The following is a 144179-nucleotide window of genomic DNA, read 5'->3' as shown; positions in this document are numbered from 1 at the left end:
ATTCAATCACCAATGCAATCTAAAAGAACTATTGTAAAAAAACTAACTAACTACAATTAAACTAAAAGGGGGGGGGGGGTGTTATGATTGCTTGAAAATTAAAAGACTTGAATAACTAAAAAGCTTGCAAATAAGCAAGATGGTGAGATGCTCAAATGTTCAGAATAATTGGTTAACCAAGCAATTCAACACAATGAACATTTGTGTGTTTATCATTAGGATTCAACATGAAGCTTATCATTCATCCCAAATTGGTTATAGCAATCATGAAGCATGATATGCCAAGATTCCTCTTAGGTTGTATGGAGGTTGGGGAAGCCCACAACACACCTTCTTAATCAAGATCAAGGGTTTAATTGAAGCAATTGAACCCAAGAAGTTGATTAGCCTTAAGAATGAAGAAATCCCCAATTCCTAGAGGATGTCAATGCTTACACATCCATAAAGGAGTTATGATTCATAAGCTAGAGATGATTTCTACCATCATAAAGCATTTGTTCTAAGTAAATTCAATGATTCAATGCTAAACCAAAGAAATAAACCAACAATTGCTTATTAAAGTACCAAGCTCATGATCAAAGCACTAAACAAGCATAGGAAATATGAACTAGAATCATAGACATAAGATAAATGATAAATAAGCATAAATCCTTCAAAAACCCACAAACATTCAGAGGTTTTAGCCAAGGTCTACCAAAATAGGGAAATTAGCCACTCATGGCAACAAAATAACAATAACAAAAGTCTAATTGCATAAAGAAACTACCTAAGACTTGGAAAGATGAAAGGAAATGGGTTTCTAGCTCCAAAATCGCCTCTTGCAGGTCTCCAATGGTGAAAAATCGAGATTATCGCTGCTAGATCTCATCCCCCAAGGTAATGGCAAGCCAAATGACCAAAATGCCCAAACTGGGCAGTTGCGCGGGTACCCGCACGATGAAAATTCCACCCGTGCAAATGTTGCTGTAATGCTATTGGTCCTTCATTCCTCCACTCCACCCTTCCACTACCAAAGATTCCTTTGGTCCCCTCCATATCCATGTGATTTAAACCAACCAATCATCATTTAGCTTTAAGGAATGGATGCTCCAAGCCCAAATTAAATGTTTATGACCCATCTTTATAAGCCCAAAATATCCAAGTCTTCAACTCTTTAAGGCCCAAGTCTTCTTTGGTGGATCCGCCAAGCCCAATAATGCATCGGAAAGCCCACTAAGCCCAACTCCAGTCAAACCACAACCGCAATGAGCTCCATAACCCTGCAAAATTTCTCATGCAAAATAAAAAGTCCATGATACGATCCATGATAAGGAAAATAAAGAATATACAATGCAATACTAATAAAAAGAGCTGAAAATCTAAAACAAACTAATAAAAATAAGGAAATAAAATAAGCTATCAGAGAGAGAGAGAGAGAGAGAGAGAGAGAGAGCGAGAGAAAGAGAGAGAGAAAGCTAGGTTCAAGTATTCTAACTAATTATTGTGCGGATATCGTATGCTATGAGAATTACTAAGAGAATAAGTTGTTTAGCAATGCGAATACGTTCAACCTTACAAAAATATCGTCATTTTCATGCATTCTCGCTAATTATTATTTATTTTTGTTCTCACACATCGTTTTTCACTCATTTTCATTCTGACAGAATACGACCCAATAAACATTCTGACAAACATTCTGACAGAAATGAGAATAATAATAATAATAAGTCTATAATAACCTTACAGACGATTTAATTAGTGAGAATGTGTGTTAATGACAATAGTTATGTAAGATTGAACGTATTTATATTATCATACAACATATTTTCTTTATCATTCTCATAGTATACGATATCCGCACAATAATTAGTTAGAATAGAATAACGTAACCCTATATATATATATATATATATATATATATATATATATATATATATATATATATATATATATATATATATATATATATTAAAAAAGTTAAGAGTTAGGAATAGTAAACTTGTATATTTTTTTGTCAACTTTGCCCCTTATTCTTTAGCAATTTTGACACATTTGGTCATTTCAATCAAAATTTTTACATTTTTTAGGAACCTTTTAATATTCAAAGTTTGGCCACAAAACTTTAAGGAATTGACAACTTTGGTCCCTTTTCTAAGCACTTGCTAATTCCAATCCCTTTAATTCTTTAGCCATTTTGACAATTTTGGTCCTTGCAGTCAAAACTTTTACATTTATTCATAAAAATCACAAAAAACGGCCCGGGGCAAAGCCCAGGTTTTTCACCCTCGCACTTTCTACGTCTGTCGTTTTCTTCTTTTAGTATATTTTTTCTATATTGGTCCTCATATTTATTTTATTTTTTTGTTTTTTCTTACCCTTACCAAAGTCAACTAAAATAGTCAACAACGTCTATTAATCTATAAACAAAAACGACACTCAAATCAGACGCACACGGCCCATGCGGAGCATGGGCAACTTATCTAGTTATTATTAAATATATAAAAAGCTATAAACCAAACCTTCTTCAACATTTTTACCATTTCACTCTCATTCTCTCCACCCCCCTCACTCTCTCCAAGAAAAAAACCAACCCTTGTTCAATATTTTTACCCTCCCTCTATGGTCACTAACCTCTTATTCTTCACCATTTTTACCCTTCTCTCACACATACATACGAATTAGCATAAAAACTAATGAGGTACATAAAAATATCGTTATGAAGACCTTATGGGCTTGGACAAATTACATCTAGGTTTTTGAAGAACAATATCATGTGATTGAAATTTACAATCTTTAGCAACAATTCTCAAAATGGATGCTACTGAAGACCAATAAAGATTAGTAAGAGTGATACCCATGAGTACATCCCATTCTACTTACCACTAACTAATAAACGTCAGTGGTCCATTTAAATATCTTCTCTCCAAATCAGCCTACCCAATATTAAACCGACTTCAACAACTTAGAGATCATCAATAACAACAGAACATTATCATCATGATTTGGATTTGGGGAATTTTTGGAAGAGAGCTTTCAAATCATAACAACACCACTTATCCCACTAGTAATACACCTTCAAATTTAAATGTAACCCCCATAACTACAAAAAGAAAAAGAAACAAGACCCTGACTAATCTTTATATAAATGAAAAGAAAAAGTTGGTTAAGGAATAACATCAAGCAATTGGTGAGCATAAAAGCTTGTACTATTTTAATGAACTGAGGTGTTTTTTCTTGAACACCATTGGTGAACCAGTCGTCAATCCCAAAAGACATGTATACACTAGTTTCCCCGGCCAACAGAAGCTCTTACAAATTACCATTGCAAAAACTAATCCCGGTCAATGTTCTAGTCGGCACCTAGAAAATACTGCCTCTGTCCACCATCCGACCACCACTAATTGGCTTCGTTAGGGAAGCCCACTAATTGTCGGAGAAAAAATCTTCCACCTTGTATTTGCACTACCAGTGGACTCATGACCCAACTTTGCTTATGGGTTTTTATGCTTGATGCTCTGGTTATAAGTATGCAAAATTTCTTCTGGGTTATTGCTCCATCGATGGAGTAACTTTTGCTTTAAGAGATGAGATTTTGATGGAGATGATGAAATTTAGAGATAATAATAAATTATGGTTTCTATACAATGGATTCTAACTTCAATTAAAATCCAATGAAGTGTCTGTGGGTTTGTTCTTCATATTCATGCCATTGTGTCGTTGTTTTTAATGAGAAGGAGAGGGTTGGTATGTGGGCCCTTTTCTATATTTAGTTATGATAAAATAGTTTAAAAAAATGAAAAATAAATAATAAATATATTAAGGTATAATAGTCATTTCAATTTTAGGAGGGACCAAATCCGTAACGAAAGATTCTCAAAATGACCATTTATCTAAATTTGCCAAGGTATGGACCAAAACTCGTAAAAATACAAACCACAGGGACCATTTTTTTCAGTTTTGTTTAAAATAAAATAGGAAAATGGGCCATTTATGGAGAAAGTTTGAACTCGAGGCCCTAAAAATATGGTTTTCACAACATGGGTAGGCAAACCGTTGTTGGTTGTTTTTTTGGGAGTTTGTGGAAAGAGAACTTCCTGACGTTGTTTCGTGGGCCTCTAAATTCCTAAAGGATCAAAAGTTACGTTTGTTTTATGTTGGGACTCTATTGGACCTGTTTTTCCTTCTCCCATTTCTCCATGTAAGCTTCTGCCAGGTCTTCAATATGCTTTGCATCAATCTTGATGGATAAAAAATTATGTTTATTTAATGTTGGCCCTATATGTCCTCATCTTTCTGTGTAGGTTTCTGAAAGGTATTCAATATGCTTCACATCAAAACCTGTTGGGTAGAAATATCGAAACTATAAGATGTGTTATTTTTATGTATTGATTTGTATAGCAGTGTGAAAGTTTATTATCAGATTCATTGTATTAAATAAAGATGCAAAATCTTTGATAAGAGTACTTTCAATTTACCATTTAATTCATTTTCGATGTTCTTAATTATATGTGTCATTTCATAATGGAATCTATAAATCGCATCAAAGCTTACTATTGAAGATCTAAATGATTATTTCAAGCCACGATAAAAAATTATGATTTTATCTCATAAACCTTACTTCGTTCTTCAAGATTTGTAAGTATTCTATTTGTAACATCTAACCCATGTATGAGTTTATACTTTGTATATTATGTAACACTCAGTTCCCATGTATATAACGCTCAGATTCGAATCGTTTCATTATTTAGGGTCGTGGCCCAATTATCTTAAGGCTTGGGGCCTTGGGGAAGGAGGGTGCTGGCCCACTTTGGATTGGGGGGGGGGGGTATAGATTAAGTGATCCGAGTGTTCGTTTGTGTTTCGGAGCCCAAGGGTATAATCGTAATTTGATAACTCGGTCCATTATGAATTTTGGGTTTTTGTTCGGGAAGTTCTTAGGCGAAGGTGAGTTGATAGAAGTGTAGGGTTTCTCGTCACCTTTCCATGGATATAAAGTTCGTTGGAAACAGAATTAAGACGAAGGAGTTATGACCAATTGAAGATCATAAGAATTGGAGTTTGGTCGAGTACGCGGGGCGTACTCACCAAGTACGTTAGGCGTAGAGAGTAAAGTGACCGCAAGCCTTCTTTGAGTACGCTAAGTGTACTAAGGGGTACACGGGGCGTACTCCCTTATGCTAGAAACCCTCATTGTTAGGGTTTTACCCCTATTTAAGCATTTTATCTTCTTAAGTCATGACCCTTATCAGTGTCCAAGCCTCCTAAACCCTAGTATTCGACCCTTAGCCACCATCTTGGAGTTCTCAAGCTTTTGTGTGTGATTTTGGAATGTTCTTGAGCATTTGAAGAGATTAAAGGTTGTTGAAGGGTCATCTTTTGGAGTGGGGCTTGTACATCCAGAAGTTTCTCATCGTTTGCTACCTATTGAAGGTAAAACGCTCTCATCTTGGAATCTATTTGGTTAGGTCTTGTTTGGGGTGGTTTTTAATCCCTTTGGTTTGTATTTATGAATTTGAGCTTGCCCCAAGAGTTTGGGCACTAGATCTGGATGTTTTAGGTGTCCCAAATGCATAAAAATGTGATCTTGATAGTTGATATCAACTCATGCAATTGTTTTAGCCTCTTTGATGAAGTTGGAAAGTAAGAACTTGGATTTGGGACCCATTGAGCCATGCAAAAGCTCAAAGTTAACAACTTTATCGATTAAGGCATATTTTGGAACTAGATTGGAGCATTGGACGTCTTGGCTTAAGGGTTAAGACATTTTATAGGTTGGTTGTGGGCATGGTCAGTACGCGGGGCGTACTAAGTTTCTTGGGCGTACGCTTAGCGTACCCACTGAGTATGCGGGGCGTACTCAGTCTGATGAGCTTCTCTTGATTCCTTGACTTGTTGGCCATGGACCATTAACAAAAAGTTTAACCAGGGTTGACCTTTGTACATTTTAGGCCTTTTAGGATTTTGGGCCTTCTCGGGATAGGTACATGATGGGTTTGGGCCCAATTTGGATATTTGGGCCTTATTAGGCCTTGTGGTGTCATTTAAGGGTTTTGGGCTTTCGATGCTAGTGGTTTGGTCTTTGGATTTTGGGAAAGTAAGGAAAAGGGGTAAAATGGACTTTTACCCTGAAGGATCGGATATTGGACTAGAATTCTTGGTTGAATTGGAGTCAATTATTGATGAAATATTAATTGTTAATTTCAGTGCAAGGTTTCCGGTAGCAGCAGTTTGAGTATTCGGTTATCTTGGATTGAGGTGAGTCTTATCACCATGTCCACGGCCCACGGGTCGAAGGCACCAAGGCCGACCCATTATCTGGTTATGTAGTATGCAAGTTGTTCTATGATGTGACATCCCCTAATTTCTCGGCCAGAAAAGACCGATTTCGTTGATGCTTTTTAAAATAAAATCAGAGTAATCGTTTTTACAGGTGTTGCGGAATTTGCTCCCATAAAAACATGATAATTATATTATCAAATCATTTCTGAAGAAATGTAATTCATTTACTTAAACCATTGGGATGTCATCGTTAATACAGAAACATAAGCATAAACAGAACTTACACTAGTGATCTACATCTCTTTTAATCTCTCAGTGTAAAATAACTTCGTATCGATACCTGTGATACAAACAAACTGAGTGGGTCAGGCTTGGGAGCCTGGTGAGCATATAGGGTTTTCAACCCACAATACATAATTTAATATGCTTAAACATCAATCACTCAACCGAATTACCCCAACCCCATTATCTTATTTATTTCTTAAGGATTTACCCTAAGAATCAAATCTCACTCATTCCTAAGGATTCATCCTAAGGAATAGGCACGAAGTCCATCGATGCCAAGGTTCATACAACAGGCACTACGTCACATAGTCGCCAGGGTTTATACAATAGGCACTACGTCTCATAGTCACCAGGGTTTATACAATAGGCACTACGTCTCATAGTCGCCAGGGATTATACAATAGGCACTACGTCTCATAGTCGCCAACGTACTAAATACATAGCTACCAACGTACATCTATACTGTACTAAATTCATAGCTACCAACGAACATCTATACTGTACTTTTATCCCTCATACTTTATCTACCCATGTTTTACCCAACATATTTGAAGATAAAATATATATACATTTTAAATCATTTTAAACAAGTATAAAACATTCATTCAACATCCATCTCAAATAAACAAACAACATATATACACATATCACGTATTTTATATAAAATACTTCATATATATGTATAAGATGAAAGTGACTATACACTCACTTAATTTGATGATAATCGGGCAGCAATTTGTTTCCTAAAACGTTCGTTTCTAATAAAACCGGGAGTTTTATTCAGAAACCGGGCTCTGCGAGGGTTGGGCTTCGAAACCGAAAAGATAAATTTTCCGGGCTTCACGGGCTCTTCGTGGCGTATTCCGGGGGTTATAATCGATACCGGGGCTTTGGGGAATGTTAAGATAAAGAAAATATGAAGAAAGGGGCTAAATATGGCAAAATTCCAAAACTAACCGAGAAGGCTCGCATGCCCTCTCTATATATAGGGTCCGAAGGTTGGCTTAGAAGGGTGGGGTCCGCAGGCGAGGGTGCGCAGGTGCTCGCACATGGGCTGCGCGTGCGAAGGGGCTGCTGGCAGCTCCTGATTGGACCGAGGCCTGGTGGTCCGAGGTAGAGGGTTTGTGGCTCGCTGCGAGGGCTCAGACACGTGAAAGAGGACACGCGTCGGACAGCCATTGGACCGCTTCGGATTGACTAAGCAGCTCGGTTGAATCAGCCTTATTTCGGACACGTGGCATGCTCTAAGTGAATGTGACGTGGCCGAAGCCACCTATGCGAAATTTCTCGGTTTTCGCGCCAAAACTTCTAAAATCCATAACTTTCGCATACGAGCTCCGTTTTTTGACGTTCTTTATATGCACGCGTAGGTAAAATTACGCTCTACAACTTTTGTTTAGACTTCGTCGGCTAATTTTGACTTTAATTTTTAAATTATTATTATTAACAGACCGGGACAGGAAATCCGTTAAAAATTCATAACTTCTTCATCCGACGTCCGTTTTCGTCAGACTTTTTACCATTGTGCTACTAATGACGAGATCTTCGATTTTCGTTTAGTTCGTGTCGGCTAAAAATCACTCGATCTAAAATTTAAGTTTTTAGCTGTCTACTGCTAAGCTGAAACTTCGAAAAATCATAACTTCCTTGTACGAAGTCAGATTTGGGCGTTCTTTTTATACCTACTCTCGGTTTAACGAACACTACGAGTTTCTTTTAGATCACTAAGGCTAAAAAGTAGTTTATGAAAAACTCACTTTTTACGACATTCGGCACCGTGCCGGTTTGTCGCGAAACTTCGACATGTCCTAACTTCTTCGTTATAACTCGGATTTCGGCATTCTTTATATATCCGTAATCCTTGTGATGACCACTACAACTTTCTTAATAAATATCGGCTTTATCTAATATTTATTTTCGACGCTCATTTTTAATCTTAATTAATTAAATCCTAATAATTAAGCATAAAACACGTAAAACACATAATATTCACATAATTCCTTTTCATTTCTCCAAAATGAGTCACAAAGGTTAAACTAGACTATCATTTCAATATTAATGCCTAGCCTAGAAACACGGGCATTACAATTCTCTCCCCCTTAGAATGATTCCGTCCTCAGTATCACACATCAGCAAACAAATACGGGTAGCGACTCACCATGTCACTCTCCGTTTTTCCCTAGGTGAGATTTGGCCCATTCGTATGTTTCTAACGCACAAGAACTAAATCGACCATCTTGCATCACAACTTTTTAGTCTTACGGTCAACGGTTGCCTCAAGTTCTTCAATTAACCTCTTGTTCTCATCCAACCTTAATTCAGAAATGGGAATTATGTCGGGTACATCTCCCGTGAACTTCGTCAAATAACACACATGAAAGGTGTTATGAATACCCCCTAGTTCTTCTGGTAATTCTAGCTTGTAAGCTTGACTCCCGATCCTCTGAAGAACTTTAAACGATCCAATAATCCTTGGACTCAACTTTCCCGAACCAGGTAACATACCTATCATAGTTGGACTCAATTTGATATGACCTCTAGGGTCGGAATAACAATCATCTTCTTAGTCATTACTGAAACGAAGGTAATGAAATACTCGAACAATAACAGAATCAATTTATAGCTTCTTGGTAACCTTGTGACTTTCCTTGATCCAAGTACGAGTCCTGTGCTTCCGGTAGTATAGGCCTCTACTACCATTCATACCTACTCATACGCGTCCCAAGTATTGTCTCGCAGTTCTCCAAGTCACTATACAAGAACTTCACATAGTCATTCAATTCATTAGATGACAAAACCAGGGTTTATATTATTTCTTGAAATAATTACACAGAGGTTCAAGTTTACCCTATACTACGCCTCTAATAGGCTACACCACGAGTTATTAACTGCATTACTACTTTATGTCTTAGTTTTGGGAATATAAGGTCCTTACTCCTGATCCCTTATATTTCCATCTGCTTCATTAAGGATCATTTGGAATGCCTTTGGTTTTGGCGGTGTGTTTTTCTTTGGGAAGTCTCTAGAAATATGCCCTTCTTCGTTACATTCGTAGCACACCTTTTTGTTAGATGCGCATTTGTTGGCGTAATGCCCTGTCTTCCCACATTTGTAGCAAGTCATCTCCTCGCTACACTTCCCGAAGTGTTTCTTTTTACACTTCTCACACCACTTAGCTTCATCTCTTCCTCCAGATTTTGAGAATTTGCTTTCTTTGATGATCTTTGAAGATCCCTCATGCTTCCTTTTCTCTCCAACTTCAGCTCTCTCCAAACCTTTCTCTCTTATCTGAGTCCCGACATTCTTAGCAGCCCAGATGGCGGCTTTCAGAGTGGTTGCTTGTTTGACTATCGGACCAAAGTCCGCTGGTAAACCGTGGGCAAACTTGTTGACTTTGGAGAGTTCCATTGGAATTAGATAGGGAATAAGCTTCATCTTTTCTGTAAAACTAGTAGCGTACTCGATGACGCTCATTCTTCCCTTCTTCAGATTCTGATACTCATTGTTGATTTCCAGAAGAGCCTGCTCAGAGCAGTATTGCATTTTCAGTTGCACCACGAACTCTTCCCACGAAATCTTGCTAGCTTCCCCCTTGGGCATCGAATCAGCTAGTAACTTCCACCAGCTCAACACACCAGATTTCAACAAAGGAATTGCAAGTGCGGTCTTTTGTTTGTTGCTGCACTCACAGCTTTCAAACATCGTCTCCATTTCGGAGATCCAATTCATGACTTCCACCGGTGTCGGACTCCTAGATAGACACGGTGGTTTAGATGCCATGAAATCTTTGTATTTGCACCCGCGTCCATCAATTCCTCCATCCTGGTTGTTTTGTCTAACTATCGGTGGGTTGGCTTGACCAAGAGTCCCACTGTAGTTCCCTCCTACTGATTGCCCTTCATTCAATACGGGTTGTTCAACAGATATCGTAGTTTCTTCCCTATTCTGTTGTAGTAATCGCCTGGTCTCCTCCATTTGGCGATCTAACATCATCTGCATCATTGCTTGTACCCCAACCATCGTCATTGGCTCAGGTGCAGCTCCTACAATAGGTACTTGCTCAACTACTTGAGGTTGAGGCTGTTGATCCTTGTTTCCGTTTGCATTTGCAACTCCACTACGAGTTCTTGCCATTACAATCTATATACCGAATAAGGCGAATTTAGGTCTTTACCCTTGATAGGTATTTAAATTCCCTTATCACTCCGAAACGTTTACATGTTAGTTCTAATCTCGTAATCGTACGCTTAGAATCCTACACGCATAAGGTTTCCAGATCCGGTCGGCAATAGACCATAGATCCGAACAAATAATGGCATATATGGCAAACATATAACATTTAGCACATAAAAACATTTTAAGCATCTTTCCTAAAATAAACTAGTGCTCGTGTCTAAAATATGGTAGACACTCATCTCACAATCATCACTTAGCATTCTAAGTTTAAGTCTAGAAATTCTACAATTTCTTAGTTCGCTTAAACTAATGCTCTGATACCAACTGTGACATCCCCTAATTTCTCGGCCAGAAAAGACCGATTTCGTTTATGCTTTTTTAAATAAAATCAGAGTAATCCTTTTTAAAGGTGTTGCGAAATTTGCTCCCATAAAAACATGATAATTATATTATCAAATCATTTCTGAAGAAATGTAATTCATTTACTTAAACCATTGGGATGTCATCGTCAATACAGAAACATAAGCATAAACAGAACTTACACTCACTTACACTAGTGATCTACATCTCTTTTAATCTCTCAGTGTAAAATAACTTCGTATCGATACCTGTGATACAAACAAACTGAGTGGGTCAGGCTTGGGAGCCTAGTGAGCATATGGGGTTTTCAACCCACAATACATAATTTAATATGCTTAAACATCAATCAATCAACCGAATTACCCCAACCCCATTATCTTATTTATTTCTTAAGGATTTACCCTAAGAATCAAATCTCACTCATTCCTAAGGATTCATCCTAAGGAATAGGCACAAAGTCCATCGCTGCCAAGGTTCATACAACAGGCACTATGTCACATAGTCGCCAGGGTTTATACAATAGGCACTACGTCTCATAGTCGCCAGGGTTTATACAATAGGCACTACGTCTCATAGTCGCCAGAGTTTATACAATAGGCACTACGTCTCATAGTCGCCAGGGTTTATACAATAGGCACTACGTCTCATAGTCGCCAACGTACTAAATACATAACTACCAACGTACATCTATACTATACTAAATTCATAGCTACCAACGAACATCTATACTGTACTTTTATCCCTCATACTTTATCTACCCATGTTTTACCCAACATATTTGAAGATAAAATATATATACATTTTAAATCATTTTAAACATGTATAAACATTCATTCAACATCCATCTCAAATAAACAAACAACATATATACACATATCACGTATTTTATATAAAATACTTCATATCTATGTATAAGATGAAAGTGACTATACACTCACTTAATTTGATGATAATCGGGCAGCAATTCGTTTCCTAAAACGTTCGTTTCTAATAAAACCGAGAGTTTTATTCAGAAACCGGGCTCTGCGAGGGCCGGGCTTCGAAACCGAAAAGATAAATTTTCCGGGCTTCTCGGGCTCTTCATGGCGTATTCCGGGGGTTATAATCGATACGGGGCTTTGGGGAATGTTAAGATAAAGAAAATATGAAGAAAGGGGCTAAATATGGCAAAATTCCAAAACTAACCGAGAAGGCTCGCATGCGCTCTCTATATATAGGGTCCGAAGGTCGGCTTAGAAGGGTGGGGTCCGTAGGCGAGGGTGCGCAGGTGCTCGCACATGGGCTGCGCGTGCGAAGGGGCTGCTCGCAGCTCCTGATTGGACCGAGGCCTAGTGGTCCGAGGTAGAGGGTTTGTGGCTCGCTGCGAGGGCTCGGACACGTGAAAGAGGACACGCGTCGGACAGCCATTGGACCGCTTCGGATTGACTCAGCAGCTCGGATGACTCAGCCTTATTTCGAACACGTGGCATGCTCTAAGCGAAGGTGACGTGGCCGAAGCCACCTATGCGAAATTTCTCGGTTTTTGCGCCAAAACTTCTAAAATCCATAACTTTCGCATACGAGCTCCGTTTTTGACGTTCTTTATATGCACGCGTAGGTAAAGTTACGCTCTACAACTTTTGTTTAGACTTCGTCGGCTAATTTTGAGTTTAATTTTTAAATTATTATTTTTAACAGACCGGGACAGGAAATCCGTTAAAAATTCATAACTTCTTTATCTGACGTCCGTTTTTGTCAGACTTTTTACCATTGTGCTACTAATGACGAGACCTTCGATTCTCGTTTAGGTCGTGTCGGCTAAAAATCACTCGATCTAAAATTCGAGTTTTTAGCTGTCTACTGCTAAGCTGAAACTTCGAAAAATCATAACTTCCTCGTACGAAGTCAGATTTGGGCGTTCTTTTTATACCTACTCTCGGTTTAACGAACACTACGAGTTTCGTTTAGATCACTAAGGCTAAAAAGTAGTTTATCAAAAACTCACTTTTTACGACATTCGGCACCGTGCCGGTTTGTCGCGAAACTTCGACAGGTCATAACTTCTTCGTTATAACTCGGATTTCGGCATTCTTTATATATCCGTTATCCTTGTCATGACCACTACAACTTTCTTAATAAATATCGGCTTTATCTAATATTTATTTTCGACACTCATTTTTAATCTTAATTAATTAAATCCTAATAATTAAGCATAAAACACGTAAAACACATAATATTCACATAATTCCTTTTCATTTCTCCAAAATGAGTCACAAAGGTTAACCTAGACTATCATGTCAATATTAATGCCTATCCTAGATACACGGGCATTACATATGATACATGTTGTGATCGGGTTGAAATATACCCCAAGGCAGGGCCCACTGTGATATGTTCGGGTTGAAATATACCCCAGGGTGGGGCCCACTGTGATATGTTCAGGTTGAAATATACCCCATGGCAGGGCCCACTGTGATATGTTCAGGTTGCAATATACCCCAGGGCGGGGCCCACTGTGATACGTTCGGGTTGGGCCTATTTGTATGATTAGTGTGTGATATTTTGGGAACTCACTAAGCTTTGTGCTTACAGTTATTGTTTATGGTTTCAGGTACTTCCGGTTCGAAAGGGAAGGGCCCGGCTTGATCGCAGCGCATACACCTATATTTTCCGCAATCTTGAGATTTTGGGATTGCACTCTGATAACTGTTTTTATTATAACATATCTTTAAGGTTTTGAGTAAATGATAAATGAGTGTTTTGTTTGTTTTAAAAATGAATTTTTTACCTTTGTGTTTTGGGTCGTTACAATTTGGTATCAGAGCCTTGGTTTGAGGAATTAGGGCATACTCTCAGGTATGCCTGAACTCAAACTGAGGGTTTGGTGAAATTTTTCATAAAATAAATGTTTTATTAAAAGGGTTTTTAATCAAAGAAAGGGGTATGATGCGTGCAATCGGCCGAGCTCAATTAAGTGGTTCCCAGAATATCAAAACAATTTTATTATGATATATGATATGATTATGAGAATTACATGCTATATTAGGGCTAAGGATCTGCTCAGAATTTTATGATAGGAGAGATGCCTTTATATGCCTGATTGTATGAGCTTTTATAATTACATGCTAGTATGATTTTCAGATCAATGGATAGAATGGCTTGAATAGGGATATGTTGGTTTGATTTTATGTTGCTCGAATGTTGCTTGCTTTGTGCTTTTTGGGACTCTTAGTTTTGTGGATCAACTACTAAGTGAATATGCTAAGTCACATGTTGCATAGGTTAAATAATCTGAAGCATCACAAAATCAAAGTCTGAAAATTTCGTTTTAAATTAGTAATAAAACCATAGTCATCATACATCATAGAAAAATCATAACAATGTATCTCAGAATAATATAACAACTGTCATGTATATCAGAGTATAAACATCCCAGGCTGAACAAATGGTGTGTGCACTGCAACCTTCCCGAGCTCCTCTTTTGAAAACTGAAGTTCCTGAAACCAAAACTGAAAACTGTAAGCACAAAGCTTAGCGAGTCTCCCCAAACTACCACATATAATACAATAACACATATATCACATATTGGGCCTTGCCCACTGCATCGGGCCCCGCCCGGCATCGGGCTGAAGTCTGGAATAACTTGGGCCCCGCCCGGCATCGGACCGAAGTCAGGAATAACTTGGGCCCTGCCCACTGCATCAGGCCCCTTCCGACATCGAACCGAAGTCCGGTATAAACTGAACATAACATAAACATAACATATAACATAAACACATATACTGCATCGGGCTTGCCCGACATCGGACTGGAGTCCGGAACATAACACATACCATGACATGCATGAATCACGAAGACATCAAGCATACATAACTACTTCTCGGGACCACCCCGGCATCGGACCGAAGCCCGAAATTACTATCATCTAAACGGGTCGACATTGTGGTCGTAGACCCGTTCCTACTGGAAGGAAACTCACCTCACACTGCTGAAGTCCTGTTGATAAAACCATAGCTGCTGGATGACAGATTCCCGATCTGTCAATATCAAAATAACACCCAATTAATAATTGGGTTTTAACACATATCCATAAATCCATGCTTGGGGTAAAAGACTACTTTACCCTTTACTTAGCTTGACTCAGTCTCAAGGCCCAATTCAAAGGCCCAAAGTCTATCTATGGCTCAAAGCCCAACATATGGCCCAATTTTCCAAATTGGGCCCAATCCTATACATGATCTTATTCTAAGGCCCAACATCATATATAATCATTAAGGCCCAAATTGTGGCCCATCCATGGCCTAATTTTCCAAATTGGGCCTAATCCTTCATATGGGCCTTACCCTAAAGCCCAACTAATTACCCTAGTCCATTTGATTATTCTTGGATGACCCATTAATAAACCAATTACCAAAGCCCAATGGAAAGGCCCAACTCAAGGCCCAAGTGAAATTAGGGTTTCACATAAAATGACGATTAGGGTTAAGTGTTTCTCACTTAACCCATTAAGGACTTAATCCATCAAGTCCTTTACTATACTAGGTAAATGATACGGTGAAATTGGGCTTAATACACAATCCAATCTCAATGGCCCAAAAGTGGGTCCAATAAGTACAAGGCCCAAATACTCACAATTAGGGTTTTCTAAACCCTAATTAGGGTTTCCACCCAACCATAACCCAAAATTAATCTTTAAGCCCATTAGGGTTTTGCTAGGTCCTTTAGGGTTTTGTTTGTGAGGCACCACCCACTACCACCTCGGGTAGTGGTGGTCAAAGGCGGATCACGGCGGCGGCCACCACCTTACGGTGGTGGTTATTATTATTTTTTTCATTAATCAATGCTAATTACAATTACAAAGCTTTAATCCAAATAACACACACTCTCACTAACACACACACACACGCACGCACACAGCCACCCTAGTGGTGGCCGGCGGTGGCACGTGGTGGCAGTGATTTTTCTTGGCTTTCCGATTACACAAAACACACTAACAGGAGAGCACACACACACACACACACCATATGATCACCAAACGACCCCATCCACCCACCTGGTGGCGCACGACGGCGACAAAGCGGTACTGACGGCGACAGCTACGATGACAGGCCGCCATGGTGGTTCTTCACAACCCTATCTCGACAGAATACTCAACACATCCACATCACAAAATACCAGCCCTAAAACTCGCCATCATTCTCCGGTGATAACAAAACCACCACGAACTCATCCATCCACAAGGCGGCAGGTGGCGGATGTCGGTTGTTTGCTGCGAAGAAGAAACCGGAGGATGAGAAACGATTATTTAAGCAGCAACAACGACCATGGCGTCGGCCTCGACCATCGCCGTCGAAGGGACAACAACGACAGTTACGCCATCGGACAAGGATGGCGACAACGACAGCAGGGGAAAGAACGAAGGCGGAGGAGTTGGCGACCCAAATAGCGAACATCAACAACACGGTCCTTGATCCCCAGACCAACCCGCACTCGGCTCGTGGCTCATCGTCTTCAGCGGCGGCATGGTGACCGAAATCGACCTTACAGCGGCGGCCGGAGGTTGAGGGTGAAGAGGGGTGGCGGCTGGAAGGTCCAAGCATGGCAGCTGCTTCTTTTGCTTAGAGTTAGGGTTTCCCGGTGGGAGGTTAAGGGTTATATACCCGAACCCTAATCCTTTTTCCCCTAATGACACATTTACCCCCTAGTTCTCATTTTCCTTCAATTTAAATCCTTAATTTACCAATTAAACCACCGCTCCCATAATTCTTTTCATAATGAGTCCGTTAGTTACCAAACAGCCCCTTAACTCCCAAAATCTCTTCAAATTAAGCCCCAATAATTACCATTTAGTCCCCGCCTTCCATAATACTTACAAATTAAAATCCGGATTTTACACTTTTAACCCCCGACTTCTAAAATTGTGACAATTAGCTCTCCGAGACCAACCTTTGATGTATAATTATTTATTTTAGGGCCACTATTCGCTCATAAATTCTATCTATTTAATTATTTAATAAATGAGGTGTTACATAATCTCAGAGTCATAGATTTGACTCTATTGCACAACTCTTGTCTGGGTTCAACCGTTTTAGGGTTGAGTCTTTTACTCGAAGGATTATCTGATCTTTGTTGCATGTGACTATATTCATGAGGCAGTTTGTTGACATCAGTGAGAATCTTTCAGCAGCTGATGGCAAGGTGAGGTCGGGAACCTAGGAGAGCCTAGGAAGTGCTTCAGTGGGTTTAGTTGCGTTGTTTAGTGATTTTTTGGTGCATCAGTTGAGAAGGTGACTTAGAGGATTGGGGATGATTCTTGAAGAAAGTATGGATAAGTGTGGAAGGTAGTATTAAGACCGTACTACTGAAAGCACAAGATCCATACTCGAATTCGGAAGAGTCTTAGAGAATCTAGGAAGCTTGTGGGATGAGGATTCTTGGGTATGTTCTTATCATTTGCATGTTGTATTTAAGTTTGGAGATGAGCACTTAGGAAGGAGGTTCTAGTTCTGGTTCCGGCTCAGGTACATGTACTGAGCCGATTAGCGAGCAGATGCGGAAGTTCATATCATCAGAGATTACCCGCGGTATTTTGGAGCAGACACTTGTGATCTTTGGTTCAGTCAAGGAGGGGATTGTGGAGATTTTAGATGATCTCTTGGGCGCGTTCTGTGCTGAGTTTATGGCTATCGTTGAAGCTCGCACTCTTTCTTTCCGTGAGTTTCATGCTTGTGGAGCTCCCGCATTCCATAGGGAAAAGGACCCCATTTCCAGTAAGGGGTGGTTAGCGGATATGGATAATGCATTTAGGACGAGTTTTTTCCCCGAGGAGTCAAAGGTCAGATTTGCTTCCTGCCTTTTGAAGGACTGGGCACGTGACTAGTGGGAGGAGGTAGGACGGGAAGTGGGTGATGATGATGTTGATGCGATGATGCAGGATGATTTTTCGAACAGGTTCTGAGCAGAGGTTGCACTGGTGATTGAGGTGCAACAGTTGGCGCGAGAGTTTCAGGATCTCTGCCAGACTACTGAGACTATGGCAGAAATCACTGCCAAGTTCCAGGAGAGGGCTTTATTAGTTTCGTAGTATGCGGCAGGCGAGGAGATGAAGAAGGTAAGGTATCATGATATGCCAAGGGATGACACCAGGGAGTTTGTGAGTATAGCAGGGTGTAAGACCCTGAATGATATAATTTCTGGAGCCCGAGAGCAGGAGATCGATTTGGAGCACCTGGGGAAGAGGGGACCAGATCAGGTGTAGGCAGTGGAGGGTCCCGAGAAGAGACCCAAGACTTCAGATCAGTGATTGAGGGGCTAGCAGGGCCGGGGTCAGTGCAGTGCGGGAAACTGCACGATGGTGCTTTTCGTTCCAGGGGTATAGGTTGCTACAAGTGTGGCAGGCTTAGTCATGTCAGCAGGGATTGTCCTCATGGGGCAAGCCCGTTATGTTTTCACTGCAACCAAGTGAGCCACATGAAGGCCATCTGTCTGATGAGGAAGAGAGGAGCAGTGAGTGCACCTGCTCTGTCTACTTTGAGGATCACTGATGGTCGTGAGGGTAGGGCTGGAGCCCCAGCAGGGAGGAGCCGAGAATTGCAGTATCAGGCAGGGGAGGCCAGGATTCTAGCAGGTGATATCGTAGGTATGTTATCTTTTTCTTTCTTCTTGGTTTTTATCAGTATTTATGTTGCTTGGAATTTTGTATCGATCTGGATAAGCTTTATGTTTGGTATAATTCTCTGTTATTGTTTGGGTTATATCTTTAAGAATTGGTATGTGCCATTTGCATGCTGTGAATATTTAGTGGGTTAGTAAGGGGTTATATCTCGTTGAGCGGGTTTCATTGTGTTCGGTTGTTGTCCCGATTCTTGGTCAGGATCAGCGGGTTAGTCTTCCAGTTAAATCAGGGTTTAGTGGTTTAGCATTTGTTCTGGTAGGAGCGGGAGTCGTCTGTGGAAGAACTTTGGTTTCAACCATTACTGTTTCTAGGGAAAGAGCGGTAGCAAGAAGAAGGTGGTGGCAGACGCATGAGCTTGGTTGGCCACTGGGAGTGCTAGGGAGTTTGATCTATTGCTAGGGTTGGGTCTTTGTCACCAGCGTAAAGGATTTTAGGATTTGGGGGCTGTATCATCGGAAGCATTCGGGGTTGTCAGATTTTCTGAGATTTCGAGGAGTGTTCATCTGGTCTTCAAGAGTGGTGCGGTCTTTGGGTTTGGCTAGTGATGGAACACTAGCATTGGTGAGAGCAGGTTGTTAGCTGTTCAATCATAAGGGGTTAGATGGATTGGGAATCCTTCAAACTTTATGTGCTGGGAGAGCTTCGGTGAATTCAAGTGGGGGAAAATTGTTCAGATTTCCGGAAGCCGAATCAGTCGTGAAACTAGGATGAGTTTCACACTCCCGTTGGGAGGGAAGACGACTCAGTTGGCCGTCTGGATTGAGGATGGTATGAGTTGGGAGTTTAAGAAACTTCCAGCAGCCGGTTCACGTTTCCTTGGTGATGGATAGCCGGCTTTTGATGGACCCAGGTTGGGGTTCCAAGCATGACCCGAGTCCCAGTTTAGGCACTTGGTCTGCTGCGTGTTCGAGTCAGGGTGAGTATGGATGGATTGATAGATGAGCGGTAAGACCATGAGCAGTGGCCATGGCAAGATATGAGTGTTGTAAGACTGCGGTGTGGCCCGTAGCATTCATTATTTAGCAGTTAGTGTAGGAGTGTTGTAAGACTGTGGGGTGGCCTGTAGCATCCACCGGTCCCTGTGCAGAGGTGAGGGTGTGGCAAATCCATGATTGGTCACAGATTTCTTTAGATGGAATAGACCAAGGTGGGTCAGCTTGTAAGACTGTGGGAAGGCCATAGCATGCATGGAATCAGGAAGTGGTAGGTCGTTGGAGGCTGGTTGTGATAGAAGACTACAGTTGGTCTTGTAGCATTCACTTTTAGCATTGGATTTAGTGGCATCAGGTTTGTCGGGCTGTTATGATCGGTTGGATCCATAAGTGGCGAGATAGCTTGGGAAATTATTGCCAAATGAGGCTTTCTTTCAGAATGACAAATTCTGCATTAAATCACATAACTTATCCTTTCTAATACTTTCTCACCAAAATGGAGGTTATTCCAGTACGTCCAAATCACCCAAGGAAGATTCAAAATAACATTTTCTACAATCCAAAGAAAGATGTCATCTACTGTATCAAAAATCAGAATAAGCAAATCACACAAAATCCCAACTTTAGACCATAAAAACCATCTCCAATTCACACCCAATAAAAATGTGACTGCTAACTTCAGTTTCGAGGTATCAGTCAAACCAAGAACTGAATCCAAATCTTCCTCACTATATACCATATTAGGCACATTTGGTAACCTATCCATACAAAATCTCCAAGAAAATATATTAACTTTCTTGGACACACACCTATTCCACCAAGTTTAGAACATAATAAGGAAGCCTAACCTCATCAACATATTTCCTCGTATTATTCGTCGTAAAAGACGCATTATTTCACAGATTCTATCTCCAACTATCCACACAATCAGAAAAATGAACATAATTAAGTAAGCTATTTAATTCCACCATCTGATCTTCAACTATCCCAATTTCATAGATTCTATCTCCAACTATCGCAATTTCAAACCCACCCATTACCATTCAAATGATCTTCAACAAGACAATCTCTATCGTTTTCTATATAAATAAATGAGTGAATTTGGACATAAAGGAAATAGCACTAGCCAGATATCCTTCCAAAATAAGGTTTACAATCCATCGCCCACATGTATTTGAAGAGAAGAATGAAGTAGGATCCCATCATCATGAAGTTGTTTTATAGACCAACTATTTTGCTCCATACACCCTTAGTCACCACCGATCAAATATCTAGATTTAAACTTGCATGAAAACCATGATTGGATTCTAAAGTTCTTACTCATAAGGCTTGTAGAGTATAGAAAATCTTCAATTCTACTTGTACAACATAGCCCGATTAAAAGCCTTTAGAATGCCAATATGTAACACCCAATTCGAGATCATTCTGTGATTTAGGTCCGTGGGCCGAAAGTCAATTGTCTAAAGTCTTTATGCCTTAAGGAGGTGATGTTTAGACCTTTGGAAGAAGGTAATGATGGTTATGAGATCTAAACCCTTGAATTGTTTTTTTGGAGTCAAAGGGTAAAACGGTAAAAGTCATAGGTCGGGTTCTTGCATGAAATATTGATTTTTGTTCGAGAAGTTTTTAGTCCAAGGTATTTAGATAATATTATAGATCTCTTCAATACCTTTCCGTGGATCTAAAGATCGTCGAAAACAGAGTTGGAACGAAGAAGATATGATTGTTTGAAGTTAAGCCGGTTTTGGGGTTGAGCCGCGTACGCTGGGCGTACTAGGGCATCCCTAGTACGTTGGGCGTAATTTGAGTATGCTGTGTAACGACCCGAAAATCTCTCTATTAACAATGTTAGGTTCCATTACTCTGCTATTAGTTTTCGTTAGCAATTTCGGTTTTATGATTATAAATTCGAATGAATCAAATAAAAAGAGAAGTTAGCTAATATTTAAAATAATTAGTATAAAGGGTTATTAAGAAGGATGAATTATCTATTAAAGTGGGATCATTATGCTAATATACCGAAAAAAATGAGTCCTAATTGACATAGTCATGACAATTGAAGGGTGTATTATGCAAATTACCAAATAAGAATAACACAATTAAGGTGTACGGTGTACAAGGGATAAATAGGAAAACTCCAAGGATGAAAGTTGTAAATTGCATTTAAAACACATTCAACCATGCGTCGTTAATCAAGACCCATACTCCATCCGTTTCTTTACGACGATTCTTCCGTCTCTCCGACAATTACGTTCTAGTTTCGTAACCCAATTAAGTTGTCATTGTCCTCTCTTTGGTTGTTACTTCACACCAGAGACGAGAGAGAGAGTAGAGTCAGAGAGATGGAAAGAAACAGCGGAAAGAGAACAAGAGATACCAAAGTAAAAAGATGAGAGACTAAGGTTGGAGGCTGCGATTTCAACCACGTGAAAAGCTGAGAAGAAAAGAAATAGAGGAGGCTCCGACGGATATGCATGAGTTGACGTGACTTGGGGCAGGTTGTGATCGATTTTATCAGAATTATAGGATCTGGATAGCAATTTCGAGTCAATATGATGATGAAAACAGGATTCTGATGGGAGTGTCGTGACTAGCTCGTTGGCTCATGGTTCATGGGTTCGGGTCTAAGAGATTGGAAGCAAGAAGCCTACATTCGTTTGATCATATGTAAGTGATCGACATGTGAACGAGCATACATGAAGAAAATGGAAACGCCATGAGTCTTTTGATGTCGTCACATGTGTACGTGTTTGTAGTATATATGGATATGGTTTTCTTGGGTCAAGTATAACGTTGAAATGGGAACCAAAGTGACATTTTTTTTACTGAAGCATGAGTAGTTACTGTCAAATGAGGTACTTTCCATAACTTGTCTTAGTAGTCTAACGGTAAAGGCATGTATATGTGGCTATAATATATCAGGGTGTTTTCATTAGACGTGCATCAGTACAACCAGTATGTGAAGGTAGTAATTTATATGTAGTCATATACGTCAAAGTAATAAACTGAATTGTACAACAATGAAGAAGTAAATAATAGTAATAAGCGATGGGAAGGTTATTAAATTATAATTGCAAGCATTAAATTTTTTTGATCGTAGTGGTTGAATCCATTATTATAAGTAAAAATGGTTTACGTAATAGAAGTAAGTAGAAAGCATATGTGTGGTTTTGATACCACCTTTAATCTTACTTCAATTCATGCAGTGGATTAATACGTATTAATTTAATTAGTGGATTATTTTTAGAAGTCTTAAATCATAAACTAAATTGTTTGATACCTAATCTAAATATGCATGAGGCAGTATTTTGATAAATTGAGGTGCTATAATATAAACAAATAACGAGATAAGATTGGATATTATATTTGTTTATGTTAGATCAATCGTTGAGGCTATACTAATATACATATGATGTATTGTATTGTATAGGTATTTGTTAATTTAAGGGCCGACGAGATTATATTTGGAGCGATTTCATCTATCGGAAATAAGGTGAGTCAACTTTGTGGTTTTAAAAGTATATTGTTTGGAATATCACATATCTTAGATGGATTGGGATGAACCTAGTTATCTAGGATGCATGTGCCCCTTTTGATGATTGATTGTTATGCCATTATTGTTGAAATGTTTTATGTGTAATGATATCTAGGGTGTTGCACGCTAGACTCTTCCTTGTTTGGTGTGACATGTGAGTTAGAGTCATGCTAGATTGAGTGAAGTGTATAAACATTATGTGATGTGAGCATGTTAATTCTTGTTTGAAAATATTTGTTTAAAATGTTTTAGGACAAGCATGCTAGTGTTGTATCAACTTCATTGATGTGTTGTATATGGAAGTAGTGTGTGATGTAAAATATAATAACTTCATGAAATTACATGTTTGCATGAAAATAACCCTTAAAGAGGTAATATGTTAATAAAAGAATATTCATAATAATTACATGATTACATGAAAGGGTAAAAGTGTAACTCCTTATTTAATTAATCATTATTAAATTAAAAAGGGGAACACACTAGCGGGGCGAAGGGTTGAAACCTAGACATAGGTATATACCCAATCCGGATATTATGATGGCCTAGTGGGTTGAAAGATACCTATAGGAAAAAGAGCTTAAGCCAACTTTGACGCCGACTGGTTTTTCTTGACAACCACTCGGGACATGGTCTTGTGAAACATCCCAAAAATAGAACCCAAAAATTTCGTTTTTAAAACATTATTAAAACCATCATTTCATTACCAAAGTATAAAATCATAAACTATGTGTTTCAAAATCCCATAATATCTATCACATATCAAATCACATGTCAAATGTCATATCAAAATATCAGAGTAAAACTCCCAGGCTGAAGACTGTGGTGTGTGCCATGCGATCATCCCGAGCCCTTCCCTTTTCTAGTGGAAGTACCTGAAACCAAAACTGAAAACTATAAGCACAAAGCTTAGTGAGCTCCCCCAAACTACCACATATCATACAGTAACACATATAACACATACTGGGCCTTGCCCACTGCATCGGGCCCCGCCCGACATCGAACCGAAGTCCGGAATAACTTGGGGCCCGCCCACTGCATCGGGCCCTGCCCGGCATCGGACCGAAGTCCGGAATAAACTGAACATAACATAAGCATGAACATATAACATAATCACATATACTGCATCGGGCTTGCTCGACATCGGACCGGAGTCCGGAACATATACACATAACATAAACATGCATGAATCACGAAGACATCAAGCATATATAACTACTTTTCGGGACTACCCCGGCATCGGACCGAAGTCCGGAACTACTATCATCTAAACGGGCCGGCATTGTGGCCGTAGACCCGTTCCTACTGGAAGGAAACTCACCTCGTATGACTGACTGCTGAAAAACTGGGTGAGGGATCCCTGTCTGCTGCTCCGGTGACTCTCCGGCTATAAATTCCATAACAACACTTTAATCAAAAACCGATAATCCTTCTTAGGGTAAAATGACCGTTTTACCCCTGGTCAAAGTCAACGTCCTGGCCAAAGTCAAGTCAAGGTCAACCCCAGTCATCCCAACTCGTGGTCCCCTGAGTCAACTCGTTGAGTCCTTCTTCTGACTCGTCGAGTTCTTTCTGTAATAATAATCGGGACATCTCGACTCTACTCGCCGAGTCCCTCCTTGGACTCGTCGAGTCCTTTAGCTCCCGAGTCCTAATCTTGTCCAACTCACTGAGTCACCCCCCACTCCATGGTTTCACTTACAACCAGAAAAGGTTTGGGAAAACTCGACCCGGCTCGCCGAGTCATAAGAACAACTCGGCGAGTCCCTTGCATGCTAAAACTATACAGTCGATTCTAAATGATTCCAATGCTTCTAACTCATAGATCTGGGCTCCTAAGGCTAACTTAAGACGTAAAGTTGCTAACTTTACGTGTATGCATGAAGATATAAGACCAAAACACTCATTTCAAGCTAGAAATGGAGATCTAAGTCATTACATAGACTATGGTTGCATAAAGGTGGCAACTTTGAGCCTCTAGAGCTCAATAGAGCCCAGATCTGAAGTCTCTACATCCCCAAGAGTTCAAATCTCGGAATAGACTTGGAAATGGCCCCAAAACTCACAACATTCAAGCTAGAGGAGAGATCTACTTGAATAATAGCCAAGGTATAAGCTTTATACCTTTATGAAGACAACAATGAATCCTTAGCTCTGTATCTCCAACCTTCCTTCTGCAACTCCAAGCTTTTGCTTCCTTCTTCAAGCTTAAGATCACAAAATGGCAAGAACTAGCTCAATACTTCACCAAAACTAAGTAGGGTTTCGAGAATGGGCTGTGGAGGTGATGGAGGTTGGGTTGGAGACCCATAATGTTGCTTAAATTGGGTGCAAACCCTAAGGATTAGAGTTTCCTCCTGATGGAACTACTCGCCGAGTCTATTCCCGACTCGTCGAGTAGTCCACTTAACCATGCGATCAAGCTGGCATCTACTCGACGAGTTAGGGCTACCAACGCGTCGAGTAGCTCTTATAAAATGAGCAATTAATGGACTAAATACGTACCAGGAACGGGGCGTTACATCTTGGTGCACCTTGGTATACCGGGACTGGAGTGATGTTGGTCAAGCGGTGGGACCAGCGCAAACATCACGAGGGATTTGGGAGCTGTATCTGTTGGTTTTGGCTCCGCTCGTACCAATCCTGAACGACAACGCATGTATACGTATGTGCATAGTCGGAGTAGCGAACGCAGCGCACCGGGAGCAATGATTACGAGTGAGAGTCGCGCCTCACTTAGTGCATTGGGTCGTGCCGGTCATGTTAGTAGCGAACGGGGTCTTGCTTTGGGGGTTTTGCGGTGAATAAATAGACCCTAACTAAAAGGTAATACTTTAATAATTATAGCAGTGAGTGGTGAGTAATTATTAATGTAAAGCGGAGAAACAAAATATTATATAATAATATTTAAGCGGTGAATCGATAAGATTAAATTAGTTACATCGGCATTGAGGAAAGTAACTAACAAAACATGCTCTAACTGAAGAACTAAAATAAATTGAGCTAAACATGCGTTACTTATGTGGTGTGATGTTGTATGTCTTGCTAGTGAGTCTTTGACTGTGTATGGATGTTTTGTGTGAATCTATCTATGATATGTGTGTTCTCTTGACATTGTACTATATTGACTCACTTAGCTTATGCTAACACTTGTTTCTTTGCTTGTTGTTGCCTTGCATTGGTACAAATAGCATAGTTCGTCAGCTTGGTGAGGATGGGGCTTTTGGGTAGTTACATTCCAGTTTATGACTTAGTATTGATACCATTTGGACATGTCGTGGAGTTTTCTTAACACATGTTTTTGAGAATTTGTTTTTGATTTGGTTTATGAACTATATTTTGACAAATGATGTTTTTGAAAATAAATGTAACATTGGTGATGTTCCCTTTAAACTTTAAATAAGACTTCCGCTAACGTATTGTGTTAAATAAATGTTTTAAAAATTAAAAAAAAAAGATTTGGGTGAAAAAATCACGATGTAACATGCTGGGCGTACGCGATCAGTGACCAAACCTTATTATCATGGTTTGAGTCCTATTTAAGCTCCTCAACTCCCTGAAACCCATTCCATTCTCAGCCTCCACCTCTTCAACACCCTCTCTTGTAACCCTAACCCTAGATTGAGCACTGTGAGCAAAAAGAAGGTGTTTTTTTAAGTGCTTTGGAGTGTTCTTTGTGCACCTTGGAGCAGAAGGAACTCATTGAAGAAGTGTTGGTTGCATTGGATCTTGTAGATCCAGACTTTATTCACCTTGATCTTTCTTCTAGAGGTATAAAGTTTGAATCTTGAGGATGAAAGTGTTAAATCTAGCTAGTTTTGGGTGTATGAGCTTTTGGTCACTTTAAGTGCATAAAGTTTAGATATTGAAATTTTGTGACCTTGTTATGGATAAAGTTGGAAACTGTATCCATCTAAACATCATTTTGATTCAAATCTGAAGGTTGGAGACTTGTACTTAATGGATTAAGTTGAAAAAGATGCACTTTTGGGTCCCTTTGAGACTTAAAGAGTAGATCTTGTATGTTGGGACCATTCTAATGGATAAAGTTGGAAACTTTATCCATTATGGAGCTAGTACGAACCATAAAAATGTGATATTGGCCCTTATATCCCTTCCATACAAGAGTTGTGGTGTCTTATTGGGTTAAGAACTTAGGGTTTTAGACATTAAGCACTTTATAGCCATGCAAATTCATAAAGTTGGAAACTTTATGACTTTGGACATCATTTTGGGCTTGGATCTGAGTTTTGGAAGTAAGTGCTTGATGGAATAAGCTCTTCATGGAGTTTTGGGACTGGGCTGCGTATGCTGGGCGTACCTGGTGGTACGTTGCGCGTACGCGATCAACACCCCACTTTTAGTCACCACCAGAGTATGGTGGGTGTAGTCTCTTGGTATGTTGGGTGTACTCCGCTAGGAAGAAATATTGACTTTTGGACCTTGAACGTTGACTTTGACTTTGTCCAGGGTTCACCAAGTTTGACCTAAGGGCATTTTGGGTAATTTGATTTATAGCTTGAGATTTGGGTTCCTGTTAATTGTATAGGTGACTGGTAGAGATAGCTTTTAGAGCACTGATCGGTGCAACTATTCTTTCAGACTGTGAGGTGAGTCTCCTCACTAGATCCATGGGTCGAAGGCACCGATGTCGACCCATTACTTTGTTATATAGAATGCTAGTTGTCTCTGTGATACTTACATGGAATACCATGATCTGGCCCCTGGCAGTTATATAAAAGACCAGGATCTGGCCCCTGTTAATTGTATGAAAGACCAGGATCTGGCCCCTGACACTTTTATGTAAGACCGGGATTTGGCCCTCGACATTGCATGGAAATACCATGATTTGGCTAATGGCAGGAAATGATTGTAAGACTATGATTTGTCCCATAGAATTCAATTCCTTATGTATGGTATGTGGTTCTTTGGGGAACTCACTAAGCTTTGTGCTTACGGTTTCATATTTATGGTTTCAGGTACTTTCGGTTCGAAAGGGAAAGGCCCGGTGTGACTGCACAACATCCCTCAGAGTTTTCCGCATTGGCAATTAATGATATTACTCTGATGTTTAAATGATATATTCACTTTGATCAGCTTTGGAACAACTCATTTGTATGATTTATTGTTTTAAAAATGGAACAAAATTTACCTTGGATTTTCGAGACGTTACAAGTTGGTATTAGAGCCTTGGTTTGAGGGATTCGGACACACTTTTTGGTATGTCTGAACTCAGACTGAGGAATTGGTAATCTTTTGAAAGAAAATAAGTTTCTAAAAAGATTTTTGTAAAGAAAATAATTTTCTGAAAAGATTTTTTTAAACAAAAAGGGGGTGTGATGCGTGCAATCAGCCGAACTCAAGTGATTCCCAGATTACCCGTACATATTTATATGATATATGATATGATATGAATGTTCACATGCTAGGATAAGGCTAGATATATTTTCAAGAATTACATGATAGATCGGCCTGATATGTGATGCCTTATAGCCTAGGAAGCATTGGATGCTATGATTGGGAATATGTATTGGTAACAGTAATTGCTAAGTGTATGCTTTAAAATTTGTATACGGTTAGGATCATATAGCCCTAAAATGATTGATTTTGTAACATCCCAAAAAATTCAACAAATTTAAACTTTTCAAAACAACCCATTTAGTAATAAAAGTGTTTACAAAACCATTGTTTCCAAAACATGATTTAAAATCAGAGTCTCCCGAGATTCAATCAGTTGTAAAGCCAAGGATGTGTACGGTCACGCCTTCGCCTTGCCACGCTCCTCTGATGAACCTGAAACCATAAACAAAAATGTAAGCACGAAGCTTAATGAGTTCCCCCAAAGTACCAACACACAACATATAACATATTCAAATAACAGCATGTATTGGGTCCACATCTAAAGACTTGATTACCCCTGATCCCACAGTATAAGTCTGGCTTGCCTATCGGGCCCACAACTCATATTTGGCTTACTCCGGAGCCCACATCATAGGTCTGGCTTGCCCTTGGCGTCCACAACTTATGTTTGGCTTGCTCCCTGACCCAATTAGTCATCAGACTGGAATACCAATGTTCAACCCTCATGTAACGCCCTGTTCCGAATCACTTTCCTAATTCGGGGTTGTATCCTGAAGATGGGTTATCATAAGGCTTAGGGCCTTTGGAAAAGAAAGATGTAGACCCGTTTAGGTACATACGATGTAATTGAGGTGATCCGGGAGTTTGGGTTGTGCCTTGGAGTCAAGGGGTATATCGGTAAAGTGGCAGTTCGAGCTCTTTATGAATTTTGGATTTCCGTTCGGAAGGTTTGAGGTGAAGATAAGTTGATAGATGTGTAGAGCTTCTCGTCACCTTTTCGTGGATATAAAGAACGTCAAAAACGGAGTTGAAATGAAGAAGTTATGGCCGTTTGAAGTTGGAGTAGTTCGGGTGAGTGATCGTTGACTTATTAACCAAGCTCATTTATGGCTCACGACGTGAGCATGAAGTGCTCATGACGTGAAGAGCGCCTGATGCACCAAAACCCTAATTTTTGGGTATTTAAAGGTATGAGATGATTAGGGTTGCTTTTCCTCAGCCTCTTTCACTCCTAAGACCTCTGGAAACCTTAATCTCAGCCCCCATTACAGTTCTTGCTCGTTCTTGGTGTTATTCAAGATAGTTGGGAGGCTTTGAAGCTCATTAAGGAGAAGAAGATCATTGGTGGTGCATTGGTTAGCTTCTTGGTTTCTTCATCAGCTTGTTGTGGATCTTTTGGACCTTTGTAAGTCCTCAAGCTCATGCCTTTCCTCTCTTTGCTTGCTAGATCTAAGTTTACATGCATCTTATGGCTTGTAATGTTGGTTAGCATGCATGGAATCCATAAAATTGGCAACTTTATGGATCATGGTGGTATCTTAAGTCCTATATGTTCTAGATCTGGACTTTGGTCATGGTTTTGGACTCCAAGTTTGAGTCTTGGACCTTTTTCCTTCATTTTAACCCAAGTTGGTGTTTAAGTCATGTATTGGACATAAGTGACTGAAAAGCTTCGATTTTTATGGTCCTTGGGGTCAAGGAAGACCCTATAGGCTGTCCCATGTTAAGGCTTAATGGATTAGGAGCTTAATGCTCATTTTTGGTTAGATCTGGACTCATGACGTGATGAATGAAGCCTCACGACATGAGAGCATATTCGAGGAAGTTTCTAGGCTGAAATCACGACCTCACGACGTGAGCATAAGGTGCTCACGACGTGAGCATCACCTGTGTAAGTTTTGGGCTCTTTGATTGTGGGCTAGCTTGGTATTGGACTTATCCTTTGGTTTGGGCTCATAATGGACTAAGGATTTTAGAGTAATGGACTTCTGGTTGGGCTTGCCTTGCTGGGCTTGCCCTAATGGGCCTTGGATGATGAATTGGGCCTTAGTGGGCCCAATGTAGTTAGGCCTTGATTGGGCCCAATGGGCGTAGACTTTTGGGCCATCAAAAAATCATTGGTTCGGAAAAGTAAATGGCCCTTGGGGAAAGGCTCATGTAAGGGTTTGGGCCCAATTTGGAAAATTGGGCCATTGATGGGTTTTTATGGACTTGATAGTATTGGGCCTTGAGGAAGTGTTTATCTTTTGGGCCAAGGTTTGGGTAGAGATCATTCTGGGACAAGAGTATGTGAGGGGTAGAATGGTATTTTACCCTATTGACTACTTATGGTTAAGTTATGAGAATCCCGAACTTATCTAATTTGTATGATGATCAGTAGCTCGGGGAGTCGAGAGATCAGCAGTTCGGGGATCTGTCGGCTATCAGCCAGAGGTTTATTCGCGGGATTCTGCAGTCAGCTTGTGAGGTGAGTTTTCTCCTGTTGGAACGGTTCAAAGGCACCAATGTCGGCCTGTTTATGTATGTTAGTATGTTCCGGACTAAGGTCCGATGTCGGGGCAATCCCGAGGAATGTTTGTATGCTTGATGTCTTCGTGATTCTCGCATGTGTCTGTTTGTATGTTTTCGGATTTCGGTCTGATGCCTGGGTAAGCCCGAGGAATGTTTATATGTTTCCGGATTTCGGTCTGATGTCGGGCGGGGCCCGAGGAAGGTTTATATGTATGTTTCCGAACTACGGTTCGATGTCGGGTGGTACTCGATGAAGGAATGCATGTTTAGTTATACTTGTTGTCTTTGTGATACTTGTATGTGCCTGGTAGGGAGGTGAGTGTGGCGGGGTCCCGTATCTCATCACTAGCTGAGTCTAGATGGGGTTCCATATCTCACCATTAGCAGAGTAGGGGTGGGACCTATGATAGGCGAGGCCTTAAGACTAGAAGATCTAGTGTTGTGTATGATTCCTTATGTACTAGCATGATTATATGTTATTTTTTGTATGTGTATAGCGGGCGGGGCCCAGAGACAGGCGGGGCCGGGTAGAAACATATATGTATACCGAGCGGGGCTCGATGCTAGGCGGGGACTGATGGCGGACTCTGTCCGATGCCGGGCGGGGCCCGAGGAAGGGGCGAGGGCCCAGTTTATGTGTTTATGTGATTATGTGTATGGTATGTGGTAGTTTGGGGAGAATCACTAGTCTTCATGCTTACAGTTTTCAGTTTTGGTTTTAGGTACTTCCGGTAGCAAGGGGAAGAGCTCGTGATGATTGCAGTGCACACACCATTGGTTTGGCATGGTATGTTTATACTATGATATTTATTTGACAGATGTTTATGATATTTTGAGATACACGACTTATGATTTTCATATGATGTTTGATAACTATGGTTTTCTTAACGATTAAAAATGAAAATTTTGGACTGTATTTTTGGGATGTTTCACCTCAGTACGAGTCTGGCATACCAACCGGTCCTCAGCTTGTATCTGGAATGCTATTGAGCGTTCAGTATGAGTCTGGTATGTCCTACCCGGTCCTCAGCTCATATCTGGAATGCTCTAATACCCTCAACCCCTCAGTATGAGTCTGCGATAGCACCCGGTCCTCAGCTCGTATCTGGAATGCATCTGAACCCTCAGTATGAGTCTGGCATACCACCCATGCCTCAGTTCATATCTGGAATGCTCCAGGGTTTGTTGGCTACAGCACGAAGTAGTATAACCTCAACCCAACACAATATGTATACAAATAACAACATATACAGATAATCATGCAGACAAAGTCATAGGTAGTCCTACAAATCTACCCGACTAGCATATCAACAACTAGCATAATCATGCATATCTATTCCATACTCAGCATATCAGTGAATATCAGGATATCAAACCAAATGGTCGGCCTTGGTGCCTTCGACCCGTAAGTACAGTGAGGAAAACTCACCTCGATCCGTTAATAATCAAATAACTGCTCGGACTGCCAAACCGGATAACCTCGTGCCAACTCTAGAAGATAGATCAAGGTGAGCAAAGTCCATATCTACAAGCTCCAATGCAACCAACACTTCTCCAAGAAGTTCCTTCTTCTCCAAGGTGCACCATGCATACTTCAAAGCACTCAAAAACACCTTCTTTTATCACACAAGGCTCATCTGGGGTTAGGGTATCATGGAAGGGGTGGTGGAGGCTGAGAATGGAGTGGATTTGGGGGAGTTAAAGAGCTTCAATAGGGCCCAAAACACGAAAATAGGGTTTGGGCACAGATTTCATACGCCCAACATACTTCTGGTACACCCAGCATACTTAGGGTGCCTCAGTACGCCCCTTTGTATTCTTTGTATGCCTAGCGTACTCAGCACAACCCAAAACCGACCAAACTTCAAACGAGCATAAGTTCTTTGTTCTAACTCCAATTTTGACATTGTTGATATCCACAGAAAGGTAAGGAGAAGCTCTACACTTCTATCAACTCATCCTTGCCTTAGAACTTTCCGAACAAAAATCCAAAATTGTTAAAAGCCCGGACTGACACTTTATCGAAATAGCCCTTTGTGCCAAAACACAGATCGAACACCCGGATCATCCAACTTACATTACCCACGCCCAAATGGGTCTAATCTCTTTTCCTCAAAGGCCCGAAGCCTGATGATACTCAGTCTTTGGGTCACCACCCCCACATAGGAAACGATTTGGAATAGGGCGTTACGAATCTCCCCCACTTAAATTAGATTTCGTCCTCAAAATCACTACTTACCACCCTCCTGAGAACCAACGTTCCGAAAAAAACCTTCTAGTGCTGAACAAATCACTAAACCCATACTTGTCGATCCAAAACGCTACTTCTATATTTCTGAAGCCCCATAACTTTCCTGATGAAAACATCAGATACAAAAATATCATGACGACTCCCAATGCGAATCTCATCTACATATCTGCTATAGAGAAGCACGAGCAACACCTGCATATTCTACGACTTCCCAATTAAGACCGAATCAACTCAATCAATATGCTTCCCTAGACCGGGAACCCATCAAATCTAAACTTCAGAACCCATATTCCATAACTGATATTCATCCTTTCATTGAACCCACCCATTGGCTTTAATTAAGAACACCACCAAACACGCGGAATGAAGCACTCCAAACACATCGATCGCGAATTTCAACTGATTCCAAATCCATAAGTTGTACTTAAAACCTTAAACGAACCCTTGACTACTTAACACGCCATTCACAACCACTACTCCTACGAGTAAAGATGAGAAATCTAGGAATTTTCACATTTTCCTCCAATCCTTATCAACTCAGTTGTACCCCCACCTGACAAATCACTCGAGACATTCACAATGAATTTCATGATTATGGACTCCATAACCGATACCTAACCTTGGTACCCAACCCCTAATAATAGCTCACTAACCAACGTGATTTATAATGCAAACACTCCGCAAGAGACTTTCTGATTCACGACTGATACTACTAACAACCTTTAACTCCTTAATTTATCCAAACCAACTGATTCGTGAGTCTCCCGACTTCCATCAACGCGCCAACACCGAAAGTACCACAAGCAGAAGAAATGAACAATCATGATCACTAGGCCCACGACCTATGTCTGGAATAACCCTACAAGGTCCTCAACATAGGTATAGATTGCCTCCGAGTCTACAACATGAGTCTGGAATGCCCTACTCGACCCTCAGCACATGTCTGGAATGCTCCCGATATTACACCAATCTTGTTGACATTACATCATTCACCCAACACCATGGGCCTAAAGATACTCACCTCATTACATCGCCTTGAAGGGACCTAAACAACTTCCCTCTCAATGCCAATCGAGCACAACAATGCCAAAATCTTACCACATAGAATTCCTTTCAAATAACAAGCTGCTACCAATGCAAAACCCTACGAAAGCATGGTCTCACACGACCCGAGAATAGGATAAACGGTCGTACTCTTGATCCAGTTCAAAGGCTATAACCCAAAAAGAACCATGCGCATAATTCGAACCAATTGCTCCAATGCTATCTTGTCCAGCTCATATATACCCCTCTCGGCAATATATAATGAATTTACCACAATGCCCATTTTTAGGGAACCCATAACCTCATCCAAAAGGGAAGAAATACCATATTTCTATTGAAACGACAACTCAATCAATAACTGAAGACATCCTCAGATCAGTCGAAACAAGATCCCATACTTGATTAAGACTGAACAGATTCCACAAATATGTAACTAGCTCGAGAAGACTTCCAAGGTTATCATGAATGCAACCAAAACCTGAGCCCGCTACGAACTAAAATTCCACACCACCATTAAGGGTAAACATGCCCAGAGACCAAAGGGGCATAAAACATAGTGAACTTGATCATAGGTTGACACGTATATTGAACTTCAACTGTCACAACTTGAACTTTCGGAGAACCTCCATTGAATGATGAACGAAAAGACCAACGATCGAGACTGCATTGATAACTAACCCAATACACCGCTTGCGCAATACCCCTGACTTGACCAAGTATTAAACTGAAATCCCACATACCTGCATCACAAACCCCTATGAACCATTCTTCCAAAACCACAAACTCCAACAGATCAATGATCCTCCAAACAAAACATCTAGGTCTCCCCCACTTAGGGTTCGAACTACCACCCACTGGTGTTGCGAACAAACCATATCTTAAATCGGCTTAACCAGGTACAACCACCCCTGACTCATGGAGTGTAAAACATGCGCGGGATGATCTTCCAGATAAGGATAAAACAAATCCTAAGATAATCCTGAATTTCAGCTAAAGACCTCTGAAATTTTCCAATCATGCAAATGCTTAAGCAAATACCGACTTACAATCCAAAACAAACCCTCCTTGCCTGGAACCCCAACCATCTATCTGGTACCTGTCCTGCCTATAACCCAAGAACACGAACCCTTGATTGCATCACAAAGCATCCATACCACATCCATCCACCTGCATACTTTCACGATGACATATTGTTGCCAAACACCGCGGCCAACATACCCCATGTTGGGTTTACATCCCAACTCTGACATTCACAAGCCTGCTCACTCCTTCTCCGAACTCGGAAAACTAAAAGGGCATAATCCTTGCCGTATATAGCAACAATAAAATCCATCAATCCACCACTCAATTTACAGTTGCAATTCCCAATCCGATCATAACAATCATTTCCTTCTTGAGTCCCACGACTCAATGTACGACCTTGAGCAAAACCCTCGAGACCTCAAAAGCAATAAACTTATCGAGGTCTGAACCAATCAACCCACACCGCTATCACCACTGCGGCTCAAAACAATTACTAGACCTATCCTTATGCTTGAGCATCCATAACCAAAAGGTTGACCGATATGGGACCACTACCATGAATCATGGTATCAAACCATGCTATATATCCCAACGAGCCCTTAGAACCCCCCGAAAGTTTCCTCGATTCGAGTATGGATTATTTGCTTCCATTAGTACGGTCCTAATACTACCTTCCACACCTATCCATACTTTCCTCAAGAATCATCTTGGGTCCTCTAAGACCTATTCATAAAATACTCTTGAAACCTGCTCAATAGCGAAACAACCGCACTAAAATACTCTCTAGGCCTTCCTAGGATTCCCCACCTCCCCTGCCATCATCTTCCTAGGGGCTCCGATCAATGCCAACCAACCACTTCATGAATAAATTTACATGTAACAAAACTTAAATAATCTTTCGACTTAAGGACCCAACCCTACAACGGTTAGACTCAAACGAGAGCTGAGCAATAGGGCCAAATCCTTCACTCTAGGACTATTTAACCACCATAGCATGTAACATAATGTATTCATTTGATAGTTAGCTCCCATTAATGTGAGTCCCACAAATGACAAAGCAAGCAACATTCGAGCAGTAGAGTCGACCGGCACTAAAACACAATAAAATTAGACAGATCCGCATACAAAATCCTCGATCTCTATCTCCCAACATCATGAATGCACCTTCGCCCTACCCTCACTCTCTCAAGAGTAGTTAATAATGTTGACCTGCCATATACTGCACCCACTCATGAAACTTCCACCAACCCTGCAGCACTCGTGTATGCTTATCATACATAACATTGGATCCTATAGACAGTCGAATACTTTATTCTACCCTAAGCCCTTCATCAAACAAGAATAGGAAATAAGGCTAAACCAAACATTCTCAGGCTATAGAATCTTAGTTATGTACAACTATGCTGCATACACTAAGTAACTACAGTAATGATGCCAATTTCATATAAGAAAGAAACCTAGGCAATCAGGCATCATATAATCAGGCAATTCTATCATAAAATTTCTGAAAATCCTTAGCCTATCACTAGCATGCTTTTCTAACATATCACAATATCAAATAATAGTGTGGTAATTTGGGGTCTACTTACTTGCTTCGGCTGATAGTACACATCGCATCCTTTCTTAATTATTTTTAAAACAATTTTGAAAATCATTTTTAAAACCTTTGTATTTCCTTAGATTGATACTGGATTCACACGAGTGTTCCTCCAGTTCACTCAAACCAAGGATCTGATACCAACTTTTAACATCCCAAAAATTTCAACAAATTTAAACTTTTCAAAACAACCTATTTACTAATAAAAGTGTTTACAAATCATTGTTTCCAAAACATGATTTAAAATCAGAGTCTCCCAAGATCCAATCACTTGTAAAACCTAGGATTTGTACGGTTACGCCTTCGCCTTGCCATGGTCCTCTGAAGAACCCGAAACCATAAACAAAACTGTAAGCACGGAGCTTAGTGAGTTCCTCCAAAGTACCAACACACAACAAATAACATATTCAAATAACAACATGTATTGGGTCCACATCTAAAGATTGGATTACCTCTGAGCCCATAGTATGAGTCTGGCTTGCCTATCGGGCCCACAACTCATATCTGGCTTGCTCTGGAGCCCACAACATAAATCTGGTTTGCCCTCGGGGCCCACAACTTATGTATGGCTTGCTCCCTGACCCAATTAGTCATCGGACTGGAATACCAATGTTCAACCCTCAGTACGAGTTTAGCATACCAACCGGTCCTCAGCTCGTATCTGGAATACTACCAATCCCTCAGTATGAGTCTGGCATGCCCTACCCGGTCCTCAGCTCATATGTGGAATGCTCCAATACCCTCAAGCCCTCAGTATGAGTCTGGCATACCACCTGGTCCTCATCTCGTATCTGGAATGCATCTGAGCCCTCAGTATGAGTCTGGCATACCACCCGGTCCGCAGCTCATATTTGGAATGCTCCAGGGTTTGTTGGCTACAACACGAAGCAGTACAACCTCAACCCAACACAATATGTCTACAAATAACAACATATACAAATAATCATGCAAAGAGAGTCATAGGTAGTCCTACAGATCTACCATACTAGCATATCAATAACTAGCATAATCATGCATATCTATTCCATACTCAACATATCAGTGAATATCAGGATATCAAACCAATGGTTCGGCCTTGGTGCCTTCGACCCGTAAATACAGTGAGCAAAACTCACCTCGATCCGTTGATAATCAAATAACTACTCGGACCGCCGAACCGGATAACCTCGCGCCAACTCTAGAAGATAAATCAAGGTGAACAAAGTCCAGATCTACAAGCTCCAATGCAACCAACACTTCTCCAAGATGTTCCTTCTTCTCCAAGGTGCACCATGCATACTCCAAAGCACTCAAAACACCTTTTTTTAGCACACAAGGCTCAACCAGGGTTAGGGTATCATGGAAGGGGTGTTGGACGGGTGGAGGTTGGGAATGGAGTGGGTTTGGGGGAGTTAAGGAGCTTAAATAGGGCTCAAAACAAGAAAATAGGGTTTGGGAACTGAGTGTGTTCACCCAGAGTACTCAAGGTGCCTCAGTACATCCAACATACGCCTCTTTGTACGCCCAACATACTCAACACAACCCAAAACTGACAAAACTTCAAACGGGGAAAACCTCTTCGTTCTAACTCCGATTTTGACGTTCGTTATATCCACGTAAAGGTAACGAGCAGCTCTAAACTTCTATCAACTCATCCTTTCCTTAAAAATTTCCGAACAAAAATCTAAAATTCATAAAAGCCCGAACTGACACTTTATCGAAATACCACTTGGTGCCAAAACACAGATCGAACTCCCAGATCATCCAAATTACATTACCTACACCCAAATGGGTCTAATCTCTTTTCCTCAAAGGCCCTAAGCCTGATGATACTCAGTCTTTGGGTCACCACCCCCACCTAGGAAACGATTCGGAACAAGGCGTTACAGATTTGGCCTTATTTCATGTTCCTTTTCTAGTTGTGGTCCTAGGGTAGAATATTTTATTCGATAGTCTATTTGATCCTATATTGTATATAATTTTCATTCATAAGGCAACCGAAAGTGAGAGTAGAAGTTCCTAGCATGGTAGTAGCAAGTGAGTGTAGGATGCCTTTGTTTGATTTATGGCTTGGAGTGTTACTGCACGAATGCTGCTTGCTTTGTGCTTTGTGGAACTCTCAGTGATGTGGGTTAACTATTTAATGAATATGTTAAGCCACATGTTGCAAAGGTTAAATAATCTCAAAGTGATGGATTTGAATCTATTGCGCATCTCTTGTCTGATTCCAACCATTGTAGGGTTGAGTCTTTTACTCAAAGGATTATCTAAGCTTTGTTGCATGTGATTGTATTCATGAAGTGGTTAGTTGAAATTATTGGGAGTTTATCAGAAGCTGATGGTAGGGTGAGGTTGGGAACCTAGGAGATACTAGGAAGTGCTTTAGCGGGTTTGGGCTACGTTATTTAGCAGGTACTTGTGGTACCGATTTGAGAAGGTGAATTGGAGGATTCGGGATAACTCTTGAGGAAAGTATGGGTACGTGTAGAAGGTAGTATTGAGACCGTACTACTGAAGGCACAGGATCCATACTCGAATCAAGGGGAGTCACGGAGAATATAGGAAGCCTATGGGAAGAGGATTCTTTGCGTATGTTCCAATTATTTTATGGTTGATTTTTAGTATGGTGATGAGAACTTATGGAGGAGGTTTAGGCTCAGGTGCTGGCATTGAACCGATGGATGAGTAGACGTGGGACCTCATCTCGTCGAAGATCACCCGCAACATTTTGGAGCAGACTCCTGTGATATTTGGTTCAGTCAAGGAAGGGATTATGGAGATTTTGGATGAGCGCCTGGGCATGTTACGCACAGAGATTTTGGCTATTTTGGGGGCTCACTCTTTCCTTCCACAAGTTTCGTGCTTGTGGAGCTCCCGATTTCTTTGGGGGAGAAGGATCCCATTGCTAGTAGGAGGTGGTTTGCGGACATGGTGAGGGCTTTTCGGTCGAGGGTCAGATTTCTTCTTGTCTTCTGAAAGACAGAGCCAAGATTGGTGGGAGGATTTGGACTTCACTGTGGGAGGCAATGCCATGGAGACGATGAATCAGGAGGAGTGTGTGACCCGGTTTAGGGAAAATTTTGCACCAGCTATCGAGGTGCAGCAGTTAGGGATGGAGTTTCAGGACCTTCGCCAGATGAATGAGACTGTGGCAGAGATCACTGCCAACTTTAGGGAGACGGCTCTTTTGGTTTCGCAGTATGCCATAGACGAGGAAATGAAGAAGACAAGCTATCATGATATGTTGTAAGGTGGTATAAGAGAGTTTGTCAGCTTTTAAGCTTGTCAGACTTTGTAGGACATGATAGCTAGAGCCCGAGAACGGGAGATTGATTTGGAGCACCTCAGGAAGAGGAAACCAAAGCAGGTGCAGACAGTTGGGGATCCTGCGAAGAGACCCAAGACTTTTGATCAGCGAGTGAGAGACCAACAAGGTCGAGTACAGTGCAGCACGTGCGGGAAGCAGCACGATGGAGTTTGTCAATTTAGGGGTTTGGGTTGCTATAAGTGTGGAAGGCTTGGTTAGGTCAGTAGAGATTGTCCCCGGGGGACGATTCTGTTATGTTTACACTGCAACCAGGTGGGCCACGACAAGGCCGACTGTCCGATGTTGTGGGGTGGAACAGTGTATGTACCTACTCCAGTTACTTTGAGGATCACTAATGGTCACGAGGACAGAGTGGATGTTCCCATGGTGAGGAGTCGAGCATTACAGTCATGGGCTGAGGAGATCTGAGTTCCACCAGCTGACGTCGCAAATATTTTATTTTGAGAATCTTCATATCCCATTTTGCATACCGAATGTCGTGCTTAGAAGATATTCGGGTGAGCCAGTTTTGGATGTCGATGTGGGAAGCATCGACCACCGTCAGAGCAAGCTTTAAGTGAGAGAAGACCAACAACCGGTTCAATCTTTGGTGGTATCAACAAGGAACTCAAGGAATCCGCAAGGTGTGCATGTTGGGTTTGAATGCAGGAATTGTAGGGGTCATTTGGGAATACGAGGGAATGAGGAATTGGTTTGATCATGGGTGTAAGATCGGTAGTTATCAAGTTCATACCTTCAAAGTGTGGTCAGTTGCAGGTTTGCATGGGAATTACTCTAGTTCAAGTAGCTCATTGAATTGGTTGGGTACCCGTTTCGATAGTTGAGATTTTATTCTTCGTCATCCGATAAATTCACCGAGGACTTATAGTGGATTCAGTGGAAAGTGCTCGGGAATATTGAGCTCATTGAGATTTCAGGTAGTGTTCATTCAATTTTGGCAGGTGTGTGCTCGCTAAGATTGGCTAGTAATGGAACGCTAGTACTTGTGGGCTCAGGTTGCCGGCAGCTTCGAGTAGTCAGGTTGCGAGATAGATTAGAAATCTATGAATTTTGTGGTTGGAAGAGCGCAGTTGAATCCAAGTGGGGGAGAACCGATTGGACTATGGGATTGCACAAGGAATGAGATTTCAGGTTACCTTGCACGTTAGTGGTGGCGCATGGAGGGTATCTGATTAGTTTCAGGTGGAGGGCTTGTGTTAGAGTCGCTTTGCCTGTTCTTGTCTGTTGAAGGCTTTAGGGTTCGAAGCATAACCCAAACACCTTATTGGGTATAGTCGGATGAGGTTTCAACTTCTGATGATTATGGTTAGTATGATAGATGCACGGTAAGACCGTGGGTGGGTCCATAGCAGTGTAGAAGTGTTGTAAGGTTGCGGGGTGACCGTAGCATTCACTAGGTTGGCATGTAGTGTGGAAGGGTTGTAAGACTGTGGGGTGGCAGTAGTATTCACTAGGTTTGGCAGGTAGTGATAAAAGTGTTGTAAGACTGCAGGGTGGCCGTTGTATTCACTAGGTTAGCAGGTAGTGATAGAAGTGTTGTAAGACTACGGGGTGGTCGTAGCATTCACTAGGTTGGCAGGTTAGAGGTGTTGTGAGACTGTGGGAAGGCCCCAACATTCGTGGGATCAAGGAAGGATGTGGTCCATATGGGGTCGGTCGTGATGTAAGACTACAATTGGATGTGTAGCATTAATTTAGAGAAAAGTAAGCTACATTGCATCAGTGTGATGGTTGGTTATGATGTCCCTAGTTCGAACAGGAGGGCTGTTGAAGCCTTATATATAATTAGGTTAGGGTAGCTTGGCCAGACAAACACTTGGATAGAGTCTTGTGGTACAGTCGCTTGAAAGGATTTCGGTTCCAGTGGCCGATCGGGAATCTGACGCTTCAGATAATTGGTAGATCAGCTCGGAGCTCAAAAGATCTTGGATAGATCAAAAATGCGAATGTTCGTCAGCAGGATAATTTACGGTCGTAAGGATTTTTGTTCAGATCAGATTACGAAGTGTATCCATATTGGTTGTGTGATTTAGAATAGTTTTGTATGTTAGGAAGTCAGATAAGGTATTATATTCCTGGTTTTGAGCTGAGTAGTGATGGTTGTCATTTATCAGTTAAGGTCAGCGGAAGCAAGGATTCATCCATCGTCAGTATGTGAGTTTTGATTAGGATAGGTTCGATCATTGGAAGGCCATCGTATGTTAGGGTTGAATTTTATCAGGGATCTGGTAGGTGTTCGGGGTGTATATGTTTTTGAGTATCTGTAAATTTGATTAGGCCGGATAGGTTTGTTCGGTTCGGGTTGTGAAGTTGAGTCATTGTGGGGAACAGTTTTGATTGGTTCCGTCTCTCTTGGAGTGTATAACGCCCATAGATCCGGGCTAGTCAATTTATAGACGATACTCGTCAAAAATGACTTTTTGATAGAAGAGTGTTTAGAATAAATAATCTTAACCAAGTTGTAGTATATGTCACAAGGTTTCCGTACATATAAAGAACGCTGAAATCCAAGTTATAACGAAGAAGTTATGACCTGTCGAAGTTTCGCGACAGATTCGGCACGACGTTGTAGGACGTAAATAGTGAATTTACGATAGAGCGATATTTAGTCTTAGTGATCTAAACGAAATTCGTAGAATACGTTAAACCGAGAGCGTGCATAAAATGAACGTCTAAATCTGACTTCGTATGAGGAAGTTATGATTTTTCGAAGTTCCAACTTAGTAGTATGCAACCCAAAGTTCGAATATGAGATCGAGTGGTTTCTAGCCGAAACAATCTAAACGAGAATCAAAGATCTCATCGAAAGTAGTACCACGGTAAAAAGACAGACGAAAACGGACGTCAGATGAAGGAGTTGTGAATTCCTAACGGAGTTTTCCTGTCCCGGCCTACTAAAAATAATATAACAAAAGTTAAAGTCAAAATTAGCCGACAGAGTCTAAACGAGAGTTGTAGAGCACAATCTCACCTATGTGTGCATATAAAGAACGTCGAAAACGAAGCTCGTATGCGAAAGATATGAATTTTCTGAAGTTCGGGGCACAAACCCCGACACTGTGTCAGAATTCACGACGTGAACTCAGAAGTGATGCCTTCCAGAACAAGTGGACTGATCACGAACGCAATGACCTATGCCTGACTGAACTCACGACGTGAATTTTGAGATTCACGACGTGAATCTAGAAAAAGGGCCCTATAAATAGAAACCGAAGGGCAGCCGGCCATAGTTGCTAAATCCGTCACTCTTTCACTCCTGATATCCTCTCTATCTGTCTGTAAGTACCCCCGAAGCCCCGGTATCATCCCAACACCCAAAGCAAGTCCCGACGCTCCGAAGATCCCCAGAAGAAAAGAGTTTCAAGCCGAAGCTCTGCCCGCGAGAAGCCTGGTGTGTGAAGATATCCCGGATTCATCGAAGAATTACTACTTGAAGAGCCGTAGTGCTGTCCGACAATCGTCTTAGCAAGTGAGTGTGTAGTTACTTTCTTCTACCGCATAGATATGAAGTATTTGCTATGAAATATGTGTTATATGTTTATATGTTGTTTGTTTACTTGAGATGAATGTTTAATGAATGTTTTATACAGCTTTTTAAATGGTTTAAACTGTATATGTAATTTATATCTACAAATATGTTGGGTAGAACATTGGTAGAAGAAATAGTTGGTGTGTGATGAAAGATGAGTTTGAGGATGAGACGAAAGATGATTTAGATCATGAAATGAGGGTGACAGGTGAAAAATGAGTGAAACCTTTACCCAAACGATGGCCCCGTCATTCAGCAGAGTAGGGATGACAACCACGGACTATTCTAGACAGTCATGTGGAACACTAACAGGCTTGCAACCTGTAGGCGTTGTGGACTTGATGTTCACCGGTGTACTCTAAAAACCCTGGCAGCTATGGACTTAGTGCCTTATATAAATACGATGGTAGCTATGGATTTAGTACTGTGTAGATGAACCTTGGTAGCTATGGATTTAGTACTGTGTAGATGAACCCTGGTAGCTATGGATTTAGTACTGTGTAGATGAACCCTGGTAGCTATGGATTTAGTACTGTGTAGATGAACCTCGGTAGCTATGGATTTAGTACTGTGTAGATGAACCTTTGCAGCTATGGATTTAGTGTTTGTTATAGGAAGCTCGGGCAGCAATGGACTTTGTGCCAATTCCTTAGGTCAACCCTTAGGAATGAATGAATAAAGGATAGTTGATTCTTACGGTAAAACCTTAAGAAATATAGAAGATAATGGGGATGGGTAATTGGGTTGTTTGTTTGATGATTAAATATAATAATTATATTATTGTGGGTTGAAAACCCTATATGCTCACCAGGACCCCAAGCCTGACCCACTCAGTTTTTCTTTGTATTACAGGTCGTGGCACCAGTGAATAAGTCGGATGACTTAACAAGATACTTTGGATATAGACCAGTAGTTGAAAATAACTGTTGTAAGGTCTATTTAGTAAAGTTTATGCTTTTGGTCTGTATCGGAACATGACATCCCGAGATTTTGTTATTTAATGAAAATACATTTCTTCAAGAAAAGTTTTGATAGATTCTTATCATATTTTGTTTTGGGAACAAATTCCGCAACAGTTTTCTTTAAAAGATTACTCTGATTTTAAAACAAAGCATAAACAAATCTGTCTTTTCTGGCCAAGAAATTTGGGGATTTCACAGTTGGTATCAGAGCATTAGTTTAAGCGAACTAGGAATTTGTAGGATTTCTAAAGTTAAACTTAGAATGCTAAGCGATGATTGTGAGATGAGTGTCTACCATATTTTAGACTTGAGCACTAGTATATTTTAGGAAAGATGCCTAAAATGCTTTTATGTGCTAAATGCTATATGTTTGCTATATATGATATTGTTTGTTCGGATCTATGGTCTGTTGCCGACCAGATCTGGAAACCTTATGTGTTTAGGATTCTAAGCGTATGACTACGGTATTAGAACTAGCATGTAAATGTTTCGAAGAGATATGGATGATTTAAATATCTACCATGAATGAGGATCTAAAATCGCCTTATTCGGTGTATAGATCAAAAATGGAAAGATCCAGGAGTGGAGCTGGAAACGTGAACGAAAACAGGAATCAACCACCTGTGATTGAGCAAGTAGTTGTTGCAGCAGCACCACCTGAGCCGATGACAATGGATGGAGTATAATTGATTATTCAAATGATGTTGGATCGTCAGATGGAAGAAACTAGACGTCTTCTTAGGCAGAATCGTGAAGAACTTTCAGTACAAGTTGAAGAGCTCGAAGTGAATGGAGGGCAGTCAGAAGGAGGAAACTTAAGTGGGATTATTGGTCGAGCCAACCCACCGTTAGTTCGACAGAACAACCAGGATGGAGGAAATGATGGGTGTGGGTGCAAGTACAAGGATTTCATGGCATCCAAACCACCGTGTATATCCGAAAACCCGACGCCGGTGGAAGTGATAAACTGGATCTCTGAAATGGAGATAATGTTTGAGAGTTGCGAATGCAGCAACAGACAGAAGACCGTTCTCGCGATCCCTCTGTTAAAGTCTGGAGTACTGAACTGGTGGAAGTTACTAGTTGGTTTGATGCCCAAGGGAGAAGCTAGCAAGATGTCTTGGGAAGATTTTGTGGTGCAACTGAAGATGCAATACTGCTCTGAGCAGGATCTTCTGGAAATCAACAATGAGTTCCATAATATGAAGAAGGGAAGATTGAGCGTCACCGAGTACGCTACTAGTTTTACGGAGAAGATGAAGCTTGTTCCTTACCTAATTCCAACGGAACTTTCCAAGGTCAACAAGTTGGCCAATGGATTACCAACGGAATTTGGTCCAATGGTCAAGCAAGCAACCACTTTGAAAGCCGTCATCTGGGCAGCCAAGAATGTTGAGACCCAAATAAGGGAAAAGGGTCTGGAGAAAGCTGAAGTTGGTGAGAAGAGGAAGCTTGAAGGATCCTCAAGACCTGATAATAAGGGAAAGTTTGCAAAGTCTAACCTGCATGACCAAAGGTATGGAGCCAAGTGGTGCGAAAAGTGCAGGAAGAAGCAGTTTGGAACATGCAACGAAGAAGTAACCTGTTACAAATGTGGAAGGATCGGCCACTATTCCACGAATTGTACACAAAATGATAAGGTATGCTACAGATGCGGAGGCAAGGGGCACATGTCTAGAGACTGCCCAAAGAAAAATGGAGCAGCAAGGCTAGAGGCACCGCCAAAGCTAAGGGCATTCCACATGATCCTCGACGAAGCAGACAATAACGCGAGGAATCAGGAATAAGGATTTCATATCCAAAGATCAAGTTATGAAGTAGCAATGTGAATAGTAACATGTGGTGTAGCCTATAGAGGCATAATATAGGGTGAACTTGAACCTTTGTATAATCATTTCAAGAAATAATATAAACACTGGTTTTGTTATCTGATGTGTTGAATGATTGTGTGATTTTGTATGGTGACTTGGTTGACTGCGAGACAATACTTGGGACGAGTATGAGTAGGTGTGAATAGTAGTAGATATCTATACTACTGGAAGCACAAGACTCACGCTTGGATCAGGGAAAGTCACAAGGTTACCAAGAAGCTAGTGATTGATTCCATTTTTATTCAAGTATGTCGTTACCATTGTTTCGGTAATGACTAAGAAAATGATTGATATTCTGACCCTAGTGGTCATATCAAATTAAGTCCGACTACGATGAGTTTGTTACGTGGTTCGGAGAACCAAGTTCGATGTAGCATCTAACTTAAGCCGGAAGATTGAAATCAAAGCGATCAATTGTATCGCGCTCGTTGTTAAAGAAGTTAGTATCTAGAAATGCTACATGATAAAATATGATCATATCACAATAGAATATGAAGGAAGGTATATTCCATTCTGGAATTTAACTCTAAGAGACTTGAGTCTAAGCGTTGCATCATACGATGAGAGATCATTAGATCATGACCCATCGGTCTGTTACAATAAATAAAGGAAAGTGCTTATCCTAAGAAGAAGAAGGAGTCCTTAATAAGGATTTATTTTGTAACTTGAAGGTTACGATTGAGCGTCCAACATAGTACGAGGAGCAGGTGCAAGATTGAGCATCGCCTGCAGTCAAGAAGCCCAAGAGTTAGATACTCGTTCGAAGAAACATATATATTACAGTTATTACTTAGGATGGAAAGATAACGTATGGAATCATTATACAATCCCTATTTTCGTTGATGATTTCGGGGCGTAATCATCCTAAGGGGGAGATAATTGTAACGCCTGTAGATCCGTGCTAGTCAATTTAGAGACGATAAGCGTCAAAAATGACTTTTTGATAGAAGAGTGTTTAGAATAAATAATCTTAACCAAGTTGAAGTATATGTCACAAGGTTTCCGTACATATAAAGAACGCTGAAATCCGAGTTATAACGAAGAAGTTATGACCAGTCGAAGTTTCGCGATAGATTCGACACGACGCTGTAGGACGTAAATAGTGAATTTACGATAGATCGATATTTAGTCTTAGTGATCTAAACTAAAGTCGTAGAATACGTTAACCGAGAGTGTGCATAAAAAGAACATCTAAATCGACTTCGTATGAGGAAGTTATGATTTTTCGAAGTTCCAACTTAGCAGTATGCAGCCCAAAGTTCGAATATGAGATCGAGTGGTTTCTAGCCGAAACAATCTAAACGAGAATCGAAGATCTCGTCGATAGTAGTCCAACGGTAAAAAGACAGACGAAAACGGGCGTCAGATGAAGGAGTTGTGAATTCCTAACGGAGTTTTCCAGTCCCGGCCTACTAAAAATAATATAATAAAAGTTAAAGTCAAAATTAGCCGACGGAGTCTAAACGAGAGTTGTAGAGCATAATCTCACCTACGTGTGCATATAAATAACGTCGAAAACGGAGCTCGTATGCGAAAGATATAAATTTCTGAAGTTCGGGGCACAAACCCCGACACTGTGTCAGAATTCACGACGTGAACTCAGAAGTGACGCCTTCCAGAGCAAGTGGACTGATGACGAACGCAATGACCTATGCCTGACTGAACTCACGACGTGAATTTTGAGATTCACAGCGTGAATCCAGAAAAATGGCCCTATAAATAGAAACCGAAGGGCAGTCGGCCATAGTTGCTAAATCCTTCAGTCTCTCACTCCCGATACCCTCTCTAGCTGTCTTGAAGTACCCCCGAAGCCCCAGTGTCATCCCGACACCCGAAGCAAGTCCCGACGCTCCGAAGATCCCAAGAACAAAAGAGTTTCAAGCCGAAGCTCTTCCCGCGAGAAGCCCGGTGTGTGAAGATATCCCAGATTCATCGAAGAATTACTACTTGAAGAGCCGTAGTGCTGTCCGACAATCGTCTTAACAAGTGAGCGTGTAGTCAATTTCTTCTACCGCATAGATATGAAGTATTTGCTATGAAATATGTGCTATGTGTTTATCGTTGTTTGTTTACTTGAGATGGATGTTTAATGAATGTTTTATACAGGTTTTTAAATGGTTTAAACTGTATATGTAATTTATATCTACAAATATGTTGGGTAGAACATGAGTAGACGAAATAGTTGGTGTGTGATGAAAGATGAGTTTGAGGATGAGACGAAAGATGATTTAGATCATGAGATGAGGGTGACAGGTGAAAAATGAGTTAAACCTTTACCAAAACGATGGCCCCGTCATTCAGCAGAGTAGGAATGACAAGTACGGACTATTCTAGACAATTCTGTGGAATACTAGCAGGCTCGCAACCTGTAGGTGTTGTGGACTTGATGTTCACCGGTGTACACTAAAAACCCTGGCAGCTATGGAGTTAGTGCCTTATATAAATACGATGGTAGCTATGGATTTAGTACTGTGTAGATGAACCTTGGTAGCTATGGATTTAGTACTATGTAGATGAACCCTGGTAGCTATGGATTTAGTACTGTGTAGATGAACCCTGATAGCTATGGATTTAGTACTGTGTAGATGAACCTCGGTAGCTATGGATTTAGTACTGTGTAGATGAACCTTGGCAGCTATGGATTTAGTGTTTGTTATAGGAACCTCAGGCAGCAATGGACTTTGTGACAATTCCTTAGGTCAATCCTTAGGAATGAATGAATAAAGGATAGTTGATTCTTACGGTAAATCCTTAAGAAATAAAGAAGATAATGGGGATGGGTAATTGGGTTGTTTGTTTGATGATTAAATATAATAATTATAATATTGTGGGTTGAAAACCCTATATGCTAACCAGGACCCCAAGCCTGACCCACTCAGTTTTTCTTTGTATTACATGTAGTGGCACTAGTGAATAAGTCGGATGACTTAACAAGATACTTTGGATATAGACCAGTAGTTGAAAATAACTCTTGTAAGGTCTATTTAGTACAGTTTACGCTTTTGGTCTGTATCAGAACATGACATCCCGAGATTTTGTTAGTTAATGAAAATACATTTCTTCAAGAACAGTTTTGAGAGATTCTTATCATATTTTATTTTGGGAACAAATTCCGCAATGGTTTTCTTTAAAAGATTACTCTGATGTTAAAACAAAGCATAAACAAATCTGTCTTTTCTGGCCGTGAAATTTAGGGATGTCACAGAGTGCGACATTGTTCAGGGTTTTCAATTTCAGGTATAGCGGTTGGATACTCGTTGGCTCAGGGGAACAACTGAGGTTCATTCTTTGTTAGGGCTTTTTATATCTGCTATTTTGGGTTCGACAACAGTGAGGGCGGGCAGTCATCAGAGCGAGGTGACTTCCCCATTCATTTTTGGGATCCAGGGAGTTCAGTCAGGATCGTTTAGTTAGTAAAGGAGATAGTAAGGAATGATTTCGAGGATGCAATCTAATTTAAGTGGGGGAGAGTTGTAACACCCTGTTCGGGATCATTTTGTGATTTAGGGTCGTGGTTCGGAAGTCAATTGTGTAAAGGATTTGGGCCTTAAGGAGGTGATGTTTAGACCTTTTCAAAGGAGGTAATTATGGTTATGAGATCTAAACCCTTTAATTTTGTTCTGGAGTCAAATGGTAAAACGGGAAAAGTCATAGGTCGGGTTCTTGCATGAAATATGGATTTTTGTTCGAGACATTTTTAGTCCAAGATATTTAGATAATATTGTAGAGCTCTTCAATACCTTTCCGTGGATATAAAGATCATCGAAAACGGAGTTCGAACAAAGAAGTTCTGATCGTTTGAAGTTATGGCGGTTTTGGGGTTGAGTCGCGTACGTTGTGCGTACTAGGGCATCCCTAGTACACTGGGCGTAATTTAAGTACGATGGGCGTTTGCGAGCAGTGCCCAAACCTTATTTTAATGGTTTGAGCCCTATTTATGCTCCTTAACTCCCCCCAAACCCATTCCATTCTCAGCATCCACCTCTACAGCACCCTCTCTTGTAACCCTAACCCTAAATTAAACTTTGTGAGCAAAAAAATGTGTTTTTAAGTGATTTGGAGTGTTCTTGGTGCACCTTGGAGAAGAAGGAACTCATTGAAGTAGTGTTGGTTGCATTGGATCTTGTAGATCCAGACTTTGTTCACCTTGATCTTTCTTCTAGAGGTATAAAGTTTGAATCTTGAAGATGAAACTGTTAGATCTAGCTAGTTTTGGGTGTTATGCGCTTTTGGTCACTTTAAGTGCATAAAGTTTAGATCTTGAAAGTTTGTGAGCTTGTTATGGATAAAGTTGGAAACTTTATCCATTTAAAGATCATTTTGATTCAGATCTAAAGGTTAGAGAGTTGTACTTAATGGATTAATTTGAAGAAGATGCACTTTTGGGTCCCTTTGAGACTTAAAGACTAGATCTTTTTTGTTGGGACCATTCTAATGGATAAAGTTGGAAACTTTATCCATTATGGAGCTAGAATGAACAATAAAAATGTGATATTGGCCCTTCTATCCCTTCCATACAAGAGTTTTGGTGTCTTATTGTGTTAAGAACTTAGGGTTTTGGACATTAAGCACTTTATAGCCATGCAAAGTCATAAAGTTGGAAACTTTATGACTTAGGACATTATTTTGGGCATGGATCTGAGTTTTGGACGTAAGGGCTTGATGGAATAAGCTCTTAATGGAATTTTGGGACTGGGCTGCGTACGCTGGACATACCTGGTGGTACGTTGCGTGTACGCGGTCAACACCTCGCTTTTGGTCAACATCAGAGTATGCTGAGCGTTCTCTCTTGGTATGCAGGGCGTACTCCGCTGGGAAGAAATATTGACTTTTGGACCTTGACCATCGACTTTGACTTTGACCAGGGTCGACCAAGTTTAACCTAAGGATATTTTGGTTAATTTGATTTATAGTTTGAGATTTGGGTTCCTATTAATTGTATAGATGACCGGTAGAGATAGCTTTTAGAGCAGTGATCGATGCATCTATTCTTTCAGGCTGTAAGGTGAGTCTCCTCACTAGATCCATGGTTCGAAGGCACCAATGTCGACCCATTGCTTTGTTATGTAGAATGCTAGTTGTCTCTATGATACTTGCATGGAATACCATGATCTGGCCCCTGGGAATTGTATGAAAGACCAGGATCTGGCCCCTGGTAATTGTATGAAAGACCAGGATCTGGCCCTTGGCACTTTTATGTAAGACTGGGATTTGACCCTCGGCATTACAAGGAAAGACCATGATTTCGCCCATGGCAGGAAATGATTGTAAGACTACGATTTGGCCCATAACATTCACTACTTTATGTATGATATGTGGTACTTTGGGGAACTCACTAAGCTTTGTGCTGACGATTTCATATTTATGGTTTTAGGTACTTTCGGTTCGAAAGGGAAGGGCCCGACGTGACTGCACAACATCCTCTAGAGTTTTCCGCATTGGCAATTAATGATATTACTCTGATGTTTAAATGATATATTCACTTTGATCGGCTTTGAAACAACTCGTTTGTATGATTTATTGATTTAAAAATGGAAATAAATTTACCTTGGATTTCGGGACGTTACACAATATCAAGCCTTCTTCGGTCCGTACTATCCAACACCAAATCCATTTAATCTAGTTAATTTTTTTAGAAACACCTCCTTCCCCAAAAAAGTAATGGCTCAAAAATATGTTTAAATTTTTTTTGACAACAACCGACATTTTAAATATACATATAATAAATGCGAAGCAAACATGGATTTTAAAAGTGACATAAATATTTAGTCACAATAAAAAGATTTTAAAAAGTGTAGGGCATAGTTATATATTTTCAAAGTTTCAAAACATTTTCTTGTTAGAAAATGGTATTCACAATATACAAATTTACGAAAATTGCAAAAATGTAACATTCATAAAATTCAAAAAAATTTAAAACTTTTTCAAGAATAAAAAAACCATTACTTATTACAAAATGTTTTCAAAATAGTTTCATATCAGAGTATCCCAGAAATCAGAATCAGAAAATGTGAGGAGGTGCACGATCAAGCATTCACCTTCTCGCGATCATCTGAAGTACCTGAAACAAAATCCAAAACTGTAAGCCCGAAGCTTAGTGAGTTCCCCCAAGATACCAACGCCATATAAATAAGAACAATAACATAACAAACAACATGCATATAGAGTCTACAGTATGACTGGACCGCCCTCACCGGCCCTTCAGTCGATCTGGCCCACTCTGAGAACCTTCAGCATGTCTGGTTCGCCCTACCGGATCTTCAGCCTGCCTGGTCTGTTCTCCGGGCCTTCGGCTTGACTGGTACACCTCGATGGGCCTTTAGTCTATCCGGGCCCCCTGGGTCTGTTGGCCTAGAGCACAAAGAAGGACCGCCTCAACCCACCCCGCAATCACACAATCAACAAATAAATATCATATGCTAGCTAGTATGTACAGACAGTCATACAGATCTACAGATCCCTAATCATAACATCATCCTATATACCAAGATACTGATCTAACATATCACTAAACATAGCATCATATTATAACCAGGATACAGATCTAACTGATCACTAAAGATAGCATCATCCTATAAACAGGATACAAATCTAACAGATCACCAAACATAGCATCATCCTATAACCAGGATACAATCCAAAAGGGTCGGCCTTGGTGCTTTCGACCCTGTTAGTATAGTGAGAAAAACTCACCTCACAATTTCGAAATGAACTGAAAAGATCAAGCTCTCGAATCACGACTCTAAACTCAAACACCTATAACCACCATAGGACCAATTCCATCAAGACCAAAATTACCAAAATACCCTCAGAAGTTCAACTTGGTCAACCCTGGTCAAAGTCAAAGTCAACAGTCAAGGTCAACAGTCCATGTTGACCCAACTCGTCGAGTGCAGCTAGTAACTCGTCGAGTTCCTTCAGAACTCAGAAAACCAGGAAAAACCCTAACTAACTCGTCGAGTTATCTCATCAACTCGACGAGTTTATTCAGAATCCAGAAAGCGGGAAAACCCGACTCAACTCGTCGAGTTAGCTAAGCAACTTGTCGAGTTCCTTCAGCCTTTTCATATTCAGTCCTTTCCAGTTGAATCCAAAGTCCCAAACTACAGATCTAGTCCCCTAGGGTTCAGATACCACATAAAGTTGCTAACTTCACGTTCATGCGTGGCATCAAAGCGGTTAAAACACTCATATGAAACTTAATAAGGGGTTTAGGGCATGGTGGATGGCCAAAGCTTGATAAAGCTTGAATCTTTAGGCCCAAGGAGGCCTAAAGGTGTCCAGATCTAAAGTCATAACTTCAAATCATGCCCAACTCCGAAAATGGTTCCAAAATGGGTTAAAAATGCACTAAGCTTCCATGGGAGAAGATCTAAGAAACAAGAGGTCAAGGTAAAGACTTTTTACCTCCAAATGGTTGCTACTACAGTGTAGATGTCGGATCTACAACCTCTTCCTTCGGCTATGCACTAGTCTCTTCAAGCTTCTTTAAGAAATGCACCAACAAACACTCTTTAGGCTTGCACACTCTAAAAATGGAAGGTTAGCACAGTTTTAGGGTTTCTCTGGACAATAATGTGGTAAGGGAGGTTGGTGAGGGGATTTAAGGTCCTTTAAATAGGGTGCAAACCTTAAAAATTAGGTTTTTAATGCACAACCTCAACTCGTCGAGTTGGGGTCCTCCAACTCGTCGAGTAGGTTCCATAATCCATGCGGCTTTATTAGTTTCTACACGACGAGTTGGGGCCTCCAACTCGTCGAGTATGTCTTATGTGATGTGCAAAAATCTTTAAAATTTCATACCTGGGAGTCGGAATGTTGTACTTGAATATTTGTGGAATGTAGTTATTTTGGTGATTTTCCTTTGAACATGGGGAGTGATATTGCCACAGTATGTTTTTATCAATCCATTGTAGAAAATAACTGATGGAAAAATATACCCTCATTAAGTAGACCTTAAAATTTATAGATGATGCACAACTCTAATACGACACATGAACAAACAAACCCTTCTTCCTCCTTTGACATCGTTCTGCATTCGCTGTTGTATCGCGTCGGAATAGGAGATTCCGATGTTTTCATGGAAGTATTCAATTTGTGGGAGGTGGGTATGTTTGTTAATCTCTGACATATTGATTGTGATCTAAAGGAAGTAGAGGGTGGAGCGAAGGTGAGTTTTGACGTTAAAGGCGAGGAGCCTTGGGCGGTGGTGGATGACTGGCCGAAGGTGGAGGCTCCGGACGTGGTCTTATTGAAGGATGAAGGTTATGGTGGAGATGATGGAGGTGAGTAGGATTGTAAGGATTTCATGGAAGATGGAGATAGGGCGGTGGAGGGCATGTGGGGAGAAGGACATGATGGTGTAGAAAGGAAGGGGATTGTGGATTTTATGTAGGAATCCTTTGTTTCTAAACTCTTGATTTAAAAGAATTTATCATTTTCATTGCAAACAAATAAACTCATTGTTGATACTTCCACGGATTACATATCTATATACAATTATAGACATTTTTAGAGAGAAACAACAATCTATGTTCTAAATTAATGAAAGAGATGCAATCCAACATCTGTTGTCATTTAGTATTGGTTGAAATCATATGTCGCTAAATGTTTGATTCTACTCAAATTCGAATTCATAAACTCAACTAAACTTCAATAAGTGTTGCAACACGCAAAATTTGAGTTATATATAAATTATCGATTATATAAATTTATCCTAATCCCAAAGTGAAACATTTTTTATTTGAAATTGGAAGTAATACATTTTGCCAAAATTGAAAATAAATGAGGTGGAGGAGGAATAACAAGATGGAGGAAAGTGACAAGATTGATGTATTACAAAAGGAGGGAACCAAGATTTTATTATAAATGGGCTTTTAATAAAATATTATAATATACTTATATTCAAATAACATAAAGGAATATATTAATTTGAAAGAGAAATTAACAAAACAAAATCATCTAAATAGAACCCGTATCGATATTTGCAATAGTCAATTTTCGAAAGACCATAAACACTATACAAAAAATTTGCTAGAATATAAATATGTTTTATTTTCATTTGGAAGTATCATCTATGGTTTTTTGTTGCTCATGATTATCTTATTATTATAGAAATATAAATTACCATTCATGATAATATTATCAATTACAAATTACAAAAAATTTGAAAATATAATATGAATTAAAGTTACCTTGGTTTGGTTTTAGTATTAATTTAAGAGAAAGTCGGAGCAGCCAACCAAGCCTTCATAATTAGTTACAAAAAATGACGTTTACCTAATAAAAAATTATCTTTAGTTAATAAATAAAGAGCAGCCTTTATAATTAGACATTAGTAGCAAAAAATGACGTTTACTACTAAATAAAGAATTATCTTTAGTTAATAAATAAAGAGCATCGAATCTATTAGTTTGAAATGGGAGGCATGGCATCCTACAGCCCCTCTACATTTACAATGAAGGTTTGTCTATCCATTATTTTTTTTAATGGATAGATAAAAAACTTCAGTGATATATGTGGACCCTTTTGAATATACCACGTGACTACATTGTCGGTTACCATAATAAAAACTTGAATCTAAAATAAATCCCGATTTTGACTACATCATGATCAATCAAATTCGGATCTTATTCGTAACTATTATATTTCGGAGACAATTTCTAAGTTTGTGAAGGGTGTCCTTAACTTTTGGACATTGGAACTTTTGGAAGGAAAACATGCTGCAGCTTTGACTTCCAAGATTTTGGTAAAACCCCGGAAACACGTGACGCCACACGTTTCTCTCTTTGTAAAAAAAATATAAAAAATAATAATAATAATAATAATAATAATAATAATAATAATAATAACATACAAATATATCATGTTCATTCACACTTATATATTTTATTCATAACTTTACATTCACCAAAATTACCCGTTTGCCCCTTTTTCTAGAACCATACAAGAAAATTCCACGTCATTGCACACATATTAAGGCGTTCTTATATACGATCCTCCTTATATATAGACTCATAACAGAAGCCACATTTAACATATTCGTCTCCTTTCTCTCTCTCGCACCTCTCTCTCTAGATCTCTCTCAAGATCTCTTCTCTCTTTAAGGTGCGAAACATGAAGACTATGAAATCAAACACAATTTTAGCACTTGGGTTTCTTTTGTTTATGCTTATATTGTCTCATCCATCACTAACCCAAGCTCAAGAAGTTGGTAATGCCCTGAACTTCGTTATATACTGGCTTTTTTTTGACTTTATAATATATAACAGAGAGCCATGGGTTGAAACTTGAAAACCCATCACTAACATGGTTTCTCCATCTTTTTCGTTTGTAAAGTTTAATGATCTTGTGTGTGTATAAATGTAGAGGATGAAAGAGAATTTGACTACGCAAGAGATGGGCATATGGGGCCGGAGAAATGGGGGGAGATAAAGAAAGAATGGTCGGCCTGCAGCAACGGGACGATGCAATCTCCAATTGATATGTCGAGTCGGAGGGTGGAGATGGTGGTTACTTCTAACAAGCTGTTCAGAAACTATAAGGCTTGTAATGCTACGATCAATAATAGAGGCCATGACATTATGGTAATTTCGTTAAATCTTTCATACAATCTTGATACGATTTCCAATAGATTTAGCTACAGGGATTATTTTTTTATTACAGTTATAGGCTTATTATTGGTTTAGAGATAAAACCGAAAGACATTCATTCACTGTAGCAACAACTGGCATTACCTAATTATTTGGCCACTTTTGACTAGATTCCCACTATCTTTTAATTAATACATATTTATATTTTTTTTATTAAAACTGGGTTTTGAAATTTGAACGTTATAAACCTTTTTGAGTATTATTTACTAGAACACCATGAATTAATATACAAATATATAGATAAACCTTTTTGCTCATTGAGTGTCCTTTCATGGATTAGTATAAAAAGTTTAAGAAAAGAAAAAGTGGATTTAAATGGAACACTTTATTAATTGTCGTCATCTTGGCTTTTCTATGATACTTATTTTATGTTGTTTTGGTGTCTTTCAATTATTGACAATTTTTAATAATTAAAATTATTATTTAATATTGCAGCTTGCATGGGAAGGAGATGCGGGGTCAATTCGCATAAATGGCACCGAGTATGCTTTGAAACAAGCTCATTGGCACTCGCCTTCAGAGCATTCCATCAATGGCAGAAGGTATATATTGTGAGATATGTATATCACCCTTCAATTTGACAAGTAATTAATGTTGTTACTTTTCAGAATAATTTATGACTTATATAGTTGTTGAACAAATTCCTTGACAATATGAACAGGTATGACATGGAACTACATCTTGTCCACCTCAGCACCGACGACAAAATAGCTGTCATTGCTGTTCTTTACAATATTGGCGAGCCTGACCATTTTCTTTCAAAGGTAACTAACTAACTATTTAACAGCATCATCATTTTCTATTTTCAGCCCTAATTCTTTTTTCGTAGTTATTGCATAAAAATGATAGGAAAATAATTCCTTCAGCAATAGTTTTTAAAATTATTTACATTTTCATTGACTACTTGCAGTTGATAGTAAATATAACAGCCATGATAGACCAAAAGGGTGAGCATGGACACAGTGGGGTTATAAATCCCAAAGAGATTCAAATGAGTAATAGAAGATACTACAGATACATCGGCTCACTCACTGTTCCTCCTTGTACTGAAGGAGTTGTTTGGACCATAAGCAAAAAGGTAAAATCACCATGCATGTTTGTAATTGTAATCGACACAAAAAGCCATTTATTCAGTATGTTTGACTAAAGAATTTTCTTTTTGTTAATTTTGCAGATAAGAACTGTTTCAAAAGATCAAGTTAAATTGCTTCGAGAAGCTGTACACGATGTAAGTATCAGTTGTGTTAAAATATTGTAAATTGTATCTTATTTTCGTGTCACTTTTCTTGTTCACTATTTTGATTAAGGTATATAAAATGGATGTTAATTGATGTTTATAAATTACAACGCAGTATGCAGAAAATAATGCAAGACCAGTACAACCAGTTAACCATCGAGGCATTCGTTTTTATGGTCCAGCTTCAAGACAATGATATGAATCTATATAGATACTCAATTTTGTGTAGTGCCTGAACAAATCCATTTTGAGTTAATATTAATTATATCTTGATTCTTCATTTTCTATTTGTACAATTGTACGACAATTATATTCTAGAAAAAAATAAAAAGTTGCTTCTTTCCAAGTCTATATGTCCATTATGAATAACCTTTCAAAATAGTCTCTCTTAGACTGCACGGAATGCAGCTCGCCAAGGGCTCGCCTCGCCTTGGACGCGCCATCTAGCGTAGCCTTATTAGTTTGTATATGCATCTGTTATGGCCGGCCCATGTGTGATGTGGCCCGTTTTCTATACTTATGTATTCATTGTATATATATTCACAATTACATGGTATCAGAGTAACATAGTCTGATTACCCTTCAACCCTAAGTTGACGTCGTCTTACCAGTCGGCTGTGCGATCTCTCATCACCATTCTTCTTCAATATGTCTTCTTTTCTTCTACCTCTCATCATGTCTTTCCCCATGAATGACAAGCCCTCATTTACAATTAATATCAAGCATGCAGTTCCTTTTGTCTTGGACTTGGATCAAATGAATTATGATATCTAGAGAGAGTTATTCGAAATTCACTGCATTGGGTATGGAGTGGATGATCATCTCAAGTCTCATGTTACTACAACAAGCGAAAAAGACAAAGAAAAAGCTACAGAAGAATCTGTTGCTGCGAAGGCCACTTGGCTTCGTGTGGAATCCATCGTGAAATCATCGCTATACGACACCCTCTCCATATCTCTTCTCAGCATGATTTTTAAGAAGCGGGTAACAACTTATGAAGTTTGGGAAAACCTTGAAAAGGTTTTTCGTGATAACAAAGCATCCAAGGTTATTCAGTTAGATCGAGAACTCAGTAACATCTCTCTTGGTAACTCTTCCATCACAGACTACTGTAATAAAATCAAATCTATAGCTGATCGATTAGAACACATGGATGCCAAAGATTCTGAAACTAACCTTGTTGCGTACATGATTAATGGCTTGTTTCCAAAATTCCGTTATATTGCAATTAACATCTGACATCGAAATCCACCTCCATCTTTCTGGGATGCTAGATCCATTCTATTATGTGAAGAACAACATATGATGCAAGATGAAAAGCGTGACTCCCCCATCACTCATGCTGACGGTTCTTCGTCTCCCCATGCCCTTACTGTTCAGAATGATGGTTTTTCTAGGTTATAAAATATTCATGTGGCAGAAAAACACTTAAACCCTTAAGTTCACATGCAACCTAGAAAGGATCTATGTTTTCTCTATTGATAGCAATAACCTATGGACATCAAGAAACCCTAGAGGGAGGCTATGAAAATCAAAGTTAACATAAAGATTAGGGTTATATACCTTTTCATTATTATAGAAAATAATCAAATCAAATCCTCTTGAAGTTCCTTGGAAAGCAAGCACTAAAAGGATGATGTCTCTAATGATTCACACCCAAAACCAGAAACCCTAGAATGAGGAGGAGAGATGAGATATGAAGGGAATTTCGTTCCTATGCCTTTAGGTAATGTGGTGAACGAAAATTGCATGCCAAGGGGTCCTATTTATAGTTTAGGCAACTTGCGTGCAAAGCAAGATTTGAATTAATTAAATAATATATTTAATCTTAATTCAAATCATTTCCTTTTATGCAACCAGGAAGGAGGCTTCCAAAAACCCTCCAAAAATCGTCCACGCCATGGAGGGTTCTAGAATTGTTTCTTTTGTTGATCTATTGAACAATTACAGTTCACCCCTTGCACCTTTAATTAATCTCAAATTAATTCCAGATTTATTCTGATTAATAATTAATCAATTCTAATTGATTTCACATTAATTTATTAATCATATAAATTAACAAATCAATTATTTAACAGTTTATCTCTTATTAATTTACTAATGACATAATAAATCAATAAATCAACTGTCTATTTCCAATTAATATATTAATCACATAATATATTAACAAATCATTTCCCATAATTTCCAATTAGTTTATTAATCATATAATACACTTCTCCCTCCTAATATCATTTCTAGCCATTTCTTGTCATAAGGGCAACCTAAAATGGACTTTGCTTCTAATTAAAAGAATATAACAATTTAGTTACTGGCTTAGACACCTTAATCCAACAATCTCCCACATGGATAAGTCTGTAACTACAATTGTAAGTATAGACCTTGAACTAAACAGCAAAGAGTGCTTTCCAAAGCCATTGCCAAACTCTGATTCAAATCAAACATTGGCCCTAAGATAAATTATCAGTTATTCCTTCGTTTTACAAGCTATCATATGAACTGAGTCATGGACTAAATGATCAACCTCATGTTATTTATTTGTTTCATGATTTCTCGATTTGTGATCAATTTAGACTACAAAATAGAATGCAACAATTTAGCCCGGACCAGGTGCATGGTTTTCATAGATCAATTCAAATCACTGAGGGGGACACTGTTGGGGTGCAAAGTTTTCCATGAATGACTTTGTAATGTGTTGACTTTTGTAAAACTCATTTGCATGTGGTACATTAGCCTTTTGACATGAGATAGAGAGTGAGAGAGAGTCATGTAAACACCTCTATATAAGGTGGGTTTAGTCCACTTGTAGAGGTGTGCTTGAGAGGTGTAAAAGTTGAGTGTGTAAGTGTGTGTTATTTATGTAGACTAGATCTATGTCCTTTTTTGTAACACAATACATAATCAATACATCTCTTGAACATCCAAATCACCATGTTCATTGTGCAATCTTTAATTCCGCATGCCAAACCATGTTCTATAATCACTGCAATTGGTATCAGAGCGGGTCTTCGAAGATCAACGTGATTTTTGAAGAACGATTCTCGGTTTGGCAATATTTGTCACAATTGGAGCAATTTTGGTGAGTCTCTCTCTATGATCTCTCTTAATTTCATTGAATTTGTGCGTTGCGTTATTGATTCTTGATCGTTTGATTCTTTGGATCTAATCTGTTTCAAACCCCATTGATGATCCAACATAATTTTTTTTAAGATCAAATCAGAAAAAATCAAAATTCACTTTTCATATGGAATCTGTTACTGTTCATGGACAAATCTTTTGAGCCCAAATCATTTGTTCACGTTTAATTCGTTTTTAGCCCAATCGTAACATAATTTTGATTCATTTGATTTTGTTACTCTTCGTCTAATTCAAAAACAAGCCCAAAAGTTCAATCTGATATTACATCCGATGTTAAAGCCCAAATCAGTCTTGTATCCCAACTCAGTCTCGTTGAATTTGCTGATTCACGATTTATGATTTCACCATCTCGGTTTGTTTGATTCCTTAATAAAAATGATTCAATAAATCGTTTTGTTCAGTAGATCCTTTCTTGATTCTTGTATCAAAGTTGTTCTTGAGTTCATAATCAAATCTTTGATTCAAGTTCTTGTTCTTCACTGATTTTCGATCTCTGATTTTGAAATGAAGTTACAATATATATCGACAGTTAAAGAATCGATTGGAATCGAAGTTCGATTTAACATGTTTTGGAGTCGATTATAGATTAGAAAGAAGAACTGGAATGAAACCTTTGATTTTGTTGTTATGAAGTCGATTAAACTGAAGGGTCAAACTAAAAGTCAAAATTGAGTTTGTGGCTGTGATTCATTGAATAGAAGTTGAAATTGATTTAAAATTGATTTCGAAACCAACATGATGTTCGTGTTTGGTAAATCATTTGGAGTTATAAGGGAGAATGATTTTGATTTCACTGTGTATTGAGAACTGATAATCGAAGTTTTTGGTTATCAATCGAAGATTTTGGGAGTCGACAGTCAATTTTTGGAAGTTATCGAGTCGATGTATTTGATTTTGATGTGCGAAGGCTTAGAAGTAACTGAGATTTGAAATCTTCGAAATTGAGTACTAGTCGATGATCGATGCTTGATAACGAACAGATGGTTTGGGAACGAAAACAACTTGGACTTGGATTCGTTGGCTTGGAAACGAAATAGGAAGGGTTGTTCAGTGACGAGAAGATGATTTTGATCGTTAATGTACAAAGGGTTCTCGTATGGTCGTGAACTGGGAAAAGTCGCCTTTAATAAATTGATTGTCAATTTTAGTCGATGTTGGGTTGTTGTTTGGTATTGACTGGAAAACATAATGGTTGGATTGAATAACGAAGGGTTGGAACTTCGTCACTGAGGAACGAATAATTGAAAGCTTCCTAACAAAGAATGAAGGCTGTGAGATCGATTCAGAGACTAAATGATTAAGATGTCATTCAGAGGCTTCGAATGCCTTCGATTTCGTTAAAATGGTGTTGGAAAAATTTCGTTGGTTTGGTGCTTTGATTGAATCTAACGAAGGGGAGAGAGAAAATTTTGGTGATGTGAATTCGTACGAAGGGTGCTATAGAGAGAAAATTTTGATTGAATCTAACGAAGAGTGATTGAAACTAACGAACGAGAGAAAGATTTCGTACGAAGGGTGCTGTTTATTTCGTACGAAGGGAAGTTAAACAAAAAAATTTCGTTAAAATGGGAACGACGCCTGTCAAACGAAATTGGGGAAAAAGAAGGCAAATGTTACGAAAATAGCCCCTAAACTTTCGATAGTTTAACACGTTTTCAAAATTTTCGTACGAAGGGATAAAAGCTTTCGTTAGTTTTGAAGACAAATTGAAAAGTTTCGTAAGCAGTCCCTATAATTTCGAATGTTTAGCAGGTTTTGCCCAAATTCGAAAATGGACTGTTTTTGCTGAAAAATTGAAGAATATGCATTTCAAGCCCCTGTAATTTATGCAAATTGACGCTTTCTACCCAACTTTGAAAAAGGGGGAGAGTTTTGCATTTTTGGTTGTTTTGGGCGCACCGGGTCACTGCAGAATTTTGAAATTGACAATTTCTCCCATTTTTGAGAAATTTTTTCAAAGGCGGTCCGTGAACGAAGCTAAAAATTGAATTTTTTTTTTTTGATTTTCCGGATTGAAGCACAAAGTTTATGCCACATGTTAAGGGGGAGTTTTGACACGAAAAATTCCGAATAGAGCACGTTCTCTTTCCTTGATGGTTTTATAATCAATTTTCAATTATAAAAAGGGGGAGAAATATGGAAATTCGAACTTGAATTTTTCATATTACGCGGATTTGACGACCGAAGTGACCTTGAATTTTTTAGTACACAAAATGATGCAATTAGAAGTTTGGAAGTGATTTTGTTTCGAAATGGGTTTGGTTTTATTGAAGATTTTCGGGTTGTGTTTTTATGCTCAACTTTTGGGTGATCAATTTGGAGTTTGAGAAGCTCGTGATCATTCGTTGATGCTCGGTTTGTATGGCCTCACATCCTAGAGCCCAAATTGAAGAATCATGGAAGAATTGAAGATTTGAAGTTCATTTCGACATGTGTCACCCTTGAGGCTCGGATCGCGTAGTTGCTCGATTTTGGAAGATTTGAAGTAGGTCATCCATTCCTAACTTTGAGGGGGAGAATGTTGGGGTGCAAAGTTTTCCATGAATGACTTTGTAATATGTTGACTTTTGTAAAACCCACTTGCATGTGGTACATTAGCCTTTTGACATGAGATAGAGAGTGAGAGAGAGAGACATGTAAACATCTCTATATAAGGTGGGTTTAGTCCACTTGTAGAGGTGTGCTTGAGAGGTGTAAAAGTTGAGTGTGTAAGTGTGTTATTTATGTAGACTAGATCTATGTCTTTTTTTGTAACACAATACATAATCAATACATCTATTGAACACCCAAATCACCATGTTCATTGTGCAATCTTTAATTCTGCATGCCAAACCATGTTCTATAATCACTACAACCACATATATCGCTTTTCCTTATTCTGGCAAAAGGAATGAATTACATTAACTATATAGTCATACAATTTACATATCAAATCACACATGGAATAACCCTTTATAACATCCAGTTACGAGATGCGTTTGAGCAAACCAATGTACAACTGATCTGTAAACTATGAACTATACATCTTTGCATTAAGAATAGAAGATATTATCATCTTAGAATTACTTGTGATTGAATCCATGAAGTAATCTCTGAGCGTGGGTTTATCCAATACTTAAAATCTCGATTTTCAAAGTACTCATGAATATTGTAGCAGTTCCAATTGCAATGTCTTAACCTTATTCGACAATCTACAATCAATTCATGACAGTCTTAATTCACTACTTACTTCCAAAAGTATGAACGAATGTGGAATTTTGAATAATATTAAAATTACTCAGGGAAGTAAAACATGCAAAGTGAAACATAATAATAAATTAATTGACTATGGTATCATACCTATTGATCATAAATAAATTCATATTATTTAATCACCATAACAATTACAAATTTATTCATTGTATAATGTTTCGAGTAATCAACTAACCACTTGAATTAGATAACATCAGTCATGCCATGTCATGAACATGCGTACTATGCCTCTCGATGGTCCTTCCTTTATGAACAGATCAACTGGACATTACTCCAATGATACAATTCCAAATTCTTGTCCTTATTTAATATGTAGTGAAATTTCATCTTTACATGCATTATCGTTCTGTAATGTCAAGGTTCTAAAGTTATAGAAACTGAGCCTTCAATATTATACAATATTCTGCTGGAACTTGTTACTTGAAACAATGAATACTTATTTGCATTAAAGTTTCCAACTCATATGTAGATTTTGCAAATATCTCCCATTATGGAAACATTTCCATATTCCCATATGACCATCAATTATGACCAATAATCATCTCAATCCAAAACGTGTCACTTTGGTCCTTCCGAATAATGTCATACTTCTAACTATCCACAAGCAACCAATCTTGAGTAAAACCTCAGAATGTTCTTGACAATTTGTTTAATAACTCTAGTCACATGAAATTCTAATCCTTTTCACACAATTCTAAGAGCATTTAAAAAATAGAATAATCGAATATTATAGCATATGAAGTCGACCCTATATCCGAAGCATATGGGACTTGATTCATTATTACAAGGGTCCACTATCTTTTCAATCTCTTGCTATAATATTTCCACATATATAATATCCAATGTCGAAAAATTTCAACATACTATTCATATATGCCTTTGACTACTGTGACATCCACATTTTCACGGCCATAAAAGACCGATTTGTTTATGCTTTATTTTGAAAATCAGAGTAACCTTTTAAAGAAAAGAGTTGCGGAATTTGTTCCCAGAAAAACATGATAAATACGTTATCAAAGAATCTCCGAAGAAATGTATTTTATTCATTTTAAAACATTGGGATGTCATCGTCAATACAGAAACATAAGCATAAACAGAACTTACGTTCATTATCTCTAGTGATTTATGTCTCCTTAATCTCTCAGTGTAATGTAACTTCATATCGACACCTGTGATACAAATAAACTGAGTAGGTCAGGTTGGGAAACCTGGTGAGTACATAGGGTTTTTAACCCACAATAATATAATTATTATGTTTAATCATCAAACAATTAACTCAATTACTCATCCCCATTATCTTCGTTATTCTTAAGGGTCTACCCTAAGAATCATCTATCCTGCATTCGTTCATTCCGAAGTCCATCGCTTCCAGGGTTTATATGACAGCCACTAAGTCTATAACTGCCAATGCTCGTTCATAAATCGCTAAACCCATAGCTACTAATCTTCATCTATCGGGCACTAAGTCCATAGCTACCAGCGTTTATCTAACATGTACTAAATCCATAGCTACCAACGTTTCTCTAACAAATACTAAGTCCATAGCTACCAGTGTTTATCTAATAGGCACTAAGTCCATAGCGGCCGATGTTATTTATTTGGCACTAAGTCTATAGCTGCCAATGTTTACTCATACCATTTTTCATCTCTCATCGTTCATCTACCCATGTTTTATCTAACATATTCGTAGATATAAAATACATATACAATTTAAATCATTTAAAACATGTATAAAATCGTTCATTCAACATAGAAAGCAAGTATTCAAATAATATGCACACATAGCACGTAATTTATATAAAATACTTCATATCTATGTGTATGAATGAAAGTAACTATGCACTCACTTATTAAAGTGATGATTCCAAACTCGGCCAGCGCTTCGCTTTTAACGATTCAATTTTCCTTCGACGAAACCTAGAATTATTATCGCTAAGTTTTAGTCTAATCTTTATTGCGACTAATTATTAGTCTTGATTCATCATTAACTCAAAGTCTACTTCATGATCTATCAAGTAAGGAACAACCAGATAGGATCATATCGGAGGTAGGGTTCGTTCGGTATACGAAGTATACTGTTTGGAAATCCCACTTTAAACACCTCACTAAATCACAACCTAGACATCATCTCCGTAAGTAGATCAATCAGTATAACGACTTTGAAATACTGATAAATTTTATTTATAGGTTCATAATAAAGATATTATAAGCTATATTTAAAGTAGGGTAGCGTAACTTACTTAGCTAGGAGTCGGGCTCTGCAAGAGCAGAACTTCGTCGCTGAATCTTTCTAAGAAAGATTCTTGCAGCGCTTCAGCGCTCACCTTACTATACTAAAAACTACAGAAAGAGAAGTCGAATCACGAGGGACCGAAATGCTCGGGGGATAAGAAGAGAAAGACTCTTGAATCAAGAGAATGGTGCAAGAAATATGGGAGCCTAGAGGTTCTTATTTATAGTAATTGGATTTTCAAAAACCACCATCTATATTTACTTAAATGACTAAACACCCCTTTATAATACTATTTTAAATAGATTTAATGATATTTGTACTAAACTAATGTCGAAAATACTCAACACTAGTATTATAACGACCGCATCGTTGATACCTTTCTAACGATATATATATATATATATATATATATATATATATATATATATATATATATATATATATATATATATATATATATATATATATATATATATATATATGTATACGTATATATGATTTCTACTTTATTTTAATACGTAAATGTGCTATTAAAAATTATAACTCGTTCATACGAACTCCGTTTTTTGACATTCTTTATATCCACGCGTAGTTATCGACGAGATCTACAACTTTCGTTTAGACTCCGTCGACTAATTTTGAATTTATATTTTTATCCATATTTTTATAAAATTAAATAATTTTGCTAAAATCATAACTCTCTCGTACAGACTCCGTTTTTGACATTCTTTTTCTCAAAATTCCTATTTTAAGGAGTACTACGATTTTCATTTTGGTCGCATTAGCTAAAAGTCAACCATTCTCTTCGTAGCTTTTTACGTCGTACATTCGTTGTGCGTTGCTGACTTTTATATCTTATAAAAATCATATCTAATTCATACAGATTCGGATTTCGACGAATTTATATTTTTGGGATTGGGACGACGTATACTTCCTAGATATATATATATATATATATATATATATATATATATATATATATATATATATATATATATATATATATATATATGTTTTCGCGCACTTATTTTTACGATTTACGGACGATTCGACTGATTTTTCTTATTTTATTATATTATAATAATCATGAAACATATAATATTCAAATAATTCTTCTTTATTACGTCAAATAGGTTACAATTGTTAACCCTAACTATTACTTTGGTTAAGATTATTTATCCTAGATAATACAAAAAAAATCATTTTAACGCTTATTATATCTTAATTTACTAGCCCGAATCTGCGGGTGTTACAATTATCTCCCCCTTAGGATGATTACGTCCCAGAATCTTCATAAAAAAAAGGGCTTGTATAATGACTCCGTTCATTTCCTTTCCATCATAGGTGGTAATCGTAACTCTTATGTCCTTTCAAATGAGTATCTAACTCTAGGACTCCTTGATTGCTGGTAGTGCGCAATCTTGCACCCGTTCTTTATCCTATGTCGGACTTTTAATCTTAACCTTCGAGTTACAAACTCAGTCCTTATTGGAAACTCCTGCTCTTTCTTAAACAGACTTAAATTAAGATAAGTTCTTTACTTCGATTACCATAACAGACCGGTGGGACATGTTCTAATGAGATCTCATCGTATGATGCAACGCTTAGATTTGGGTCTTTTAGAGTCAAATTCCAGAACGGAATATACGTTCATTCATGTTCTAACGTGATATAATCACATTCTAGCATGTAGCACATCTAGCTACATGCTTCTTACATTATCAACGGTTGCGATACTTCTATTCATCGCTTCGATTATCTTTCACTTCAATCATCTGACTTAAGTCATATGCTACATCGATTTTGGTACTTTGAACCACATAACGTATTCATCTTAGTCGGACTCGATTTGATATGAACACTAGGGTCGGATTAACAATCATCATCTTAGTCATTACCGAAACGATGGTAACGACAGACATGAAAAAAACGAAATCAATTACTAGCTTCTTGGTAACCTTGTGAGTTTCCAACTTTACCCATTAATCCCTTCCTAAAGAGAATAAGCTCAAACCCTAACCCAAAAAGGGCCAAGGTCTTAATCCAAAACCACCTAAACTACAAGGTAGACCATAAGGTCATAGGTCTGGACCATAAGAACCAAAATATCACGTAAAGTTCCCAGCTTTCTCTACATGCATGGACATTAGAAGCTCAAAAGGCCAAAATGATGGCTTAAAGGTTGCATGGGACTTCCATGGCCATAAAGTTGGCACCTTTATGCCATGAAAGTCCTTCAAGACTCTAGATCTGAAGTGATTTCCATTGGGGACGTCCAACTTTCAAGGACCATATCATTTAGACCAAAAACAAGCCAAAGGTTCTAAGAAGGAGATATAATCAACTATTAGGCAAGTTTGAGACTTGATTACCAGAAAGTGACGAAAATAGAGTGAGGTTTCTGGATCTAGCAACTCTTCCTTGTTCCTTCAAACTTTCCTTCCTTCCAAGAGCTTCAAACACCCACAAGAACACTCAAAATGGCTCACAATCACTCACAATAACATTAGGGTTTCGAGATCTAGGGTTAGGATAGTGGAGGCTGGAAATGAGGCCAAACCTTAGGGCTTAAGTTGTTTAAATAGGGTGCAAAGTCCCGATTTTAGGGTTTCCCAAACCATGTCCAATTCATTGAGTTGATCCTCCCCAACTTGTCGAGATGATCTTCCAAAACGCACGCCCCAAAATTCCAACACGTCGAGTTTCTTGCCCCAAACTCGACGAGTTGATCTTAGAAATGAGGTTTTATTTCCATAATTAACCTTCTAAATTCTGGGTGTTACAAAAAAAATCAGAAAACCTACAATCCGAGATCAAAATTTAGTTCTTAGTTCTTACAAATCAAAAGTCATCAAAAACGAAAAATCAAAATTTATGACTTTTCAGAAACGAAAAAGTAGAAAAGGAAAATATCTAAAATCAGAATTTACCTCAATTCCTTCTTCCTTGTTTCTTCTGATTTACGAAAACTGATATCTGATGGTTCTGAATTTCGAAATTTGATCAGAAAAAAAAACTGATCAGAAATTACTTAATTAGAAATAACAAACCACGAAAAAACAAAACTAAAGTTTAATGTTACCTTTCATTTTGAAACCTCTAGGCTCAAGCAGGTAACATTTTGAAGCTTTTAATTTCAAATTTTGATGGTGCTGAATTCAAATTTTGAAGCTTCTGATTTTGAAATTTGATGGTTCTGATTTCTAAATTCTGATTTGTAATAACTGAAATCGTTAAGCTTCAGAGTTTTGAGAAGAAAGAAAAAGAAGATTGCTATCAGTGAAGAAGAAGAATATTAGAAGAAATAAAAGTAAGAACTGAGTGAAATCGTTGACTGTTATCAGTGAAGAAGAAGATGAAGAAGAAGAAGAAGACGAAGAAGAAGAAGAAGAAGAAACAAAAGTAAGAATTGAAATCGTTGCTTGTGTCTTTGATATTGGAATAGAATCGAATGAATGGATATTACTGTTCCTACTGTAATGATGTTTCATGTTACCGATGCATGCATTATAAATGAAGAAGAAACCAAAGAGTTTTTTGTTTCGCAAAAATTCTTTCCCACTCCCTTCTTTCTTGTCGGCGTCAGCTGAAAGAGTAATAAAAATATAACCTAATTTTTTTGAGTCATTGAATGAACTTAGTCTACTAGAAATGCTAAATAATTTTTGGGCCATATTCTTGGGCACTTGATGAACCTGCATTGGGTCAGCCCTGCATAACACAAACATACATAAGTCTGAAGACTCGTGAGATACATGGGTTTTGACTCAATAACATACTCAAGTATAAACTTCAAAAGTTTTATCTGACTTATCATTACGACACTAAGCATAGGGTTATACGTACGTTACTAGCACAAAGCTAGTTTAACACTTCTAACAAATAGATAGCTTAACCCAAGATCTAACACATATATGGAATCAATACGCATATACAACACAATACCATCTTGTAACACTCAGGTGTTCAGGTACTTTTAATGAGTAAATGCTATATGGAGTTTTATGAGTTTTGTTCCTTTTCTTCGACTTAATGAGTAAATGCTACTCTAAGACCGAAGGAGCTGCCTTTTCAGAAGATTTGAGTTGTGTTAAGTCATAAAAATGCTTTCTTGACTCACTTAGTGCTTGCATGCAAACTGTATAGTTATTTAGTGGTTAAGACCAACTAAGAAGTTGGTTTTGGGTATTAATGATGCATGCATAACCATAAAGTTGGAAACTTTATGGTTAAGAGCACCTTCTTGGACTTGGATATGGTTTTGGACGTTGGACTGAATGGATTAAGCCATTGTTCGAAGATTGCATGGCCACCGCATACGTTGGGCGTACCAGGGCGTAGGTGGTCAGCAAAACGTTTCTTGGTCAAGGCAGAGTATGTTGAGCGTACAGTTGGGTACGCCTTGTGTACTCAGTCAGTTGGGTTTAGCAAGTTTGGGCCACTTTTTGGTCTTAAATGCTTGGTCCCTTATTGGACCATCTGAATATTGGTGTTTTGGGCTAAGTGATGGGATGGACTTTAGGGTAAGGTCCGAGTAGGAGTTTGGGCCCAATTTGGAAAAGTGGGCCAAATATGGGCCTTGAGTGATTACTTAGTTTTGGCCTTTTGGATCAAGAATTGGGTCTGGGTCTTAGCACGGCTAGGGAAAGGGTAAAGTGTCCTTTTACCCTAATTAGGGACTAATAACTATGGTTGTAATCCAGTTATTAATTGGATGATTATTTTGTTGTGATAGCACGGGGATTTGAGTGTGCCAGCAGCCGGAGACTTTCAGTGTGATTCAGCTATGTGAGGTGAGTTGTCCTCACTGCACTTACGGGTCGAAGGCACCAATGTCGACCCTTCGGATTGTTATCCTAGTTTATCGTATGATTGAGTACTATAGTGATGTGCTAGATCTGTATCCTGGTAGATAGGATGTTGCAATGCTTAGTGATCTGTGAGATCTGTCTGATTGTTATTGGCTGGTTATTTGCATGATTGTCTGTTATATATATATATATATATATATATATATATATATATATATATATATATATATATATATATATATATATATATATATATATATATATATATATGTGTGTGTGTGTGTGTGTGTATGTGTGTCGACACAGTGTATGTGTGGTTGGGTTGAGGCGATCCTTCTTTGTGTTGAAGGCCAACAGACCCAGCGCAACCCAGATAGACTGCAGACCATAGAGGCGTATAACATACCAGTCAGGCCGAAGGCCCGAAGAACAGTCTAAATAGGTTGAAGGCCCGGTAACACGGTCTAGTCATACTGAAGGTTCTGTATGCATGATGTTCGCTGTTATTATTATGATTATGTGTTGTGTTGGTACTTTGGGGAAACTCACTAAGCTTTGGGCTTATAGTTTTGGATTATGTTTCAGGTACTTCAGAGGATCGCAGAAAGGCGAAGGTGTGATCGTGCACCTCCTCATGTTTGGTTTTGTGATTTTGGGCGAACTCCGATATTAGACATGTTTTGAAAACTATTTTATAATCAATGATGATTTTTGGGTTGTTTAAAAAGTTTAAATTTTTCATGAGGTTTATGGATGTTACAAGTTGGTATCAGAGCCTTGGTTTGAGGGAATTGGAGGAACACTCGTGTGAATCCAGTCTCAAACTAAGGAAAAGGATTTTAAAACAATTTTCAAATGGTTTTCAAAATAATCAAGGAGGATGCAAGGTGTACGATCAGCCAGAGCCAGTAAGTAGACCCCAAATTACCACACTGTTATTTGATGTGGTGATATGTTAGAACAACATGCTAGTGATAAGCTAGGGATCTTCAGGAATATTTCTTCCTGATAGCCAAATATGTTAGAACAACTGACGAATAATTTGGTAATCACCTAACTTAGGGTTTATAACCCCTATTGAACATATTAGGAATTTTATCAGAGAATTCATCCGTCCAACTTATCCTTCGAGTCCATAATATCACTGTATCACGAAATCTTCTAAACAACTTGGGTTCTATAATCTTACCATAACGATGTTGCATATTCATAATTGCGTAATAAAAGGACAAGGGAATACCTTATTTCGCTCCGTGTAGATTCCTCGTATACCGACATTAGCACGTACTTGGTAAACTACATATCGTTGTTTAAGCGCACAGAGCTTTACGTCGGAAAATCGCTTAACAAAAGATAGACTTCAACTATTTATAGGGGTTGTCACACGCCTACACCCTTTAGAGGGAAGCGTCAAGTCCATGCTGCGTGTATGACTCTTGCCACATGTCTCATACATCCGTCACGTGTCCTACCATTGGATGACCCGATGTGCCGCACAATTTAATGCACACGCCGCACCTTGAGCTTTGTTGACTTTCATTGACTTTCCTTATATAGCATTGTACCTCTTGATTCTTCATTTCCTACATTACAGGTACCATTTACTTTTAATTTATCGCTTAAGAAGTAATGATTTTTCCTGCCATTACATTCGGTCTTTCTGGGAACATGATTAAATAAAACACCATTGAAGACATATAAAATGAGAATTTTTTCATTTTTTTTATCATTTTGTTATTTTAATATTTGTTACGATTATTTAAATAATCGTATATCTTTAAGGTGACAGATTGTTTGATTATAATGAAGATTTAACATCATATAAGCATGAATAAACTAATAGAATGTTGGTCTAACCTATGCCCTAATAGGTATATTAGTCTAACCCTAATCATTAACATCCCTCTGTAATTTCATTGGGAAGAGATAATTTATACTGGAAAAAAATAAACTAAAGAACAAAACAAAAAAAAATAGATGAAGACAGCGGTAGCAGCTGTGGCAGAGCTCTAACGATGGTGGCTAACAACGACTACTCGTCAAAGAAGAAAAGAAAAGTAGCGGCAAGAGGCGGTTCCATTGTATATGAAGAGAGGAACGGTGTCGGCAATAATCATGGACCCGGTGGTAGAGGAGTCCAGAGAAAGGCAGCAAGAAAGAAAGAGGGCTCAAGATGCGGTGGACAGAGCCAATTCCGGTGTGATTAACGATTGTAGTGTTGATAGAGAGAAAAAGGGGTACTATAGGTCAGAGGCTACTCGGCGAAGAAGTTTCCATCGGAAGGAGGCAACAAATACATCGGAAAAGGGAATCTGAAGAAGAGGCTAATTGAGGAGAGGGGCAATCTGATGAGGAGACAGAAGGCTCGGAGGCAGGGGCCATCTGAGGAGGAGGCAGAATCGGGTGAGGCAGTAGAAAAAGTCGTAAAAGGAGTTTTGATTTGGTGCCGATGGTTGTATAATTATTTAGGATAAAAAAATAAAGGAAAAACTATTGAGCATGCTGAAGGCACCATGAAACACTAACCACCGTAACCGATTCCACCTGCTCCGGTCGAGAAAACCACCACCTGTTCCAGTCGAAAGTTTACGTCGAACTCACTACCGAAGCTACCCCTCAAACATCGTGAATCACATCAGAACACCCACTGTCGAACACCACCTCCACTAAAAACTCAATCCACCCTTATTTCAGCCATATGCTTCATTGGAACACCACACAAACTTCACATAAAACCACCATAACCTCCATAAAAACCACCCATATGCTTCTTATAACATAGCCGAGAATCCACCTGTATACCACCACCATCGCCTGCTCGACCCTCTTTCCATAGTCACCACTTCTGAACTCCACTATCAGTCAACTAACTGTAGATCGAAACAACCTTATACCAATTCTACAATCAAATCCACCTTCCATCACCCTCTCTACCTTAAAAACTAATCAAACCTAAGCACCACCATGCGCTACCATGTCATTATTTTTTCCCTTAATTAATTGTTACTGATGAACGAAAATAAATGAAGGAGGATTAGAGCTTCAATGATTCAGGTGCGTATAGCTATCAAGAACAGAGGAAGAAGGGGGGGGGGGCGGGGGGGGGGGGGGGTTCTTGCGGCAATTTTCAGGTTTTTTTCTTGAATGAAAACAACAACTAAACCAACACAACCGGTAATATATTGCTCTCACCTATAAAAGCCATTTACCAATAGGTGACACTTAAACAAAGTGTGTAGCTATCTTATTTTTCGAATTTTTTTAAGTTGTTATGTTTGGTACGTCGGTAAGTAGTTTATAAGCTAACTTTTTAAAAAGTTACTTAGGTTGTGTTTGATGTGTTAGAACTTGTTTATTTTTAAAGCTTTTTTAAGTTGTCATTTTGACAAAACAAAAAATGGCTTATAACCTAGTTTTTTAAAAAGTTATTTAGACTAGTTTTTCAGGAGTTTTGTTTTAAAATTTCTCAAATACATCCTTAATTAATTATAAAAAAACATATTCTACTAAATACATTTTTATTTCATTTTTTATATTTCAGCTAATTTTTACTAAACGTTATTTTTTATCAGACATCTTATAAGCTAACAACTAATAGCTAGTTTTTCATCTAGTACGTCAAACGTAGCATTAGATTGGATTTTAATGAGTTTTTTTTTTTTTTTGAATTTCTATATATACCCTTAATTAGTTATAAATAACATATTTTTCTAAATTTCTTTTTTTGTCATTCTATATTTTCCAGCTACTTTATCAACTACTTTTTATCAAACATTACTTTTTATCATCCAATATATAAGCTAGCAGCAAGTTTTTAGTTTACAACTAACTTTGCAGCTAGTACGTCAAACAAAACCTAAATAGATTTTAAAAAAAGCTAGTTTATAAGCTATTTTTTAGCTTGTTAAACATGACAGCTTAAAAAAACTCAAAAAATAAACTAATTGTAGCGCGTCAAACCCAACCTTACAAATATGGCTAAAAAGTTTTACTAACTAAGAAGCTTAATCGGTACACTTATTATTAAAATTTGGATGGTTTTTAACTTGATAATTATAGTTTAGAAAAATTAATTTATCATCATTATATTTTAATTTTAGTTTATATTCATATGCATTTTTATATAATTTTTCATATTTTCAAAAGCTTCCAGCTAGTTGTGCTGATTATTCTTATACAAATAAAACAACAACTTCCATCTTTGAGCTACCAACTACCATCTTCTAGTTTCAATTTTCCAGCTACCAACTACCAGCTTTTAGCTTTCAACTATCAGTTATCAACTACCAATTATCAATTATCAACTACTTTTACGGATCATGTCATATATTTGTTTTTGATCAATAACAATATTTCCAATAGTTAAACATATTTTATTAACTTACTAGATTTAAAAGAAAAAGTAAATGGTATTTATGATTCTTTCCTTCATTGCATCAACCACTAATACTTCTTGTCTAGTACGTTCCATCACTTTTAAAAGTAAAAGAAAATAATATTTATGATTCTTTTCTTAGATGTACACCACTTAACTACATCTTCTTAACTAAACTACCACCTAGCTAAATTTTCACTCTCCTCCTCCTCCTCTTCGGCCGCCACCACTGCAATCACCGCCATCAAATCCATTGGCCTTCCACCTCAATAGCCACACAATGCACATTGGTTTCAGAATTTGGTCTTTACTACTTTTACTTATCATTTTGCATCCCATTCGGATCTATGCTCAAGAAGTTGGTTAGTTCACTCCTCCATTCTAATTCAGTTACCTCGACTTTATCATAACATGCATTGTTCTACATTTAGTACGGAATTCGAGCCATTTTGATCCTTGTCCAATTTTGATGGTTTGAATTTGTGTGTAGAGGATGAGAGAGAGTTCGACTACATAAAAGGAAGCAGAAAAGGACCCTTAAAATGGGGTGAGCTACACAAAGAATGGTATGCTTGTAACAATGGTAAAATGCAGTCTCCGATTGACTTGTCGAATAAAAGAGTTGATATCATTCACAAATCTAACAAGTTGGCAAGAAGCTACAAGCCATGCATCGCGATTATAGCTAATCGTGGACACGATATAGCGGTGAGACATCTACACACCTACTTGATATATACATTTAGAACAACATTAAATGAAAGGTCTATAATATACTATATACTAAAATAATATAATGATCAATATATATAAAAAATCATGTAGGGATTGGACCCATTAACAAGTGGCGTCCATGCACCCTACAGACAGTGACGGAACCAGAAACTTTTACAAAGGGTAGCACCAAAAATTCCCAATAAAAAGTAATAAGATAATTTTTTAAAATTATGATTAATTAGATACAACAAACTAGTGCAAAAATCTTACATTTTAAATTTGACATATTCGTTTACTCATTTTTTAAAAGCGTTCCATCACTCGTTCAATTTTAACATATATAAGTGTTTCTTTTTCTACGCTACAAATCAAAACATCGTTCATAAAATCATTACCCATTTTATTACGTAAGTCGGTCTTCAAAAGCTTAAATACGGAAAATCATATTTCAATGGTTGCGGTTGCTACTAGTGGAAAAAACCAAAATGCCAAGCTCATTTGTGTTGTACATGCCTTGTCGTGTGAAGCAAGGGGGCAGGAGAAAGAAAACCCAATTTTTTTTTCCCTTTGTTTTGTTGAAATATTGTTGTTGGCTACGTTAATATTGGAGTTTTGTTTACACATTTGGGCTACTCCCTTCATTTAGTGGACCATTAATTATTTGGAAGTAGTTTAGATTTTTTGGGCTTTTTATTTAAGATAGGAGCACCATTTAATTTAGCAGTGCACTACATGAATATAAAAGTAATCCAAAATTTTAACATATGTCGGGAGAGAATGAGGGGTAGCACTACCAACTAATTGGTTCCGTCCCTGCCTACAGGCCTACATGTATGTAGATCTACCCCTCCATACCCCCACCCACATCATACATATCCATACAACCTACATTTTATTAAATAAATTCTAGTGATTTACAATTATATGTCTTGATTTTTACATTCTTTATTGAAAATATAACATGAGTATATAATATGATGTAAAAGTAATTTGGTAGACACAATAAAAATTATATATACATTTTTAGTTTAACGATAAAGAAGTACCCATTAAAAAATTAACATGAGATGTAAAATTCTTATTATCTGAGACATATAAAACTGGATATACAAATCCAAGAATTATCAACCCATCACGATTATCAGCTAATAAATTATTATATTATATTATTAATAGGTTTAAAATATGACCGTTACACAAAAGACATGGACACACGTATTGGTGAAATTAATTGATTTCTTGAGTTTTTTAATCGAGTTGTGCTAAAATAATATCCTTGCACAACACACATTAATAAACTTAATACTTATGAAGAAAATTTTCATTATAAATATACAATAAAAACACAGTTTTAAGCAATTTTTATTTAGCTTCATTTGATTTATAATTTGAATGTAGGTTCATTGGGAGAGCAATGCTGGCTCGATCGAAATAAATGGGACGGTTTTCTCACTAATACAAGCCCATTGGCACTCACCTTCCGAGCACACCATCAATGGTAGAAGGTCAAATTCTCTCTTTATGTTAACTTTTTTAATGGTCAAAATCAATGTCGTCGACTTTTAAAATTGTTGACCAAATTCATTGAAATTAATTTTGACTTTGCAGGTACTCTTTGGAATTACACATGGTTCATAAGACCACAGACCCGACTTCCAAACACAAGATTGCAGTCATTGGTGTCCTCTACAAGATTGGAAAACCAAACCCTTTTCTTACCAAGGTAAAAACATATTGACACTTTTAACAAAAAAGAAAGATATATTAGTTTGTTAACAATATTTTTAATTTCAGTTGATTCCAAATATAACATCGTTGGTGAAAGAAGATAAAGAACATGGACACCCGGGGGTGATTGATCCTAGAGAAATCCAAATGAGTTGCAGAAGATACTACAACTATATTGGATCACTCACTGTTCCTCCATGTACTGAAGGTGTCGTTTGGACAATCAGCAAAAAGGTATACTGACGTAGGGGCTATTTGGTAACATTCAAAACGATTAAGATACTCTGAATAAATTTTTCTCCGAATGAAAACTGAAAAGATATTTTTTAATCATTAACTTTATGCATGTATTTACTTTTTGCTATCGAAGAGTGTTTTAAATATTTTATAGATCGTGAAACTAAATGTATCATTTATTTCAAGGTAGGATACTATTACATTTTGTTAACATTTAGATATTTTGTTGTGTAGGTGAGGACAGTATCACTTGATCAAGTTAAATTGTTACGTGATGCTGTTCATGATGCAAGTACAAAATGATTCTTTTTCTATTGAAAATTTTTATAGTTATCATGCAATTCGTTACAAAATAATTATTAAATAGATTTTGGTGTTTTTTTAAGGTATGTTAACAATTTTAATAACTAAATACTGGTGAATAAATTGCAGCATGCACAAAAAAATTCAAGACCACTGCAGCCAAATCGTCACAGAGACATCCAGTTGATTGGTCCATGAGAAAGCAACTAAGAGCAATTTCTGATTTTGAATAATTACTTTTTTATTTATGTTTATACGAATGTTATTGTATTTGTAATACCCAATATCTTGAAAATATAATAAAATGTGAGTTTCAATTGATGAAAGTGCAATGGGAATAAATATACTGAAACAATCTTTCATATACCCAAACAGTAAATAAAACAAACAGATAGAAACATCAAATAATGAATACAAACCCGTTAATCTTTACAACATCAGGGACAAAACGGGTAATTCACACTCCAATATCGACAGACCATAAACAAACAAACGAAATCCACGGAAAAAAAATCAAATTTTGAAAAATACATTCTTAACTTTGAGGAATTCGTTTTTATAAACTTTAGGCACTTGTGGGCAAATGTTCATGGGTTTGGTTGATGAAGAGGAATTCATAAACAAGCCCAGCAATGCCACCACCAACCAAAGGCCCAACCCAATATACCCAATGGTTGGCCCATGTCCAGCTAACCAAAGCTGGCCCAAATGACACAGCCGGGTTCATGGATGCTCCGGTGAATGCCCCACCCGCCAAGATATTTGCTCCAACAATAAAACCAATGGCAATTGGTGCTATTGTTCCCAAATCACCCTTTTTGGGATCGACTGCGGTTGCGTATACTGTGTACACGAGCCCGAATGTCATTACAATTTCAAAGACCAAAGCGTTCGATACTCCAACTCCAGCAGACAATGAAAATGCACCCACAGCCTGCAAAAATCGATATTTACCCTTTTAAGTTGCATATAAAACATACAATTAATTTCGAAATTATTCTTTAACTACTATTTTATAACATTTATTTTAATAACAATATACATGTTTATTTAGAACGATGCGTTATGTCAAGATTAAAGTATGAGAGATTCGAATTTGAAACAATTTTATGTGAAATGTTTAAACTTTGAATGATCACCACTGAACAAACTTTTGATGGTGGTTTAATATAATATATATAGACATGTAGCTACATGATTTTTTTTTTTAGTTTTATAATTATTATTTTCTTTTAAAACAAGAGAATACCACAAAGTTGAAACATGAAAGAGACAACTTCATTCATTTAGAGTACTTAACTCCTAAGTGGATTAGTGAATCGGTTGACATCAGTTAATATATAAAAAATTATAATTATAAAGCTATTATTAACATTTTAATCTAATTATTTTGATAAAAACTACTTAGATTGTACTAATTATATAACCCTCATCCATCCATTTTCATGTAAACATACACAGATTAAATTAATTGTGTTTATAAAAAGAAAATAAATATGAAATTCTCACCATGTCATTGGTGACAAATTTGAGTAGCAAGCAAGCGACAGTGGATCCAAGCAACTGAGCAATCACGTAAACAATAGCACGGATCAAAGTGATGTTTCCGCCAACAAAGGCACCGAAGGTCACGGCGGGGTTCACATGTCCACCGGAGATATTAGCTCCGACGGAGACAGCCACGAACAAGGCGAAAGCATGGGCAATAGCAGCCGCCACAAGGCCAGTAGGGGTGGCAGCGCCGTCGCTGGTTAGCTTGCTGAAAGCCATGCCGGAACCTGAACCTGCGAAGACGAAGATGAGGGTGGAGATAAACTCGGCCACCCCTGCCTTGATGGTATCTGGGTGCCTAAACTCATCATGTCGGCCAACGGCGACTGCTCGGATCGGCATGGTTAGGATTGATTAGAGGTGGTGATAGGCGGAGTAGGGAGGAGGGAGGTTTGAACTGGTATGCACATCGCATGCAAATGGGATTGTTTATATACTGGTTTTGTTTTTGTGTTTTACCTGCTACTGCCGGTTTACCGGTCACAAAGGTCTCCCCATTTTGTGTTATTAAAATTCGGGTTAGATAAAATCACAATTTAATTAATAGTAGGCTTTTGGATATTGGTTTTGTTTTGACAAGTCCACTTCGGGTTTAGTAATTAAAAATTTAAAACTTATATTCGTAATTATCGTATTACAGTTGTATTTTATATTATTATATAATAGTTTATAAACCGTGAGAACTACAGTTACAAAATTAATTAAACTTTAATAGTAAAAAACTCAAAATTGTTAATTAGGTGTTTTAAATAAATTATTTTCAAATAAATTATTAACTAAAATATATTGTTTTAGTTATATAAAATTATAATCATTGATTTAAATAAATACGTGACTTTATAATCTGTAGTAATTTTATTTTAATTTTTATTCTATTGTTATTAATTTAATGTGATTAGAAGGAAAAATTTAAAATTTGAAGTTTGAAATAGAGAATAAATAGGTTGACAAGTAGTATGATATTAATTAGAAAGCTTAATAAGACGATACATATAAAAAAAAAATATTCTTTTATTAGTATAAGGACTTAGTATGAAAAATTACAGTACACCTTAAATCCACCTATGTTCACGACAGAACTTGAACATTCAGCCTCAAGGAGAGAGGACAACACCGAATACCGCTGGGCTAAAAGCCCTTTGGTTCTTAAAATTTATTAACTGTGATGATAAATGCTGAAAAAGTAATTATTACAACTATTAATTCATATATTATAGCTTCTTCGTTTTTGTCCTAAGCTTTATATGAATTCTATTCTTTTACTACAATTTTCTTTCAATTTAGCTCTAACTGAAAAACCATTTCAGTATTTAATAATAACTAAATATTCTTTAGAAGTGATTTGGATCCACTCTGTCAGTCCAGCGAATCAATGGATAAACTAAAACGACATGCCACGTTATGGATAATATTCAATCAAACATCACCTAAAAAATTAAATAAATATTATATATTTGTAAATGAATAAGGACGAGAATGATGCGGAAAATAGTATGAATACAAATAAGAGGAAACGAAACTGAATAACTCAAAGAACTTATGAAGTTATTTATGTTTTTGGGGGAAAATAGTTAAACTTTAATTCTTTATAGATGTTTAAACTTATTTATAATTTATTATTCTAAACTGTGTATTTTAGATCGAATAAGTCAACTTATCATGTGGGATGAATGTTGCAGAAGTTGCTAGACTTCTTTCAGGAAAAAAAAGCAAGCAAGCACTCAAGCAATCAACATTAAAGGTAAAAAGATTCTTTATGACTTTATCACAGCTTGATTCTTGATAGCGTTACAATTGTCTTTATAGTTATGTTTTGGAATATCTATTCGACAAAAATATAAAGTATGTTTGAAAAGTTTGATTTGATGAGCGTAAAGGCTCGAGTAATTAATTGGATAAGAAGATTTTAGAAAAACCTAATGTTCATTACAGTTAAATCGCCAAAAAAAGATCTAACGGTACGTAAATACAATAGTTATAATGTAGTAAAATATATATTAATAGCTAAAAGAGATATTTATATAACAAATGAAAATGCATGGAAGATGGCTTTAGTAAAACTGAAGTAGTCTTCGTGACTAATAAAAGTTAGTATTTATGACTAATTGTTGATAGCATGTGTGATTGATAAAAGCTAGTATTTACTCTTTATGGTTGGTTAACGATAGTACCCTTGTTTGGTAAAAGCTCGTATGCCTAATTAAGAAATGGACTGTAGCTCGCTAAAGGACTGACTTCTTTACAAGATTTGTAAGAGGGATATTGTCAATAAACTATTAAAATTGGTGTGGAATCGTTGGGGGTGCTAGTTATAAACACGGCAGAAATGGTATCTAGCGCACAGTCTTTGAGGACAACACCTAAGTCTAAGAAGTTACTTCATGCACTTCTTCTAATCAATCATCTTGGTTTTAAAAAGCGTAAAGCGTCCTAAAGTGCTGAAGCCTTTGGCGACTGATGCGCCAAGCACCAAGCGAAAGCGCTCGTCTAGAGCACATGATGCACGCCATATTGAAAAAAATATAAAAAATATGGAAATACTAATAAATACTTGAAAATCTCGTAAAATCATAGTAGTATCATACTAAATCCTAAGTATTGATAAGTTATAACTAGAAATCGTCTAAACTATCATACATGATAACAGATAACTTATAAATTATATGTATGACTTAACAGTTACGTAACACAGGTTAACCACTAACAACTAAACTAAAAACATATAAATATAATGACTAAAATTCATACTTCAGAGTTTAGAGTTTCATACTTGAGAAGAGCATATAATACGTAGATTAATATACTGGAATGGAAGTAGAAAACATTAGCAAAGTTGATTTCTAATTACTTAGAGAAGATGAGTTGGAGCGATGATACGATTTGCTCCGTTTTGTGTAATTGTTTACCGCCTCTGACAAGATTGATTCTTCGTTTCCATCCTTTTTTATTTATATAAACCTATTGGCCCGCCTAACTTAATTAAAAGCCCATTTTATATTAATTACCCTAAGCACTATTCAGCGCTGAAGCGCAAAGTGGTAAAAAAGGGGAAAAAGCGAAAAAGGCGACCAACTAAGGGAATCGCATCGCATCTCATTACTTAAAGCGCTTTAGGTCATCGCTTGGGCGCCTAGCGCATTAAGCGCGCCTAGTCGGCACTTTTTTAAACCAAGAGCATAATCTGGTTCATTTGGCTATCGGGGAACGATAGTGTACTCAACAATAAAACGTCCTCCACTATACAAAATTTTGATGAGATTATGGTGAATTCATACTTCTGGATCAAAAACAGGGGTAGAGCTTGTTGGGTTTTGAGCACTATAACATCCCTATGGTGCATATACAACTCTAATGCTTTGGATCTAAGTTTTCTCTAATTATACATGCAATTTTCTTTTTCCAAAGCATGAAGCCTAACTAGCATGCAACTTGATATTTGAACCATAAAAACCAGTTAGAATAATACCTTTTGTTGTAGCTTGTTGAAGTTGGCATTTCAAGAGCTTAGCACCCAAAGTGTGATGCCTCAAATGGTTCACAAAACACCAAGAGCAAATGGAGGAACTTGAGAGAGGTTAGGAGCACACAAAATCGGCTATACTCTTATTGTATCAAATGTGTCCGATTTTGGGGCCTAAGGGCTTACATATATAGTGTAGAATTCCAAGAGTCATATGTAAACCCTAATTCTTACACTTAGGCTTATGATCCATAACCAGTTGATAACTCTTTGGACTAACTTAGTCCATCACCAATCAATCATGGATCATTAGCCAAACTATATGTATCATTGATTTACATAATCAGCCCTTGTAAATTTAATTAGTCTCTTTTGATCACTAAATTAATTCTTGATCAATACAAATTAAATAATATGATTCCTTAATTAATATATTATACTTATAATATATTAATAAATCACAAATAACCTCTTTCTCAAAATCCATCCTATCAAATTGCTTTGGAGAATGCAACCCATAATGGACCATGATACTATCGGATCAAGTACATACCAATTATAGTTATGGGCTTAGACACCTAATCCAACAGTCTCCCACTTGGATAAGTCTAATAACTATAATTGCAAGCACGGCTTGAAAATCCAATTAACAATCGTAGCTCTCAAAAGCCATTGTCGAACTCTGATGCGTCCATTAGATAAGGGATCATATCATCCTCTGTTCTTCAAGATATCATGCGGACAAATACATGGAACATAGTCATACTTATTGTCCGGCAGTTTGTTTTCCCGATTTCTGATTTGTTTGACATAGAACTTAATTGAACACATCAATTGAGTCCTGACCGGGCCCGACACATAAGTCAAAACAAAATCATCGAGGGGCCCAAGATATCCCTTTTAGTCCTCTTAGGATAAAAGGAACAGATAAACTTCGACTTATATGCTTGTACTAATTACTTGTTAAGTCATACACAACAACACGTTTTATAACGTCGAGTTATTGATGCGGTTTCGCACTATCAATGTACAACCAACTCGTAATCAACAACTCATATATCTAGGTTTGAAGACTATATGATATTATCGTCTCACAATCACTCGTGATAAATTCCATGAAGTGATTCATGTGAGCGTGGGTTTAGTCCAATACTCAAATCTTATTTCAAGAGCACTCATGAATGTTGTAGCAAACTTTTGTTATGTCTAACACCTTAGACAATCTTACAAACTCATTCATGACAGTCTAGTCTCATAACCTACTTCCAAAGTATGATCGACTTTGGATAGTTTGAATAATCTTATTATTTTGGAAGTTAAAACATGCAAAAATGAAACAATAGTAAACAATCGACACAAGATAGTAACTTTACTTATAAATAAAACTCATTTTATTAAATCATCAAATGTCAATTACATTTTAGTTATTACAAGTTTCTAAACACTATCTAATCATTAAAACTAATATCGTCCTTCAGTGCAATACTCCTAGCATGTAGTAAGAGCTTAACCCTAGTCAGTCCCTTCGTAAGGGGATCTGTTGGGTTCTCCTCTGACGATACCCTCTTTACCACGAGGAGTCCTTCTTCTACTTGATGCCTTATGAAGTGATGTTTTCTGTCGATGTGCCTGGATCTGCCATGATCCCTCGGTTCCTTGGCTAAGGCTACCGCACTCTCGCTGTCATAGAAAATCTCCATAGGCTCCTTTACAGCTGGTACAACTCCAAGGTCTCCAATGAAGTTCTTTATCCATATCGCCTCCTTCGACGCTTCACTTGCTGTTATGTACTCTGATTCACACGTTGAATCAGCTACAGTCTCCTGTTTGGAACTTTTCCAAGTTACTGATCCTCCATTCAGGGTAAATACCCAACCTGACTGAGAGCGGAAATTATCTCTGTCCGTCTGAAAACTGGTGTCACTATACCCTGTCACTCTCAAGTCATCACTCCCACCGAGGGTAAGAACCCAATCCTTAGTCCTCCGCAGGTACTTAAGAATGTTCTTTACCGCAGTCCAGTGAGCTTTACCAGGATTCCCTTGATATCTGTTGACCATGCTCAAAGCAAAGGCCACATCAGGGCGAGTACATGTCATAGCATACATGATCGAGCCAACTGCAGAAGCATATGGTACTCGACTCATTTCTGCTATCTCGACATCGGTGCTCGGGCTTCGAGTCTTACTCAATTTGGTATTGCTCAGGATTGGCAATTCTCCTTTCTTGGAATCCTCCATGTTGAAACGTTTCAACACCTTGTCCAAGTAGGTACTTTGACTAAGTCATATTAGTCTTTTACTCCTATTTCTCAATATCCTTATCCCTATAATGTAAGCAGCTTCCCCAAGGTCCTTCATAGCGAAACACTTTCCAAGCCAGGACTTAACCTCCTGCAAGGTTGGAATGTCATTTCCTATAAGAAGTATGTCATCTACATACAACACCAGAAAGCTAACTATACTCCCACTAGCTTTGACATATATGCAGGACTCATCCTCGTTTCTCGAAAAACCAAACTCTTTGACTTTCGCATTGAAACAAAGATTCCATCTGCGAGATGTTTGTTTCAATCCATAAATGAATTTCTCAAGCTTACACACTCTATCAGGGTATTTTGCATTGACAAAACCCTCTGGCTAACTCATGTAAACATCTTCAGCCAACTTCCCATTAAGGAAAGCGGTTTTGACATCCATTTGCCATATTTCATAATCATGAAATGCAGCTTTGGCTAGCATAACCCTTATAGATTTAATCTTCACTACTGTTGAGAAGGTCTCGTCATAGTCAACTCCAGGAGTTTGAGTAAAGCCCTTCGCAACCAATCGGGCCTTATAAGTGTGTACTTTCCCATCCATGTCGGTCTTCTTCTTGAAGACCCATTTGCACCCGACCGTCTTACGACCTGGTACATTGTCAACCAAGTTCCAAACTTGATTATCATACATGGACTGAATCTTGCTGTCCATCGCCTCTTTCCATTTTGCAGACTCGGGGCCTGTTATGGCTTCCTTGTAGTTGTTAGGTTCATCCAAATTTACCAGTGTACTATCACTGATAAATGTATCACCTTCAGTAGTAACATGGAAACGATAAAACTCAGGTGTCATTCTAACTCTACTGGAACGTCTCAGAGGTAAAGACTCGTCAACTGGTTCAACTGGAGTTTCATCCTCGGGTTGAGCGCTAGTGTTTGAGGTTCCTTCATCACTTAACTCTTGAAGCTCTTCAAGGTCAATTTTCCTCCCACTGTCCTCTTAGAATATGAGTTCTCTTTCGCGGAAAACCCCTTTCCTCGCAATGAAGACAACATTGTCACTCGGTCTATAGAAGAGATATCCAAAGGATTTCTGTAGGTAGCCGATGAAAATACAACGCTCATTGTGAGGTTCGAGCTTGTTGTGAGTCTCTCGTCTTACAAAAGCCTCGCAACCCTAAACCTTGAAAATACAACGCTCATTGCGAGGATTTCTGTAGGGAACCTTCCCTGTCCACATTTCGTGAGGTGTTTTGGCAACCTTTTTAGTTGGGACTAGATTAAGGATATGGGCGGCAGTCTCTAAGGCATTGTTGGATTAATGTCTAAGTCCATAACTATAATTGGTAAGACTTGACCCGACCCGGCATGGTCCATTTGGGTTGCATGGCATCATGCATTTGGATAGACTATAATGAGAGAAATAACACTTAAGGTTGGTTAATATATTATAAGTTCTAATATATTAATAAGGTTATTTAATTAGTATTGATCAAGAATTAATTTGGAATTAATTAAGTGATCAAAAGGAGACTAATTAAATATATGGGTTGATTGTGTAAATCATTCATTCTTATATATGTGGGCTTGTGATCCAAGATTCCTTATGTTGGACTAAGTCCATGGGGTGACCCATGGATACTCCATGGAGGTTAAAATCCATGGAGCATAAGGAATGGGTAAAGTTATGAGTTACATGGTGTAACCCTAATAGCCACCATATAAAAGAATCTCATGGCTCAAGAAATCGTGCACTAATGTGTGAGTGTGAGGGCTAGACGATTTCAAGGAGTGTTCAAGTTTCTCTCAAGTTATTCCAAGTGTATTTGGTGTTGTGTGAACCATTTGAGGTGTCACACTTGGGGCACTAGGCACTCAAGCTTCATGAAGACATTCTACATCAAAGAGGTATGTATTCTATCTTGTTATATTTATTATTTTGTATGCTAGATTAGGATAATACCTTGGATGTTCATAATTGTATGTATAATAGAGAAAACATAGATCCAAGGTATTTAGGGTTGTATGTACACTTAGGAGTGTTAGAATGCTCATAACCCAACAGGCATACCCCCAGAATGAGATAGGTAACGAATCTCGACTCATCATGGAACGAACCATGTACAACAAGGTTCGATTGTGCCTTTCAACCACACCATTAAGCTGTGGTGTCCTAGGTGGCGTCAATTGTGAAACAATTCGACATTCCTTAAGATAGTCATGGATCTCGATACTAAGATACTCACCACCTCGATCGGATCGGAGCATCTTTATCTTCCTGCCCAATTGATTCTCCACTTCTTGTTTAAACTCTTTGAACTGTTCAAAGGTTTCTGACTTATGCTTGATTAAGTAGATATGGGGATATTTGTTGTAATCATCAGTAAAAGTCGCATAGAAGCGGTTAGCATCCCTTGTGGCAGATCTGAAGGGTCCACACACATCGGTGTGTATGAGATCCAACAAACCATCACCCCTTGCACATGAACCAGTGAAGGGTGACTTGGTCATCTTTCCAAGCAAACAAGATTCACATGTGTCATCCGACTTTAAGTCAAATGACTCCAACACTCCATCCTTTTGGAGTCGGGCTATGCCCTTCTTGTTGACATGTCCAAGACGACAATGCCATAAGCATGCTTTATCCAAACCATTGGACGAATCGATATGCAACACATTATTTCCTAAGTTATCTACAACCATCACAGTTTCATATATACCATTACAAGGCAATGCTTCAAAATAAAATTTACCATTATAATAAGCATTAATACTATCAATCTCATTATTAAATGAAAAAGTAAAACCTTGTTCATACAAACCATGAAATGAAATAATATTTCTCGCCATATCAGACGAGTAGCAACAATTATTCAATTCTAAATTTAACCCACTACTAATCAATAAAGAATAAACTCCAATCTTGGTGACATGCGACACTTTCCTTTTCCCCATGATCAAGTTCATCTTCCCGTGCTCCACATCCCTACTTCTTTTTAGTCCCTACAAATCAGAACAAATGTGAAAACCACATCCTATATCAAGTACCCAAGAATTAGCATGTGATGAGTTATTAGACAGAATAGTGTAAATACTTGCGAAGGTGGGCTTGATCTTCCCATCCTTTATGTCCTGCAAGTATTTGGGGCAGCTTCGCTTCCAGTGCCCTTTTCCATGACAATGGAAGCACTCTGCTTCCTTTGGATTTGAAGAGGGTTTAGCAAAACCAACTTTGGTCCCACTAGAAGAGGATCCATAATGGGATTTTCCCTTGTGGCTCTTAGAAGGAGCCTTCCTCTTCTTTCCCTTCTCATGTCCAATTACCAAGACAGGGGTAGCAACAGTAGGAGTAGGTACAACGGACTTACCTTTCAAACTACTTTCAGCAGTTCTCAGAAGGCCTTGAAGCTTGCTTAGAGTGACCTCCTCCTTGTTCATATGATAAGTCATACGAAACTGATCATAACAAGAAGGCAAAGAGTGTAGGATAATGTCAATGGCCAACTCTTCATCGAAGTTGACATTCAACTTCAGCAAGCGGTCCACAAACCTTTGCATCTTTTGCAAGTGGGTCGTGATGGACTCTCCATCCTTCATTTTAGTTGTGATCATGGAGACAATGATTTCATAACTTTCCTACCGAGCACTTTTATGGTACCTTTCCATCAAGTCTTGGTGCATCTCATAGGGCTAAAAGTCCTCATAAGACTTTTGAAGCTCAGCAGTCATGGTAGAAATCATAATACACGACACTTTTGTCGCGTCTCTCTAATGAGCCTTATATTCAACAATCTGTTCAGGAGTAGCAGGGTTTTCATCAATCTCCTTTAGCTCTTTATCAAGGACATAATCTTTGTCCTCGTAGTGAAAAGTCATGCGGATGTTTCGAATCCAATCCTTGAAGTTCGATCCTTCAAAGATGACCCTCCCATATAAGTTCATGAGGGAAAAAGAGCCAGAAGAGTTTGAGTTTGAAGCAGTGTTTGAAGTAGACATCTGAAAAAGAAGACAAAGTTTAGATTAGATAAGGATCCTTAATATAACACCCAAATGAAATATTAAGGCTAGGACCCAACACAATATTCTACAATTCGGAATAGGGATGCCGTAATCCAATTGTAAAATATTTGAAGGTAGGTAAATGACGATTTACTAATTTCCACCATGAAAAACGAAAATGAAGATTAGGTTTTAAATGAATTGAAATTCCTAGATTCTTTGAGATTCATTGAATCTTTTCAATGCCATGTTTAAATCTCGATTATGCCCTTCAAGTTTGTGACTAGGATAACGAGGATCACAAACAAGGTGTGAATAACCATGAAAATGTGCTTGGTACTCTTAATGTTACATATCACATGATCAATGTGTCGGTTAACCACACACACTCCATTGATCCATGATTAACATCAAGCTACCCTTTGCCACCCTTGCTAGTCCCAAATTAGTGTGTCGGTTAACCACACACGCTCCACTAACGACTTAGCAAGGTGCAAAGTGCAATTTCATGGAATAACACCATTTTCACATTTTTCCTAAAGTAACTAAGATTGGGAATTTATAAAAGTTTAGTTACTTTATAATATCATTATACTTATTAATGAGGATTAATGTCTCATCCTACCCATTCGGCTAACAACCCTCCACTAGTCAAGAGTGCGGTGGGTAAGAGTGTACCTAATGACGGTCATATTATAGGTCGCTTCCTTAAACATCCATTATAGACTAGCTTCGTAAATGAGGCCTACTAACGGTAAGACTGACTTATCTTATACATATATATAAGTATTAAACTTTAATATTATAATAGTATAGGGTTGGATTTTAACCTTTTAAAATTATAGGGTTTGGAATTAAAGTTTCATAAATGAGACTTTTCAAATTCCAAAACTTGAGGGAAAGTTTTGAAACTCTTCAAAACCTCTTGAGTTTTAGGATTTATGTTACATAAATGAGACTTTCCAAGTTCCATAACTTATGACAAGTTATGAAACTCTTCAAGACCTTTGGAATTCTATAACTTAAAAAGTTAATGTTTCATGAATGAGACTTTTCATATTCCATAACTTGAGGACAAGTTATGAAACTCTTCAAGAAACATTTAGATCAAATTTAACTAATACAAATATTATATAATTTATCATTTACCAATTTGACCTAATACTAGTCATATAGCAAGATAATTTCAAATTCTACAAATAATTAGTCTTTCACAAAATCAAGTAATTATCTTAAAATTTGACAAACATCATGTTATTGGATGGGATAATCATTACCATATTAGTAAAATCGAATTTTATGAACCAAAACAGTTTGTGGTAATGATCCTAATCCAAAACAGGCCAAAAACTCGGAAAAACTTCCATCTGATGATCCAACTCGTCGAGTCAGGCAATGGACTCGTCGATTTCATAACCAGATTATCCAACTCGTCGAGTCCAATCATAGGACTCGTCGAGTCCACCAGTTAGTGGCCATAAATGTCAATTTTTCAGCTTTGAAAATCAAACAATTGCATCAATATAATAGAGAACACCTTAGGCTCTGATACCACTGTTGGGTTTTGAGCACTATAACATCCCTATGGTGCACATACAACCCTAATGCTTTGGATCTAAGTTTTCTCTAATTATACATGCAATTTTCTTTTTCCAAAGCATGAAGCCTAACTAGCATGCAACTTGATATTTGAACCATAAAAACTAGTTAGAATAATACCTTTTGTTGTAGCTTGTTGAAGTTGGCCTTTCAAGAGCTTAGAACCCGAAGTGTGATGCCTCAAATGGTTCACAAAACACCAAGAGAAAATGGAGGAACTTGAGAGAGGTTAGGAGCATACAAAATTGGCTATACTCTTGTTGTATCACATGTGTCCGATTTTGGGGCCTAAGGGGTTACATATATAGTGTAGAATTTCAAGAGTCATATGTAAACCCTAATTCTTACACTTAGGCTTATGATCCATAACCATTTGATAACTCTTTGGACTAACTTAGTCCATGACCAATCAATCATAGATCATTAGCCCAAACTATATGTATCATTGATTTACATAATCAACCCCTGTAAATTTAATTAGTCTCTTTTGATCACTAAATTAATTCCAAATTAATTCTTGATCAATATCAATTAAATAATATGATTCCTCAATAAATATATTATACTTATAATATATTAATAAATCACAAATAACATCTTTCTCAAAATCCATTCTATCAAATTGCTTTGGAGAATGCAACCCATAATGGACCATGCTACTATCGTGTCAAGTACATACCAATTATAGTTATGGGCTTAGACACCTAATCCAACAGAGCTTTGGTGGGTGATTGGGATATGTGTTGTCTATCCCATGTCTTGTCTCTTCGTTAGTCAACCTCTTTTTATTGTTACGGGAAAACTGCAAAAAAATTCGTACATATTGGTCTCATAATCGATTTAATCATTATATATATATATATATATATATATATATATATATATATATATTTATTCAGTTAAGTCTTAAAAACCGGTAATCGTATTCAATTTAACCATTTTACCCAGACAACGAGTCATCCAACTTTCAAAAATTATACTTTTGGCCCAGATTTTAAATTTTATTACAATTTTGGTCCAAAATTTACACATTTAGTCCAGATTTTAAATTTTATTACAAATTTGGTCAAAAATTTACCATTTTGGCCTAGATTTCAGAATTTTGTTATGAATTCTTCATAAATTTAGTTTTTTTACAACTTTTTTTCTTAAAAAAAATTTCGAATTAGTTTTTTCTTTAAAAAAATCATATTTATACAAAAAACATATTTTTACATAAAAAATCTTATATTTTCTGTATAAAAACTTTTTTGTATATGAAATATTGTAACGCCCACGTTTCTAGGCTAAACATTAGTATGATTATGTAATAGTTAGGGTCAACAAATGTAACTTATTTTGAAGTAATAAAGAGGAATTACTTGAATATTATGTGAACTATGTGATTTTATGTGCGTTATACTTATTTATAAGACATAACAAATTAAGAATGAAATAAGCGTCAAAAATAAAAACATAGATAAACCCGATATCTACTAAGAAAGTTGTAGTGGTCGTGAGAAGGATTCCGAAGATATAAAGAAACCGAAATCCGAGTTATAACGAAGAAGTTATGACATGTCGAAGTTTTACGGCTAAACCGACAAGGCACCACGTAACGTAAAAAGTGATTTTTGACAAATTACTTTTTAGCCTTAGTGATCTAAACAAAATTCGTAGTATACGTTAAATCGAGAGCGTGCATAAAAAGAACGTCCAAATCTGACTTCGTATGAGGAAGTTATGGAATTTCTAAGATTTGGGATAGCAGTGTGCAACTCGGGGTTTGAATTTTAGATTGAGCGATTTTTAGCCGACACAACCTAAATAAGAATCGAAGATCTCGTTAATAGGAGCTCAACGATAAAAAGACAGACGAAATCAAACGTCGGATGACAAAGTTATGAATTTTTAACGGACTTTTCCTATCCCGACCTGTTAAAAATATAACTTTAAAAATAAATTCAAAATTAGGCGACTGAGTCTAAAAAAAAGTTGTAGAGTACGTTCCCACCTACGTGTGGATATAAACAACATCGAAAACGGAGCTCGTAGGCGAAAGTTACGGAATTTAGAAGTCGGAAGGGTGCTGCTGCGAAGTGCGTGACGTGGCGCAATCTAAGCCCTTGCTTTCTCCCCACGCTTTGCCACCAGATGGTGACAAGGGGCACCAACTCGACGAGTTGGAGGCCAGAAACTCGACGAGTTGGACCCTTTTCCAACCTATAAATACCAACCGAGAGTGCCCTCATTTTTCACACCAAAACTCATTCACTTCTCTCTTTACTCTCTCTCTCTAAACCTCCCAAACACCCCCAAGCATAGGAAACTTCCCTAGCACTAGAAGAAAGCCTCGGAGCGCCTGAAGGCTCTGAGAAAAAGAGTTTTTTTGGCTTGGAATTCTGCCCCCACAGAGCCCGGTTTTCAAGCAAACCTCCCGGTTTCGTCGAAGCAAAACGGTGTCCAAGTTAGAATCACCACCTTATCAAGTGAGTGCATAGTTACTTTCATCTTACACATAGATATGAAGTAGTTTATATAAATTGCGTGCTATGTGTGCATATTATCTGTTTATCTTGATATCTAAGCTAGATGAAATATTAAAAAAAATTAGATCTAAACTGTATATGTATTTTATATTATGAGATCTATGCTGGATGAAAGATTTAAACTTTTTTTTTTCAGATCTAAAGTGTATATGTATTTTCTATCTACAAATATGTTGGGTAAAACATGGGTAGATGAAATAGTTGATGTTTGATGAAATAAAATGATGAGCGGCCTCGACGTTCACAATGATCCAACCATCTAGCGGAGTGTGGATGACGACCACAGACTTTTCTAGACAGTCCAGTGGAACGCCAACAGGCTCGTACCCTGTAGGTGTTTATTTGAACTATGTGTTCACCAGGTGTACTCCATCCCCCTCATGGTTGCCTTACTTGACATGTATTGCTAAGGAATCCCCTAAGCAGTGTTGTCACCCCGATGAAAAATCCTTAGGCTAGGTCCCTTATAATATATGTTTTAGGGACGTAAAGTGACGATAACGGGAACGGGTAATCGGGTTGAATGATTGTTGAAAATAATAAACTTATTTATTGTGGGTTGAAAACCATATGTGCTCACCAGGCTCTCAAACTTGACCCACTCAATTTCTTGTATTACAGGTAGTGACACAAGAGTATAGATGCAAAGATCTGACGAGAGATTATGGATTATAGGCCAGCAGAAATAAATAGAATATTTATAAGGCCTATGTTGTTTTTGTTTATGCTTTTGATCTGTATTGACAATGACATCCCGAGGTTTGTAATTTAATGAAAATACATTTCTTCGGAAATTATTTGATAAATTCTTTATCATATTTTTGGGAACAAATTCCGCAACATATTTCTTTAAAGGTATACTCTGACTTTCACATAAAGCATAAACAGATCAGTCTTTTCTGGCCGTGAAATTTGGGGATGTCACAGTTGGTATCAGAGCATTAGTTTAAGCGAACTAGGAATTTGTAGGATTTATGGATTTAAACTTAGAATTCTAAGCGATGATTGTGAGATGAGTGTCTACCATATTTTAGACACGGGCACTAGTTTATTTTAGGAAAGATGCCTAAAATACTTTTATGTGCTAAATGATTTATGTTATAGCTATAAAGATGCCGTATATGCTATTATTTGATTGGATCTATGGTCTGTTGCCGACCCGATCTAGAAACCTTATGTGTTCAGGATTCTAAACGTTCGACTACGATATTAGAACTAGCATGTAACGTTTCAGAGTGATAAGAAGAATTTAAACGTCTAACGTAAATAAAGATCTAAATTCGCCTAATTTGGTGTACAGATCGAAATGGCAAGAACCCGAAGTGGAGTCGGAAATGCCAATGTAAATGGAAATCAGTAGCCACAGCCCCAAGTGATTGAGCAAGTACCAATAGTAGCAGCTGCACCTAAGCCAATCATGATGGCTGGAGTACAAGCCATGATTCGGGCTATGATGGCCGAACAGAGGAAAGAAATGAGGCAACTGTTGCTGCATAACAGGGATGAACCTTCGATGCCTGTTGAACAACCAGAACTGAATGATGGACAGTCAGAAGAAGGAGACTACATTAGGACCATTAGTCAAGCTGAGCCGCAAGTGGTTAGGAGGAACAACCAAGATGAAGGAGTCGAGAGGAACGAATGCAAGTATAAGGACTTCACAACTTGCAAGGCATCGACTTTCAGTGCGAAAGAAGATCCAATTGGATTTATGAACTGGATATCGGAGATGTAGTTGGCCTTCATAACATGTAGTTGCAAGGGCAAGCCACAAACCACATATGCAGTATGTCAGTTTCAGAGGTGGCTCTGTTCGCTGGTGGAACACTCTGGGGAAGACCATAATCCCCAACGAGCCACTATTGCTTACATGGGCAGAGTTTCTGGTGCACTTTAAGTGCAAGTACTGCTCGGCCCAAAATATGCTTGAGCTGGAGAATGCCAGGCACTTACTCTGGAGGCAGCTATCTGGGCTGCCAAGTCTATTAAGGAGATGATAAAAGGAAGAGCTGCCAGCAAGGTTGAGGTTGGCGAAAAGAGGAAGTTTGAGGGATATGCAAGGTTCAAAAAAAAGAGCAAGTCTAGTTCAATGAAATTTGGAGGAGGAGGAGGTGAAGCGAAGTGGTGCGAGAAGTGTAAAAAGAAACAATTCGGGAAATGTAACGAGGAGGTAACTTGCTACAAGTGTGGAAAGACTGGGCATTACGCCAACGAGTGTACATCCAACAAGAGGGTGTGCTATGGATGTAACGAAGAAGGGCACATTGTGAAAGATTGCCCGAAGAAGAAGGAGGAAGCAAGGCCCAATGTCCCACCGAAGCCGAAGGCGAGAGCTTTCCAGATGACCCTGGAAGCTGCAAAGGATGCAACAGATGTCGCTTCAGGTACCTTTCTTGTAAATGGATTGCCTGCTAATATATTGTTTGATTCCAAAGCGAATTACTCCTTTATATCACATAAATTTGGTGGAAGACTAGCATTGCCTGTAGATAAACTTGATAATGCTCTATATGTAGAAGTTCCCACTGGCAAATTCATACCTGTTAGCGAGTGCATTAAGAACATCGTCATCGACTTGAAAGGAAACGAATTCCACGAGGAGTTGTTACCCATTGAGTTTATGGTTTCGACATCGTACTAGAAATGGACTGGCATAGCGCCAATGATGTCGAGATATTGTGCAAGAAGAAGATAGTAAGAGTGAACCCGCCTGGAAAAGAGTCATTTATGGTGTACGGGGACAAACGCAGAGTAAATTATGGAATCTTTTCCCTGATGAAAGCCAGAAAATGTTTGTCTAAAGGATGCACATTATACTTGGCATTTGTGATGGATGCTAAGAAGGAGAAGAAGGAGATGCAAAGAATACCAGAGGTGTGTGACTACCCGGAAGTCTTTCCTGAAGATCTTCCTGGATCGCCCCCTGATAGACAAGTAGAGTTTCGAATAGACTTGTTGCCAGGATCAACACCAATAGCGAAAGCACCATACCGATTAGCACCGACAGAGATGAAGAAGCTTATGACGCAACTTCAGGAGTTGTTGGACAACAGTTTCATTAGACCTAGTTCATCGCCCTAGGGAGCTCCAGTATTATTTGTGAAGAAGAAAGAGGGAAGCATGAGGATGTGCATAGACTATAGAGAGCTGAACAAGGCAATGGTGAAGAACAAGTATCCAATGCCAAGGATTGATGACCTATTCGATCAGCTGCAAGGTTCGAACTATTTCTCAAAGATCGACCTTAGGTCAGGATATCATCAGCTGAAGGTGAGAGAACAATATATTGAGAAAACCGCATTCAGAACGAGATACGGACACTATGAGTTCTTCGTTATGTCATTTGGACTAACCAATGCTCCAACAACATTTATGGATTTGATGAACATGGTTTGTAAACCATTCCTCGATAAATCCGTGATTGTGTTCATAGATGACATTCTGATTTACTCAAAGAGCCAGCAGGAGCATGGCAAGCATCTGCGAGAAGTATTGGAAGTTCTGAAGAAGTAGAAGTTGTACGCAAAGTTCTCCAAATGTGATTTCTGTATTCGAGAAGTCCAATTCTTGGGTTATGTGGTTAACCAAGAAGGAATAATGGTTGACTCAGCAAAGATTGAAGTTGTGATGAAGTGGGAACGACCAAAAAGCCCTACGGAGATTCGAAGCTTTCTGGGATTAGCTGGATATTACCGAAGATTTATCCAAGGCTTTTCTTCGATAGCTACTCTATTAACAACTTTGACCCATAAAGGAGCTACATACAATTGGAGTGAGAAACACGAAGAAGCATACAAGAAGCTAAAGAAGAAGTTGTGTGAAGCACCGATTCTTTCTTTACCTGATGGAGTTGAAGACTTCGCAGTTTATAGCGATGGATATGGAGTTGGGTTGGATAAGGTGATAGCATATGCATCGAGACAATTGAAAGAACATGAAAAGAACTACCCCACTCATGATTTGGAGTTGGTAGCGGTAGTATTCGCACTAAAAATATGAAGGCACTATCTTTACGGTATGAAGTGCAAACTCTTCACTGATCATAAAACTCTCTAGTATCTCTTTGATAAAAAATAATTGAATATGAGGCAACGACGCTGGATAGAGTTACTCAAACATTACGACTGTGAGATACTTTATCATCCTGGTAAAGCAAATGTCGTAGCTGATGCTCTAAGTCGAAAAGTAAGCCTTGAAAGAAAAAGGCCAAGAGCGTTAAAAATTGAAGTTGTCTCAACGATTGTGGAAAGCATTAAGAAAGCTCAGGAAGAAGCTCTGGAGAAAAATGACCGAAAGGAAGAACGTTTAGCCAAAATGTTGGTGTTCGGTACGAATAATCAAGGATTAAAGGCATTCCAAGATAGAATTTGGGTACTTAATATGGGAGGCGTAAGAGATCCTCTGATGGAAGAAGCTCACAAGACCATGTACTCGATTCATCCCGACAGCACCAAAATGTATAAGGATCTGAAACCCTACTACTGGTGGCCGATGATGAAGCTCGATGTTGCAAAGTATGTGGCAAATTGTGTAACCTGTGCGAGAGTTAAGGCACAAAATCAGAAACTGTATGGGAGCTTAGAACCTTTACATGTACCCATGGGTAAATGGGAAGACATCACCATGGATTTTGTGACTAAACTACCCATGATGAAGAACGGTCACGACATGATTTGGGTGGTCATGGATCGGTTCACAAAGAGTGCACACTTCATAGCAGCCAATGAGAGATGGTCTATAGATAAGCTTGGAAATGCTTATGTGAAGGAGGTAGTAAGACTTCACAGTGTTCCTTTAATGATTGTATCAGTTCATGATAGTTGTTTCACGTCAAGGTTTTGGAGGAGCCTACAAGAAGAAATGGGTACGAAGTTGTGTTTAAGTACAACTTACCATCCGCAGACTAATGGTCAGAGCGAAAGGACGATTCAAACACTGGAGGATATGCTAAGAGCGTGTACCCTGTAATTCCAAGGTTACTAGGATGAGCACTTACCCCTGGTAGAGTTTTCCTACAACAATAGTTACCCTTCGAGCATCAAGATGGCACCTTATCAAGCTTTGTATGGACAAAAGTTTCGTACGATGTCTTGTTGGCTTGAGGTTGGAGAAAAGTAGTTCATGGTCCCCGAGATAGTCCATCAGACTGCTGAAAAGCTGAAAGTGATTAGGGAAAGGATGTTAGCAGCTCAGGATTGTCAAAAGAGCTATGCTGACAAGAAAAGACGACCGATGACATTCGAAGTTAGAGATTCGTTTTTGCTTAAAGTCTCACCATGGAAGGGACTGATAAGATTTGGGAAAATAGGGAAGTTGAGTCCAAGTTTTATTGGACCATTCAAGGTTCTTCAGAGGATTGGGAACCAAGCTTATAAGCTAAAACTACCAGAAGAACTATATGGAATTCATAACACTTTCCATGTGTGTTATTTGAGGAAGTTCATGGGAGAAGTTCCCAACATAATTCCAATTTCTGAGTTAAGGATGGATGAAAATAAGAGGCTAATTGAAGAGCCATAGGCGATTGTTAACCGTAAGACAAAGAAGTTGCGACACAAGATGGTCGACTTAGTGCTTGTGCAATGGAAACATACGAATGTGCCAAACCTCACCTGGGAAATGGAGAGTGACATGATGAGTCGCTATCCGCATCTGTTTGCTGATGCATGATTCCGAGACGGAATCATCCTAAGGGGGAGATAATTGTAGCCCCCGCGTTTCTAGGCTAAGCATTAGTATGATGATGTAATAGTTAGGGTCAACAAATGTAACTTATTTTGAAGTAATAAAGAGGAATTACTTGAATATTATGTGAATTATGTGATTTTATGTGCATTATACTTATTTATAAGACATTACAAATTAAGAATGAAATAAGCGTCAAAAATAAAAATATAGATAAACCCGATATCTATGAAGAAATTTGTAGTGGTCGTGACAAGGATTCTGGAGATATAAAGAACGCCGAAATCCGAGTTATAACGAAGAAGTTATGAGATGTCGAAGTTTTACGGCTAAACCGGCATGACACTGCGTAACGTAAAAAGTGAATTTTTGACAAATTACTTTTTAGCCTTAGTGATCTAAACAAAAGTCGTAGTATACGTTAAACCGAGAGCGTCCATAAAAAGAACGTCCAAATCTGACTTTGTACGAGGAAGTTATGAATTTTCTAAGATTTGGCATAAGAGTGTGCAGCCCGGGGTTCGAATTTTAGATCGAGCGATTTTTAGCCGACACAACCTAAACGAGAATCGAAGATCTCATTAATAGGAGCTCAACGATAAAAAGACAGGCGAAATCGGACGTCGGATGACAAAGTTATAAATTTTTAATGGACTTTTCCTGTCCCGACCTCTTAAAAATATAACTTTAAAAATAAAGTCAAAATTAGCCAACGGAGACTAAACAAAAGCTATAGATTACGTTCCCACCTACACGTGGATATAAAGAACATCGAAAACAGACATTCTTCTTGGTCAAATGAGTCAATGACACGACGATCTTGGAGAAATACTGGATGAATCTCTGATAATACACCGCTAAACCCAAGAAGCTACGGATCTCAGATGCGTTCTTCAGTACTTCCCACCGCATCACTGCCTCAACCTTGGCTGGATCCACAAAAATACCCTCCTGATTGATGATGTGCCCCAAGAACTGTACCTCTCGCAGCCAGAAATCACACTTGGAAAACTTGGCATAAAGCCTTTCCGTTCTTAGTGTCTCCAATACCTCCCTCAGATGCTGCTCATGCCGCTCCTTGGTCTTAGAATAGACAATGATATCATCAATAAAAACTATCACCGATCGATCCAGCATCGGTCTGCACACCCTGTTCATGAGATCCATGAATGTTGTTGGGGCATTGGTGAGCCCGAATGGCATCACCACAAACTCATAGTGTCCATACCGAGTCCTGAAAGATGTCTTTGGTATATCCTCATCCCGAATCCTCATCTGATGGTACCCCGACCGAAGATCAATCTTGGAAAACCAAGACACACCTTGCAGCTGATCGAACAAATCATCAATCCTCAGTAATGGATAACGGTTTTTCACTGTTAGTTTGTTCAACTCTCGATAATCAATACACATCCTGCTCGAACGGATAAACCCTCGGTCTAGCAACTCCTGAAGCTGTGTAGATAGCTCCTGTATCTCGGACGGATCTAGCCGGTACGGTGCCTTTGCTATTGGAGCGGTACCCGACACTAAATCAATGCGAAACTCCACCTGCCTCTCCAGAGGCACTCCAGGTAACTCCTCGGGAAAGACGTCCCGAAACTCCTGTACCACCGGTACACTGCCCAAATCCGTCATGGTCTCAACCCTCGTATCCGAGATATATGCCAGAAATCCCGAACAATCCTGCTGAAGAAGTTTCCTAGCCCTCGCAGATGAACAGAGGGTTGGCCCCTGCGAGGCCCTCTCTCCATGAATAACCAGTTCTCCCCCACTTGGGTTCCAAACCCTCACCAACTGGCGCTCGCAATCTATCATGGCTCCATTACCCCAACCATTCCATCCCAACAATCACCTTCAGCCCTCGCAACGGTATCGGGACTGGATCAACACGAAACCTCTCCCCAAGCACATTCAGGACACAGTCCCGATACACCCTCGCAACACTCATAGTGCGTTCATCCGCAATCTCAACCTCAAGCGGGGAATCCAAGGTCCCTGACGCATCCCGAAACTTCTTGCTAAGCGCAAGAGATACAAACGATCGGGTGGCACCTGAATCGAATAGTATGTGAGTCGACATACCATTGACCAAAAAGGTCCCTATACGTAAGCACAATATACACATAAGCAATGCAAATAAATATAGAGCAGGATGATGAAATGCGTACCAGCCACAACGTCTAGCGCTGCCTGGGCCTCCTCGATGGTTAACTGAAATGTGCAGCTCTTCACCGCAAGAGCATCCGCCTTAGCAGGGCGACCATCGGTGATCCTCATCGTGGCGGGCGAAGGTGCCGCCACCGCTCCTCCTCCTCCCTGCAACCCCGGATAATCGGCCTTTTTATGGCCAGTCTCGTTGCGGTGGAAACAAATCAGGCCCTTCTTGGGCCAATCCCTGCTCAAGTGGCCTGGCTGACCACACGTATAACACACCGGGCCTAAAGCCCGGCAACCTCCACTATGCGATCTCCCACACTTGGCACACCGGCCACGACCCTGCTGGCCCCTACCAGAAGAATCCGAGGTCTTAGGCTTTTTAACCTGACCTACTGTTGTCTGTGCCTGTTCAGGCTTCCGCTTGGTGCGTAACTCCAACTCTATCTCCTGCTCACGGGCCTTCTCCACCATCTCATTCAGGGTCTTGCATTCTGTAAATCTCACAAACTCACGGATATCATCCCTCAGCATGGAATGATACATCATCCTCCTTATGTCCTCATCTATAGCATACTGTGGGATCAACAATGCTCGTTCCCGAAACTTGGCGGTAATATCTGCCACAGTCTCGGTGGTCTGTTGGAGCTCCTAAAACTCCCTCACCAACCGTTGCACCTTAATAGATGGTGCAAACTCCAGATCAAAGCATGTGACAAACTCTGGCCATGTCATCTCAGCCACACCGGCTGCCCCCACCTGACTGGTAACCTCTCCCCACCAGTCCCGGGCTCGATCCCTCAGCATACACGAAGCAAATCCCACATTTTCCGCATCAGGGCAAGAGCTCGTGCGTTGGGCGTTCTCCATGTCTGCCACCCAGCATCGGCTAACAATGGGGTCCCTGACCCCGAAAAATTATGGCGCCCCGCACGCCTTGAACTCCCGGAACGAGGGAGTTCGGGCCCCGACCTGGCCCGCAGCAATCTTGGCTCTGAATGACCTGAGCCTCTCTTCTATAATCTCCATCATCCCTTTCTTGACAGTCCCAAAAATCACTGGGGTGGCGTCAAGGATACCCTTCGTAACCTCGGCTGCAATGAGGTCGTGTAGCCTCTCATCAATGGGCTCGGTACCATTTCCCGACCCAGATCCGGATCCTGATCCTGATCCTGATCCCCCTGCTCCAAATCATTTCACCACCATACTGAACTGCAATATCATGAACATAATGATCAAAATTTCCAAAAAATGGATCCTCCCACACCGGTTCTCCTTAGAGCCTCCAGATCTAACATTGGTTCGGGTACAGGTCCTGTGCTTTCAGTAGTACGGGCCTAATACTACCTTCCACACCTACCTGTACCTTCCCCAAGGCTCTACCTGATGACTCTAATTCGTCCCAGAACTAAACATATATCACAGTGTACCGCATAGCTCAAATCCTAGGTTATCCTAAGACTTGCTCCATTCATAATAAACCAGAACTCAATCATAACAGGTTGCCTTTATGCATGCAAATTATACACAGAACATGATCAAATAGGCTTTCAAATAATGGATTCTACCCTTGGACCACAACCATACAAGGAACATGAAATAAGGCCAAATCAATCATTCTAAGGCTATAAGCTCCTAACCGTATACAATTTTAAAAGCATACACATAGCAGTATCCATCCTACTATCATAACTCAAGTATCAGTATAACATGGCTAACATATTGGGGAACTACTTACTTGGCTCGGCCGATCACGCGCATTTCACTCTCCTCTTTTCCCAGTTTAAGAAGTTTTTAACTTTTATTTTTGAAAACAATTTTACCATTTCCTTAGTTTGAGTCCTGACACACCCGAGAGTGTGCCCGAATCCCTTAAACCAAGGCTCTAATACCAACTTGTAATGACCCAATTTTCAAAATAAAATTTTCATTTTTAAATAGTCAAAACATTTCCAATAAACATAAAATCTCGAGTACATTTGTTTTTGAATTCCCAACATCCACAATATTATTCCAAACATCAGAGTGTCCCATAAAAACGCCTGAGAGGGAGTGCATGTCGCGTCATCAAGCCTTGACCTTGACCTTAGGCTCAGATGTACCTGAAACAAATCCACAAACTGTAAGCTAATGCTTAGTGAGTTTCCCAGAGCATACCCCACACACAATCCACATAATCACATAATCCATATTAGCTATAAAGCTACATACCACACAAGTTATGCATACAAACATATAGGGAAGCCATGGAAACCCTCCACGGTCTTAAACCTAGTGCCACTGGAACCCCCACGTGGTCTTAACTTCCTGCCATGGGAACCCCCACATGGTCATCCTGCCATGGGAACCCCCACATGGTCTTCACTAACTGCCATGGGAACCCCCACATGGTCTTCACTACCAAGCAAATATCATACAACTAAACATGCACATATACTAGGGTACCATGGAAACCCTCCAAGGTCTTACACCAAATGCGATGGGAACCCCCACATGGTCTCAATCTACTGCCACGGGAACCCCCCTTGGGTCTTCCATGCAAATGTTGTACTAACATAACGCATAATCAATCGACAATCCACATATCATAAAATGGGCTGGCCTTGGTGCCTTAGACACATTGGTATGGTGAGAAGACTCACCTCTCATGAATGCTGAATTGACAAGATCAGATCCGATAAGTCCAACGCACAGCTCAAACACAATCTCAAAGTACCATAAATACCCTCAAACTCAACCTTGGTCAACCCTGGTCAAAGTCAAGGTCAATAGTCCATATTGGCCCCAACTCGTCGAGTGCATCCAACAACTCGCCGAGTTACCTGAGTAACTCGTCAACTCGCCGAATTACCTGATTAACTCGTCGAGTTCCTTAATGTCCAGAAGACCGAAAGCTCATGTAGACCGAAAACTCTAATCCTTCACCGAAATCACTCAGAATCTCGAAAACAGGTAAACCCTAACCGACTCGTCGAGTTGGCTAAGCAACTCGTCGAGTCCCTTCAGTCCTTTTTGTGTTCAGTCCTTTCCAGTGGAATCCAAGGCTCCAAATTACAGATCCAACCTCTTATTGTGTAGTTACCACGTAAAGTTGCAAACTTTACGTGCATGCAAGGCCTCCCAAGGCTAAAACACTAAAACTAGGGTTCAAACAACACTTAGGACATGGAAAAGGGCTTAGACTAGGTAAAGGAAGCATACCACACAGGGGTTAAAGTGTAATTTGGGGACTAATTTGCAAAGGTTTTCATAAGTCAAGGGGTGTTTGGAATTATATGGACTTTATATGTAAGGATTTATGGAAGGAAGGGTTCAAATGGTAAATTTTAGGATTTGAATTGAGAAGAATAATGGAGTAGGGACTGAAATTGACAATATGGGCCAATGTTTGAGAGTGAGTGGGACTTATAACCAGTCACCCCCTCGTTTACCATATCATTTTGCAGCCGCCATCTTCACCACCTTGTCTTTCCAGCCGCCACCCTACGAAGCCCCTCTAGCCGCCGCCATCAGCTTAACTGCCGCCTAGAACCACCAAGCATTCACCGGCGTTATTATTGCCGGCAGCATTGAAGACCGACGGAAACCGCGATGCGGTCACGATATAATGGAGAGCGGAAGGGCTGTTCCGGCGTCGTAACGCTGTTGCATTGCCGAGTCCGACCGCCGCCTGATACCTCGTCGTTGAAACGTCATCAACCCTACTGCCGCCAGTGATGTTGTGTGCGGCCGGAGAAAACCCCACCGAGGTCGAGGTCGGAGCCATGAACGACGAAGAACCGGTTACTAACGACCAGAATCGCCGGTTGGACCAACCTCATCTCGCATTTTCGTTCCTCTCGAGGTGTTCGACGTCATGTGTGTCGCTGTGGCCGCCGGAAATGGCTTTTGGTCGCCATTTCAACTCCTCCTAGCATCACCCGCCGTCTGCCGCCACTTTCCGTCGCCACCAGCCACCGTGGAAGGTGGTTGTGTGCGTGCTTTTGCTATGTACTTAGGTGTGTTGTGTACTGCTGTTGTATTTCATTAAGTGTGTAGTTTGTGTAAACGGGAAGCAAAAGTGAGCCACCACCACCACCGTGGGGTGGTGGCTAGCACCTCCGACCACCGCCTGCCGCCACAGTACGACTGTGTGTGTGTGTTTTTATTAGTGTGTGTGTTTATATTAGTAGGTGTGTGTTATTTGGTTTAGGTTGTAAATTGTAATGGTGCCCGGAATAATAATAGAAAATCCATAACCACCACCGTGAGATGGTGGCTGCCGCCACCGGCCGTCATGTCGGGTGGCGGTGTGCTTTGCCTTGTTGTGCTTGATTCGTTTGGGATGCATGAAACCCTAGTGGGCCCACTGGAGCCCTAATGGACCCAAAGAAACCCTAATTGACCTAATAAAACCCTGATGGCCCAATGAGGCCCAAAGTGACCTTAAAGCCCAAGCAATTGACTAATGGGCTAGTATTGAGTAGGAAACCCTAATTAGGGTTTGGAAAACCCTATTGGCTTAAAACCCTAATTTTTGGGGATTTATCGGGACACGCACGAAAATTATTTAGTAGAGTTAAAATATTAATTAATAATCATTGGAAAATTAATCCAAGGCAATATTGGACTTAATGAATTAAGTCCCTAAGGGTTTAAGTAAGAAATACTTAACCCTAATAATCATTTCATAAGAAAACCCTAATCTCACTGGGGCCTTGAATTGGGCCTTTCTAATGGGCTTTGGTGATTGGACTATTAATGTGCTTCCAAGAATAAGCAAATTGACTAAATAATTATATGGGTTTTAGGATAAGGCCCATGTGAGAGACTTAGGCCCAATTTGGAAAATTGGGCCATAACTGGGCCTTTATGGTTATGTGATAATGGGCCATGGGAATACCAAGAGTTTGGACTAGAATAATTGGAAGGGCCTTAAGGAAAGACCACGTAGAGGTCTGGGCCCAATTTGGAAAATTGGGCCATATATTGGGCTTTGGCCCCCATTACTTGACTTTTGGGCTTTTGGAGTGTGAGTTGGTCTTGGGTATTGGAACCCAATTATTAATTGGGTATTGTTTGATGTTGACAGTTCGGGAATCTGTCAACCTGCAGATGGAGTTTTATCTGCGGGACTTCAGCAGTGCTAGGTGAGTTCTCCTCACTATATCAACAGGGTCTACGGCACCAAGGCCGACCCTTTAGGATTTACATCCTGGTTTAGGATGGTTGCTATGTTATTGTTATGCTAGATTTCATCCTGGTTTAGGATGGTTACTATGTTAGATTTCATCCTGGTTAGGATGGTTTCTATGTTAGATTACATCCTGGTTTAGGATGGTTGCTATGTTATTGCTATGCTAGATTTCATCCTGGATTAGGATGGTTGCTATGTTAGATTTCATCGTGGTTTAGGATGGTTGTTATGTTAGAGATCGGTTAGATCGGTATCCTGGTTATAGGATGGTTGCTATGTTATTGATCGGTTAGATCGGTAATGGTTACCATGTTAGTGACCTGTTAGATCTGCATGTTTACTTGTTTATATGTATGTGCACATGTTTGTTGGTTTGGGGAAAGGGTTGAGGCAGGTCTTGCAGTGTGCTGTAGTGCCAAGACACCCTGGGCGGACCCCGTAGACTGCAGGCCCGGGCCGGGCAAAATCTATTCAGGCCGAAGGCCCAGCGAGCGGTCCGGATAGGCTGAAGGCCCTGAGGTGGGCGGTCCAGACGTGCCGAGGGCTCGGAGAGCGGTCCAGATAAACCGAGGACCGGGATTCGGTCCAGTCAGACTGATGGCTCATTATGCATACTGTATGATGTATGATGTTCGTTGTTTGCTTATATGTTTATATGATATGGTTATATCTGTATGGCGTTGGTATTTTGGGGGTAACTCACTAAGCCTTCGAGCTTACATTTATCGATTATTGTTTCAGGTATTCGGATGATCGCGGGAAGGCGAAGGCGTGATCGTGCACCTCCTTACATTTTCATGATTGATTCTGGGAATACTCTGATGTTTAAATTGTTTTGAAAGTAAACTGTAATAACTTAATGGTTTGAAATGTTTTAAAAAGTTTTAAATTGGCTTGAATTTTATGGGTGTTACAAGTTGGTATTAGAGCCTTGGTTTGAGTGAATTGGAGGAAACACTCGCGTGTCTCCAGTCTCAAACTGAGGACAAGATTTTTAAAAGATTTTTCTTAAATGTTTTCAAAATAATAAAGGAGGATGCAAGTGTACGATCAGTCGGAGCCAGTAAGTAGACCCCAAAATACCATACAAGTTATTTGATGTTGAGTATTTGAGATATTGAAACTGATTTGGCATATTTGGTTATTTAGGGAAGCCTTTTTAGGGTTAATCATTTTATGATTCCCTACGATGCCTTTACAGTAGAAGTTCTTAATCGAGCTCTTCTAAGGCATTGGTTTTTATATTAGGCATAGATTTTATATTTATGGTAGATATTTATTGTTCCCTATAAATAATCATTAGGTTTACTTTTGGTGTGAGCTTTTGACCAGATTGGGGTTTTCTCTGTACGTTCATCTCATAATCAATACAAGAAAAACATTTATCATACTACTTGCATATGTTGGTGATTGATTCTTGATTGTTTTTGATATTCCGCAGTCGTCATCTCGGATTTATTCCTAACAAGTGGTATCAGAGCGGGTTCTTGTAGATCTCAGCGATTTTTGCAAGAATCGATCTTGTTTATGGCGATATTTTATCATGAATCTCACCTTGTTCTTCAAGTTTTGTAAGTTTTCTGAAAAGAAAAAGTCTTTACCTCATTTTTATTGAAAAATCTTGTTTAGATCTGTTATCTTCTACTCATTATTTCATCTGATTTGTTCTTGAATCGTGTTCTGGAAGAGAGTTAGAAGAAAATTTTCATGTTTATTTGAATTTTCGTGTTCAGTTCTGTTTTCTCTCACTAAAAATCCTTTCAGATCCGTTTTTCTCTCTAGAATCTTTATCAGATCTACTTTCTCTCTCTTCAAGTTCTATCATTTGTTGAAGATCTAATGGATAAAACGAATTTATTGTTTGACTCCATTTTAGAACTTGGATTAAAGGTTACTAAACCAATCTATGGTGTTAACAAAGTGACCATGTTTCAAATCAGTGGCCGATCTATGTTGAATGATATTCCTGAGTTGTATAATCTTCTTGTTGATAAGAAAATATCTAGATACTCATCTGTTAATCACCATGAGTTAAGAGAGGATGAGAGAATAGTAGAACAATTTCATATTATATATGAACATTTAAATCGGGAACATAAACAAATGTTGAAGATAAAAAGGGCTGAAAAAGAAAAAGAAGAAGTTCATAATGTTCCTCATGTTTATGAAGAAAAGATGACTCCAGATGTTCTTGTTGAGGGGGAGTCAAGTGGTTCATGTGTTTCAGATGAATTACAATCCGATTTTAGTTGTTCTGAAAATGAATCTCAAAGTAAATATTTGGAAGTCATGAAAGTAAAGACATTTTGTTCTATTGGAACAACAACATATGATTTATTGTGTTCTGATGATATCTTTGAAGGATTGGTTCCCTACAGAAAGCCAATAATTCAAGATGTTCATATTTATCAAACTCCTAAGGATTGTGTTCAAAAGTCTTCAAATGTTCAGATTCAGAAAGAAGACAAAGATGTTCAGATCCGAAATTTGTTTCTAAAGCCTAGAAATAAGAAAAGGAGGAAGAAGAGAAAAAACAAGAGTAAAATGAAGAAAGTTTGGATGCCCAAAGTACAAGTGCCCAATGCTTGTGGAAAAGTTCAGAAAGCTGAAGTCAAGAATGTTCAAAGAAAGTTCTATTCACATTTTTCTTCAGATGAATATAGTAAAAGTTGGAGAAAAGAAAAAAGAGTATTTGGTTGGTCTAATGAAGTTTTTGGAAATTTTTGTTTTTCAACTAAAAAGAGGGTATTATTTTCAGAAGATGAAAGATTTTCTTCAAATAAGTGGGTATGCAAGAAACCAACTTCAAAGTTGAACCTTAAATGGGTACCAAAAGTCCCATAAAAGTTTTGTCCTTTATTTATTAAAAAAAACAAAAAAAAAACAAAAAAAAAACAAAAAGAGACAAAATCTTGGTGAAATCTGGTGAATATTTGGTCAAAGATATGAAATCTTGTTGAAGAAATCAAATTTATTGCTTTTTTTTGTATTGGAAATGACAAAGGTTGAAAAAAAGTTGACAAAGATGGAGTGAATAGTGATTTTCATGCAGAAAGAAGGCTAAAATCTGACACTTTTCTGCTAAAAGGGTACAACTTGTCAGTTTACTGTAACAGGAGGGGTTGCTTTTGGATTTATGGTCAATAGAGGTTTCGGTTCATTACAATGAAGATGTAAAGGGCTGCATTTGTTACTCTGCTGTTTCTCTAGGGGCGAAATTCATAAATTTGTTATAAAATTTCAATTTTACAGTCGTCGTCTTCGTTCCCAATTGGAGCTTTGATTCTCAATCACCGATTAACAGTCAAAAGCGAACCTCACAATTAAAGAACCGAATTCACGATTAACAACCGAACTCACAAGAACCGAACCCGAAACTACTGTTCACAGCCGAACGTTCAGTTGATTTCGGTTTGGGTATGTATTTGAAGCGAAAGTCAGATTAAGAACCGATCTCAAGATTTAGAAGCGAACATCAACATCAAACAAAAGCGAAAGTGAAGAAGCGCCTTGCAAAAAATTGGAACCGAAATAGACCGAACGTTCGGTCTATTTCGCTTTGGGTATGAAATTGAAGGTCACAGAACCGAACCTCACAATTAAAGAACCGAACTCTCGATTAACAACCGAACCCACAAGAGCCGAAACCGAAACTACTGTTCACAGCCGACCGTTCGGTTGATTTCGCTTTCTGTTGTGTAACCAAGGGAACGAACCTGCAATTGGAATTGAAGCGAACCTGCAATTCGCTCTCGGTCCTTGATTAGCTCTCGGTCCTTGATTAGCTTTCGGTTCATGAACAACTAATTGGGAGCGAACCTGCAATTCACTTTCGGTCCATATACATTTGAAATTGGAGCGAGAGTCAAGGTGTCGGCACTTTTTTGTATCGACGTTCGCTTGCCAGTACATCACGCTCGTGTTTGAAATTGGTTCGCTTTGGGTGTCGGAACTTTTGTGTATCAGCTCTGTAAAAGAAGATTCGCGAACGAACTCGTAGCAATCGGAATTCATCAAGATAGCAAAGTCATTCAGTTATTGGCTGTTAAAATTGGATCTTGCAGCTTCAAAATCGAAATCGAAAAATCGATTCTTTCATTGTTAACAGGTCTCGTAATTAATAATCTTGATCGACCTATCTGGTATCACGATTTTTCTTCCATCGCAACTGACATTGGAGATTTGTCATAAGCAACGGGAATTCAAAGGTAAATCAAAATCGGGATAGACAGTCGGAACGGAAATAGAGAGATTGTGTTTCGGAAATCCAAAATCAGATCTTATGGTTCGCTGTCTTCTGAAATCGTTGCACTGGAAGTTTATTTTCTTCGATTTTGACTTTTGAAAGTCAAAGAAGCGTCGTTCTCTAATTGAACGAAGAAGATGACTAAAAGTTTCAATTCCGGTCCCTGAGTATTTGCAATATTTACAGTTTCCGCCCCCATTGGAAGATATTTTTTTATTTCAACGTTACAATGAAGAAAAAGGGTAGTATTTTTAATTTTGGCCCCCTGACTTTCAGAACCTCCCATATTTTACGCCATATCCAAAATTCTTTTCAATCTTTTGGGATTTTACCACTTTTACCCCTTCCTTCCAAAATATTTTTGTTTCTAATCTTTTCTTTGGTCTTATTCTTTTCAAACCCTTCTAAAATAAATTGCTTCTTTTTCTATTCTTTTGTCTAAATTTAAAAAATCGAAAAATACAAAATTATTTTTTGTTATTTTTCGGTTTTAATTTTTGAAGATTGGGTTTTTGCTAAAGCGATTTATTTCATCATATCTGACGGGTTTTGAAGATTGTTCGTGATTCTTCTTAACTTTCCGGGTTCTCTCCATGGTATTTGTTGAAGATTCAAGGGGGAGTGATGATTATTCAAGGGGGAGTTCGTATTTGGAAGATTATTCTTATTTCTCTCGCTTCAAAGACCCCATGTACTGATGATTCTCACAATTTAGGGGGAGAAATGCCAAGAAGATCGGAAATCGTGATCTTCATCAGTTTCAACATCTAGGGGGAGATTGTTGAGTATTTGAGATATTGAAACTGATTTGGCATATTTGGTTATTTAGGGAAGCCTTTTTAGGGTTAATCATTTTATGATTCCCTACGATGCCTTTACAGTAGAAGTTCTTAATCGAGCTCTTCTAAGGCATTGGTTTTTATATTAGGCATAGATTTTATATTTATGGTAGATATTTATTGTTCCCTATAAATAATCATTAGGTTTACTTTTGGTGTGAGCTTTTGACCAGATTAGGGTTTTCTCTGTATGTTCATCTCATAATCAATACAAGAAAAACCTTTATCAGACTACTTGCATATGTTGGTGATTGATTCTTGATTGTTTTTGATATTCCGCATTCGTCATCTCGGATTTATTCCTAACAGTTCCACTTGTGCTTGGTTTGTCAAAACTAGAGGGTTTGTTGATGGGTTCAGCAACATATCTTCCTTTAACCCTCCAAGAAGTCTGCTCAGACAAGCCTACAGTTTCGTCTGCATTGTCAATAGGAGCTGACCAGAAGTAGTCGTCGCACCCTTCTGCATTATCTTTATCGACCAAGATTCTTAATTCTGATGTCTGCCTTGGAGTGATCCCTGTAACTGCATAAACCTGATTTGGAACAGTTTGAACTTTTTGATAAACCATAGACTTTTCTTTGAGTTTCTTAATTTTGTCTTTTGACAAGCGAGCGAACTCAACCGAATTTTCTGAAATTAGGGGTTTTTCATTCTCGGTTTCGCTCTTCATAAACTCAGAGCAATCAACCACATCTTCTACTGAGATCTCACTCATCTCACTTTCCTCATCAAATTCAGACGTCTTTTCTATGTCAATTTTATTTTCAGAATTTAATTTGGCATTAGATTGGTCGAATGATTGAATAGTGTCTGACTTGATTTTCAACCTATCATTTTCATCTAAAATATCTTTTAGCATACTTTTGTGTTCCTTAGAATCGATGAAGGTTTCTATTTTGTCCAGTCCAATTTTGTAAGACATGGATGTCTCTTCTGATGACACTACTGATTCACATTCTGCTATGACCTCATCTTCCTTAAATTCAAGAAAGGGCAGAATCATCTTATGAATTTTCTTTCCTATCTCACAACTTAAATGCAATTGAGCTATATTTGTATATAAACGCTTAGCAATCAAACAAAATACATTTCTTTGTTTTAAAAATTTTAAATTGTCTCTTTGAAAATAAATACTTTCATCTCTAGTCCTAACTAACTCCGCTTCCTTCAGCTCAATCCACATCCTTCTCTCCTCACTCTTTGAAGACACCTTGCTGAGTTGGTCAGTTAGGTTAGAATTCGCTAAGCGAGTTTGCATGAGACTACCACTTAAGTTAGAATATTTAAATTTTAATTCATTTAAATCTTCTTCATAATCTTTTATTGGAACTTTAAGTGTTTCTAGGATGGATTGTACCTTTTTGATCAACCGGTCGCAATCGTTGATCTTTTCACTTACTGGCTTGGCCGCAAAACACTTGTCCTCATTCAGGTTCGGTTCCTTATGTGCACTTTCGGTTGATGAACCAGCTATGACAATTAAACACTTTCCAGCTGAACCTTCTTCTTTCGCCACATAAGCCTTTCCGTGAGTGGGCTTTCTTACCTCTTCATCTTCAGAGTCGGTTGACCACACTTCAACGCCACCGAACTCATCTTCATCAGCATTCTCCTGCACAATCAAGGCATTCATAGAACTATTAGTCGCCTTCTTTTTCTTGATTTCCTCCAACTTGCGCATGTAGTACGCCTCATCATCTTCACCATCTCTTTTCTCAGCCATTTTTCTCAGCATGCAATCTTTGGCGAAGTGGTTCTTGCCGTGGCAGTAATTGCAGTCATAGCCTGAGTCTCCTGCAAGCTTGCTCTCCTTCTTATCTTCATCCTTTTGTGAGGAGACTTTCGCTTCATCCTTCACCTTCTCTGAGCTGTAACTTCCCTGCCAGTTTTGGTTCTTGTTGACAGGAAATTTTCTCCTTGCAAACTTCTTTGGATTGGTGACCATCATAGCATACTCCTCACTTGTAAGGTCACACTCAGACATATCAGACTCTTCTTCTTCTTCTGCAATACTCTTTCCTTTAGAGACAAGAGCCAGCGATCCCACACCAGAAACTACTTTCGCTTCTTTGGTTACAACACTTTCATGGGACTTAAGTATCCCCACAAGTTTTGCTAGCAAGTAGGACTTAAACTGTTCATGCGCCTTCACAGTGGAAACAACCGCCATCCATTCTGGTCTCAGCCCGTTCATGAAAGTTACTTTCTGCTCGATCAACTTCCTCTCTATTCCATGCTTGATCATCTTACTTAGGAGATGCTTGAACCGATCGAAAGTCTGTATGAGCTTCTCCTCAGGTTTCTGTTCGAAAACTCCAAATTCTGATAGCAGCAGGGTTTGAATGGAGTGTTCCAGATCTTCATCAGTTGAGTAAAGTTCCTTCAACCTGTCCCAGATTTCTTTAGCCGTTGTGCATGAACCAACTAACCGAAAAGTGTCAGATTGCAGGGCGAATCTTATCATTCGCATGGCCTTCATGTTATACAGTAGCTTATCTTTCTCATCCTGTGGCATCTTCTCTACATCCGTCACCAGCTTGTTGTAATCCGTTTGGGACTTAACAGTCGTGTTCGTTCCCGAATGTACAAACGGTCCAAGAGTGATAGCTTCCCAGATGAGATAGCCATTATCTTCAGATCCAACCACGTAGTCTTCAAAGTGATGCGCCCATACTTCGTAGTCTTGAGTATAGAGTATGGGTATCCTGGTTGTGGATCCAATGCTGTTTGAGATGTTGATGGGGTTTGTTTGTGAATCATCGTGAGACATGGTGAGTTGCTAGAATCAAACCTGTAAACTAAAGATTAAGGTTTTATCAAAAACAGAGTTGTTGTCGAAACAAAGAAGACAACTACTATTTATACGATAAAAGCGGAAACCCTAAGGAATTCTGAATACAGAAGGAATGTGTATTGATCACACAGTCTCCTGCTCTGATACCAATTGTTAGAACAAAGTTCTATCAGGGTCGATAGATTATAAGCAAGCTAATGATTAAGAACGTAATAAAGAACAAGAATATGGCTTTGAATATGTCGTATGATTAAAACTGCAACACCTCAGAAGAGCTCGATAAAGAACTTCGACTGTAGAGGTGTTTAGGGTTACAAACTATTAACGTAATAATCAACTTCGAATAATGCATACATGCATGCATATATATAGTATAACCCTACTATCTAAACTAGATAATCACGGATGGACAGGCCCAATCCGGATACAAAACATAAGGCGCATGACGCAACACTTATGGACTCAACAATTGATATTATGCGATATGTTAGAACAACATGCTAGTAATAAGATAGGGATCCTCAGGAACCGTATGATAGAATTGCCTGATCTTTGATGCCTTATCTTATGTAGAGTACCTCATTGATTGTTGTATGACTATTTCGTGTGTGAATTAACTATTGGGTGGATACTCCAAGTCAAATGCTACATGGGTTAAATGATCTTAGGGTAAGGGATGTGGTCCTGCTGCGCAGCTCTTGTCTGAGTCCAACCGTTGTGGGATTAAATCTTTTAGTCTAAGATTGTTTAAGCCGTGCGGTAAGTTATTGTATTCATGCAATAGTTAACTGGCACCAATGGAGGGTCGCGTGGCAGTTGGTGGATGGGTGGGTTGTGTGAGGCCGGGAGGCCAGTTATGAGATATTTAGCATTCCTCTAGGAGTGAGGATTGAGCGCTCACTATGTTTATGTATATTGTTAGGGTGTTGTGGTGATACTTGAGACAAATATGGGTAGGTGTGGAAGGTAGTATGGGCCCGTACTACTGAAAGCACAGGACCCATACGCGTAGCAAGGAAGTCACAACCCCTGGGGTTTAGTTGGGAGTTTGTACCCGGTTATTATATGGATTATCCAAGATCTCTCTGATGTATCATCAGAGTGGTGGTTACGAGACGTATTGAGACCGGATTCGGATTAGGATTGGGAGCTGGAAGCCAGGATAGGCCAGTATTATCAGAGGATCGTGTCAGGGAGATTGTCCGGGGTCAGATTCCAGAGATGTTTGGGTCTAACAAGACCGCCATGGTTGAGTAGTTCAACGAGCGCTATGCAGCCATTGCTGAGACGGCTGCCGCAACAGCTTCAATAGCTGCAACGTCGGCAGGGGGAGGAGCTGGTCGAGCTTTCCAGTACTGAGACTTGTTACTGGGACATATTCTGATGAGTCGAGGGCTGCAGTTATTTTGGATCAGGGAAATGATCTGTACTCGTTATATTCCGTGGGTCGAGCAGGAACGGTTGACGCAGGAGTTTCTGGATTTGAGGCTTCGGGGGTTTTTCTTGAGGCCGGAATGTGAGTCGCAGGGACTCCGGAAAGGAGCGATGATTATGTTCAGCTGGGGTTTTGCAGCTGGAAGTAGAATGGTTAATTGATGGATTGGAATGTCGTTCTATAGGGTAAGGATTGTGCCCTTTCAGTTTTCGAGCTCGAAGGAGTGAGCACACTTGGGACCCCAGGATCAAGTTGTGTTCCAGCTCGGGTCAGTTAGTCGTAGGGTTTGGCGACATCATTTCAGCGCTGGTGAGCGCGGGTGGGTCGATGTGGCATAAGTATCATGTGAGGTCCGGATCGCCTTGAATCTCTGGTGTCAGACGGAAATGACTGATTATGCGATCAGTTGTGCTTTTGGGAATGGAGACTATGTCTTAGGAGTAGTTTGTAGTCGGCTTAGGGCAGAGGTTGTTTCAGCTACTGCAGTTCAGCGGGAGACGATTGAGCGGGTAAGTGAGTGAGGGTGCGAGACCCTGAATGATATGATTTCTTGATCCCGAGAGCGGGAGTTTTGTTTGGAGCACATTAGGAAAAGAGGTATTATGTGGGAAGTCTGCGGACAGGGTCCCACAGGAGGGTTATTCAGCGTTGTCAGGATACAGTAGTTCAGTAACTGTTATTGATTGGCGGGGGAAAGTGCCAAGGGAAGTAACTCGTCGCTGAGATGTTAGTTGGAGCATCTACCTTTTGACTTCAGGATTTGAGTGGGGGATCATTTAAGCATTAGAGACTGTCAGTTTTACTAGTATTCAGGAAGTATTCATCTAGTTCTTAGAAGTGTGTGATCATTGGGATTGGCTAGTAACGAAGCACTAGTTGGAAGGAGTTGGTTGTCATAAGATCAATCGTTGGAAAGTAAGAAGGATTGGGAATTCTCTAGATTTCATGCATTGTGAAGACTTACTCAAATCTAAGTGGGGGAGAATTATCCCGGGATTTAGAAGCAGGAGCGGTTTCGAAACCGGGGTAAGTTTCGCATCGTTTTCAGGAAGGAAGACAACCCAAGTGGCTGTTTGATTTGAGGGTTGTGTGAGTTGGGAGTTCGGTAAAACTCCCCAGCATGTGAATCGCATCTTCTTGGTGCTTGGTAGCAGGATTTGGGGAACCAGGTTGGGGTTCTAGTCATGAATTGAGTTCAGTTCGGGTGTTCGGTCGAGTGTGTGCTCGACTCTGAGGGTTCTTGGATTGATAGATTGAGGGTTTTGTTAGCTACCAGGGCTCGGTAGTACATTTGGCACGGGTGTGCGAGTTATTTAGCGTATGTGGTAGATATGCAGGTTAGAGATCAGACCACGGTTTCCCGAGAGGGTGGGCGATCAACATGAGGTCTAGAGTTAGGCTGAGATTATAGTCCACGAATTGGATCAGGAGTTCGAAACCCCCAAGTGGGGGAGAACTGGCTATATGGGAAAGGGCACCAGGATGGGTCCGGGTTTATGCACAACAGACTTAGAGCGGTCAGGATAGACTGAAGGCCAGCGGGGCGTACCAGTCAGGCCAAAGGCTCGGGGAACGGTCCAGACAGGCTGAAGGCCCGGAGAGGCAGTCCAGACATGCTGAAGGTTCTGAGAGTGGTCCAGATAGGCTGAAGGCCCGGTGAGGCGGTCCAGTCATGTTGAAGACTCTGTATGTAATCTGTTAGGTCGATAGTGAGGGAAGTGTTGTGAGACTACGGGAGGACCCGTAGCACTCGCGAGTTGTTTCAGACGATTTGCCCAGGGTGGGCCAGTTCGCAAGATTATGGGTAGACCACAGCATAATCGGAATCAGGAAACGGTGGGTCGTTGGAGACCGGACATGATGTAAGACTACAGTATTCTGGTAGCGTTCACTTTCCTTATTCGGTTCGATGATGACAGATTGTCAGATTATCATGGTCGGATGGACCAGAAGGATCGATGGAGCCATGAGTGGCGATATAGTTAAGGCAGTTATTGCTAGTCGAAGTTTCTTTCGGAAATCGCGTGGGGTGACTGTAAGATCGCTCGTTGGTTCAGCAGCTGGGCGGGAATCCGGTATTCCGGATAAGTTTCTGTCAAGTATAAGTGTTTTGCAGGGAAATTTGGTCTGTGACTCTGTCTTCTAGTAGGAATCCCAGATTATCAGAAGTTGAGTAGCCAGTTGGGAGTTAAGTGCAATGAATTCGACAATGATTCAGTGTGGGCGGTCTAACAGGGAGCCAGACCACCTCGAGACTTCGGACTTCGGATTTAGTAGATATAATCATATTGCAAGGAATTCGTTTATCATCAGGTTTCAGGACTGTGCGAGGGATGGGTACGGTTGCCTTGGAAGGGATGGGGTATGCTTGTAGTTGTGGCCATGTAGTTCAAGTTGCCTGGCGTGTAATGAATGATAAGGAACAATTTCGAGGACGAAATCAAATTTAAGTGGGGGAGAGTTGTAACATCCCATTTAAATATAATAATTAAATAATAAACCCATAACCCCGAGAAGTGGTTTTTATTGTTATCTCGTATTATTATCGCCCAAAATCGAATAATATTTAGTGGGGTGCTGGTTTCGGGAAGTCAAATGACAAGATTTGAACCTACATGCGTTAAAGTGTAATTTTCGGACTAATTTGCAAAGGTTTTCATAAGTCAAGGGGTGTTTGGAATTATATGGACTTTATATGTAAGGATTTATGGAAGGAATGGTTCAAATGGTAAATTTTAGGATTTGAATTGAGAAGAATAATGGAGGAGGGACTGAAATTAACAATATGGGCCAATGTTTGAGAGTGAGCGGCACTTATTACCCGTCACCCCCCTCGTTCTAACCCTAAACCTACCATATCATTTTGCAGCCGCCATCTTCACCACCTTGTCTCTCCAGCCGCCACCCTATGAAGCCCCTCTAGCCGTCGCCGCCATCAGCTTAACTGCCGCCTAGAACCACCAAGCATTCACCGGCGTTATTGTTGTCGGCAGCATTGAAGACCGACGGAAACCGTGATGCAGTCACGATATAATGGAGAGCGGAAGGGCTGTTCCGGCGTCGTAGCGCTGCTGCATTGCCGAGTCCAACCGCCGCCTGATACCTCGTCGTTGAAACGTCATCAACCTTACTGTCGCCAGTGATGTTGTGTGCGGCCGGAGAAAACCCCACCGAGATCGAGGTCGGAGCCGTGAACGACGAAGAACCGGTTGCTAACGACCAGAATCGCCGGTTGGACCAACCTCATCTCGCAATTTCGTTCCGCTCGAGGTGTTCGACGTCATGTGTGTCGTTGTGGCCGCCGGAAATGGCTTTTGGTCGCCATTTCAACTCCTCCTAGCACCACCCGCCGTCTGCCGCCACTTTCCGTCGCCACCAGCCACCGTGGAAGGTGGTTGTGTGCGTGCTTTTGCTATGTACTTAGGTGTGTGAGTGTATGTACTGCTGCTGTATTTCATTAAGTGTGTAGTTTGTGTAAACGGGAAGCAAAAGTGAGCCGCCACCACCACCGTGGGGTGGTGGCTAGCACCTCCGACCACCGCCTGCCGCCACAGTGCGGCTGTGTGTGTGTGTGTTTTTATTAGTGTGTGTGTTTATATTAGTAGATGTGTGTTATTTGGTTTGGGTTGTAAATTGTAATGGTGCCCGGAATAATAATAGAAAATCCATAACCACCACTGTGAGGTGGTGGCTGCCGCCACCGCCCGCCGTGTCGGGTGGCGGTGTGCTTTGCCTTCTTGTGCTTGATTCGTTTGGGATGCATGAAACCCTAGTGGGCCCAATGGAGCCCTAATGGGCCCAAGGAAACCCTAATTGACCTAATAAAACCAAAATGGGCCCAATGAGGCCCAAAGTAACCTTAAAGCCCAACCAATTGATTAATGGGCTAGTATTGGGTAGGAAACCCTAATTAGGGTTTGGAAAACCCTAATGGCTTAAAACCCTAATTTTTGGGGATTCATCGGGACACGCACGTAAATTATTTAGTAGAGTTAAAATATTAATTAATAATTATTGGAAAATTAATCTAAGGCAATATTGGACTTAATGAATTAAGTCCCTAAGGGGTTAAGTAAGAAATACTTAACCCTAATCATCATTTCATAAGAAAACCCTAATCTCACTCGGGCCTTAAATTGGGCCTTCCTAATGGGCTTTGGTTATTGGACTATTAATGGGCTTCAAAGAATAAGAAAATTGACTAAATAATTATATGGGTTTTAGGATAAGGCCCATGTGAGAGACTTAGGCCCAATTTGGAAAATTGGGCCATAGATGGGCCATAACTGGGCCTTTATGGTTATGTGATAATGGGCCATGGGAATACCAAGAGTTTGGACTAGAATAATTGGAAGGGCCTTAAGGAAAGACCATGTAGAGGTCTGGGCCCAATTTGGAAAATTGGGCCATATATCGGGCTTTGGCCCATTACTTGACTTTTGGGCTTTTGGAGTGTGAGTTGGTCTTGGTTATTGGAACCCAATTATTAATTGGGTATTGTTTGATGTTGACAGTTCGGGAATCTGTCAACCTGCAGCTGGAGTTTTATCCGTGAGACTTCAACAGTGCCAAGTGAGTTCTCCTCACTATATCAACATGGTCTACGGCACCAAGGCCGGCCCTTTATGAATTACATCCTGGTTTAGGATGGTTGCTATGTTATTGCTATGATAGATTTCATCCTGGTTTAGGATGGTTGCTATGTTAGATTTCATCCTGGTTAGGATGGTTGCTATGTTAGATTACATCCTGGTTTAGGATGGTTGTTATGTTATTGCTATGCTAGATTTCATCATGGTTTAGGATGGTTGCTATGTTAGATTTCATCCTGGTTTAGGATGGTTGCTATGCTAGAGATCGGTTAGATCGGTATCCTGGTTATAAGATGGTTGCTATGTTATTGATCAGTTAGATCGGTAATGGTTGCCATGTTAGTGACCTGTTAGATCTGCATGTTTACTTGTTTATATGTATGTGCACATGTTTGTTGGTTTGGGGAAAGGGTTGAGGCAGGTCCTGATGTGTGCTGTAGTGCCAAGACACCCTGGGCGGACCGGGTAGATTGCAGTCCCGAGCCAGGCAAAATCTAGTCAGGCCGAAGGCCCAGCGAGCGGTCCGGATAAGCTGAAGGCCCTGAGGAGGGCGGTCCAGACGTGCCGAGGGCTCGAAGAGCAGTCCAGATAGACTGCGGACCGGGATTCGGTCCAGTCAGACTGATGGCTCATTATGTATGTTGTATGTTGTATGCTATTCGTTGTTTGCTTATATGTTTATATGATATTGTTATATATGTATGGCGTTGGTATTTTGGGGGTAACTCACTAAGCATTCGAGCTTACATTTATCGATTATTGTTTCAGATATTCGGATGATCGCAGGAAGGCGAAGGCGTGATCGTGCACCTCCTTACATTTTCATGATTGATTCTGGGAATACTGTGATGTTTAAATTGTTTTAAAAGTAAACTGTAATAACTTAATGGTTTTAAATGTTTTAAAAAGTTCTAAATTGACTTGAATTTTATGGGTGTTACATAGGTAAAACATGGGTAGATGAAATAGTTGATATGTGATGAAATACAATGATGAGCGGCCTCGACGGTGACAATGATCCAGCCATCTAACGAAGTATGGATGACGACCACAGACTTTTCTAGACAGTCCAGTGGAACGCCAGTAGGCTCACACCCTGTAGGTGTTTATTTGAACTACGTGTTCACCAGGTGTACTCCATCCCCCTAATGGTTGCGTTACTTGACATGTATTGCTACGGAATCCCCTAAGCAGTGTTGTCAACCCGATGAAAAATCCTTAGGCTAGGTCACTTATAATAGATGCTTTAGGGACGTAAAGTGAGGATAACGGGAACGGTTAATCGGGTTGAATGATTGTTGAAAATAATAAACTTATTTATTGTGGGTTGAAAACTCTATGTGCTCATCAGGCTCACAAGCCTGACCCACTCAGTTTCTTGTATTACAAGTAGTGACACAAGAGTATAGATGCGAAGATATGATGAGAGATTATGGATTATAGGCCAGTAGAAATAAATATAATATTTATAAGGCCTATGTTGTTTTTGTTTATGTTTTTGATCTGTATTGACAATGACATCCCGAGGTTTGTAATTTAATGAAAATACATTTCTTCGGAAATTCTTTGATAAATTCTTTATCATATTTTTGGGAACAAATTCCGCAACATATTTCTTTAAAGGTATACTCTGACTTTCGAATAAAGTATAAACAGATTGGTCTTTTCTGACCGTGAAATTTGGAGATGTCACAAATACCTATTTTTAAAAATAGGGATTTATTAAGTACATAAATATATACAAATTCGTTTTTATAAAAAAATATGTACAAACACATATTTTATAAAAAAAATCTATACAAACACCTATTTCATACTAAACGTGTGTGTGTGTGTGTGTATATACACACACACACACACACACTATCCTTTTACCCGTGCCAAACGATGGGTGCGAATAGTTTCTTTCGATATTATTTCTATTCGGTAACGTGTAAGATTGGACACCCAAGTTTAACACAAATGTAATGAAAAGGTAAACCCCTAACAGTGAAATCTAATTTGCTTTGGAAGATGGTAACTTATAACTTAGAAATTAACTCATTTTAATATATTAACTAGGGTTTAAAACAAAAATATAACGTTGTATTGGTTAAAAAAAAGTTTTATGACAATAAATTTTGCTTTATTAATTTGAACACGCACATTTTTATCAGTAATCAAAATTCCTTTTGAATTTTGAATATGAGTTATTATTTTATGGTATTAATTCTTATATAACTATTATTTAAAGTATACATTTAAAAAGATAATTTAATTGTCGATAATTTACTTCCCAAATGATGCTTTTTATCAAAAATATGTTTGTATATATATATATATATATATATATATATATATATATATATATATATATATATATATATATATATATAAACATGTTTGTATACATTTGTTTATAAAAAGGTGTTTAAATATATTTTTATAAAATACGTGTTTGTATACATTTTATATATAAACGTGTTTGAATACAAATGCGTTTATTATAAAATAAGTGTTTATAAAAAATATATAAATATGTTTTTACAAAAGAAATATATACAAACACTTATTTGGGTGCATATAAAAATGTTTTCGCCAAATCATCCAAATAGTCACACAAGCAATCACATCAAGAATCATCTTCTTCTCCGTCGAAGTTCTGTACTCATCTATCCATTTAAAAACTTGACGGAAGTCATCAACTTGAGGAAACACTACATCAGACCATTTGAAAACCCTTTTCGATATAGATTTTCAGAAGTCATGTTACATGCATAAATTGTACCTTTTCATAGGTTAATTTCATGTTTATTTATAGCATTTCATTGCATTTTTAGTGTAATTTTCGTGCATTTTGCATTTAGGGACATTATCGAGGATCTGTCTATATTTCATCATTTTTTGTGGATGTTTCAGACTAATTTGAAGATTGGAGCATGCTTAGGATGTTGGAGGGAAGCTCCTGGTGAAGTATCGGAATTTTCGGAGCTAAATTGAAGAAATTGAAAAATCGGAAATTGGCTATTTTATAGTTCGTTACACGGCCCGTGCTTTGGCAAGGCATACGTTACGTGGCCACGCTTTGGAAGCATTTCAGCACATCAGGACCATTATATGGTCGTATAATGACAAGGAATACGTTACACGGGCCGTGTAACGATGTCTGACAGTTTCTTTTGACTTGCAACTTCCGATAAAATGAGTTTTTCTGGGATTTTTAAAGGGACTTCGAACACACACATAGAGGGGGTGATTTTGGGAAGAAACTATCATCATTTGGTGCTTTGGAAACACTTTTACTTTGATTTTGTAATTTAATTTAGGATCAAAACTTGTTGAATTTGTGTTCTAAGTTAGTCATGTGTGGCTGATTTTTGTTATCATTTCCGGTTCTAGATTCTTATGTGCTTGTTGTTTTTATTGTGATTTGCACTTGATTTCATGTTTATCATCTAGTAATCCTTGATTTGGTCTTTATTATGTGTTTGATTAGTACTCTTTTCACTTGATCAATGGAATTAGGGTTCTTATCAATCTAGTTAGTCAAATTGTGAAATTCGTATATGTTTTATGATTTGATGTTGGTAACATACACTTGATTGGTTTCAAATAGATCAAAATTAGTGTAATCAAATATTAGATGTTCATTTTCCCGAACTTATGAGGAATGTTGGACATTGTTGGTAATTGTTACAGGAACTTAATGTCATTTAGTGATTTGATGCAAGAATTTATTTGAATTGAGTCAACTAAATGAAGTTTTATTTGAAGAGAATATTTTGAGTAAAACATTTTTGTTAACTTGGATATTAGAGCTTATTAATATCTTGATTAATAACCTAGATTGAACATAAATCATAGTCATGTTACATCTTATAACATTGCACATGAATGGGAATCAGAATCGAAAATGTCTTTAAATTCGTGAATTTTAGTTTTTAATTTATCTAGTTTACAAACTGTTTATAAGGTTTAATTTCACCAATAAAACCCCTTTTTAATAATTGGTATTGATGTGTCACGTGAAAAATATGGGTAAACGATAAGTCTCGTATCGTTGTGGACCGACCCTGCTTATTCTATACTATCTCTAGTATATTGTAGCAGTGAAATTGAACTTAATTGTTATTATCTATCCTTTTATTTGTTGGTTTTTCACACCAAACAAGTCACAAAACCAGAAAATGTGATATATCTTCTCGATAAAATTCGAACAAAAAGGACACATCAATGAATTAATTTCAATACCTTTTATGCTCAAGTTCCACCTAGTCGGGATTCTATCCCAAAGAACACGCCAACATAAGATATTAACTTTACTAGGCACATACTTGTTGCATCTAGTAGCAACAAATCCATCTAAAAGACTTATATCATCAATGTAATGGTGTGTATCTTTAACTGTGAAAATACTTGACCCCACCAAATTCCAAATCCACTCATGAGAACATGTAGTAAGATTAACACCCGACACGATCCCAATCAACCCATCAAGATTTCTTTACTCCACACCCCCTCTAATAATCCTACGCCAAACCCAGTTAGCTCCAACACCACATCTATCATGAACTAAACAATCTTTTTCCACCTCAAGTTGAAATAACTTAGGGAACCTAGACTGCAAAGAAGTGTCTCCCACCCCAATGTCACTCCAGAACTTAGTAAGACTTCCATCTTTAACCTTTATTTTAATACATGAATGAAGGATAACACCCCTATCGTGCGTGGTATTTATAGAACCAACAATCCGAGCCCAAACACCATGACCATGAATTCTAGGAAAAAAAGAACAAGCCTTCGTATATGTAAGAACCATGTAATTCGAAAATAACCACCATAGCACATCTTTTTCATTTAAATAACTCCATCTCCATTTTTGAAGTAAAGCTAAGTTGAAAGCATCTAGACTGCCAATACCAAGACCACCTTTTTCCTTGGAAGCAAGAACTTGGTTCCAAGATATCCATAAAATCTTTGAGGTATTATTATCGCTACCCCAAAAAATTTTAGACCGAAGAGATTTAAGCTTATTTTAATCTGAACATGCACTAAAAACAAAGATAAATAATAAATGCCAACTGAACCCAATACTGAAGAAACCAACACCGACCTCCCACCTATAGACAACAATTTAGCTTGCCATTTCGACAGTCTCTTCTTGAAATTTTCAATAACTGGAATCCAACTTTGAATTTTAGCCATACTATTCCCTACATGTAACCCCAAGTAAACAAAAGGAGTTTTCTTAGGTTTACACCCTGTAACAATAGCCAGATTACACACATCCAAATAATCAACCCCGACTCCATAAAGGCTAGATTTATGAATATTTATTTTTAGCCTAGAGACGTTATGAAAACACTACAACAACCGAATAATAACTGTAATATTTCCTCGAGACCAATCATCCAAAAACAAAACATCATCATCATACATGAAATAGGAAACCTGCAAAGAACCAATCTCCGGACCAGAAAAAAATCTAGCATGTAAAGCATCTTCGACAACAATGTGGAGAGCTTCCATCACAGTAATAAAAAGAAAAGGAGACAGATGATCACCTTGCCGGAGACCTCTTTGAATGGCAAACTCTCATGTCGGACTTCCATTAACCAAAATAGAAGCCTTAGCCGAATAAAGAGATCCTCGAATCCAATTCAACCATTTATTACCAAAACCCATAAATTTCATCACCTGTTCAAGGAATTTCCAACAAACACCATCAAAGCTTTCTTTCGTTTTTTATACCAATCTAAAATCTCATTCACCATAAGGGGACCATCCAAAATCTGTATTCTCATAACAAAAGCTGACTGTTCGCAACTTATAATAGAACCAATCAACTGAGATAGCCGAGTGGCTTAAACTTTAGAAATAATTTTGTATTGAGCCCCTATGAGGCTAATCGGCTGAAAATCAGTAATCAGAACATGGCTCTCAATATTTAGAATGAGAGTAATAAAAGACGAATTACACCCTGGTGGAATAACTCCTGTATCAAAGAATTCAGACACAAACGCCATTATGTCATCTTTAATGATGCTCCAATATATTTTTGTAGAAAGCAAATGTAAAACCATATGGACTCTCAATCTTTGGAATGAGAGTAATAAAAGACGAATTACACCCTGGCGGAATAACTCCTATATCAAAGAATTCAAACAAAAATGCCATTATATCATCTTTAATGATGCTCCAATATTTTTTTGTAGAAAGCAAACGTAAACTCATCTGGACCAGGTGATTTATCCAAAGTTTCAAACCACAAGACCACACCACATCCCTTACCTCATGTTCATTAATCATGTCTTCCAATAAAGAAACCTGACAAGGGGTAATTGTTGGATTAGGTGTCTAAGCCAATAACTGAATTAGTATATACTTGAATTATTAGCAAAGTTCTTTTGGGTGGCCCTCAGACCTAGTAATTGAATAGGGTGACTTTTAGAGAGAGAGAGAGAGAGAATGATTTATTGATTTATTATATGATTAATAAATAGCAATAAATAAATTTATTAATATGTTATGGAAATAATATATTAATTAGAAATAGTATTGTTTAATTAATAATTAATAAGAAATTAATTAGATTAATTAAAAGTACTAGGGCTAAAGTGTAATTGTTCAAAAGTTGAACAGGTTAGGGTTCCAGAACCTTCCTTGGAAGGGTGGACGAAAATTAGGATATTCCAAGGAATCTAGAATATTCCCTACAGATAAATAGGAAGCTAGATAATACCAATTTGAATTAATATTATTTTATTCAAATTAGGGTTATCTAGGGTTTCCTAAGTCAACTATATAAAGACCCCTTAGACTTCAATTTTTGGCCACCTCTTCATTCAAAAGGATAGCCGAAATTTCTCCATCCCCACTCCTCTCTCTTTAAGCCTCCTTGTTTCTAGGGTTGGTGTGAACCATCAGAGGCACGATAATTCTAGTGCTAGCTTCCAAGTGACTACAAGAAGGATTTTTTATTGATTATCTACCAGTATAATTAAAAGGTACGTTTTTCTAAACCCTTTTTTTATTATCGAAAATATTAGGGTTCTTGATGTTCAATTGGTTATTGCATTCAATAGTGAAAACATAGATCCTTTAAGTTGCATGCGAACTTAGGGTTTAACTTTTTCCGCCAAAATATGATTTTTTTTGTAACCTATAAATCCCATCAGTGGTATCAGAGCCATTGTTTTCAATTGAATATGGATAATAGTTGAATAGATCAAAATTAGGGTTTATTGAAATTAAACCCTAATGGATGTAAATTTTGACTTGGGCTAGGGTTCTTGAAACCCTAGCCTCCACCCTCTAATTTCGAAATTTCTAGGGTTTCCTAGGGTTTTCTTATTTGATAATTATTATTTTTAAATTGTTTAAAATAGGATAATTAAAATTGGATAACCCCTTATCCCTTGATTTTTGAAAATTTAGATGGAAAGAGATTATGATTAAATTTGAATTATTTCATTAATAGTTAATGGTAAATAATTATTTAATCCTCATAAGATTTAAATTAATTTAATTAATTGTTAATTAAAAATATAAAGATTAACTCTTAATTGGTTTATTTTATTTTAAATTAAATTAATTCTTTTAATTTCAAAATTTTAAATTAAACCTAGTATTTTAGAAAAGTTTTAAATACACATTATACTATATATAATTAAAAGTTTAATATATTATATGTATAAGACAAAGTCAGTCAAATCAATAATAGATCTCATTTATGAAGCCATACTATAAGGGGAGTTTAAGGAAACGACCTATAAAATGACCGTCATTGAGTATCAATTTTTACCCACCGCTCTCTTGTATGGCGGGGGTCGTTAGGCGAACGGGTTTGATAGGACATAATCTCATTAATAAGTATAATGATATAAAGTAACTAAACCATTTTTATAAAACCCCACTCTTAGTTACTTTAGGAAAAATGTGAAAAGTATACTAATCCATAAAATTGCACATTATACTTTATTAGTAGTTAGTGAAACGTGTGTGGTTAACCGACACACTAATAGTGACTATAAAGAGTAATAATTGGGCATCTCGAAAATTATCATTGTTGATGGAGCGTGTGTGATTAACTGTCACATCAATAAGAGATGATAAATGACATCGAGAAAGCCAAGCATATTTGTATGGTTATTCACATCTTGTTTGTGATCCTCGGTATCCCAATCACAAATGGAAGAGCATAATCTGAGATTAAACATACCATTGATAGATTCAATGAATCTCAAAAGATCTAGGAATTTCATAATTCTAAATTGGTAAATTGATTTTACATACCTTTATAAATTCACGATAAGATTACGGCATCCCTCTTCTTAGTTGTGAATTGTTATTTTGGATCCTAGCCTTTATTATTTATCATGGGTTAAAATATTAAGGACTATTGTCATCTAACTAAATCTACTTTTTCTCTACATATGTCTACTCCTGGTGATGCTTCTGCTCTTTCATCGTCTACCCACAACTCGGGTTTCTCACTACTCTCGATCGTGTCCAGGGTGGCATTTGATGGCACCAACTACAACGATTGGATGCGTAACTTAAAGATGGCTCTTCGATTCGAGGGCAAAGAGTATGTCCTTGAAAAGGAACTTGTTGAAATGAACAAAGCCACTGCTACTCCATAACAATTAGCCTCCTACAAGAAACACTACGATGATACAACAAAGGTTGCTTGCATCATGGTCGCTACCATGGCTCCCAAATTGAAGAGGTTATATGAGGATTGTTGGCCATATGAGATGAACAATGAACTTGTAGAAAAGTACCATAAGAGAGTTCGTCAAGAGAAATATGAAGTTCTCAAAGCTCTCATGGCTAGCAAGATGAAAGATGGAGAGTATGTGTGCAACCACGTTGTAACACTTGGATTTCTGGTATGTTCCTTATTTCCCTTTTATTTTGAAAATTTTGCATTTTGGTCCTTGGAGTAGTACGTGGGGAGTACCACATGGTACGCTTAGCGTACTATGTAAGATGACAGTCGGGATTGCGAGGCCTCGTACGTTGGGCGTACGAGGGTTACGCTTAGCGTACTCGGTGTTTATGAAACCCTAATTTTAGGTCGTTGTACCCTATTTAAGGACCTTAAGTCCCTAGGGCTGGCCTCTTTACCAGCCCCAAAACCTCCTAAAACCCTAAATAGACCCTTAAGCCTTCTTTGTGGTGTTCTTGAGCTCTTGAGAAGATTTGGTGGTTATTTTTCCCTTTGTGAAGGAAGTAAAGAAGATTGAAGGTGCTTTGCTTGATGAGGAGTTTATAGATCCAGAATCATCCCCTTTTTGCAAGACTTTGGAGGTATCAAGTTCATACCTTGGCTTGTAGATGCTTATATCTCTTTTTGGCTTGATTTGTTATGTTTTTGGTCCCTTTTTGGGTTGGTTGTTGAGTTAAGACGTTTGAAGAACTTATTCTTTTAGATCTGAGCTTATTAGGAGTTCCTTAAGCATAAAGGTGCCAACTTTATGGGGTATTGGGTCTCATGCATGCATTAAGTCATCTATTAAGTCCTTTTTAAGCTTAATAGCTTCATTTAGCGATGCATGAACGTAAAGTTAGCAACTTTACATGATAATCCAGCTCAGAGAAGTCATATCTACATTTTAGAGCAATGTCTTAATGGATTAAGGATTAAAATCGAGTTTTGGATGAATGGGTGAGTACGTTAGGCGTACAAGCAGGTACGCTTAGCGTACAAGCCCTCAACCGAGTACGATGTGTGTATGTGCTGAGTACGCCATGCATACTCAGTCTGATGGGCTTCGCATCTTGGGCTTCGAGTTTGGGCCATTCTTTTGGGATTAGATGCTTAGGGTCTTGTTGGGCCATCTGAATGCAAGTGTTTTGCACTAGGAAAATTGGTGGGCCTCGAGGTAAGGCCCATGTAAGGGTTTTGGCCTAATTTGGAAAATTGGGCTATGTATGGGCCTTGGATGATTACTTTGTTAGATTTTGTGTCTAAGTCCATAACTATAACTGGTATGTACTTGGCCCGATAGTAGCATGGTCCTTTTGGGTTGCCTTCACCAGTGCAATTTGATAGGATGAACTTTTGAGAATAAGGTTATTGGTGATATATTAATATATTATAAGTATAATATATTAATTGAGAAATCATATTATTTAATTAGTATTGGTCAAGAATTAATTTGGAATTAATTTAGTGATCAAAAGAGACTAATTAAATATAAGGGGTTGATTATGTAAATCAATCATTCTTGTAGTGTGGGCCAATGATCCATTAGGATGGGCTAAATAGTTCATGGATAGTCCATGGAGCTTTAACCCATGGAGCCTAAGGGATATGGAAGGTCATGGAGCTTTAGGGTTTCATGGATGAAACCCTAACCTTTGCAACACTATATAAAGACCCCCTTAAAGCCAAAATTGTTGCCATATACATTCTTAGAAAGAGAAACGATTTTGGTGCAAGATAACTTATTCTTTCAAGCCTCCTCTTACATATGGTGTTTGTGACACATTAGAGGCATCACACTTGAGGTGATAAAGCTTTCAATGGCCAAGAACTACAAGTCCTAATAAGAGGTAAGTCATCTAACTAGTTGAATTGTTCAAATTGTCATATTGTATGCTAGTTATAGGCATAAAGCTTTGGAAACAATATTGCATGTATAATTAGAGAAAACATAGATCCACAACTTTTAGGGTTGTATGTGCACCATAGGATGTTGTAGTATAGAAAACCCAACAGTGGTATCAAAGACCGGTTGTTTTCTGTTATATTTGATGCATGGCTAAGTTTCAAAGTTGAAAAAATCGAGTTTTCTGCATTCTGCCTGATGAACTCGCCGAGTCCACTGGGGAACTCGACGAGTCCATGTAGAAATGAAGCTACTCGACGAGTCCAGTTCATGGACTTGCCGAGTTGGTTGATCAGAGTGCAGAATTTCGAGTTTTTGGCCAGAAATGGATAGGATCATTACCACAAACTGTTTTGTAGTCATAAAAATTGTATTTTCTGAATTGGTAATGATAGTTTTAATCCATTTAAAAGGCAATTGTCAAATGTTTAGATAATAAAGTGATTATTTGTATTATTTGATATGAATTATCTTGTTATGAGTTGGTTTAGATCAATAGGAAGAATTATATGATAATTGTGTTTGATCTAAAAATTTGATCTAATTATTCATGTTATGTGTTATTGTAACTTGTCCTCAAGTTATATGAAAAATCACATTCATGAGTATTAAAACTCATAATTGTTCATAAGTTATGAATGTGAAAGGTCTTGAAAAGTTTCAAAACTTGCCCTCAAGTTCTGGAATTTGTAAAGTCACACTAATGAGCACTTTAATTCCAAACCCTAGAGTTTTAAAAGTTAAAATTCAAACCTTATGGATTTTATTAAATTAATTGAAGTGTTTAGTTAAAGGAGAATTAATAATTCCATAATTACATGGTTTAAGTTTAATTAAATTAAGAGTATAGTTTAATTAATAGATTAAACCTCTAAATATTTTAAATGTGTAAAATACACTCTTATACTATTATAATATTAAAAGTTAATACTTATATATATGTATAATAATAAGTCGGTCTTACCGTTAGTAGGCCTCATTCACGAAGCCAGTCTATAAGGGGGGTATAAGGTTATTGCCTATAAAATGGCAGTTTAATGGGTGTCCACTCTCACCCACCGCTTCCTTGACTGGTGGAGGGTCGTTAGCCGAACGGGTAGGATAGGACATTAATCTTCATTAAAAGTATAATGTAATACAAAGTAACTAAATTTTATTAAATTCCCAATCTTAGTTACTTTAGGAAAAATGTGGAAAATGGTGCTACCCCATGAAATTGCACTTAGCACCTTGTTAAGTCGTTAGTGGAGCATGTGTGGTTAACTGGCACACTAATCTGGGACTGACAGTGTGTGGCTAAGGGTAGCTTGATGTTAAGCATAGATCAATGGAGCGTGTGTGGTTAATCGGCACATTGATTAGGTAATTTGTAACATTGGGTGTACCGAGCTAATTTGCATGGTTATTCACACCTTGTACCTCGACATCCCAATCACAAACTTTTGAAGGCACAATCGAGATTTAAACATGCCATTGAAAAAATTCAATGAATCTCAAAGGATCTAGGAATTTCAAATCCAATTAAAACTTAATTATCAATTTCGTTTTTCATGGTGGAATTTGGTAAATCATCATTTACCTACCTTCAAATATTTTACAATTGGATTACGGCATCCTTTTTTGCAATTGTAGAATATTGTGTTGGGTCCTAGCCTTAATATTTCAGTTCGGGTGTTATATTAAGGACTTAAATCAACTAACTTGAATTTCTCCCTCATAGATGTCTAGTTCTGACAACTATGGTCTTCCTTATCCTTTTGGAAAAACATTTCCTAATGAAGATGGTATCTCACATGGCAATCAAGGTGAAAGATCAATCCCTCTGTCGTGCATTAGTGGGACTGGAAATCATACTTTACTTCCTCCACCTCCTCCAATTATTCTCCCTAACCCACAAGTTTAAAGACTTGAAAAGTTCAAGGTCACTCAATCCCTATTGGAAAACAAATCCAAGGATGGAAAGTCGACATATGCTGGGAGAGTTGGGTGTCAAAGTCTTGAGGAAGTTGGCTGTTGACTAGGTTCTTCAGTCACTCCCTGAGTCATATAGTGAGTTTTAAAGGACTACTATATGACAGACCATGACATGACCCTTATTGATCTTACCTATTTGCTTGTTGCCGCTGATTCAGAAATGATTTGGCGCACTGGTAAAGCAAAGTTGATTGGAAGATCTACTTCCCGAAGCCATTTGTTTCTATTGCCATTCGAAGGGACATTAGAAGTGAAGCTGCCCTGAATACCTGAGAGATCTACGAGATGGTAAAGTCAAAATGTTTGATTCTACTTCAGATAAGTCCATTATCTAACTCTATTAAGTTCCTAATGATTGATTCTTAATATATGATGTGAAAAGATTGCATTCTAATGTTTTGTAGAATCAAAGGAAGCTTAAAGGAAGAGTATGTTGAGTCTAATCGCGAAGAAATGAATTTCGATTGCATGGTTCGGTGATCAGATTTATGAGCTGCTGCTTAAAGAGTTATGATAAATTGCTTAGGAATAGATAAAAACATAGTTTTCACTTGTATTTGCATTGTAAGGACAAGTTTTCCGCAGTTTTATAAATAAAGAAAAAATTTTATTTTTATCTTATTTTAAAAGTATCCTTACAATGGCATTTGTGAAAAATAATTGCTTGTGTGTTTCTACTGATGGCAATATTGGAAAGTGGATTTGATTCTTTCATTTGTGGTAGTGTCAAATTTACCAAATAAGGAAAGATTCTCATCACCCAAGTTTCAATTAGATAGAAACTTGGAATCATGCAACTTGTATTGTATGATGAATGAGAATTTTCATCTTTGGAAAATTAAGACTAATTCCTTGTTCACATGAAGATGTGAGTCAAGTGAAGGACTGGGAGAGCTGGTGCACTTGGTTGTGTGCTGGTTAGGTCCACCACAACGATCGATACGACTATTCGTCATGATTTACTAAAGTTTAGTAAATATGGTTATACTTACAAGTTTAAGTATAACTCTGAATCATTGGAAGGGTTTCAATGTATAGCAGGACGAATAAGAAGAATCAAATTAGGCAGAAAGATAAAAGTTTCTTCAATCTGAAAAGATGGGAGAGTACTTTAGTATCATGTTTTATGATTATCTTAATGATTATGGAAAACCATATCACAATTGATCATCTAAGGACATCTTAGTGCATTTGTATGGATAAGAAGAGGAATCGTGAATTGTTGGAATGGTTAAATCAAATAGATGAATCATACTTCGTTCCAAAAACAAATCTTAGAGTTGTACTCCAAGATTGTAACTTGAGTGACATAATCTTAAGAAAGGTTTATAACACTTATCAAATGTAGAGTAAAATGTTTCTTACTATTGTGAATTCGAAATTGGTAAGATGTGATGTTTTGGATATTTGTTTGTCAAGTAGTGTTCCTTGACAAAATGAATCTTATATGTCAAGAGGTCAGTGGGAGTCTTAAGATTTTTGAATAGTTTCAAGTACTAATCAAGAATAAAATTGTTAGTTAACACTAGCACACGACTTGAGGTTTATAACCTATCATGTTGACATATTCTTGTTTCTGTGCCCATTCCAATCAAAGTTGAATATGCAGGAGTGTTCTATGAGTTCTCATTTGTTTGCATAAGGCAAAGCACCTTAATCAATGGAAGGTACATTGATCTGTAAGGGTGAGATGCTAAACAACTTGGAAGACATGGTAGACCCTTGTGCTACCAGATGGCAAGAAACTAAGATTAAACTAGTTCAGTCCATATGAGTTTGGATTTGTCATAAACCTTATCTTGAGATAATGGTTGAAAATGACAGATTTATATGGATAGGAACACATACACCAATAAATCTAAGTGTCATAAGGTTTCTCTCCAATTCATGAAAATGATTGTGAGGAAACACTTTCACTAAGTAGATTTTAAAGGATTAGAGTTAGCAATTGTGATAGTTGCATTCTCAAACTTGTTTATGATTACGACATCCCTTTTCATAGTTCGAATTGTGAGAAATGGAAAATAGTTGGAACATTCAGGACTTATTAGGTTAAGTTCTGAAAAGTTCAAACACACACTTGTGCTATTTAATCTAAAAAGTGTATGGGCTTGAGAAGTCTGGTATAGACTTATCAAAGCACCGAGTATCAGAAATCTGAACTTTGGTAAGAAAGTCAATAAGTATTGATTTCTAGAAGTCCAGCTGATTTCTAGGTACATGTCAAAGCTAGTGGGAGCATAAGTGTTATGTTGGTAAAGATATAATTATCATGTTAGTGGGAGCATGATTATTATGGTAAGTGTTGCAAGTTAGCAATGTTAATTATAGAAAACAAAAGTTTCAATTTGCAAAAATGCAGGGTTTGAAAAAGTTGTTTTGCTATAATTAAGGGAGAGGAAATTATACTTCATTCCAATTCTAAAAGCTTAGATTGATATTTTATTCAAATTTAGTCAAGTATATATATGAATGTTATGTTGGAATGGTTCAACATAAGAAAATTCTATATATGGAAATGTTAATTGCGTTCTCAAATTCGATTATGATTACAACATCCCTCTTGGCAAATAGAAACATTATAGCAAAAGACTGGTCAAGGATCATGTCTTTATGTGAGACATTATGAATCGTATCCCATATGCTTCGGGTATAGGATCGATTGCATACGCTATAATATTTATGTGTTCTGAATTTTCCAAATGCCTAGGCATTAAGAGGGAAAAAGGAGTAAAACTGGATATGACTAAAATGGTTAAGTAATTGTCGAGGACAATCTGAGGTTTACCAAAGATTGGTTGCTTATGGACAGTTGGAAGTATAAGTTTTGGAAGGTCCATATTGATAGGTTCTGAGAAAGAGGTAACTCTTGTTCAGAAATCAGAAGTGCTAGTCATATGGAATTATGGAAATGTTCCATAAGTGAAAGTTAATCGTAAAATCTGTGTAAGATTAGAAACTTTAATGCAAGAAGGATGTTCAAAGGAATATACTTTGAATACGAGACTTCGATTCCATGGAATTGGTTCAATAACCAATGTACAAAGGGAATACTTTGTAAAGTTACTGGCATAGTTTTGTGACTTTGTGCATTGACATTACAAAAGGATTATTGCATTTAAGTTTAGAATCGAACAGATTATAGTAAAAGGCAAGAATTTGGGATTCTTACACTTACTATGGGAATTTGGAATTGTGAAATGAGCATCATTGAAATGTTTTCAATTGATCTATTTCACAAAGAAAGGATCATAGATAAAAATAGTGTGCATGCTTGGAGCATGGGATAACTATTGTTTTAATTCAAGTATAAAGTTGATAATTCGAAACATTGTACAATGAAAAATGAATAATCAATATGGCGATGAAATAAAAGGTGTTTTATTTACACTCAAAAGTTTTGGGGCCATATAGGATTAAGTATTATTCTTGTGTTTCACTTTGCATGTTTTGACTTCCCGAATAATAAGATTGTTCAAATTATCCACAGTCGATCATACTTTGGAAGTAGGTATGAAGCAAGACTGTCATGAGTTAGCTTGTAGATGTCTAAGGTGTTAGACATAGCAAAAATCTGCTACACCATTCATGAGTGCTTGTGAAATAAGATTTAAGCATTGGATCAACCCGTACTTACCTGAATCACTTCATGGAATTTATCACGAGTGACTGTGAGATGATAATATCATATAATCTTCAAACCAAGATATATGAGTTGTTGACTACGAATTGGTCGTGCATTGATGATACGAAAATGCATCAGTAAGTTGATGTTATAAAACGTATCGTTGTGCATGATTTAACGAGAAGTTAGTACAAGCATATAATGTCGAAGTTTATCTGTTCCTTTTATCCCAAGAGGATTAAAAGCAATATCTTGGGCCCCTCGATGATTTGTTTTGACTTATGTGTCGGGCCCGGTCAGAACTAAATTGATGTGTTCAATTATGTTCTATGCCAAACTAATCGGAAATCGGGAAACAAACTGCTGGACAACAAGTATGGCATTGTTCCATGTATTTGTCTGGCTGATATCTTGTAGAACAGAGGAATATATGATCACTTATCTAAGGACAGTCATTGACTAGGTCAGAGTTCGACAACGGCTTTTGAAAGCTTACGATTGCTAATCGGTTCTTGAAGTCGTACTTGCTGTTATAGTTATTAGACTTATCCAAGTGGGAGACTGTTGGATTTAGTGTCTAAGCCCATAACTATAACTGATATGTACTTGACCCGATAGTAGCATGGTCATTTTGGGTTGCCTTCACCAGTGCAATGTGATAGGATGGACTTTTGAGAATAAGGTTATTGGTGATTTATTAATATATTATAAGTATAATATATTAATTGAGAAATCATATTATTTAATTAGTATTGGTCAAGAATTAATTTGGAATAAATTTAGTGATCAAAAGAGACTAATTAAATATAAGGGGTTGATTATGTAAATCAATCATTATTGTAGTGTGGGCCAATGATCCATTAGGATGGGCTAAATAGTTCATGGATAGTCCATAGAGCTTTAACCCATGGAGCCTAAGGGATATGGAAGGTCATGGAGCTTTAGGGTTTCATGGATGAAACCCTAACCTTTGCAACACTATATAAAGATCCCCTTAAAGCCAAAATTGGTGCCATATACATTCTTAGAAAGAGAGAAACGATTTTGGTGCAAGATAACTTATTCTTTCAAGCCTCCTCTTACATATGGTGTTTGTGACACATTAGAGGCATCACACTTGAGGTGCTAAAGCTTTCAATGGCCAAGAGGTCCTAATAAGAGGTAAGTCATCTAACTAGCTGAATTGTTCAAATTGTCATATTTTATGCTAGTTATAGGCTTAAAGCTTTGGAAACAATATTGCATGTATAATTAGAGAAAATATAGATCCAAAGCTTTTAGGGTTGTATGTGCACCATAGGATGTTGTAGTATAGAAAACCCAACATACTTGGTTTTGGGCCTTTTAGATTGTAAGTTTGGGCCTTAGTCTTGGACAAAACTAGGTAAGGGGTAAAATGGTCTTTTTACCCTAAGTACGGATTGATAGGTATAGATTGGAATCCAATTGTTAATTGGATGTTATTTGATATTGATAGCTCGGGAATTTGTCGGTCCAGCAGTCGGGGATTATCAGTGTGATTCAACATTGCGAGGTGAGTTTCCTTACCGTGTTTAGAGGGTCGAAGGCACCATTTCCGACCCATGATCTGTTATGTTAGAATACTCATTGTATGTATGACACTAGTATGTGTATGTGCTTGTATTCTTACTGGGTGGGGCTCGATGGTTATTCTGTATGCTATTACCTGTTATGGTTATATGAACTGTATGTGGGAGAGGCCCGTTATGCGAGTTAGGGTGGGGCCCGTTATACTTATTGGACCATATTTGAATCATGTGAAGTGTGAAGGGGAGCAAAGAAATATTGTGTAGCGGAGTGGAGTAGTGGAGGCGTCAACCAATGACATTTCATCATTCAACACGTGGGTGAGGTGTTCACTCGCGCAGATCTACGCGAGTACCCGCACAAATACCTTATCGGGGGCATTTGGTCCTTTGGCTCATCATTTACCTTAGGGGTTAGGTCTTGAACCCCCTAGATCGAAAATAGACATCATTGGAGCAGTTTTGGGGCGATTTCGGAGAAGAAGAGCATTTATCATCTCATTCTTCTTGTATTCTCTTAATCCTTCATTTTTAGACATAATTTTGATTATTGCTTTGTTGCCATGAGTGTCTAAGAACTCCATTTTGGTTAACTTGGGCTAAAACCCCTGAATTTGTGAGTTTTGAAGGATTCATATCGGTTAGTTATTTAGCTCATGTTTATGATTCCTAATTCTTCATTCTTATGCTTGTTCAATACTTTTATTCATAAGCTTGGTATTTGAGTAAATGTAACACCCCGACTCCCAGGTACAAGTTCTAAAGCATTATATACATATTTATGGACCTACTCGACGATTTAGTTGCCCCCAACTCGTCGTGTAGAGGCGGGTTAGCCCGCGTGGATTATTGGATCTACTCGACGATTCGGAGGACCTGGACTCGACGAGTAGGAGTTGGGAGATGAAACCCTAATTTTTAGGGTTTGCACCCTATTTAAAGGACCTTATTTCCTTTCCTCCAGTCCCTTATCACCCCCTTGACGGCTAGAAGAAACCCTAATCGCTATTAACCTTGTTCTTGAGTGATTGTGAGGCTTAAAGAGTGACTTTGGTGCATTTTGTGAAGAAGGTGTGAAGTATAAGAAGCTTAGGGCAAAGAGGAGCTTGTAGATCTGACTCTACTTCATCTTGGCATCATTTTGAAGGTAACAAGTCATTACCTTGGCTTATCTTCAGTTAGATCTCTTCATGTTTGGGTTTAGGGCCATCTTTAGCACATTTGGGAGTCATTTCGGGTATTGGGGCAAGATCTGAAGTTGCAACTTCAGATTTGGACTCCCCTTGGTCCCTATTGTTGGATTAGATGCCTAAGCCCATAACTATTATTGGTATGTACTTGACCCGAGAGTAGCATGGTCCATTTGGGTTGCATATCATCAGGACAATTTGTTAGGATGGACTTTTGAGAGAAGATGTTATATATGATTTATTAATATATTATAAGTTAAAATATATTAATATGAAATCATATGAGTTAATTAGTATTGATCAAGAATTAATCTGGAATTAATTTGGTGATCAAAAGAGACTAATTAAATCTATGGGGACTAATTATGTTAATTAGTTATATTTATATGTGTTGGGCTTATGATCCATGTTGGACCAAGTTTATGTATGGATACATAAAGAGTTGGGCCACATGAACCATGGATCATAAATCCCATGGGTATGGATTTGGGTTATACCCATGACTCTTGAAATACCACACATATAAATACATGCATCATGACCAAAAAACGTCACTTGTGGTTACACATGAAGTTCTTGGAGTTCATGGGTGTTTTTGGGTGCATGGAGATTCTCTCTCAAGTTCATCCTGTGTCCATGGTGTGTTGTGATTCCACTTGAGGCTTCCACACTATTGGGCTAAGCTCTTAAGGCTAGATACATCAAGACTTCAAGCTCCACCATAAGGTATGTTATCCTAACTAGATTCTTGTGTAGTATATGATATTTGTATGCTAGTATAGGGTAATACCTAGGAAACTTCATATTTGCATGTATAATAGAGAAAACATAGATCCAAGGTATTTAGGGTTGTATGTACACCATAGGATGTTGTAGTATACCAAAACCCAACAGTGGTATCAGAGCCATGGGTTGTTTTCTGTTATATTCATGCAAATGTTTGATTTTCAAAGTTGAAAAAAAAGAAAAAAAAAACATGAAGTTTGTCAAATTTTAAGATAATTACTTGTTTTGTGGGAAACTAATTATTTGTAAAATTTGAATCATTTGCTATATGAGTTGAATTAGGTCAAATTTAGTAAAAGATAAAATGATATGATTATTTTATTAGTTTTAAAAGTTTGATCTAAATGTTTTTAAGGAGTTACAAATTTTTTCATAAAATTTTGGAGCTCAAAAGTCTTTTTAAAAGTTGTGATCTTAAGAGTTTTGAAACTTCCATAAGTTATGGATGTGAAATGTCTCATTCATTAACTCTTTAGTTTATGAATTCCAAGAGTCTTCAAAGGATAATTGTCAAAGTTTCAAGTTTTGTATTAGTTTATATGATTAGCTAATTTCTTGAAAATTGTTGATGTGAATTATCTTTACTTATGAGTTTAATCTAGATCATAGAAAAATTATTTGATTATTGTGTTAATTGGAATATTTGATCTTAATGATTTTTATGAACTCCATAATTTGTCCTCAAGTTATGGAAAATGAAGAGTTTTTCTTTTTAAAGTGTCATTAAGTCTCATAGGTTATGAAAATGGAAGAGTCTCTATTTTTAATGTCATCATTAAATGATTTTATGTCTTCCATAACTTGTCCTCAAGTTATGGAACTTGAAAGGTTTTTCATTAAACCATAATTAAACTCATCAGTTATGAAAATCCAAGAGTTTTGAAAAGTTTCAAAACTTGCCCTCAAGTTTTGGAATTTGTAAAGTTAACCCCCATGTATACTTTAATTCCAACCCTTAGAATTTTTAAAAGTTAAAATTCAAACTTTATGGACTTCATTAAATTAATTAAAGTGTTTAATTAAAAGAGTTAATAATTCCATAAAGACATGGTTTAAGTTTAATTAAATTAAGAGTATAGTTTAATTAATAGATTAAACCACCAAGTATTTTAAATGTTTAAAATACACCCTTATACTATTATTATAATTTTATTTATCTAGATACGTATAAGAATAAGTCAATCTTACCATTAGTAGGCCTCATTCACGAAGCCAGTCTCTAAGGGGGGGGTATAAGGTTACTGCCTATAAAATGGTAGTTTAATGGGTGTCCACTCTCACCCACCGCTTCCTTGACTGGTGGAGGGTCGTTAGCCGAACGGGTAGGAAAGGACTATAATTCTCCCTTCATTAAAAGTATAATGATAAATACTAAGTAACTAAACACTTATAAATTCTCAATCTTAGTTACTTAGGAAAATGTGAATTTGGTGCTAACCCATGAAATTACACTTTGCACCCTTGTTAAGTCGTTAGTGGAGCGTGTGTGGTTAACCGGCACACTAACATGGGAATGACAATGTGTGGAAAAGGGTGACTTAAGTTTTATCATAGATCGGTGGAGCGCGTGTGGTTAACCGGCACATCGATTGGGTGATAAAATTAAGGGTACCAAGTCAATTTGCATGGTTATTCACACCTTGTTTGTGATCCTCGGCATCCCAGTCACAAACTTAAGAGGGCACAATCGAGATTTAAACATGCCATTGAAAGTTCAATGAATCTCAAAAGATCTAGGAGTTTCAAATCCAATTAAAACTTAATAATTTATTTTGTTTTTCATGGTGTAAATTGGTAAATCACCATGTACCTACCTTCAAATATTTTGTAGCTTGGATTACGGCATCCCTCTTCCAAGTTATAAAATAGTTTGTTGTGTCCTAGCCTTAATATTTCATATTGGGTGTTATGTTAAGGACTTTAAATCAACTAAACTTGAATTTCTCCCATTATAGATGTCTTGTTAAGACATCTATGGTACTCCCAAATCCTTAGGAACATGTTTTCCTAATGAAGATGATATCCCAAATGGCAATCAAGGTGAAAGATCAATCCCTTTGTTGTGCATTAATGGGACTGAAAATCATGCTTCACTTCCTCCACCTCCTCCAATTATTCTCCCTATCCCACAAGTTCACATACTTGAAAAGTTCAAGGTTACTCAATCCCTATTGGCAAGCCGGGAGAGTCGGGTGTCGAAGTCTCGAGGTAGCTGGCTGTTGACTTGGTTCCTCAGTCACACCCTGATGACAGATCAAGAAATGACCCTTAATGATCTTACCTATTTGCTTGATGCTGCTAAATCAGCAATGATTTAGGGCACTGGTAAAGCAAAATTTGATTGGAAGATCAACTTCCCAAACTTTCATGGACATTGACAATGGTAACATTAGAAGTCCATAAAAGCTTTCTCTTCCCAATGGAAAGGGATCGGCCATGGTCAAGTCATTTGACCTAGTGGTAAAGAGAAAGGATAAGTTTGAGATAGTCTCATGTACCATTTCCAAAGAGTCCATATGTTTCTTTTGCCAAAAGAAGGGGGTATAGGTTGTGAAGCTACCAGATTTACCTGAAAGATATGGTAAAGTCAAAAGTTTGACGCTACTTCAGATAAAGTCCATTATCTAACTCTATTAAGTATCTTTTGGATATTCCTAATACATAATGTAATCTAATTACATTTTGATGTTTTAGAGAAACAAAGGAAGCTTAAAGAAAGAGTATGCAGATTCTGATCACGAATTTGGTTCGGTGATCTGAATTTTGAGCAACTGCTTAAGAGTTACGATAGATTGCTTA

General features: G+C 38.3%; 3 protein-coding genes and 1 long non-coding RNA gene across 7 annotated transcripts; 3 read left to right on the top strand and 1 right to left on the bottom strand.

Moving 5' to 3' along the window:
* Positions 1-56684: 56684 nt before the first annotated feature.
* On the top strand, positions 56685-58888 carry LOC145152062 (carbonic anhydrase Nec1-like). Its single transcript, XM_079075381.1, has 7 exons — positions 56685-56866; positions 57022-57239; positions 57741-57847; positions 57967-58069; positions 58216-58383; positions 58480-58533; positions 58658-58888. Exons 1-7 carry the CDS (start codon positions 56770-56772, stop codon positions 58736-58738), a joined length of 828 nt encoding a protein of 275 aa, XP_078931507.1. The 5' UTR covers positions 56685-56769; the 3' UTR covers positions 58739-58888.
* Positions 58889-76504: 17616 nt separating this feature from the next.
* On the top strand, positions 76505-79854 carry LOC145151994 (carbonic anhydrase Nec1-like). Of its 3 annotated transcripts, none has more exons than XM_079075378.1 (7): positions 76505-76713; positions 76842-77059; positions 78467-78573; positions 78677-78791; positions 78863-79030; positions 79268-79321; positions 79466-79854. In XM_079075378.1, the coding sequence occupies exons 1-7, from the start codon at positions 76632-76634 to the stop codon at positions 79532-79534; spliced, it is 813 nt and encodes a 270-aa protein (XP_078931504.1). In that variant the 5' UTR covers positions 76505-76631; the 3' UTR covers positions 79535-79854. The 3 variants fall into 3 exon arrangements, with proteins under 3 accessions (XP_078931504.1, XP_078931503.1, XP_078931505.1); XM_079075377.1 differs by having other exon boundaries at positions 79268-79325; XM_079075379.1 differs by lacking the exon at positions 79268-79321.
* LOC145152030 (aquaporin TIP1-1-like) lies at positions 79681-81314 on the bottom strand. Its single transcript, XM_079075380.1, has 2 exons — positions 80846-81314; positions 79681-80270 (listed from the first exon to the last, which is right to left on the bottom strand). Exons 1-2 carry the CDS (start codon positions 81227-81229, stop codon positions 79902-79904), a joined length of 753 nt encoding a protein of 250 aa, XP_078931506.1. The 5' UTR covers positions 81230-81314; the 3' UTR covers positions 79681-79901.
* Positions 81315-82437: 1123 nt separating this feature from the next.
* Positions 82438-123157, top strand: LOC145152046 (uncharacterized). 2 transcript variants are annotated; one of them, XR_013732594.1, is made up of 4 exons: positions 82438-82628; positions 109193-109322; positions 122429-122528; positions 122606-123157. It is a non-coding gene; the product is annotated as an uncharacterized LOC145152046 (long non-coding RNA). The 2 variants fall into 2 exon arrangements; XR_013732588.1 differs by having other exon boundaries at positions 122429-123157.
* The last annotated feature ends 21022 nt before the right edge of the window (positions 123158-144179 follow it).

Source organism: Lactuca virosa, chromosome 1 (genome assembly GCF_052849685.1).
Source record: "Lactuca virosa cultivar CGN04683 chromosome 1, Lactuca_virosa_CGN04683_v6, whole genome shotgun sequence".
Classification (NCBI taxonomy): domain Eukaryota; kingdom Viridiplantae; phylum Streptophyta; class Magnoliopsida; order Asterales; family Asteraceae; genus Lactuca; species Lactuca virosa.
The sequence above is the reverse complement of the archived record's forward strand: the minus strand, read 5'-3'. Positions and strand labels throughout refer to the sequence as shown.

What these genes read in the sequence shown, in the direction of transcription:
- LOC145152062 (XM_079075381.1), top strand. Translation starts at nt 56,770, where the DNA reads ATGAAGACTATGAAATCAAACACAATTTTAGCACTTGGGTTTCTTTTG. An exon ending in CTGACCATTTTCTTTCAAAG is followed by an intron (nt 58,070 to 58,215) that starts GTAACTAACTAA and finishes GACTACTTGCAG; the next exon opens with TTGATAGTAAATATAACAGC. An exon ending in TTTGGACCATAAGCAAAAAG is followed by an intron (nt 58,384 to 58,479) that starts GTAAAATCACCA and finishes TTAATTTTGCAG; the next exon opens with ATAAGAACTGTTTCAAAAGA.
- LOC145151994 (XM_079075377.1), top strand. Translation starts at nt 76,632, where the DNA reads ATGCACATTGGTTTCAGAATTTGGTCTTTACTACTTTTACTTATCATT. An exon ending in GATCTATGCTCAAGAAGTTG is followed by an intron (nt 76,714 to 76,841) that starts GTTAGTTCACTC and finishes ATTTGTGTGTAG; the next exon opens with AGGATGAGAGAGAGTTCGAC. An exon ending in TTTGGACAATCAGCAAAAAG is followed by an intron (nt 79,031 to 79,267) that starts GTATACTGACGT and finishes TTTGTTGTGTAG; the next exon opens with GTGAGGACAGTATCACTTGA.
- LOC145152030 (XM_079075380.1), bottom strand. Translation starts at nt 81,229, where the DNA reads ATGCCGATCCGAGCAGTCGCCGTTGGCCGACATGATGAGTTTAGGCAC. An exon ending in AATTTGTCACCAATGACATG is followed by an intron (nt 80,271 to 80,845) that starts GTGAGAATTTCA and finishes CGATTTTTGCAG; the next exon opens with GCTGTGGGTGCATTTTCATT.